The sequence below is a fragment of the Homarus americanus genome, unplaced genomic scaffold, assembly GCF_018991925.1.
Source record: "Homarus americanus isolate GMGI-L3 unplaced genomic scaffold, GMGI_Hamer_2.0 scaffold48406, whole genome shotgun sequence".
Taxonomy (NCBI): domain Eukaryota; kingdom Metazoa; phylum Arthropoda; class Malacostraca; order Decapoda; family Nephropidae; genus Homarus; species Homarus americanus.
In genome coordinates, this window is record NW_024753828.1 from 5,739,464 (window position 1) to 5,883,642 (window position 144,179).

Sequence of the window (144,179 nt, forward strand, 5' to 3'; positions counted from 1 at the left end):
AGAACATACCATACAGAAAACTCAGATCAAACAACAATAACCCTAAATGGATAAATAATTATTTAAAGAACATTATTGGTCAAAGGAAGGCTATAGGTAGGAGGATAAATCGTGGCGAAATTTACCTCCGGGATTATTATAAGGTATTGGCCGGGAGGGTTAAGACCGAGATAAGGAAAGCAAAGAGGAATAATGAGCTGAGGATAGCAAGGGAGGCGAAGACAAACCCCAAGGGATTCTATCAAATGTATCAAACTAAAACACGAGAAAAGATTGGGCCAGTGCAGTCAGATACCAGCGAGCTAACTGATAACGACGGAGAAATGAGCAATAATCTGAATAAATATTTTTCAACAGTTTTCACCACAGAAAATTTAAACATGATACCCGAGGCACCGACTCTATTCAGAGATAGTGAAGAAACCAAATTAAGCGAGATAGTAGTGACTAGTAACGATGTTAGTAAGCAAATAGACAAACTAAAGCCTAATAAGTCACCTGGTCCCGATGAGATATTTGCCAGAGTATTAAAGGAATGTAAGGAAGAGCTTAGTATGCCCTTAGCAAAGTTGTTTAACATGTCCTTAAAAACAGGTGTAGTACCAGAATTCTGGAGGATAGTGAATGTAATACCGATTTTCAAGAAGGGGGATAGATCACTATCCTCTAACTACCGTCCAATCAGTCTAACATCAATTGTAGGCACATTACTGGAAGCAATCATTTCAAACTATTTGAAACCACCTGGAGAAGCACAAATTGATCAATGATTCCCAGCATGGCTTCATAAGCTGGCGTTCATATCTAACTAATCTATTAACATTCTTTTAATCAGTTTTCGAATCAGTGGACGAGGGGCACAATTATGATGTGGTATATCTCGACTTTAGCAAAGCCTTCGACAGAGTCCCCCACGAAAGACTAATAAGAAAGGTAGAAGCACATGGCATTAAAGGTAATATTCTAAAATGGATTAGGGCGTGGTTACAGGACAGGAAGCAGCCAGTGAGCATTAACGGCATTAAATCCCATTAGAGCAACGTCACTAGTACTGATACTTGGACCATTATTATTTATTATATACATGAACGATATAGATATCGGCATAGACAGCAACATAAGTAAATTTGCTGATGACACTAAAATAGGATGTATAATTAAATCTGACGAGGACTCCGCAAAACTACAGGAAGATCTAAAATTTTTCGAATGATCTGAAAAATGGCAGATGAAATTCAATGTGGACAAATGTAAAGTACTCAGTATAGGAGATGTAAACAGGGAAACCAGATACCAGATGAACAACGATGCCATAGAGAAATCCGACTGCGAGAGAGATTTAGGAGTAATGATAAGTAGGAATCTTAAGCCAAGTAAACAATGTGTTTTTGCTCGTAACAAGGCTAATAAAGTACTTGGGTTCATACAAAGGAGTGTTAGTTACAAGACTAGCGAGGTCATCTTTAGATTATATCTTGCGCTTGTGAGACCTCACCTAGATTGCCCAGTTCAGTTCTGGTCACCTATTACAGAATGGATATAGAATCCTTGGAAAAAATCCAGAGGAGAATGACAAGACTATTCCCGGGCATTAGGAACCTTGAGTACAGAGACAGGTTAAAGCATCTTAATTTGCACTCCCTCGAGAGAAGCAGAATGAGGGGCGACATGATAGAGGTGTATAAATGGAAGTCACGGCTAAACAAAGGGGACAGGTACTCAAACTATCCAACCAGGAGCGAACTCGTAACAATGGTTTTAAATTAGACAAATTTAGATTTAGGAGTGAAATAGGTAAACACTGGTTTGGAAACAGAGTAGTGGATGAATGGAACAAGTTACCAAATATCATCATTAACTCGAATACGCTGGATAGCTTCAAACATAGGTTGGATGCTTATATGAGCAATAGGGGTTGGGTGTAAATGGGACTGCCCAGTATGGGCCAATAGGCCCGCTGCAGTTTCCTCCATTCTTATGTTCTTATAACTGTAACCCCCTCCCCCCCTCCGCCCTCGGACCCGCCGACCCGTGCACCGCTAGTGACGGCTAGTCATGTAACGCCCTGGCCCAGAACTCGACAGCATCTCCACTCCCTTGTCGAAAATACCCCTCATGCATGAGTCCCATTATCACCTGTGCCGATGTTTTCTTGTAAAATGTCCTTAGGAAGCATTATCTTATCGTAATTGCAAAAGAGGTGTCGTAGTGGACAATGAGAAAGGTTTTTTCCTGCGAAAACCGAGTTTACATTGCACGTGTCTCCAGGTTCACGTGTCCGTCTGCCTCATGACGTCACTTAGCCTCACGCGGCCCCCTGGAAATACCAGCCTTTAGCTTACGTAAGTTACTTTTGAAATATATAACTAAATACCGCCTCCCGTGCTTCTGTTTGCATTCGTGATATTAATGCTGATGACTTTTAATTCATACGGAAGATCTTTGTGAAGTTAGTTACTAAATATAGCAAAGTTTGTGATTGTGTGAGTCACTGCGGGTGAGCAAGTGAAGGAGGGGGTAGCTCACAGCAACCCTCTCACCTACCTGGCCCACTCGTCTTTCTCAATTATTTTCAGTTGTGGTCCACCCTGTGTTGGCAAGCTGTTTTACATTCTCTCCGTGACAAACTAATGCAGCGCATTAAACCCCTCAGAACCCTTGTTGGCAAGGGCTATGGAATTAACATCACCGATGCTCGTACTTTCTATCTTCACTTCATTCGTTCTGTAGTTGACTATCATGCTCTCCATCTTGTGACTATTCCGCCTAAACAACTCAACAGCCTGGAGGTAGTGCAAAATGAAGCCATGCGCATCATCCTAGGTTGCCCAAAATCAACCAGAATTGTAAACATGAGGAAAGAGCTCGGACTGCCCTCCCTATCTGAGAGGATGGCTCTACTTAATACCATCTTTTTGGCAGTGAACAGTGACATTACCCATATGAATCTGACCTCTATACATTTATAGCTATTAATGAATATGATGTATTTCTTTGTGTATGAACCTCTGTCCTGCGTGGCAGTGAGAAGTGATACCACCCGCAGTGTCAAGACCTGACTGAATTACTCAGAATAGGCAAACTGTACTATAAGCTCTGCCAATAAATTTGTTAAACTAAAAACCACCCTGTGTGTTGGGGGAGGGGCGTATATATATATATATATATATATATATATATATATATATATATATATATATATATATATATATATATATATATATATATATATATATTTATTTATTTATATTTTTATTTATTTATTGATTCAAATTGTCATACAAATACACATTGATTAAATATGCTGGTATGCAATCTACTATCCATAGACAGTGCATGTACAGTATACAATGGTAAACAGTAAGTTGATTCTACCAAAGTTAGAACAACGGTAAAGCGAGGATAAAAAAGAAGGAAAGAAAGTCCGGCATATAGAAGAGAAACGAGGATAGATTAAAGGTAGAAATTATGAGAAAGGAAAGTAATGATTAGAGACCGTCCTCCACATGGACAGCCAGACACTGACAAATACAGCGCGGTACTGAGTCTGCCAGTATTGACAGCAGTGGTCTCCCCGCCCAGCTCCCTTCAGAGCAGGCCAGAACAGCTGGTGGTTGTCACGTTCTGGGTTTCCGCATGGTCATATTTTTGTGCATGACCATATTGTCTTTTTGATAAATATCCCCAGATATTTTTAAAATACAAGTAGCTTTATGCAACAAACAAAAATAGCTTCAAGATAAGGCCTCCAAAAGTTTTTTTTTCCTTTATGTAACAATTGTGATGGTCTAACCTCTGAATTCTGGAAAACAAACCTAAATATATTAAATTAGTCTATAGATTTATGTCAGAAAGGTAATATAATAAAAATAATAAATCGATAAAATGATCAAACAAGTTTACAGTTGATTGAGCCTGTATATGGACAGGTATGCAGTTCAACATGTGTATAGGCAACGTGGGTATATAGTGTACAGAAACGTGCAGGCACTGTATACAATTTCCAACGTATTGTACCTAGGCAGTGCAACTATACAGCAATAGTAAAACTACAACCCTACCTATTTCTTCTACTACAACTACTACTCACTTCCATCCATTTGTTGTCCTTCCACTGAAACATTTTCATTCCTGTCACTTGGGATTTATGTATGTATGTGAACAGTAAGGAAATTGGACCAGTGAGAGCCGACAAAGCCGTCAGACGCACCTTTCCAATGGGGTTCTTTTCTTAGGCTTGGTTTGTAATCAGTAACAGTATATCTTCAGGAATAAAAGTAAAAGATTATTGATAAATATAGCAAGCATTTCATTACGCTTGGACTATCCGAGGCCACAGATCACTTCAACAATACAGCATTTTGTGGTTAATGATACAGAAACTCTCCCTTTGTCGTAGCTTCACCTGTTATGTATTTTTGTTTTTGTTGCAAATTATCGGATAATAATACTGGTTTTAATGTGGTCAGGATATCTGTTCCTGTCCATATAGCTGCAAAGAAGAAAGTGTTTTTCTCCTGACCGCTGACTCCTGTTTTCGCGAAGTTGTATTCACTTCTCTAGTGCCCTGCTTGTCGGTTCATATCTCTAATCCTTACAAACTTTGTTGTTAGATATTCTGGGCAAATACGCATGTAAAAAATATACTATTTAGCAAGTTTAACCTAACATAACCAAACCTAACGTAACTTAGCCTACATAAACCTGTTCTAACCCAATCTAACTTAACCAATCACAATCTCGCAACAGAATAACCCAACCTATTATAACCTAACCAAACCCATCATAACCTAAATCCGTATAACCTAAGGGAACACAACCTTCAAGAGTACACTACCCTCCTAAGATGTCCCCACACACAACGCTTCCGTGACGCCTGCTGGACCACCACTCCACGACCCCCTGACGGAGACACCATGATCCTCCCCACACTGGCCAGATATTATGTAAATAATATTGATTATGTGTTAAAGGAATATCCTTCCTTCCTTAGGCTTTAGTAAGCCCCTTTATAATATTTATACTGTATACACTTGTCACACTTGCCAGATGCTTCTGGTGTCATTGTACAGGGGTACCTAGTGACAGCACTAGGATCCCGCTTCCTCTATCAAGGAATAAACAATTGAAATTGAAAATTGAGTACACTACAGTACTAGAGCCTATGAGAAATTTGAGCTGCTAGTAATAATCTCATCTACAATATTATTCTGGCAGCGATTGCGCATTATTAAGTGGGAATTTACTCCGAGTATTAAATTTTATCTCATCTCTCTCTCTCTCTCAAAACATGAAACAGGCTTTAGCATCGGGGTGAAAAGCGAATGTTTGAAAACCTATTTGGAATATTTGTCCTGCATCATTCTCTTAATATATATTATTATTTTTATTTTTTATTTTTATTTTTTTTTATTTATTGGGCACTCCCCTACATCCTTGTGTAAGGTGAAGCGCAGAAGCGTTTACAGCGCCCAACAGGGAAGCATGCTAAGTTCATGCTTGCCTTTATGTCTCATGAGTTAAGGGCGTAGAAGCCTGAAGAGTCAAGGGCATAGAAGCCTAAGGAAGGAAGGATATTCCTTTAACACATAATCAATGTTGTTTACATAATATCTGGCCAGTGTGGGGAGGATCATCATGTCTCCGTCAGGGGGTCGTGGAGTGGTGGTCCAGCAGGCGTCACGGAAGCGTTGTGTGTGGGGACATCTTAGGAGGTAGTGGATAAGGGTGCGGCTGTCGGGTCTTCTGCATAATGCACAAGAGCGTTGCTCAGGGGATGCGGGGATACCAATCTCCCAAGCAAAGTCATACCCAATGATGATACGGGCAGCAATCATGTCCCTTTTCCGCGACATACGAGAGGTCAGGAAGTTTACGGAGGACATCGTACCAGGTGGGCGGGGAGTCCAGGGGGATGGCTGCTTCCCGAGCTTCTCTCTGTTTGCGGCACCAAGCATCCTTAGGAAACTTTGTGGTGTTTGTCGTCCGCAAAGTTTTGGTTAACCTTTCAAAATTATATAGTTTCCCTGTAAACGTCATCTTACATAGGTTATAACATAGTACTGTTTAAGAATTGTTAGAGGCGTTTGGGTGAAAAATAAATCGCCGCAAACATACGGTTGTAGTTGTTGAAGCTGTAGCCGTGACTGACTGCCAGCAACTGTGACATTCATTATTTACCTAGGTATATGTACTGGTGGATGACAGGCAAGTTTAACAAATATTTTGAACCTTACCACCAAGTTGGGCGGAGCTTATTTTATAAGTCTCGTGACAAGTTTATCAGTCCCAGGAGCCATCTGCCTCGCCGTTGGAGAAACCCATGACCGTGAGCATACTTTTCGACTCAATGAAGGTGAAAATGTTGAAGTCCTGATGTGGCTGTCTCAACCCGTGTTTATTACTCCTGATCCTCAACACAGTTCAGGATGGATGACCAGGTGGCCAGGCCCGCTGTGTCTGTTGAGTTCTGGGGGCATCTCTCCGGGAATCCAGATGGTCACTACCAGTAGCCTTGGTTCGTGGAGCAATGTTTTATTTTCAGAGGATGGCGTCTTAATTTTTATAATCTTTTAAATATGGTTATAAATATTATAAGTGTCTTAATCTGTAATTTGAGGCTATATTATTTTCAAATAAAAAATCGTTTATAAGTGAATACGACGTTACGTGACTACCTGTTATGACGCCAGATAAACTTACACAACCAATCGATCAGGACGTCTTGGTAGTGTTTGCAGCTCCTCCCCCCCCCTTGTTTACTTCACAGTAGGAGGAAGTGGGAATTTCTCGAATCGATTCCCAGGATACGTGTGAGTTTGGTAGCCTGTATACGCGGGCTTTGAGCTGCTGTCCACGACTGGGCTTTATAATTAAGCTCTGGGTACACTTAATTTAGTTAGGTAAAGTTTTGTATGATAAGGCTAGACTTTGTTTGGTAACGTTACACTGCGTTTGTGTTTGGTATGGAACTAAGGGTATATACTGTTTGGTAAGGCTACAGTGTATTTGGTACACTGTTTTATAAGGACGCACCGCGTTCTGTAAGAGTACACTGTGTTAGAGGTAAGGGAGGAACAGTAGGTGTGGTTACGTATAGGGGTTGCAGTGAGCGGCATTATTTTGACGACGGGATAATTTCGCGGGAGTACCGAGAGTGTGGCGGGTACAGTGAGAAGCTTCCATTGTTACCTCGCCAGATTGACACGAGTTTTATTCATTCACGCATACACACACAGTCTTTATCACTCATATGCACACCCACACCATCTCACTCACTCACATGTACACACACGCACACACATACGGATACGCACGTACTTACACACGCTGTAGTTACGCAACAGTTCAGGTGCACCACATGACTTGGCGCGTGATTCTTGCTGCCTATCGCTTCCAACAACAACCCAAGCAACGCCTCACCTTAACTCCCCCGTGGTGACATCGCTTCGAACAATCATAGTTTCGGCAATAAAGATAATAGTAAGGTAAACGCACCTTGGGTAAACGTTTAACGTGTTACATGACGTATTTGTTTAGACGATCCGGCAACTCGCTCGTTCTATCAATAATAAATACACAAGCACAGAAACATATCAAATTGCGAGGAACACCAATGAAGTGTTAAAATTAACGTTACCCTGCTAGACTAGACTATCCCCTTGCTACTAAAAAAAAAAGGCTTTTATTAATGTGTTTGACGAAGTAAATTCATTAGTGTGACGGTGAACAGTATGTGTGCCTCGGGGCGGTCAGCTGCCTACAACTATAAAACCTGGTGGCCCGACGGTGGTGAGGGTCGACCCGAGTTATGTAACCATTCCCCTTCAATACCTTGGCTTCGTATTGATTCAACTTTTTTTTTATTCTTAGACTTGTAAGTTAATGTAGACTTGTAAATAACCAGTTGATAAGATTTTAAGATCTGGTTATTTGAAATTTTATTATACACGAATGAGTTATCCGCCATCACCTGGGTAAAGGTACAGGAGATAGTATAAGACAATCCCCTGAGTCAAGACCACCCGCACCCCCCCCCCCTACCAATTTTTAGCTCAGAATCATCAAATGTGTAAATGTATTCGACCCACGGGTGCCCCATTTGTAGTGGAGTAACGGGAGGTAGTTTATGACCGTCCCCTAAACCACCCTCACCTCGCTACCAAATTTCAGCTCTATCTTCAACCTTTAGAAATGCATCCGGCCCGTGAGAGGCGGGAGGGGCTCCTGGAAGAACAGATGGTGCGCCACCAACCCTTAGGCCGCCCGCAAAACTGTCGATCCGCGGAAGGAGGATCGTGGTTGTACCCGCCCCTACTGGAGAGACAACCAGCCTCCTAAGCCTGGCCAAGGGCCTAAGCCACCTGCACATCTCTACCAAATTGCAATTGTCTTAAAAAAGGGGGAGTCGTGTCAGGATGTCAGGGATATTATAGTAGTAGTAGTAGTAGTAGTAGTAGTAGTAACAGTAATAGTAGTAGTAGTGCTATCCGAACAGAAGCAGCAGCCCAGAAGTTATGTTACAGCCTGGATGAGATGTCGACTGTCCTTCTCTCTTCTTCGGTTGGCTTTGCTCTGCCTCGGGAACGAGAGCATCGGCCCCAAAGCCGACAACAGTTGCAGATATTGACTATGAGGCAACAGTCACTGAATGCCGCATAGATCTGGGGCTCAACTAACTCAACACAGCTAGGATAACTACTAATGTATTAGGATATTTAATATGAAGGTAATAAAATGGTGGCGAAGGTATGGCTATTGGGGGAGGCTGGAAGCCAAATATAAAAAAAGTAGTAGTAGTGGTAGTGACAGTAATAGTAGTAGTGGAAGTAGTATTAGGAGTAGTCAGCCGCAGCTCTCACTCCTGGCTCAGCCTCGTCCTCTCCTTGGGTGAGAGAGAGTATACTGTACACTAAACAACTTCCCACTACTGGCCGTGTACTATTACTAGTGAGCTAAAGGCCTTGTTCCCAGACCACAGAATCCAAAACCTTGTATCAGTTCACCATTTATCAGCCGTTCGGGCGGTTGGTTTGTTCTTTGTTACTTTGTTATGCACCTTTATTGTCCAGTGTTAATACAAGAGGAAACCGGATTACCCACACTGAATAATCAAACACCCTTCCCAAGTGTGTCCGGGCCAGGAATCGAATCCTTGACGTAGTAAAAATTAGAGATACGCAACCCCCGTCTCTCTCATAAATACATAAACTGATCATGCGGAAACATATACAAGTATGGTCGTTTAAGACTAATTGATAACGTGTCAAGTGTTTTCATATCGATTTTGAGAATTCGTTTTTTTTAATGCGGTCAAAATGATTCTATTTTTTTCCATCGGTTTGTAGTCAGGTTGATAATGTGCTCATCCTATCTGACTCGACTGATATTTTTTTCATTCGTGATTTTAACTTGGTGGTGCGAGAAATGGCTGTCTTAAACTGCGACACAGATTCTCGAAGGGTCGTACTTTCAATATTCTCTACATTTGATGAGAAAACTAATCAAACAGATTCTCTTAAGCTACGGCATAAAGATGAATTCCCATAGGGCCGTACTTGAATTATTCGCTCTAAATTTAACGAGAGAACGTCTTAAGTCTTAAATCATTGGACAGCGGTGGTGTGTAAGGGGAGGCAGGCTTCCTAGTGGTGTGGGGGGACGGGGGAGGGTAACGGGAACACTCACTGTAGATTCAGATGAGTAAATTTATCCAGACATCATTACAGGACGTACTTTCAACCATGAAAATGCTTGTTTTCGTAACAGTAGAGAGAGACACAGAACCTAAACAGCTAGAGACGTAAACAAATAGACACAAACAGACGTAACTAGAGGGATAGACAGAAACTTAACGATGCACAAAGATAACGACAGACAGACACAGAGTGGTAGACAGGCCATACGGACACACAAATCGACAAAGTGACAATGGTAGACAGACAAACAGGCATAAAAGAAGACAAACTGAAAAGCATAAAAGCAGACATGCAGACGGGTATAAAAGCAGACATACAGACGGGTATAAAAGCAGACATAAATACAGACAGGCATAAGAACTTACATAAGAGACAACAGGCTACAAAAAACATACAAGAAAGACGGACGGAGACAGGCAGTAATCTGTTGATCACTGAGTTCGTCCACACTTCACGCCCTGTTGCTATGTATTTTACCAGTTTCTTGCATCATAAACCAGTAGTTAGGTGTCCATTAAACCGACCTGAGTTGTTACGTCTTCACTTGAGAACACTTGGGGGACATAAGCAAACCGACCATCATCTGTTTTTGTCCTTAAACCCAATACAGAATAAGGCCCCAAATCGAGTATAATATTATGTCGAACTTTGAGCCCAGTATGAAAGTATGAAAGGTCCTTAACCGAGCATAATAACTTACTCTGTCAACAAGAGACAAAGTGAACGTAATATACTGTGTATATTGACTAATACTGTTGCAGTTTCTACGGGCTTCTAAAGATATGGTCTACCAAGTGTACAGTAACTATATATAAGCACCAAGAAACATTAGTAAAGATCCAACATTAAACAGTTCAAAACAATGATAAATTAGACAAGTTAGTAATTTAAGACAAAAAGACGGGAACCAGACTGCAACGTGGGGGGGGGGGGGAGGTCCGCTCTTATAAAACTGCCTGGAAGGAGTTTGTCGGGGGGAAAGGAGGGAGGGATATTACGGGGTGGCGGGTGGGTGTTCGGGGATGAGTCAAAGCCGAGCTACCAAGGCTGTTTGTACAACACTTGGAGTTCGATGGCCCTTGATTATGTATTAAAACTCTTAGCCATTATACTGTTTTCTCGTTACTTGTTAGTTCATTTCTCATGTGTCATTTTGTGGCAGTTTTATATATTCTGTAGGCCTACTCCATTTGTTTTTTGTAGAGGAGTGTTTGTCAATTTGTCGCCATTTTAATAATGGGTAAAAAATAAGCTTTCTCAAATCTTGTGAGGGAGGCAAGACTAGACGTCACAGCTCCATACAATCAAATTTACACCTGATTTTGTTTTCACTTAAACTGCAATACAAAATCTTCGTGCGAGAAATTTTGCTCCTGTTGAGAATGTGAGGACACATGTCTCACATATGTATACTATGTATACCTATCTATACTATACAAACAGTAGGAGCGTTCGAAATAAAATAGACTTGCTGAGAGCGGTTGTATGTACCAAGAATGTAGACGTCATAGCAATCACCGAAACTTGGATGAATCTGGCGAGCAAAATTGGTGTTAAATCTGAGTGGGGCCGTGTAACCAGTGGGGTTTCCCAGGGGTCAGTACTAGGCCCACTCTTGTTCATAATCTACATAAACGATCTAGATACTGGGATCAGCAGTGACATGAGCAAGTTTGCGGATGACACCAAAATAGGGCGGCAGATTAATTCAGGGCAGGATGCAAATGCATTACAGGAGGATCTAAATAAACTGCAGGGGTGGTCAGAAGAATGGCAAATGAAATTCAACACCAGCAAGTGCAGCGTACTTAATATTGGAAGAACAAATACTGTCAATGTATACAGCCTTAACAACATCAACCTAGAGAAGTCGACTTGTGAAAGAGACCTAGGGGTACTTGTAAGCCCGGACCTACGGCCTAGAAAACAGTGCGTTAATGTTCGAAATACGGCAAACAGAGTATTGGGTTTTATATCTAGAAGTGTAAGTAACAAGAGTGCAGAGGTCTTATTGCAACTATATCTTGCGCAAGTCAGGCCGCACCTCGATTATGCGGTTAAGTTCTGGTGCCCGTATTATAGAATGGATATAAATTCACTAGAGTCGGTGCAGCGAAGAATGACAAAAATGATTCCGGGACTTAGAAACCTTCCATATCAGGATAGGTTAAAGAAACTTACTTGCATTAAGAATGACGGCTACTAAAAGTGCTTATTAAAAGCCATAATTTAAAGGTAAAACTGAATATCTTGGTAAATCCAAAGATAATACAGGGTATGTCCCCAAAATGGTTTTGTAACGCTTATTATCTAATACCTTGTTTGACTCACGGTGTAATTATTATACAAGGGCGAGTTTTCTCTTTTATAAAGTCAAAGAATATTTGTTACGAAACCGCTCTTTACCTGACTGTGTAAGGTATCCTTCAAGCAGACGAGATTGTTATATATATATATTACGGGATTAGTCCACCAGGTCACAGGTCAATGACCTACATCAGGGCCTGGGGGCGAAAATATAATAATAATAATAATAATAATAATAATAATAATAATAATAATAATCATAATTAAGGCCGATAAATAAAAAAAAGATCAATAGTGAGAAGCGGTGTAAGTATGTTGTGTTGTCAAAGTAAGAAAAACAATTGAAACTCTGCAATTGTGTGTAAATGAGGCAGAAATTCAGATCAGGCTTTATCATTTACCATTTACTCAATCTTCAAAAACAAGGATTATAAGGGAGAGTGAAAGAAATTTTTCTTACGCTCTGCTTATAAGCTTTCAAGTTGCTAAGGTGGGTTTATTTATGAAAACGGCCCTCTAACCTAAGGTTTTTGCATACCTATATGATCTAAACTGGTCTCATCACGCACATAACTTTAAAAAATGATAACAAGAAAGTGTGCAGGGAAGGTGAAAGAACTTACGGAATTCGAACTTGGCGGGCTAGTGTGGGTGTCGGCGCGAGGCTAGAGGAGCAGCCAATCTACGATCAGAACGCCACACGTGAGTTACCAAAACCTGAGAATCTAAGGTTCAGACAGTCGTCGACAGTGTACAACCTGCTGCCGCGGGTGACAGACGTAGCATCCTGGGGGAGACTAAAGCTGTGTGGTGTGAGCTGTGGCCCTGAGATGACAGTCCGTGATCGCTTTGCTGCGTGATCCCCGCCCACAGCTGTCACAAATATGAGTTTACTTCAGGAGGCGATGGAAAGGCCGGCTTTGGGTCGGATTATATCCAGAGAAATGTATGAGAGAATTCTAAAAGAAAAGGGACCTAACCAGGACGTGTATATATCATACGCCAGTTTCTTAGCGGAGGTGGGACAAGTGATAGAGAGCCTGGAAGTGCTGTTCCATATGTATAAGTTGTACACTATGACCACGGACAAGCTCTACCAGGTGATTAGTAAAATAGTTGAGTACCTGAGACAAGACTGGCGTGAGAATGGTGCAACTCCGTGTCGGAACGTATTCTCGTGCCCGTGTTGTCTGGGCGTACTGCACGACCCAGTGACGCTACATTGTGGACACACGTACTGCAAGAGATGCTTGCTGAAGGAAGGTCTCAGAACTTGTAGGGTGTGTCAGTGTAAACTCAAGAATTTGTGTGTGTCTAGTATTAAGCCTAATGTGCTAGTTGTGACACTAGTGGACAGGTGGTGGGCAGGGGAGGTGGAGGGCGTCAAGCTACGAACACAAGGCAACAATCACGTTAAGGATCAGAACTTGGAAAAGGCCGTTAATCTCTACAATGAAGCCTTGGAGTGTGGTAAGTTGTTGCATAATGTTCACGCCGTTTAATATTTTCTTGTAATCTTTCATACACTTCGTCGAAACATCATGTTTATTGTTTCGCATGAGCATAAAGGACCTTCTCGAGTATCAATTTCATGTATTATTTATTGTATGTAATGAGAGTTTTCACTTAAATATAGATGACAAAATTGTGGTGCTTATTACCACAATATTTCTGCTTTAATTAATATCTTCTTCCATTGCACTCGTCTTTTGGGAGAAATGCAGTAGTGTGTTGTAGGTGCAGTGCCAGTGGGGCAGCTTTTTTTTCATACAAGCTGCATAATTTGTAAATCTGGTAAGGACCACGCAAGCGCACGCTTGGCTGCGTTGTGTAATGTACTTATGTACTTCCCTTGCTCGCGCCCGAAGTCCTACTGTGTCTGAGTGTATTTAATGCTTTTTTATTCAGTTACTAGATATAGAGTAAGGGAGGGTAGCCGGAAGCGTAGCATGTACAGTATCTGAGATTGAGGTACATTGACGGGAGTGTGGAAGTGAGGGTTGCTATGGGTTACCGCCGGGTGTAGGGGGAGGGGACGGCTCTAGTTTCGTTTCATAACTGCAGTTCCGCCATAATCGTTGCAACTATTATATTTTATGATTTTTTTTAATGAGGTTAACTAAGGCAATTTATTGAAGGTGAGACGTAGAAAACCGGGTTGGAGAGTATTGGTTGAGGTACTTTACAAGTAACAGGGTTATATAAGTTTGTTACGTGTGCATGTTAGCTCAAGGGGCGACGGTTTGGTGCTTACATAAAGCGTTTGCCTGTGAACGCTTAGCAACGTCAACATGCCTTCAGGTGGGGTACGTATGGTACATTGCCATCACAAGTAAATATAGCATCTTTCTCTGATATGAGTTTACTTGGACTTCCTGGCTGTCTTGTCACGACGTTACATAGCTGGTTCACTTGTATGGTGGCGGCCTATCCGCAGGTTCTTTATTTATTTTTATTTTTTTACGGGGAATAGCCCGCCCGGGTAGAGGGCGAAAAAAATAATAGTAAAAAAGAAATTAGAAATATAAAACAAAAAGATATTAATAACTACACCACGAAGATGCCGGAAAACCAGCTTTTTAAAGTGAGACATTGTATGGGTATGGAAACACAGAAGAAGGCAGAGCATTCCACAGTTTGACTGTGTGACGCACGAAGGATGTACTATAATGGGTTATTCTAGTGTGACCGACAGCCACAGAGAAATTGGGCACCGCGGGCAAGAACCAGTTAGAAGCCTTTGTCCTTGCCGGCAGTGCACTGTAGGCAGCTATGAAACAGGGAGGTACTACCACCTGGGATGCGGTCCAACGAATTACCCAAATGTACTCAAAAGTACCCAAAAGTATATTAAATCAGGGTAAAATCTTAACGAATATATGTTTTACATCAATAAAACCTGATTAATAATGTTTTCATTGAAATGTCAAAACAATGAAAAATAAACAGCGAAAAACGCTAAATTCCAAAGAGTCACCTATCCAAAATGGAGATATAATTACCGATGTTTCTGTTACTTTGGGGTATTTAACATAGCCGTAGGATTTACTTTTCGTTAGGTTAGGTTAGCGAAGTGCATCACGATAGATCTGAGTTATCTCCCTTGTTCACGAACTGGAATTTAGCGTTCGCCAATACTGAAAGTTTTTCCCTGTTTATTATTTCATCTTACAAATTATTTTTACAAAATTACACCAAAAATATTATTAGACATGTTTTGTATACGTATGACAGATATTCGTTAAGATTTTACCCTGATTTAATATACTTTTGGGTAATTCGTTGACCCCCTGGGATGATACTGGAAGCGTAATGTGTTGTCTAATGATAGACCCTGCTGCCATATGGCACCACAAATATTGTAACAGCCCAGGTTCCTGATCCGACTTTCTGCCTCATTTACACACAATTGCAGGGTCTGAATTGTTTCTCTCACTTTGACAACACAACATACATACAGTATATCGTTTCTCACTCTTGATCTTTATTATTATTATTATAATTTAATTTTGTATGTCATATTTTGTTACTATTTCACTTCTTGCCACCCAGAGAATTTTCTGGTTGCAGTTAAAAGTTTTCACAATTCTAAAGACACTTCCATGATGTTTCCCTCGCAAACGACTTGTACGTCGAGGGGTCCAGAGAGGTGATGAGGTCGTTTGCTAGAGAAATGCCATGGAAGAGTGTCTTTGAGTGTCTAAACTGTCGATTGCATCCATAAAATTCAAAAAATTCTTTGGGTGACAAGTGAAATTTTACCACGTTTTACTATTATTTTCTGGTATCGGGAGCAAGGAGAGGTCGAGAAAGCCTTTGAAACCGATATATCAATTGTGAATCGTATCTTCGGTTCCAGAATTATACCAGTATACCTTTCAATACTGTATTACGTGAAGATATTCTTGGTTTAGTTAACATGCGGTTTCGTAGTCCGCATTTGATTTGTTAAAGTCATGGTACAGGCAGTTATCAATGTACAGTATTGTATAAAATGCTTTAAACATGTAATAGTCTGAGTTTGTTGAAGGAGAGTAAGCGTCTAGGAATCAAGATTTGGGGAATGGAAGAAAAAATTGGAAAACTCTGGAGGCTGCAATATTTACTTGGGTAGAGAGATGATATTTACTAGTACCGGTTTTTCACTTGAGTGTCCCGGAATCTTGTGGCCCCCGTGGGTAATTCATGTATTGTTTTGTAGTCTAGTGGTCCGTGGAAACATTTACCGGGCGTTTGCTACAAGAGCTGGGCGTCACGTGAATCAGATAGGGTGACGGATGTGGGGTTCATCTCCGAAAAGGTGATCCTCTTGGGTATTCTGACTTCACTGGTGCTTATATTGTCTCTAACTTCTACGTGGTTGGGGATTGCAGCTTTTGGCGGCGGGTATAGCCGAGTTAATGGTCCACCCAGAGAAATGTAATTCGAAGAAAATTCTTTTGGAAATCTCGTTTTCTTAGTAATTGTAAGAAATTCTATACTTCTGTATATGCTCTAAGGAACGTGGGGAACAAAGATGCCTTGAGAAACATAAAAGAACTTCTGGATGTAGGAGTAAGTCAATCTTGAACCCTTTCACTACGGGGACGCCTCTATTAACCTTAAATTTGGCTTAACGCCAGACGATTTTATTATTCCCCTACCCTAGTGGTTGAAGCACTTATAGAAAAAAATAACATTTATATTTTGCTATTCATAATTATTTAAATGGAAAGATGCAGGTTGTTCATTAGGCCTTGTCGGGTAAGGGTGTGTTTGACCCAAAAAAAATATCAAGGCTACAGTCCAAGCGGTTTATAACTCTTGTACTGTTACAGTGTTTTATATATATATATATATATATATATATATATATATATATATATATATATATATATATATATATATATATATATGGATCATATGAAGATCTTCCCCCAAAGTATCCAACTGAAGATCCCCAGGCTAGATCATGAAGATCCTCCCCCAAGTAGTTTTGGGGGATATATATATATATATATATATATATATATATATATATATATATATATATATATATATATATATATATATATATATATATATCACTAGCATCGAATTGCAATACAGTAATTAAATTAAATCATTTTTGCTTCATAGTAACTTGAAACAAAAAGACAATTACACTGCAGTTCACCTTTTGTGAAGCCTGTTCGTTTGGTGTGGTAGCCTATTCCGTAAGTGTAGAAGAGTGACGAAAATAGTTGTAATTTGTATTTTTCTGAACCGAGGTTGTAGTTTTTAGTAGGGTGGATAGGATACATTGCAATACGTAGTACGCCTCCACATCCTGGGTAGAGATATCTGGGTCCGCGGCCCCGGAGTACGAAAGTGTTGCCACATCCAGGGTGATCCTCGGATTTGGGGACTGAAGCACTTTTATATTATTATTTAATAAGCTTCTTTGAATTTCCATAAAAGACAAGTAACAGACCTTTTCAATTTTTTAAGAAAGTAACTTTATTGGCTGCACAAACGGAGTTGTAGGGCGTTGGCTAAGCTGCCTTGAGTTTAATACAGTACTACCAAGTATGGTATAATTAATATTTGGGGTTTCCTATAGTTTACAGTGTAAGCTCTACACACGTTGGTATTAACAGGGTTATGTTTATATATGTAGTCTGAGGTGTAGACAAAGAACAGTAGGTAATAACTGAGTGCAAAGGCGGCAATAAGCAGTTTGCTTTGGTCCGTCGAGTCCATGCTTGTGGGGAGACTTAGCTTCGTCATGGTCCTCAGTGACTGGCAGGCGCACGATTCATTCCGTCGCTGTTGACTCAACAGTTCTGATATCAGGATATTTTGACTGTTGGGTATCACAATAATACCGTGAGGTTAACCCATACTCTGGGCTGTGAAATTTGAATCATGAAAAAAAAAAGATATCGAGAAGCGAGTGGACCCTATCATGACAGTTTCCTTGTTTGTGCTTGCCGAGTCATGTACCTCCGTAGCTTCAGACGGGCTTGATTATTTGGGTCCAAATACATTATTTTAAGGCTAAATGTTAATTCTAGAACATAGTTCGTTGTATCACCCCTTTTCATTGATAGTTATCGGCATCGTTTCTTACTATTGATCTTTTTTTTCTTTTTTTTTTATTTATTCATTTTTACTAGATTTTGTTAATTATTATTATAATTATAATTATATTTTCGCCTCCAGGCCCTGATGTGGGTCGTTGTCCGTGCTGGGTGGGCTGATCCCCGAAATAAAAAAAAATAAAAAAAGATTAATGCTTCAACCCGAAATGCTGGTCATTTTCAAAAACTCTCGAGTTGTTGGATGTAAATGGCAACTTCATAAATTAACTTCCACTTCTCGCCCCGAAATATTAGGTAGTGAACCATGTTGCTTATGTAAGACTTGGGTACTTTTGATCACCCATATTCCTTGGAAGTTGGTGTATTCACCATCGGAAAACGCAGAACGCTGGCAACTTGGCACCAGACCTGTGAGGTGTATGTATCTTTTATGCTCTTCGCCACTGATCGGCTTGTTAGCCGCTTGGGCGATCGGTCACGTCTCTTTTCCTTTATATTCTTCACCAAAAGGTCGGCTCGCTAGCCGCCCGGGCGATCGGTCACGTCTCTGTCACGCACTGTTGGCAAATACTGGGCATGCACCGGCTCCTGAATGTACCTGAACCCGCTCCAGTGTTGGTCAAGTCTTCTCTTGAAAGAGCTCATACTCGGTGCCGTCACAACACTCTCTGGTAGATTGTTCCAAGAGTTTACAACCCTCACTCCGAAAAAGTTTGCCCTCACGGTTTTCCGGACTTGCGGCTTCTTCAATCTTGAGCTGTGACCCCTTGTGGGGCGAGCGTCCGCCAGCTCCAAGTAAGGACACTCAACTGAGTAGTGCCCCCTGAGATGCTTATAAACCTCAACTAGGTCCCCCCTTGCCCGTCTGTAGTATAAGCTAGGCAAGTTCAGGCGCTCCAATCTCTCAGGGTAGCTGAGATGCCGAAGTGCAGGCACCAGTTTGGTGGCCCTCCTTTGAACATTTTCAACCAACTGACAGTCCCTAGCATATCTCGGGGACCAGATGGGGTGACAGTACTCCAGATGGGGAAGCACTTCACTCCTGAAGATCGTCACGAGGGACGGACCGTCTAGATATCTGAACGACCTTCTTATAAGACCCAATAATTTATTTGCCTGATTTACCTTCTTCTCACAATGGCCCGAGAACTTCAGCTCATTGTCAACATACACACCTAGGTCCTTCTCACACACAGTCTCAACTAGTACATTTTCTTCATCCCGTTGGGACATATGGTACGCCTCCTTACCGTTGGTACGCCCCAGGTGCATCCTCTTACACTTCGTGACATTGAATCTCAGCAGCCATTCCTTCGACCATTCCTGGAGCCCACAGAGGTCCTTCTGCAGCTCTTCACAGTCCGCTTGGTTCTTAATTTCCCGAAATAACTTGGCGTCATCGGCAAACATTTGTATGGAGGAGTGTACAACGTCAGGCATATCATTTATGAAACAAACAAACAACAGCGGTCATTAGAGTTCATACTTATTAAACACTTTCAGGGGAACTAGTCTTATTACTTGGAACTGTACCCAGGTCATTGGTTCTAGTAGTCTGACAAGTCCTGTGGCGACATTCTTGTGTTCTGTGTTGACATCACTGTTAACAGTATTGCCATTACCGGAACAATACTATTTTTTTTCTTTAGTAAATTCAACATACAATTTACATTGGTTCAACATATACAATGTTAGTGGACGTTTACAAATAGGGATAAACATTTAAGTCGATTCTATCAAGGATATCCTAAGAAAGCTGCATTTCAACAGCTTTCTTATTTCACTGGGATTCTTTAGACCGCTGCCACATTAATAAAACTATCATCCATGTATATATATTATGTATGTTGTATGTATACTATGTATGTACCCCATTTATATACATTACTTATCTAGTCGGTAGCGTGTGGCAATGCCCTTTATTCACGTCGCCACACACTTAGATAATGTGCCTGGCGACATGTGGCAAGTGGTACATTGCAGCTTCCAGATGTCGCCAGGCACATTATCTAAGTGTGTGGCGACATGACTAAAGGGCATTGCCACACGCTACTGACTAGATAAGTAATGTATATAAATGGGGTACATACATAGTATACATACAACATACATAATATACATACAATCCACACCACAGTACTCCCACAGCCAGGCAACACGCCAAACAAAGCAGTAGGTTAGGCTTAGTCCATCACGTCCTTGTGTACCCTGTCACCCCTTGCAGATAGACCTAACTCGGTAAGCCTCGTCTCCAGACTAGATGATTGCTTCCGTTTTCTCCCAGACGTGATAGAGATTCTATCATTTGTCGTGGAATGCCTATGGGAATGTTTGGTTTCAGTTTTGTAGAGCTCAATTGAACCCTTGAGAAAAGTCTTGTTCATATCTGACTGAATCTTATCACTAAGAGGTGATGGTATACGAAATTTCTGGATGCGTTTTGTTGACTGAGATTTCAATAAAAAATAAATACTGTTGTGTAAAGACTTGGGTAATCGTGTTTTCATCTTTAACGTGAGTTAACTGCTACGGGGGGGTGGACAAATCTTAGTGGCCATATTGACCCATTGATTACGGGAGGTCTGCTGAATAAAATCTTCTGACAGCCCAAGAGAATAACAAAGTGGCGTCCACCGTATTGGAGGGGTTAAATAGCCACGAGTGACTTGACTGGTGGAGAGACGGAAGCCTCACGAGACAGCTATTTTTATGAAGTAGCCTGAAATATTGCAGGCACTATAATAACCTTTACGGATGCACTTCTCTTCACACTTATGCATACTAATTTTCCTTTCTTTTATTTGTTATCTCGACTGATGTGCAACTGGTGAATATTCTAAAGGGAAAGCAGAGTAACAACCCTGGACTCCCTGCAACTTACATAAGCTGTGGGCAGACGCGCGCAGTCACGTGGCCAAGTCAGACACCCTCCCCCATCCTGCATCCGATATCAATATTTTGCTCCACGCTTCGTCAGCCTCTATCCCGCCACTGTAATTTAATCAGGGTTCAGTAAAACGCCATATTAAATTGGTAACCATGATTTCAAAAGCAAAAATTTGGTTTGTGGTGACTAGTTGCATAAAGAATGTCACATGTACAGTTAACAGCTATACAGTATATTGTAGTTATGAAATATTGGTTCACACTCAGGATGGGTTGGAGGAAGGAAGCTCACAATGTGCTCTCTGTATACCTAATGTATTGGCTGTAAAATGCAGCTTGGTGCTGGGTAGGCAGCATTGTTACAGGCGTTGAGTAGAGAGAGAGCTGGTTGGTGAGGGTGCCCAGAGGAGGGCACGCAGCTTGAGGGACGCCATGGTCGCCAGCGGGAGCCGCCAGGCTGGAGCGGAGGGGGAGGTGTTGCTTGCTGGTGGCTGTAGGTAGGAAGTGGCTGGTCACAGCGGGGTGAGGTCTTATAAGGCAGGGGTAGGCGTGGGTTGATAGTTGATCCCCGCTACGTCAGGCGGCGCTGGAGGCGCAGGCTGGGGAATTCGAAAAGGGTACAGCCCCCCCCCCCTTCTGTATACTGTTGTGGGGTATAGGATGTTTGGTTCACACTCAGGATGGGATGGAGAAAGGAAACTCACAATGTGCTCTCTATATACATGTTGTATTGGATGTACAATGCAGCTTGGTGCTGGGAAGGCAGCATGGTCACAAGCGTGATGTAGAGAGAGCTGGTTGGTGAGGATGCTCAGAGGAGGACCAGCCTGTGGGTCGCCATGGTCGCCGGCGGGAGCGAGGACCGCCAGGCAGCGGCGGAGGAGGAGCGAGGGCCGCCAGGCAGCGGCGGAGGAGGAGCGAGGGCCGCCAGGCAGCGGCGGAGGAGGCGGTGTTGCTTGCTTGTTGGTTGGTGTAGGTCGAAAGAGACAGGTCACCACGAGGTCAGGTCTTAAATAGCGGGGGGTAGGCGTGGCGTAGTAGTTGACCCCCGCTCCGTGATGTATGGCGGCTCTGGTTGACCTAGACCACGAGGCACACACTGGGGAATTGGTGGGGTCGGCTACTCAGCGACAAACAGCGTTTGTAGGGGAGAAATCCACTACACTGTATTTGAATATTTACTCAAGAGTGTACCATTATGTTTTAAGTGTTGCTCAAGTTGAAATTAGCAGAATTGTAAATATTATGAATTGATTTTGGGATCCACAGAAGACACCGGCTCATCGTCGGTGTTTTAATAATACTGTACTCTGCCAATTTCTCTTTGCCATCTTGAAACTGCTGTCTTGCTTGACATATCATGGCAACATGTGAAACCTCTTAAACTTTATGAACACGCTCCCACCTCCTAAGGCAGGGGTGGGCAAAGTGCAGCCCGCGGGCCACATTTGGCCCGCCAAATTATTTCTGTGGCCCGCCATTGCATTTGGCAATCAGAAAAAAAAATTCTTATTAATTACAGAAAGGACAATTTTGGAAGTTGGGTGGACATAGCAGCAATACTGGCTCGCCGCTGTTAACCTGTGGCCCGCGAAGTGTGCCACCATTCATGAAGTGGCCCTCCATCAAAAATAATTGCCCACCCCTGTCCTAAGGTAACCTAACCTTATTCTGTCGCACCCTGCGTCACTCCTAGTCGATTATTTCGCCAGCCAGGTCTCGGATCTTATTGTTCGAACATTGAAGTTGCCCTTAATAGGCAGTAGAACGGATCCGAGTCATATTTTATGTTACAACCTTGAATTTAGAGACCGAGTCGTAGTTGGATGTGTTTATTATCCCCAGTTAGGTGTAAATATTAAATAAACAAAGGACAAAGATTTGATAACTTGACCCAGATATTTTGCTGGTTAATGGTTCCTAAACTACCTTCCTTCAAACGTGACTGGGACCCAAATAATCACTAAAGATGATTAAAAATTGGTTGGTTTAGTAACGCTATTAACAATACTGTACATATAATTTTAAACGGATGTGCTCATATGAACCGAATAATGAGCAGAGAATACTTAAGTTGAGCCCGAAAATTATGAGGAAATTATCTACACATCTTCGCAACTATAATCCTGCAGGTGACTTGCTTTATAGCATCTACAGAACGGTAGTACTCACGTAATAAATGTCATCCCCAGGGTAGCCTTTGTAACTGAGCAGTGACAATAGTGCCTACTGTTTGTATGTGACCGAGGTGCCAAACATGAAACATCTCTCTTGAAATGTGTGGATTCGTAATTGTTATTCACGTTTTGTATATATACTGTATAGTCAAAATAACACAAAAGTCGCTTATCACTTATCTTCTTTTTAAATACCATACATATACTTGTTTCATTGTATTAAGATAAAGGCTATTTTTCTTCTCTGCAGATTGCATATACAGTACTGTACAGTATTTTTTAAATACGTGTATACTGTACATAATGCACCACCTTCTGCAAAATTAAAAGATTGTATACGGTACATATTACAAGAAATAATTTCTAGAACTGGCAGTAATTTTTTTTTTTCTTTGACAGCTTCCTATGACCATTTGCTGCTGAGCAATCGTTCTCATGTGCTACACACCTTAGGCTGTGCAGAGGAAGCCCTTAGAGATGCTGAAGCTGCTGTTAGATGTCGGCCCGAGTGGGCAAAAGGATACTTTCGGAAAGCTGTGGCTCAGGCTTCACTTGGCCGCTTTGAAGATGTTCTTGTCTCTCTTTTACAATGTGCTGTCCTTGAGGAGTCCAACAGTTTGCGGAGTATCAAGGATGAGATCGCCAAGGTAATAATAACTTGACTTTTTGTAATACTGTACCTCTAATAATTATCATACATTTGTACAGTATGTGTCAGTGGATTTAGAAGACTGGATGGCATTATCTGTAATTGTTTTAACAAATTTATTGTTGTAGGCACTACATCGGTTGTTGGTGCGACTAGCTTCTGGTCAGAGGTTTAGCGTAGATGGAAGAGGTGGACGTAATCATCATTGTTATTCCCGGCTTAGTCCATCACTCTCGGACCCATCCATACCTCCCGAGTCAGATTCAGAGGACAGCGAGGACAGTGAAGATATACGACAGCGACATCCGTCTGGGGCCACTGCAATGCCTATTGAAGAGGTCCCTCATCTTAGAAACATAATGGACAAATTTTTTCATGAAATGGAGAGGAGTAAAAGTAAGTTATCTTAGTGCCTTGTGTAGTACCTCTCATTCGTGTTTAATCCAGGGACTCCGGATTAAACACTAATGACAGGTAATACCACCCTGGACCAGAGTAACAGATAATACTTTAGTTGTTTTTATTGAACTATCCTTAAGTACAGTATAGTATGTGTCTTGAGATTTTCTAGCTTATCCTTTCACTGCATTAAATTGTTATACAGTACAGTATATTTAGCAATTATCATTTCTACTTTTGACACAGAAATTAATCATTATCTTTGATTATTCAACCCAGTTAGGTGATTTATATATATATATATATATATATATATATATATATATATATATATATATATATATATATATATATATATATATATATATATATATATATATATATATATATATATATATATATATATATATATATATATATATTTCATGTAGATCCACAATGAAAACGTGATAAGATAAATCTTTAAAATGAAAAGGGAAACAGCGGTGCTCTGTTTCCTTTTCCGATTTATATATATATATATATATATATATATATATATATATATATATATATATATATATATATATATATATATATATATATATATATATATATATATATATATATATTATAATATATCCAGTTTGCACATCTGACTTGTTTTTATTTTTCAGAAGTTAGGACTGGTTATGTTCGTCATGTTGATCCAAGCAATTTTGAGAAGAATGATTTTGAATGCACACTGTGTTTTCGTTACCTGTACCAGCCTGTTACAACTCCCTGTGGTCATTCATTTTGCCGTACCTGCTTGGACCGCTGTCTTGACCACTCCACAAATTGCCCCCTCTGCAAAACATCAATTAGAGTGGTATGTGTCAAAATATGCTGATATTCATCAATTCTATTTTCTTGGCCATTGTACCGAGTGATAAAAGTCTTGCATAATAGAGAAATAAAGTTAATCTATTTAGAACCTTCATTCATAATTATATTATTACCTAATATTAATTTTGATCTCTTACAGTATTTGGCAGAGCGGCGGTCTGCAGTTACAGAATTCATTGAGGTGGCCATGCAAACTGTCATGGCAAATGATTGTGTAGATCGGCAACGGCAACACGAAGAAGAGATGGATGAGCTAGCTGCTGCTGGCAAAGATCCTCACCATGAAATTCCCATATTCATTGCAACTTTAGGCATACCAACAATCTCCTGTCCCTTACATGTGTTTGAGCCCAGATATCGATTGATGATAAGACGGTGTATGGAATCTGGTACCCGGGAGTTTGGGATGTGCATGCCCATGGAGAATGCAGAAAATGGGTGAGTTCCATATAGTAATAATTTTTTGCTTTTATTTGAATTGAATATTTAGAAAGTGATGCTATGCTAAGAAAAAAGTTTTTCCTAAAGCTTGAGAGAACAGTGGAAGCATTTACAATATTTTTGTCATTCAATTTCGGTTAATTATTATATGTTGATTACTGTACTCACAGCTAAGAGGCAGATGTTCACTCCAGTGTGATAAACATCACACTGACAATTATATTTGATCTATTATAAAGTCTTCCAGAAGTTTTAAAATTTTGCAATGGCAATACAAATCATATATAGTATTTAACTCGGGAGACGTTTTAATAACTTTACGATAAACACAAACCAGTTTCCAAGTCCAGTAATAGTAGTGTCGTGGGTCTTTCTTGTAAACTAAGGGATTAGTCTTTAACTTTAAACACCTTAAATAAATAACAAGTCATTTGTTTTTATACTTGGCAGAAACTTTATGAACTATCCATGAAACTAATGTATTTTGTCATATTGTTTTTAGTTATGCTGATTTTGGGACCATGCTTGAGATCAGAGATGTAGAATACACACAGGACGGTCGGTCCATTGTCAACACTGTGGGTTCAAGACGCTTTCAAATTGTCAGCAAAAGTGCCAAAGATGGATATAACACTGCAGCTGTGGAATATCTCCAGGTTTGTACAAATTAGTTTTAAGTTTAGATTTTTTTAATTTGGAATAAAGCAGTTAAGCACCAACAATGGGATGAATATGTGGTGCTACTTTAGTATACAGTCTACCAAGCTGGAGTTGGTCTTCCGGGATATTTACTCTGTAGTGTCCATTATCCTTACCTAACTTAACCTACTCTAACTTAGCCTATCCTAACTTTACTTAGCCTAAATTACCATAACCTAATGTAATGTAACCTAGATTAGTTTAACCTAACCTGACTAAACACTGTAACCTAATTAAACCTCACCTCACCTAACCAAGGTGAGGTTATTGGATGCTACAGTACGTATAAATATCCTGGTAAACCAACTAAAGCTTGGTAGACTGTGTACTAGATTGCAAATATCCCAGTAGACTGCATACTGTAGTGAAAAGGTTTACATATTGGCAAATTCCAACCATATTTGATAGTTTTGCTCATGTTCATACTGTAAGATTTTGTGCACTGCAGAGGAGGAGACGGTTATAGTTTGTTGTTCTTTATCCGTTTTTTTTTTTTTTTTTTTTAATAAACATAATACCCTGTATATGGAAATAATTGGAAGGGAAAAGAGAGCTTTGGTGCCTTGGAATAAAAAAATCTGGAGTAGAATGTGCTAAAAGTTTGCTTTATGATCATGTTCTTATCCTACATTAATTTGAAATTAACCCTCTCACACATAATGGCACAAATCACATCAATCATTGGGTAGCACCATTTGCATTGATGTAATATCGGGTCATTAACCTTTTAAAAATCCTCCCTCCCCGAAAAAAGTTTTCAAAATAATTGTCAAATTTTCGTGCGTCATAGATGATTGCATTATCTTGTGAGGAAAGCTTCTACAAAGTACCAAAGTGTGAGTGGAGCTCTGCTGTCCATCAGTTTCCTCACGTGAGCTGTGCTGGTAGATTACGTTTATCCCTGTATCTCTCCCACTTTTAGTTATATCAAAATTCCAAAGCCACCATTTGAAAGCTCGTAAAATTCCACTCTTATAACTGTGATACACTTGGTAGGTTTATGACAAAATCTCCCAAGATATGATGCTGGGAACAAATAATTTTTTTCTTTATTCAGAATGAAAAATGTCTAATTCATGTCTTTATTTTTGTTCTGCTTATTTTAAAGCCAAAACAATAATAAAGCCTGTGATGTATAAATCATGCCAAAAAATAATTCTTGTGGGATAAATTGGCTGCAGAATGAAGATGACCAGACATCATGTGAGTGGTCCCATATGACTTTGTCGTTGTCACAGAAACTTAAAAATTTATTGTGTGCATGAGAGGGTTAAGTATCCAAAATGGAAGACAATAACATGCGTTGTTATCAGTGTCTAGGGAATTGATTAGGTTCAGGATACGATATAGTGAATAGGTCCTAAGCAAACTAAATGTGATGAAAAGGATATTAAAATATTTTTTTTAAATTTAACCCATGGCACACTTGATGAATGTCTGCCTGACTTATAATAGTTTAGTGGAAGGTAAGAAGGGCAATACACAAGTTTTTAAGCCCAGCATTAACACAAGTTTAACAAAGTATAAATTTTGTGTATTTGATAATTGTTGAAGTCATAACATTACTGTCAGTAGCATTCTTTTTATTTAAAGTCTATCAACATGTTATTGCATCAAATTTCCATTTTGGAGATATTAACCTTATACCTGTATCGTCATTGCAGGATGATACTGTACCTACAAACAGTTTGGGTGAGATTCGACGCTTGCATGACAATGTACATCAACTTGCTTCATGCTGGTTTGAATCCATTGAGTCTATGACAAAGAGACGAATCCTCAGTCACTATGGCCCTATGCCATCTCTTGAGGGAGAATACTGGACAATACCTAATGGCCCTGCTTGGATGTGGTGGATTGTGGCCATTCTTCCTCTCGACTCACGGATCCAGGTAAAATGGGCTTTATTAATTTATTTTATTATTATTGGCACCTTTTTTTATTTTCATATAGTACTACTTGTGAATTTTATGCAATGAAATAGAAAATATTAGCAACTGGTTATCTTAACAACTCTTCTGCTGTAAGATTGTCTTATTAGATTTTTTATCCACAGTTATCCATCTTACGCGAGACCTCATTACATCGTCGCTTGGAAGTCATTCATAAAATCCTTCGCTGTGTGATAATCCAGCAGCCCACTCGGCAAACAGTTACTGCCTCTCAGTGACTAACCGTTTTAGTCAGTAGTGTAATTAATTGTCTGAGCCAAAATTACTGCTGGATCTTGGTTCTGGTTGTTTTATTTCTTGTAATAGCTCAATTCATGTATTATTTGTATTAAAAGTACAGTAACCAGAATTTAGTAACTTTGGCAGGAAGTCGGGTTAATGACACATGTGCTGTATCTGAAGATCTCGGATCATAAAACTTAACAAGATGACCAAATAGCCAGTATTCTCTTAAGTATAATACTAGTACAGTACATTGCTTCCTCTGCTCAACCCATCTCATGTGTAGGCAAGTTAAGGCATTAAATAGCACACTGTACCTACTTATGAGACTGTGCATATTTATCAGCAAGGAATTGAGTGTACAGTACAGTATATAGTGACCAACATAGAATTTTCTTTTTGCTGGTTGCTTCTCAGGTCAATATGTTTAGAAAGTGACATGTTATAGACATGTACTGATGTCCAGGAATATTTATTAAATTATTTTATAACAATCATTGCGTGCAAGTATACACATATGTATCCATCATTTTTATACTAAATTGCAGTTTGCAATTGATTTCTTTTTTTTCCTCGCACCATTTTCATTTACTGGTAGTTTATTGGTCTGTAAAATCCTATTGGGGTATCAGAGCTCATATTCCTTAAGCTTTCCAAAGATCATTGTTTCATTTTCATCACTGCTGCTGTATCCTGCATTGTAAAATTGTACCTTTAACATATGTTCAGGAATTTGGTTGTAAGCAGTTATCTTGTGCATATTTGTGATTAAGTAAATTGTTCTAAAACTAAATTTGGTGAATTTAGGCCTTGATTTATTTGTATTACCTACTTGGTATGTTCATACCTGTGTTCTGGGGAATCACAATCTTTTTGCAAGATAATGAGATTTATCTTTGCCTTTACAGTATTTGTAAAACGTGTGAAACATGCATAAACATGTCAGATTAATGATGTGGCCAAGACAGGTGCTGGTGAGCAGTCAAACACTATATAAGAAAGACGGGAAAGCGTTTACCTTTATTGATAAAAAAAACGTGAGCCACTGTGCTCCGATCAATGCCATCTGTTGGCAACGCGGCTAACTAAAAGCCCGGGTAGCGTTTCCATGGTAACCAGCAGAGTGAGCTGATATTACCTTGATGTCTTTGCCTTGACGTCCTTAATGCGTACACATGCACTCACATACAATATTGCACAGTACATTCTATACGATCAATGATATATAGCAACATGAAACATGAGCTTGGTGATCCGTTTTTGTACGTGTGCATACAGCACATGGGTGATGGTGACCCCCACTCATGGTTAAATGTCCCGTGACCAACTGTATGCTGTGGCTTATGCAGTTTTTGCCTTGCATTCCCCTCATTCTTATATAGTCTTTGGTGAGCAGTGAAGGTTATGTTGTCAAATATTCATTGTTGGGGAAATGTGTCCCATGTCAATTTTCCCATTACTATGACATATTTTCTTACTTGGAGCCAGTACACAAAACTTTGTGGACCATCTGGAATGGTAGTGAATTATAGCTTCTGTGCCAATGATGAGAGTTTCATTTATAATTAATCTTTGAAATACAAATTCTTATTTACAATGTGTGTTATTTATCCCGCTTGAAAGGTAATTATAGTAAGGGTTAATGAAATTCTCCATAATTAGAATTTTGAAATCATGACCAAAACAAATTCGCCGAAATTGTAAAATTTATTTCTGTGGATTCTTGGTGGTAGCTATAAAATGGTGGGAAGGCGGCTCAGCATCCACCACAATAATGGTGCTGCTCAGTTTGAATTCTTTCCCCAGTTTGTGTTTATTTAGGCATCGGTGTTACTGTGTACCCTTATTCAAGATGAGTGGAAAAGACCATCAAGTTCAAGTGAAAGCAGTGGTGATGATAATAAAGGAATTGCATTGGACAAAAAAAAAGATGGTTTAAGGAGGTAATTCCCAGTAACTCCGATTGCACCACCTCCTGCAGCACTCGACATAGTTTCTGGTGAGCTAAATTCAAGTGTGTGCATTTATTGTCATGTTACAACAAGAATGAATTGATGTAGGTGTCTTGTCTTTCATATTTGTGCTTGTTATATTTTTGGGCTGCAAAAAATTTCCATAGGATTTATGGATTCTGGTGTTACCTGTATCTCCTCCAGGATTACCAATTTTTTTTAGATAAGTTTTTCTTTTCATTTCAATATGCAAATGTTTGGTTTTCGTGTTTTTACTGATACTATATCCGAGTACCCGGATAAGAATTCTAATGTACCACAGCCTAATCATATAAAACACGGCTGCAACTTCGCTAGGTACGTGGCTTATGGTGCTCGTATTTAAATCTGCTATAACTCGGAAACTAAGCATTTGCTGTAAAAAAAACTGGTCTAGGAAAATAAAAGTAATTATTATCTGAGAAGCAATTATTAGAAGGAAAATAGCGGTGATACCCACAATTTACTAAATATTTATTGAAATCAGAAGTGAATAAGATGACAATTTATACACACTCAGACAAGAATGGACCATTAGCTCTTACTTTATAAGTAACAAAATAGATCTTCAATTCTTTGTTACAACACCAAACAGCTGTTATATTATTTCTTTGAAAATAAAGATGGTTATTTTACACACTTGTCAATAGCACAGATATTACTACATTAATTAAAACATGTTATTTTGGAATGGACAACATGGAACCCGTACCAGGACTTGGTTGGGAGTATACATTGATGGTTTACTCACAATGCACATAAACTTTAATACAGGTAATATCAATATTTATGGTCTCAATACTCAACTTGGGACAATTATATTTGCTAATTATCCCCAATCATGTACAATATTACTTTGCACATATAACTGATTTTAGTACACCAGGGTCATTCACTTGTGTTTACAACAAATGTTGCGTGCTATTAGCATCGGTTGAACTCTGACGCACGGCTAGAAAACTCATCTCCCACGCGTCACTCTCTGATATATCCTGCTGAATTGGAAACATCCTCCTTGGGACACCTCGCTGGTGGGCAGCTACTGATCCCCCGTAGTTGCGGGTATTCAGCAAGAACACAGTGCCTGAGAGATGAGGGACGTCACAAGAGTCTTAAAAGTCTAAACTCAATTACACACAATCATATGTCTGGCATTGGCACAGACGATATTTATGTTACGTTAATCCTTATATGGCACATGAGGATTTCACTGTTAAAACATGACACTGATATTCACAAAATTCAACTGGGTTAAACCGACTTAATATGGCGGGCATGAGACACCTTAGAGACGAGGAAGGACGTCACATGAGTGTCACGCTTCCTCGTGCACATGATTATATACGGGCTAACTGGCAACTCAGGCATGCCAAAAAGGGCAATTCATGCATTGACATAAATTTTATTTAAATCGGTTGCTGTACATTTGGCTATGAAAATTGGTGTCATGGGTCAGATGAATTTCTTACGTCTATTCTTTTATCCTCTTCACCAAATGATCGGGTCGTTAGCCGTTTGGGTGATCGGTCACGTCTCTGTTACGCACTGTTGGCAAGTACTGGGCATGCACCGGCTCCTGAATGAACCTGAACCTGCTCCAGTGTTGGTCAAGTCTTGTCTTGAAAGAGCTCACACTCGGTGCCGTCACAACACTTTCTGGTAGATTGTACCAAGAGTTCACAACTCTCACTCCGAAAAAGTTTGCCCTCACAGTTTTCTGGACTTGCGGCTTCTTCAATCTTGAGCTGTGACCCCTTGTGGGGCGAGCGTCCACCAGCTCCACGTAAGGACACTCGACTGAGTAGTGCCCCTTGACATGCTTATACACCTCAATTAGGTCTCCCCTTGCCTGTCTGTAGTATAAGCTAGGCAAGTTCAGGCGTTCCAATCTCTCAGGGTAGCTGGGGTGCCGAAGTGCAGGCACCAGTCTGGTGGCCCTCCTTCGAACATTTTAACCAACTGACAGTCCCTAGCATATCTCGGGGACCAGATGGGGAAGCATTTCACTCTTGAAGATCGTTACGAGGGAAGGACCGCCTAGATATCTGAACGGCCTTCTTATAAGACCCAATAATTTATTTGCCTGATTTACCTTTTTCTCGCAATGGCCCGAGAACTTCAGCTCATTGTCAACATACACACCTAGGTCCTTCTCACATTCAGTCTCAAATAGTGCAGTTTCTTCATCCCGTTGGGACATGTGATACGCTTCCTTACCGTTGGTACACCCCAGGTGCATCCTCTTACACTTCGTGATATTGAATCAGAGGTTGAGCTTGCCAGGCAATATTGAAATGGACGTTAAACACACAAACTGGTAACGTCTTTCTTTCGACCTCAGCAGAAATACAGAAAAGGGCCTTTTGAGATTTTGCCCTTAGATCTTGGAGATAAGAAGACTAACATATTCTTTTCAGGAGATTAATTACTTTCTAAAATTTCAATACAAACATCACTTTCTCTGATGATTGGGAATCAAAATTATCTAACTTCAGTATCAGTTTGGCACTCAGAGCGTCCCTGTGGGCGATGTTAGGGCTTCGTCACTTCTACTGGTAGACTCTACACTGACTTATCAGCAAGTTTCACAAACAGTAAATACAGTTGAAGCTTTCAACATCACTCACAAGGGATCTTGAATGTTTCATCTGTAATCAGACATATCTAATTTGACGCAAAACAATTGAGTTCTCTTAATTTCAAATCTCTGAACACGATATGAGGTATTAAGAAATATCAGAGTCTCGGAGGTACTACTTGACAGAAAATGGAGGACATAGGCGTCCTGAAGCTAGGTGCGTCTCAACTGGGGGACTCAATAAAGAAGTTATAGCTACATGTTTTATGGGCTGTTGAGCGCAATATGAATCTTCTGATTTTACGTTAACTAACGTGTACGACCGTGGTCAGTACAGCACTACGGTACCTCAGCTACCCTGAGAGATTAGAGAGCCTGAAATTGCCTAGCTTATACTACAGACGAGCTGATGAACGCTCGCCCCACAAGGGGTCACAGCTAAAGGTTGAAGAAGCTGCAAGCCGAGAAAACTGTGAGGTCTTCAAGACACGTGGTGCCTCAATCTGTCCACCCACCGCAAGCCGCGCCCACTCCTGTGTCTGTGCTGTCTCCACCAGGTCTATTGGACCTGAGGACACCACCCCCGGCTACCCGAACCCCACCGGCGTGTCGACACACATGCCATCACAATCACACTAAAAGGTATGTCCCTCAATATTGTCAATGCCTGTGTACCTCCCTCCACCCCTACTGTACCTGTCCCACCACACCATATCACCTCCACCCCCACTGTACTTCGCCACGCCTAATACAATGGCAACCCTGAGCCTGGCCACACTGTTTGTAAACTTTGTGGTTAACCAGACTCTCACACCCTCTCTCACTACACCCTCACTTGCCCTATGACCTCCTCCTACAGGTCCCCAGCCGTTACCAACACCTCTTCCCTCCCTGACCAGATATCCCTCCTCCCAGTGACAGGCCTGACACTTGACATTATTAGGGACCTGCCACACTTTGCCATAAACAGATAAATTGTACCGGGAATTTTCCCTCACACACTCACCATTCTGTCACTTTATGTAACTTGCTGATAAAACCCATGACCCTTCAGGCTTTTACGCCCTTAATGCTTGAGTCATAAAGACAAGCACGAACTTAGCATGCTTCCCAGATGGGCGCTGTAAACGCTTCTGTGCTGCACCTTGCACAGGATGTAAGGGGGTGCCCAATAAACTAGCCAACTCGGGGGAAATCTAAACAAAAAAATCTGTGAGGGGTAACTTTTTCTGAGTGAGAGCTGTGAACTCTTGGAACAATCTGACAGTGTTGTGACGACACTGAGTATGAGCTGTTTCAAGACCAGACTTGACAAGCACTGGAGCAGGTTCAGAACATAAATTCAGGGGCCAGAGCATGCCCAATACCTGTCAACAGTGTGTAACAGAGACGTGACCAATCGCCCAAGCGGCTAACGAGCCGATCAGTGGTGAAAAGGATGAAAAGCATACAAGTAAGAACAAACAAAACAATTAAAAAGATCAGTTACTCATTTCTGACCAGAAATGAAGGTCAGATTCTATTGAAACAACACAAAATACACTAGGAAAGCTTATTTTTGTTAGTAGTTAAAATGGTAGAAAAAAATATTAGATAAAGCTAGTTTTACTGATTTCCCTGAGTTTCTGTTTTCAGTGTTCATTATGCAACTGATAATGGGCGCTTGCGTCATACAGTAGTGGCGTGCTGGGTAAGGTGGGCTGGTGTAATGGTCCACTCCAGATAATACTTTGTCCACATCAAGCAACAACTAAAGTATTAAAAAAAAGTGTCGTGTTACTGTTTATTGTTGTATTGTTATCTGCTGGAGTTACTACAACCCCACTTAAAACAAAAAAATACGCTAGTGTTAACTTGGTTTCAGGGTGTAAGCAGTTGACTATGTATTTATTTGTTCCTGGTATCTATGTAAGTTTTCAACATGTCTCTGGCTAACATTGGTTGACTTACTGCTGTTTGTATACCTGTGCTAAGTATAGGACTGTATATACCAAAATATTATGATGTTTTGTTATTTTTTTTACAAGTAGACAACCAACGAACCTCGTGATTTTTTTTCTTGGCAATCAATGTAATTTTAGGTTAGGTTAGATTAGGCTTTGCTCAACAAAAAATTCATGGCTGTCCACTTGTAAAAAATTACCGATGATTTTGCCTAATGTCTCTGTTAATAGACTAAATGACCAGAGCCATTTATTCCTACTAGTTTACATTAAGAAATAGTGGCTATTATTGACGACTGATTCGGCAACGCGTTATTTGTTTTGATGTTTATATTTTTACGATATTTTCAATAGTGAGTACTGATATGATAATCTTTTGGAGGGAAAGTGGTTCCTTTGCTAAATAATTACTTTTTACTTTAATTCTCTTCACTACTGATCTGACATGAGTCCCTTGGGGTTGACCAATATATTTTTACAGTGTATTTTGGTGTGTTTTAAACGAATCTGACCTTCATTTTTTGGTGGAAATTGCTTGTTTTTGGCCCCCCCCCCCAAACAATAATGGGGGAGAGCCTGAGAAATGGGATTTTTGGGTGGGGGAGAAAACAAGTCATCTAACCAAGCAAAACCTAACCTAACCCCCTAGCCAGGGGCTCCCTCCCCGGACCCCTGGTTGGCCTAGCTTAAACTAAACTAAATGTTTCAATAGTTGAAAACCTTGGGGCACGCCATGTCCCAAAGTACAATACCTTAGTTAGAAGTGAAAGGACCAGGGATATGTAAGAATTGGATAGAATGATCGTCTTTCTTGTAAAACTCAGCAATAATCTTAAAATAATCGGAGGACCACAAATGACAACCAACCTCCACCACAGCCATTGTGAGACTGGTCAATGAAATGTGATTGGTCGAAAAAATTTGCATGAGAATATCGAAACATCATTGGTCACGACTGGATGACGTCAGTCAATATTGCGCATGCGTGATACGCCGTTAACATCTCCTCACAGATGATGACTTGAAAACTATGTAAAATCAATTAAATTGTCGCTTTTATCCATTTCTGCCTGGTATATATATGGGGTTCAAAATGCTCAGAAAAGGGAGTTCTAAATGTTTCAGTAGTTTATATCTCTCGGGCTCACTATCTCCGAAAGTAAAATAATACCGGTAACTGGGCACACCACTTTGTCTTTCTTGGCGGTGATGAGATGGTACACGGCCAATCATTTCTGATTTACTCCAGTCGCCAGTGTATGTTTATGAGCCATATTGTCCGGGTGGCTGCTCTCACGTCCAAAAAAAAAACATAAAATTATACCATGTCATCGTAAGTTCTTTCTGTTTAATATGCTGGGGCCTCACAGCTAGGAAGTTAGTTAAGGTTATTTAAGTTTCTTTGGTTAGGTTGGTGAGCTCTTCTAATAACACTTTTGCCACTTGTTTTCTTATCAACTGAGGTTAGGTTTAATTTAGAAATAACCACTTTTTAGCACATTTGCCAAAACTACAACTGTCCACAAACACAGTGAAATTGAAGCATTTTTAAATTTGTTTTCTATGAAAAATTGGCGGCAGGTCAGTTGTTAATAATTACCGAAATAATTGTAATTTATAAGGAAACTGGTACTGTACCACCAGAAGCAATTATTTGATTTCGTTCATTTTTTTTCCACATGAGCTTACTATTATAGTATGTATTTTAAAAGAGGCAACACCTTTTTTTAATTATAGATATTTTCTATTTTTTCTCTGTGATCATAAATCACCTGCAGTGGGCAGGGCATGAAGGACGAGGAAAATTGTGAGAACTAATCACAGGACACCAAAATGACGTCTATGTGCTTTGTACGTGAAGAAATTAATTATTTACCGGAAATACTTCTTTGAAAAATATGCCGAGTCAGTGTGTGTTGTCATCTGCTTGTTCGTGTACAGCTGATTCGCTCATTTGAAGCGTACTCTCACATCCACAAAAAACATAAAATTACACAATGATGGTGGGAGGGTCTGGGGGCTAGGAAGTTAGGTAAGGTTAGGTAGGTTTATTTGGCTGGTTAGGTCAGGTTCTAGTAAATGTTGCCTCTTTCAGTTACTTCTTATACTTTTACTTTTTTCCTCTTCTCCACTGATCTGCTTGTTAGCCGCTTGGTAGGTTGGTCACGTCTCTGTTACACACTGTAGCCAAGTACTGTACTGGACGTGCACTGACTCCTGAATGTACTTGAACCTGCTCCAGTGTTGGTCAAGTCTGGTCTTGAAAGAGCTCACACTCGGTGCCGTCACAACACTCTCTGGCAGATTGTTCCAAGAGTTCACAACTCTCACTCCAAAAAAGTTTACCCTCATAGTTTTCTGAACTTGTGGCTTCTTCAACCTTGAGCTGCGACTCCTTGTGGGGCGGGCGTCCACCAGCTCCAGGTATATACACTCTTTGAGTAATGTCCTCTGAAATGTTTGTAAATCACCCCTTGCCTGTCTACAGTATAAGCTAGGCTGTTGCAGGTGTTCTAATCTCTCTTGGTAACTGAGGTGGTCTTTTCTTATGTTCTCTCCTCATACAGGTACAGTACACCATATACTGTATTTACAATACTGTACATATCTTAACTTGTTTATGTGTACATTATTGGTTGATCTCCAATGCCTCTTATATCCGAGCAATTCATACTTAATTGAAAACTGCCAGAATTTCAGAAACCCAAATTAAGTATAGTACTACAGTATAGTCCAGTAGTGTTCCTGTACTTGTGAATCTACATCAAGATCTTGTGACTGGAGTGGCTTCTATAGACACGGCACCTAGGCTCTAGACTCAGGCTAGGATAGTTTGGAACCCAACTTAATATATCCGGTAATATTTTTGTGGAAGAATATATATATATATATATATATATATATATATATATATATATATATATATATATATATATATATATATATATATATATATATATATATATATATATATATATATATATATATATATATAACGCAAAAAAACACGGGATTAGAGTATGTGTATAGTATTGAATTTTCACCCGCAGTTCTAGATTTTATGGATTGGTTCCGTACTATTGGGTAAAATATATGTTATTAAAGCATTTCATGTCCACAAGGGCACTCCAGTTTTTTATATTGCCAATAAAGAAATAAACACAGTAGGAATTACAGTATAGGCATGCTAGTATTTGTTTGCCCTGAATATTTAAATGATAAGTCTTTCTGTAGTTGGGGATTACTATTTTACACATCTTCCCCCCCAAACTGATTGCAGTTCATATGGGCCCCAATCCTAACAGCACCCAGCCTTACCTAACCTAACTATTAGGACTGAGGCTCATTAGGAATGGATGGACCTTGGGGCCCATCTGGACTGTGGCACAGTTGACCAATCACTCCTGAACTTTGTGCCTGTGTGCTGTACAGTATTTGGCTTCTGTAGTGTTCTTGTCTCATCTTGTTAATATTTTCCAGGGAAAAGTGAGACTTTCACAATTCTTCCATGGACTGTGAAAGAAAAGATGTTCCGTAGAACATTAAAGACTGCATATGATTTCATTGCTTATAATCACTCAATGTGAATTTTCAAAATCTTTATAAAAATTCTTCCTTATTTTTCTTGCTTTCCTTTGTAAATATATTAACTTCATCAACAAAGGGGTTCTTGTAATTGAGGAAGTGTTCTCATAGAGATTTGATACAATGGCAAAACTATTAAAGGTCATCAGAAAAGTAGGAGAGCAATACCCTGTATTGCGTGGGATGGTGACCTACTCTGTGTTGTGGCCAACATCCAACGTGGTGCAGCAATCCCTTGATAAAACTCGAGATAGGTACGACCCAATAGAATCTCTAAGATATCTCATTTTTGGGACATTTGGCACAGCCCCAACAGTGTATGTGTGGGTGAAGCTGGCCAGTAAGATCATCAGAGGCAACACTCTCAGGCATGCTGTCATGAAGGTGAGCATTTTTACCATAGTATAAACATCCAATGAAAGAATGATGTATGAATCACATTACAATACCTCAATAACTAAGAATGCAGAAAGTTTGAATAGAATGTTATGCTGTAATTATTTGTTTACTCACATTGCTAATTGTTTGTGAGAAATGAGTCCTCAATAGAATACTCCAAGTGGTTTATAGAAAACAAAAGTACAGTGCTGTACTGAATAGTAAAACCTCTGAATACCAAACTAATGCATGTAAAACCTGTCCACTATTATAGACTTCTTTCATCATCCCTGCAATGTGATAAAAATGTTTTCCTGGACTACCAAAAGTACTACATAATGAATTGGAAATTCACTTAGAATGTTAGTTTTGAGTCCTGTTTATTGTAAAATTGCATAGTTATTGAATGGAACAAGTACTGTACAGGTATTACACTTTGAATGAAAACCCAACAGTACAGTATTTAGCAGGGGTGGATCAAATACAATTGTATTTGTATTTTAATTGTATTTAAATACATTTTCAATGTATTTGTAATTGTATTTTGGCATCCAGAAGAAAAAGTATTTTGTATTTGTATTTTGACACTTATTAGTGTTACAGGCAGTAGGCTAGTTTAAGGCTGTGGGGTACGGAATGTTTGGGTTCACACTCAGGATGGGATGGAGAAAGGAAACTCACAATGTGCTCTCTGTATACATATTGTATTGGATGTACAATACAGCTTGGTGTTGGGAAGGCAGCATGGTTACAAGCGTTGAGTAGAGAGAGCTGGTTGGTGAGGGTGCTCAGAGGAGGACAGCTTGTGGGTCGCCATGCTCGCCGGCGGGAGCGAGGGCCGCCAGGCAGCAGCGGAGGAGGTGGTGTTGCTTGCTGCGGCTGTAGCTAGAAAAGGAAGAGAGAGGTAGGTTACCTCGAGGTCAGGTCTTATATAGCGGAGGTAGGCGTGGCTTAATAGTTGACCTCCGTCATGTAAGGCGGCGCTGGTTGACCTAGACCACGAGGCATACACTGGGGAATTCGCGGGGTCGGCTACTCAGCGACAAACAGCGTTTGTTGGGGATAAATCCACTACAAGGCTACTGCCTTTTGCCTCTTCCATAAACAAAGGAAAATTTGATATTTTGCATTGCTACTTACAGACAATTTGTGAGGACGAAAACACTTGAATTTTTTTTATTTTGTAATTTTGTAATTTTGTTTATTTTTATTACTGCTATTGTTTTCTGCAAGCAGTAACGCTGAACATTCTGGTAATTTTTACACTCCTGAGCGAGCTAAGTTGAGCCCAGAAATCTTCCGGGCATTAATGATGATAAAATGTAATTCTGATATGTAGGTATTGGGTTTGTATTTTTGAACTTGGAAATAAAAGTATTTGTATTTGTATTTTTACATCTTAATTTCAGAAGTATTTGTATTTTTGAATTAAGGAATAAAAGTATTTGTACAGTACATGTATTTGTATTTGTATTTTTGCATCATAATGTCACAAGTATTTGTATTTGACCGCTAAAAATCAGTATTTGATCCAACCCTGGTATTTAGTTTCCTTCCCGCTCTTACCAACACAATGCCACCATGTGCTTGACACAGGACTGATATTATGCACAGTATTATTTTAGATGGACTGATCTCTTAATCTTCCTACACTACTAATATATACAGGGAAAAAATACTATACAGTATTATATTGAGAGTACAGTAGTTGGTATTCAGAGAATTTGTTTTAGTTAAAATTTATTGAGCAATTGGTGTAATCAGAGTGCATCAGAAAAAGACAAGTTACAAAGAATTGTATGTGTGTATGAAAGTAGGATACTGTAAATGATACTGATGGTGTTACAATATTGAAGGAGGCCAGAAATAAGTACTGTATGACATTATTTGGGAGTATTTATACATGAATTAAGTACAGTACAGATAAGTGGAGCTGTACTGTACCAACATACGGTAAAGTAGTGTGAGAGATATGATAGTTGGTAATAGAATCCCTGTTCAGTACAGACCATTGTAAGTCCAGTTGCTTGAATGATTAATGTTTAAGGCTTTTCTCAGGATATAGCTTTGTTGTGGATTGTGATTGTGAAATCTTGTACAGTATAGTACTTGTTATGTTCATTATAAAATAGAAAACTAGTTACCTGTATAATTTATCATGGCAGAGTTAGTGTGGTCTATCATACTCAAATACATTTTTATCATACTTTATTAACTTTTAGGAATTTCCTGTCACTTTTACATTTTCTGATTGTGAAGATAAATGGAGAGATGGTAAATGTGTTGTTGTGAAGTAATTACTGTACAGTATTTCATTGTTTTAGGCTGGCTTGGAGCAGATTCTCTTTGCACCTGCGGCTCAAACACAGTTCTACCTGGGCATCACCTTGCTGGAGGGGCTCCCATGGGCTGAATGTGTACAGGAATGGAGGGAAAAACTCATACCAACCTGGAAGGTATTTTTATCTTGCCTACTTTCACCACAGTTTGAATTATTATACCATGTTCAAGGGTGGATCCAGGGGGGGGGGGGGGGGGTGGTGTCTGGACGCCCCCTCTTTTCACCAGAAAATGTCAATACAGTACTTTTTATTTAATATAGTATTGTACTCAGGCATTTTTGTATAGTAAAAAGTATTTACTATTGACTTCAGAATATTTCCTAATATCAAGTGCACATGGTTTCAAAATGGCCTCAAAGTGCCCATGATATTGGCCAGGTTAAAAAAAATCGGGGGCGGCTTAGAGTTCCCTCCCTCCCCCACACAAAAAAAAAGGGTGGACCCGACCCCTCCACCCACCCCCATTATTTTTATTATTTTTTTTTTTATCCTCTTCGCCACTGATCGGCTTGTTAGCCACTTGGGCGATTGGTCACGTCTCTTTTCATTTATATTCTTCACCAAAAGATCGGCTCGCTAGCCGCCCGGGTGATCAGTCACGTCTCTGTCACGCACTGTTGGCAAATACTGGGCATGCACCAGCTCCTGAATGTACCTGAATCTGCCGACGGTGCTATATTCCATACAGGTGGAGCAGTCTGATGTGTTAAGGGGTAGTGTAAGAAGGAATGACCGAGGTAAGGTGGTCACAGATTGTTATGCAATAAGTATGTGGATGACACGCCATTAATGTAAGACGTCTGGTGCTTATCTGGGTAACCAACATTTTTGTTGTTCTTCTTAGGAAGACCAATTCATTTGTATGTTTTTTACCAGTATGCTTTATAAGGAATAAATTAATTAAGACATGTTATGGTTTCACCCTTCTTTCCCCTTATCGATCTGGTTAATGGAAAATCTAACCCAATGCCTAGTCCACTCTGCATGCTACCTAACGAGCTACATGCTGTCCAGAGGGGGTCTGGTGGCAGCGACCCTTAGAAATTAAGATTAGAGTTGAGTATTCCCCCTTAGCATTAGTGACCCCCAGTCTGACATTGAACTGTAAGCTGGTGGAGAACAAATGCAGTACAGTTACCAGATGCAGTATATATTATCAGAAAGACTGAGAGACAAACAGGTAAGATAGACTGAATCCAATACTGAACCTCTTCTGGATGTTGTTTGCACAGGTAGGTCAGCTGTCTGTTCCTTTTATTCTAGGCCAAGGCATAGAAGAAAGCTGTTAAATTTGCAGTTAAATGAGTACAGTATAGTGTATTTTATGACTGTCTATGTAAACTGACCTTTCCAAATTAGAATGATATCACTCAGCTAAGTGGAAAATGATTCAGAAATTGTCAGTGTATTTTTCTAGATATGTTTCAGGAACTGGAAATTTTGGTGTTAAAAAAATCCACATTTATTAAAGTACATACTGTACAGCACTCAAAGATTTTCCATTGCTTTATTGTAAATATTGTTTGTATACTGTCTGGATACTGTATTATTTTATACTGTATAGTACAGTACATGATTTATTTTTATTTCTTTGAGACAGCCTCAAGAAAACTCTAGGATTGTTTAGCTTAGTATATTTGAAGTATATTGTCCTGTAAGAGTTAGGCGTTAATATGGAGAAATTGTTTGATTAATTTTTATGAAATGTGTAGGGTTGAAAATCTTTGGTATTTAAAGTACTGTATGCATGTGAGAGGAAATTTAGCTTTTGAATCATCTGTGAACTGTTGGCATACGTATTTTATTATAAATACTGTACAGTACTACAGTGTATTAAGATATGGGATGAAAACCATTCTTGCCAAGAGAATGTGTATGAAGGTATTAATGGTTGGACCCACATTTAGACAATGGGCAATTGTTTTAACACTTTGTTATTATGGCAGACTCAATCTTAGTGAACCACAGTCATTGACTCTTCTGGTTGTTCTCTCACTCAGGTTGGGGTATGCTTCTGGCCAGTGGTACAGACAATCAACTTTGCATATGTGGCAGAGAAGAATCGTGTTGTTGTTGTCTCTATGGCATCTTTCCTGTGGACAATTTTCCTCTCATACATGCATCATCTGGATCAAGAATCTCTTCCTGTATTTTTACGGAAGAACACTAACGTCAGTAATGTTAAACAAAATCCTGTAGGTGATTCTGCACCTGCCAGTAGTTCTCACAGGAAGTGGGATGGGGATGATACTAAAGATATTTTGTGACAGTGGAAATAAACTTCAGATTTAGTCAGTTACAATGAGCTTGGGAAACAATTGAAAAGCTACTGACAGTTTGTATAAAGGAAGCAGAGTATATGTAGTGTGTGAGAAAGGTGTGAGTGTATGTTTTTGATAAATCATATTGCCATGTATATTTTGTGTTGATGGGCGGAGCTGTGTGTGATGGGAGTGAGAAGGGATAAAAATGTCTTATGGTTAGTCCATGTTGGTAGAGAATGCATTTAATCACAGCTGATGTATGTAAGTGATGCTTTGTTAGCCAAGTCAGAATATTTTAAATACAGAGTCAAGTTATTTAGGTAAAGTGTGTAACAGAAGAAGAATAAGAGTAGAGAGTTAGTCTCCTGTTGTAATGAGAAGGGCAGTCCCAGTATGTTACTAGTTTGAAGGGTGGAGAGAGTGGTACAGGTACATTACTACAGTAATTAAAAAGAATCAAGGATTGAAAGAGGTTTGTTTGGAAAGGAATTGGTTCAGATCTCGGTAGCCATCTTAGGTAGGAATATTAAGTGAAATTTATAAGAAGTTTAATGTCAAGAGTGCACTGCTGGCTCAGACCTTTTTCTGGGTGTGAAACCTTAATTTACTGGGTACAGATAAATCAGATATGAGGGCAGTATAGATTAATAACACATGCAATATTGTCTGTATTTGGATCAGAGTACTATTGAGGAAGAGTAAATTTATGAAAAAGAAGAATGAGATGAAAGTGTCATTTGAAAAGTAAGATAAGAAAGTTATTAAAGTGAAAGTGTGCTGACACATTATTGTCTTGAACAAAGTTTGGTGGACTGAGTCATTTGTTGTAGAGGATTCTTAAGAGGATGGTTGATGGTATATGTTAACGCTCATAGGAGCGTTATTGGTTTGTTGCTGGAGAAATAAACCCTCAACGTTGACGCGTACCATATAATTCGGTCAAAACCTGTTAAAGAACATTTCTCATATAACAAATGCTGTTATCTCAGGACACATATTATGAAATACAATCAATATACAGTACATAGCCTGTTAACATCTTAAATATAACTCGCATGTTATAACTAGTGATACAGGAGACAATTGGTATAATATGATCAAATTGCAGTACACAAATATACTTATTAAAGTTATTTAGAGTTTCTTAGCAGATTCTAATACTTCACGATCACTCACGTTTTAGGGTCTAGTGGTCTGAACCAACGTGTTGTCTGCCCTGTAGAAATCAGCAGACTACCCTCGAGGGCAATCTCAGCCCGGAGGCGAGGGCCATATGTTTTCGTATTGAAACACCTCAGCAGATTGGTCAGCAAATTCGTTGTCAACACTATATCTCTTATCTCATCCCCTCTCTGTCTCTCTCTCGCCCAATTTATCTTATTATGGTTATCCCTCTCTTTCTCTCTCTTCTAGCTTATCTTACTGTGGCAGTAACAGTATAAGAGGACCAAAGAGAATGTTAATGATGAAAGAACGGGATATTCAGTATGAGAAAGCTGTTTTAATAATATCTTTCTCTTTGACTGCACATTGGCCATGGTGCTATATGACTGTGCAGCATATAAAAGGGAAGAATACTACTCCTCAAATCCAGGTAAATCCATTTTACTTTTAAAAGATTGTTTTTGCTTGGCCATATATACATTCTCCAGTTTGCCTTTAAGCACTAGCCTTATTCAAACAGGTTTGGCCCTCAGGTGAGTCAGTTACCCTATATTGAATGGATATAAGAGTAAGGTGTTTGACTTTAAATAATGACTCGGTCATCCTGGGTGTGCTCTTCAGTGATACATCTTATTCCAGCACTGTTCGTTGCTTCCTCTTTGTCTTCCATAAGAGCATGAAGCTATTAATGCACTTAATTTTTCTTGCAATACCACATCAAACTCAGATTGTTTACTTATGCTGTAACAATTCCAGCTTATGAAGGAAATGAGTCAATGGAGTTATATCTTTTTACCTCAAGTTTTCTTCAGTGGTTGCCTCTCCATGTTAGATTTCTACAAATGGTATTCCTATAGTTTTTGATGATTGTGCTACACAGGACAATAGCCTACTCTCAATTTATTTTTTTATTTATCAGCTTACTAGCCATTTGGGCAATTGATCTGTTCTTTGTTAATTTGCTATGATATTTATTGTCCAGGATGAAACTGGAATACTCAGAGAAAACCTTTGATGTTTGGTAAGGTCACATTGAATAGCACCCTTCCCACATTTGTCCCAGGGTAGGACTGGAACCAAGGACACAGTGGTGAGAAATATGTGCATTACTGCTGTACCACCAGTACTGTACAGTAAAGTAATGGGATAATATCCAGCTCTCACATCTGTTGGTAGTTTGTTTTATTTTGTGATGCTGAGGCATAAGCTTAAGGCATCAAATACTGTACACATTACAGTATACAATATATCTAATATATTCAATAGTTTATTGATCATCTTTATTACTGGAGCATATTTGTTTATTTTTAAAAGAAGTGAATATCATTTACAATTTGAAACAAAATATTGATAAATTTGTACTGTAGTGTAATACAGTACTTTAATTTTAATAGAATACCACTCCCAAATTAAAAGCAGCTGCACGTAATAAGGAAAAGTCCAACATGTTTATAAATATGGTTTGTTTTCAACTGAATTTCCTGTCTACGTAACTACAGCTTCATTGTTAACTACGGGATGTTAGGTAAGTGGCTGTAAGAAGAAGAGAGCTTACCAGTAGTACTTGTGATAGTTATGGACACTTGTTGACAAATATTGCTACTTTATGCACATAGCAAGAGTACAGAACTTTGTAATAGTGTAGGGAATTTATTTTGATAAAATACATAACTGTACTGTACACTCATTGAAATCGGAGAACTTGTTTGAGGAAGTGGTAGGAAGAATGCCCTTGATTAAACTGTAAGCACTTAAACCATTTTCTTTGTGCATTACAGCATTAATACAATGGTAATACTGTATAGTACTTTACCATGAAAAGTACCTTCAGCTTTGTATTATCAATTAAGTTGATTAATATCTCAGTTAATATATGAAATAGACAAATGTGTGAGGCAGACCCTATAAACTAAGTTGGCTGACGCCAGATTGTAATTCTTCAGCAAGAGTTGATATAATTGTCTTTAATAAGTAAAAGGTGTAGAGCTGGCCTGCTTCTGTCTCTGAATGATACTCATACTGTACTGTACTTCTATAACATACAGTAGTGTGATTCAGTAACAATAATATTAAGAGAGATTGTTTATAATCGATATCTCCCATGGGAGATATTTTTAACTTATCTATATGGTGTTTTGTTAACTTTAATTGTAATATATTGACATCTCCAGTTGTATGAATGTTATCCAACTATATGTAACAAGTCATTTGTAGCTTGGCTTGTTTTCCAGACCATAGTTAAGATGGTAGCAAGTAAAGTAGCCAGTGAGTGAAAATACAATAGAGTATTTATTATTTTTATTATTTTATAAGTAATATATTAATACAGTAACATATTTAACAGTTGCTGAGGTAATGTTATAAGCTAATGGCTGTCAATTTTATTCATTCTTTATTTGTAGAAACGCCATACAATAACTAATGCATTTAAAAAACATTTGAATCTCGTGGGTTAGTTTTTGATAGCTTGACCGATTTTACACAAATGTATTTAAAAAAACAAGTTATACCACATATAGGGCTTTTATTTTATGACTGATGTGTAATACAGGCATTTAAATTGCCAATTTTACCTTTTAATGTAAGTGAGGCATTAATCCCTGGACTAATTGTTAACAGGAAAATAATTACCTGTAGTTACTGTATACTGTACAGTGACACTTCTGCTGTCCTTTTATTATCAGTGTGTGTCCAACTCTGAAGTGATCACTGTTAATTTTTGGATTCTGTAGGAAATATTTCACTCTGCCTTATTTGTATGCATGTATAATATACTATATATAGTCTAATACTGTACATAGTAGTAATGTAAATACTGTATTAAATTTGAGTGAATTAAGATCGATATCTTTTAATAAGCCTCGTTAATGATGAAATTAAAATTATTCTCATATACCCCAGTACACACGCACCAAAAAATAATACAAGTGTATTATGTACAATATATATGATTTTGTTTTACACTCTTACAGACCTTTACACCTATGATGCAGAATGGCCAGAATTAAAACACTGACTACTCCATTCACTGTCTTGCTACTCATCTTCGTCCCTGGGCATCACACTAGCCACTGTTTTCTGTATGCACTGCTGGCAGGTACTGAGTATACATGGGCTCATGAATGTAACTGACTTCTGTATATGCCAGTGATGGTCATGTCTGGTCTAATATGAGCTCACACTCAATACTGTTACAATGTTCACTGGCAGGTTATTCCAAAGTTCACAACCCCTACTGCAAAGAAGTTAGTTCTGACCATTTTCTGTACTGATACCTTCTACAACTTGAAGCTGTGGCCCTTAGTTGGGTGGCCATCATCTAGCTCCAGAGGCTCATTTGACTGATTAATGTCTTTTGAAGAACTTGTAAACTTCTATTAAATCACTCCTTGCCTTTCTACGGTATAAAATAAGCAATTGAAAATATTTTAATTTCTCTTGGTACTTGAGGTGCTGGCACCAGTTCGGTGGCCCTCCTTTGGACATTCTCTCTTTAGTACAGGGGGTCCCCGGATTAAGAAGGGGTTCCGCCCCTGTGGATGTTCTTAAGTTGGATTTGTACGTAAGTTGGAACACATTCTATGTACATACTGTTCTTACAGAACAATGTTTAAAATTCCACTAGATCATAGCCTAAGCCCTTATATACATCTAAAATCACCTAATTTATAGACAAAAGAAGGAATGGATTGACAAAATACAGGAAATGAAAGTAAGAAATAAGTCATCGGGTAAATAAAATACTGTAAATTTCAAGTTTAACTCCGTATAGGCGGGCGTTCGTAAGTTGGGGACCCCCTGTAGTATTGTATATCCCAGGGACTAAACAGAAATGTGTTTTATCTTAGTTGCAATGCACCAATAGGCCTTCAAATAACTGTAATGCAAAAAAAAATAAAATAAATGAGAGGACTTGTGAAAGCTGTACTCTAATATAATATATTCAATACAATGAAATCTGGGGCTGTTGTATGTACGAGCCCTCTAAAGAAATGCAAAGTACAGTAGTTTAAAGACATAAGAAAGCCTCCGAGACCAGACAAACTTACAGTGAACGGAATGCATGATTGGCTAGTAAGCTAACCAAGAGTAAGGAGGATAAACAAATAAATCAGATGGTAGTGGTATTCAAAGTAGAGTTTACTATACACTAAACTGTATAGTATTCAGGGACATCAAATATGGAAGGTCACATATGCATGCTAAATATACCCATTCATTGTCTTTTAAACAATATATGTTGAGTAATGTACTGATATACAATACTGAACTTAAAATGATTTCCCAACCCCTGAAACAATAAGTTAAACAAAAAAGTAAATAAAGAATGTGTTACCAACATAAATAGAAATATGTAATGAAATATATTGAGCCAGAAGACTAAATATATAAGACAAAGTGAAAGTACCATGTAAAATATAGTCGAATCATTTTGGGAACTTCTAGATTTAGTTTTTTTTTTTACTGAGATAATAGAAAAGGTCTGATAAGAACCTGAAAGAGACAAGGGAACTAAAAATAGAATAGTAAAGGAGAAGGTATTTAAATTTGGCGGGTGTCTGTTGGCCTCATCTTACACCATAAACAATGGACGAATGAACTACTAGGAGCGTTATTCACTAAAACACTCCTTAGGGTTAATTAATATACACTTAAAACAATAATATATGACTTAAATATACATTGAATATAATATAATAGTTTATGGTTATGAGATTTTAGGGTAAATATTTGAGAATTATGGAGATTGTGTGAGTGAGGTGTCAGTCGCCTGGGAGCAGCTGACGTCCCTGCCTGACCGTCAGCTGATCAACCAAATACATCAGCATTTAACTCCAATTCCTTCAGCACAATGAATATTTAATACAATTTAAGGTATTCACGTTTAAATAGTTATTATGGAAGGTATGAATTGGGAGGAAATGACTTTAGATAATGAAGGTCATAAATTTTGGCGAAGAGGATAAAAGTAAAGTATCAGGTGAAATATAACAGTGGGATAGTATAGAACTGTTAGCTAAAAGTCAAGCTTAGTAAGATAAGCTTATTTATCAATTGATGGCCGTGAAATATATGCTAAAACTTTTCTCTTAGAAGAATTTAATGTAATAGTAAATGAGAGAAGTTTAAGTTAACCATTTACTGTACTGTACCTAACAAAAATCTCTAGAAGAAAACTTATTTCTTTCCTTTATCCTCTTTGCCACTGATTGGGTCGTTAACCTCAAGGATTTTGGTTTGCGCTTCAACTATTTATGTGCCATGACCGGCTAAGTTCCTACTAATGCTATTTTACCATCAGTGCACTCTGATTGGATAAGTACTTTCTATCTAATATGATGTGGGGTCAGCTCCCCGGCTAGAAAGGTAAGGTTAGGTTAGGTCAGGTTCTATTAGGTTCTAGTAACTGTCACCTCTTTTATAATGATAAGAACATCTGTGGAAAAACTGAACAAAATCAAACAACTTTTTTTGGTTAGATATGTTAATAGCTACACAACGATCGACTTACGGTGAAATAAATTCCAAATGCTGCCAGTCACGGTCACATATCGTTCTGGCATTCGCTGGTAATGGACGATTAGTTAATCAGCGCAGTCATGGTAAAATAGCGTTAGAAGGAACTTAGCCGGTCGTGGCAAAATAGCCACTGCCTAAATATTAATGCTTCCGTTTCTTACTCATGGGTAATGTATTAAGTTCCTATGTTAATATCCCCTAAAAGGACAAGGATTTGCAGCTTTTTTTAATATTAGTTTAGCAATATACATAAGTACTTCCCAGCATCTTTTCCATACACACACAAACATTTCCAGCTAATGTTAGTACTGTACATTATATTATTGTCAAGGCAAGATTTCCCATTGACTATGACTTTTGATTTACTGTACAGTACTTGGGCAATGAAGGCATCTACCTCTTTTTGTACTGTAAATGAACACAAGGTAATACTGGAAGACAGTACTGGGTCAATTTAGGATAGTAGCCAGGTTTCGGTTAGGTTAGGTTGGGTTTGGTTAGGTTAGGGCCGTTAGCACCAGAAACGAAGGTCAGGTTCATTTGAATCACAACAAGAACCAGAGGAAAAATGTATTTTTTAAGGAAAAATCAAAACCTGGCTACTATCATAAATTGACCCAGTACTGTACCACACATTAACCAGGAAATTGAAGAAATTTTTCTGTAAAATATAAGGCGTTTTTGATCCACGGAATAGCTAACGCGTTAGCTATTCTGTATACGCAGACGCTGCTTTTGAATTGTGCGCATGACACATTCAGAGGGAAAAGCTAACACCTCGATCAGGCGTTAGCTTTGTGTAGCGCCCAAGCAGCTCAAACAGCTAACAGCCAATCGGCGATTTCTCCTACTGAAAATACGAGGCTCATGTCCGCTTACGGAGAATATTTTGATTAATATTGAAGAGTTGAGGGCATGTAAGGTAATAAAAAACTGTGATATAATAATAAAAATAATTCTATATACGGGAGTATATTGAATAGGATCTAAAACAAAGCGTATGGATTGAATAAATTGAAAAGGATTGCGCCTAGTTGAAACCTGTTTTGGCTCCGCCCATTTTTAAGTGGGCGCTGTCCGATTTCGTTAGCCGCTGGTGACTTTGGTGTAACAATATTGATAATTACTCAAATATGATTGAAAGTTTAATATCATTACTCATAAGATACTTTAAATAAGGGTGAAAAGTTTATTACAGTACTGTACCGGTAAGTGCAAAAATTAAGACATAATGAACCTGAAATTCGTTGTATTGTGTGTATATTATATGCAAACACCTGTAAACAACACAATGTAGCCGCGAGATGAGAGAACATACAGTGGAGCTCCTTTCTGTATATAAATGGATCAAGCCGCCATGGTTATTGTTGATTGATTGACTCTTTTTCCCTTTATGTCTTTCTTTCCATATTTTTCTATATATTTTCTTCACTATTTCTTTCCGTATTGTGTCCAAATAACAGTTCTAATTTTAATGTTGTCTGAAGACTGTGTAGTACAACAGTTATTTCCAAGACGCGGTACAAATGTCATATTTGTTAATGACAGTCCGGGAAAGCTAACTCATTAACTATTCCGTGCATCTTAAAATGCCTTACAAAAAATGCCTAGAAATGCTTTCTTACTCCATGAAAATCCCATAAAGTGATAAAGATTTGCAATTTGTGTGACACTGTATTATTTTATGATTTTTCCATCATGAACACTTCAACATGCTACCTCCCAGCTTTGCCATCTTTGATGTTTGTAATGATAAGCACTTTGTTTAATACTATTCCACAGATACAACCAACTAGAACATTTTATGTACATGATTGCTTTCTTAGTAAATTTGGTAATACTGTACGGTATTTTGACAATTTCCATAAATGATGAAGATTTGCAAAGTTTTTGTAATATTATTGAGGCAATTTTTTCTCAAACAGTGTTTCATACACACCAATGCTTCCAGAGGAATAACTTATCAGCTGTTTCTACATTATCTGATTCATTGGAGACAGACTAAACCAACATAGTCTAACCTACCTAGTCTTAACTAATCTACTTAAATTAAAATATGTAGGTTAGGTCAGTAAGTTAGTTCATCTAATATCCAATGATTCATGTAATGTAGCAGTACAGTGAAATTTCTTTTTAACCGACTACAGGTACAGTACATGGAGTGGAAAGTCTGTTATATCGAGGGTTTGTTAGAACAGCTTGGATGTGAAACATTATTTAACAAACTATATAGAGATGAAAGTCCATTAGAAGTGAAATCCTCCATTAATGGATTATATGGAGAGAGGAGTCCATTATATGGAGGCTTCATTGGATGTAGCAGGCTGATTTAGATTAATGTCCAGGATAAAATGAATAAAAATAATAACATGGAAGTAGTAAATCCTCTTAACTTTATGGATTTTTTATGAGGTAAAAAGCATTTATAAATTATCTTCTATAAAAATTTCTTCAAATTAACATGTGATACTCTCTTTGATTATTACTGAAAACAATATCTGAACACCTGATTGTATCTGAAGTGAAATACTGTACTGAGTACCATTAGTCATGGCTATATTTCACTCAGGATCAAGTTCATTTAAATACCATAATATACTGTACTGTATACTGGTAGGTCATAGAAATATTTTGGTGGCCCTGACTACAGCTTATAAAGAGAATATGTTGTTTTAAGCCAGTACAGCATTTCTTGTAAACATGGTTAGTCGTGCCAAATATTAGTACAGTACAGATACAAAATTGAAACTTATATAATCTTCTTAAACTAACTTCAGTAAATTATATTAGATGATTGTTAGGCTAGGTTAGGTAGGTTGGGTTAAGTTTTGTTTCCTGGGTAGCTTTATATTGGTTGTTTCTGGTCAAGTGTTAGTTGTGTCATGTTCAGTGTGTATGTTATGGTTCTTCAAAGATGACCTTTATGAAAGACCATTTTTGCTTATCTTTCACTGTTTGTGTTCATCATATACCTTATTGAAATTTGCTGGTCTGGTTCCTTTAGTTTCATTATACTGTACATTACTATTTAATTTTTTTTCATCAATCTATTATCCATGATAGTAACAATGTTCATAAGTACTTTATATTGTGATGCCTTATTATAAAATTTAGTTTTATTAATTAGGCTTCATATGCAGTATTACAGCTGAGTACAGGTACAGTATTTGAATATGGCAGCCTGTAATGTACAGTTGCTTCCACATGAATGAACCGCATCCTGGGAGAATGTGAGGGCTCAGGCACAAGATGTGGGAAAGCAGCACCATAGTCAGGGCTGAATGAATGGGCTTGAAACAATGAAATTTCCTTGTTTGCATAACCACACATCAATGCTGAAGAACACTTATCACAAGAATACTTTACGTATTTGTTTATGTTATACAGTACAGCATTGTTGTATAGCCACGACCAAGCACTACGATTGAACTATGGGGAACTGTCACACTGGGTACTCCAGCTTCACTTCCACGACTACGGTGCTGTGTTGCCACATATTGTACCTGTGCCCTCAGCCTCCCAGGCTGTGGTACGTTCATGTGCAGACAGCTGTACAAACAGTACAGAACTTAATTTCTTCAATTTATAGTCATTAGATAATGATACAGTACTTGAAAAAGCCATATTTTTATTTTGCAGAATTTGGATTTTGGGAGTTATGCCAAAGCACTCGGGCACAGCTTCAGCGCGCCTTCGGGCTGACTACATGCGCATCAAGCGTGACCCTGTGCCTTATGTCATGGCTGAGCCCCTACCATCCAACATTCTTGAGTGGTAAGTTCACAGTTACTGTAGACTGTAGTTGTATGTTACCTTTCTGTTTCTGATAGACTGAACTTCTTGTATTTTTATTTTTTCAAGTTTTGTAAACTTATTACATGAATTTTAAACAGCTTAATTTCATAAACAACAAAAAATTTGGAATTTTGGTTTCAGTGTCCTGTTTCTTGGATCAATATCTAGAATGCACAAATATTTTGATAGTCCCACAGGAAGGGTAAAAAATCGGGAGTCATTCTGACTTTCAGTCATCATCGTCATCACAATTTTATGGCCATTTTTCACACTTCCCTCCACATTCAAACTCATACATCCCTTGAACCAGCTAGTCAACTTTCTTTCCACATGCCCATACCATACCATCTAAGCCTACCTCTACACAAAACTGTCAATACTCTCAGTTACTAGCTGCAATCTTAGCTATGAACAGGGTTTCCTGTTGCTCAATGCAGCTTTTGACATTCCTTTCATCATTCTCATTTCAGCTCTTTTAAGCCTACATTTCTCATCCTCTTTAACAGCCCATGTTTCATTGCCCACTTTTATAATCATGCTACTGTATTTGATACCAACTGCAAGAATTAATTTTGGGTAATCAATGGCTTTACCAGTTTACCTTGCCACATCCGTAGGCTGGATGAAAATCTCTTGTGGGGAAAATTTGACCTGAGAGCCAACTGGACTGTACATGCCCAAACTTAACCAATTTAAATCAGTTTGTGAGATGTGGGACCAGGTGGATGGTTCATGTCCTGGGTTAACCTGCAAGTGTTCCAAGCTTTACTTGGTAAGCTTAACTAGAGTATATGTCACATTAGCAAGGTATAGTCACAGTTTAAAGTTTCTTTACCTCCCCTGGCTGGAGGTAAGGCAAAGCCAAGGTTGAAGAAAAGCCAGGTGAACAAACATACAGTACACTCATTCGGTAGTTTGGTGATGAGGCATGATGAAGGTCGGGCTCACCCACCAGCACCTCAACACAGTCACTCGGGCAAAACACTTGATTACAGGTATGAAATATGATTACAAACATTGACACGATACGGTATGTTGGTAGGGCTGCAATTGTTTCATGAATATTGTATTAATATATAAAGATAGCACAAATGGTGTACTGTATGTCCATTCATCTGGCCTTTCTTCAACCTTGGCTTTGCCCTCCTTCCAGCCAGGGGGTTAAAGAAAATTTAGATTGTGACTATACAATGTCATGTGCACCTTTCCTCCATGAAGAAGTAGGATTAGATTTTTTACAGGAATTCAGCTTATGTTCCTGGAACATGAATCAGCAGGCTCACATATAATTTCAGTGAGATTAGTAAATAAAAAATGGAAACAAATATTTCAAAGTACAGTACAGGTACTCATAAATTACTGCTAAATATGTTTTGTAAGGGGTAAATAAATGGTAATAAAATTTTGCAACAAATAGGTGATAAAAGTTATAGTTAAAGGAACTAAGTACTGTACTATAATAGATAATATAGAGGGCTGGTTATGTAAGCATTACAGTATGGTCATATTTTTCAGGTTAGTTTGTAGAGCTTGATTTGTTTCTATATTCTGTTACTAATAGCTAGGACAGACACACTCTTGCATTTTAGGAATGTTGGCGTTCTAGTTGAATCTGTTTTTGTGACCTTAATATGTGATTCTCATGTGATTGTGCAGCGCTTACTAGTACAGGGTACTGTATATGAAACTCAGACCAAAGCCTTGTTAGTTTATTTCCCTCTTGAGGCCTCCTTTGTACAGAGACTGCATTAACAAGTGTAGTTGTGCCTTTAGCTTTAGCTCATAGTCGCCAATCCTCTAACAAAGGTTTTCTCAACCCTTTGTTAGGACCTCCACATTGTGCACATTCTTGAACTTTGATAGTTCCTTCAATAATATTCCTCACTTTGCACTCCTTTTATAGTTTTACTGAAGGAAAATCCCCACAGGCATTATGTAGTCGAGGGTCCAGAACAGAGTCCTTATGAAGGTGGGTATTACCATGGCAAGTTGGTGTTCCCCATGGAGTACCCCTTCCGTCCTCCAAGCATCTATATGATCACCCCATCAGGACGCTTCAAGACCAACACACGCCTCTGCCTCTCCATCTCAGATTTTCACCCAGACACATGGAATCCTGCCTGGTCTGTTGCGACGATACTCACAGGGCTTTTATCATTCATGGTGAGTCTTAGTGCTGTAGTGACTTCCTGGAACTATTAATGTTTGTGTTTAAAGTTTGGTGTTGTATCTCAAGGAGTTTCATTGCCTATGGTGAAAGCTATCATGTGTTTCTCCTGTTTACCATTATGATAATATGATTTTTTTATGAATTCTTGATGAAAACTTCACTAGTTCAGAGTCTTATAAAAATGTATAACAGGCTATTATAGAGTATTACAGAATTCACACTTGTGATTAATGTTTGGATTGTAGTTTACATATTTGAAAGTAAAGAAGTAAATAATTTTTAAAAATATCTTGTTACTTCCACATTGCTGTAGAAAGGAAAATTCTTATAGTATTACTGTACAGTATGTCATAACCATGGAATACAGATGCACATTTAAATAGAAGAATGTTTACTGATTATCATATACGGTATAGTAGTTTATTTCTTTAAACAGGTAGAAAAATCTCCAACAGTTGGTAGCATTGAAACAAGTGATTATGAGAAAAGACAGTTAGCTCAGCAGAGTCTGAGTTTCAACCTTAAGGACAAGGTCTTCGCTGAATTATTTCCTGACACTATGGAGGTACGTCACATTTTCTTGTTCGGTACAGTGATACAAATTGCAGTCATGTTATTGTATCTTGGCTTTGACACGAGAAATCCACAGGCTTCATTTTCAATCAACTTCAAGTATCCCCCATTTAGCGATGGTGATGTGTTCCTGCTAAACAAAGAATAACCAGGAATAATATCCATGGAGATGGCATGTTGCCATTGTTACATGTAATGAAACTATAAAAGTTGTAGGAAAATCATTACAATATTGTAATGTGGCTTAGAAATAAAGAAAATATATTAAAAAAATTAGAGCATTGGTGTGTATGAGTGGCAAGTGATCGTATGCGTGGGCTCTTGGAGGCATTGGATTGTAACTGTTGCCGACTTACCACCCAGTAGAACTCAAGAGTGGGTGAGGCTGTCAACTATGTTATGGTTATTTTTCAACTTGTAATTTTGGGTAGATTACTTAAACTTTTATTTATTTATTTGTTTTTTATTGTTACATGCACACACAATCATTCACACAGAATGTGCAATAAAAGAAATAATTATCATAAAGTAAAAAGCATAAAGAAATAAACATTTCTTATGTGCATGGGAGTTGGTACACAGATCTGGGGAAAGGAAAGAGGAGGAGGGTGAGGCGTGAGGTTCTCAGCTGTTCTCTGTCTCCTGTGTAGTGAAATGATTGCCAAATGGGAATGCAGTATTTTTTCTTTTATTTATTATTATTGCTTTTATTTATTCATTCCTCACATTTACTGGTACAGTATACACATGAGAGAGTTCAAGAGACGTGTGTGACTGCCGTGACGTCGCATAGGGGGGAGAGAGAGTAAGGCTGGCTGCAGTTACAGCTCACTGCCTCAATACAAACATTCACTTCCCACTCATACACACCCTTGCTCTTCATTTTTCTTATTTTATCATTTTTTATTACATTTAATTTTCTTTATTTCTAAGCCACATTAGAGTATTGTAATGATTTGCACTTGAAGCACAGAGCCCTCAGTTTTTCCAACTTGCCTCTTGAGTTTTTCCAATGAGTCACACACCACTTAACTGAATTTTGACCATTCGTTAAACAAGAAAAGGCGTTATAAATTTTATATCGCTAAGTGAATGAACGTTAAATGAGGGATACCTGTACATACTGGCAAATTAACTGACTCGGCTGATGTCTGGGCCATCTGATAATAGAAAAATGAGTAGCTCAAATTTGATTTATTTTCAACATTATTTATTTCATCCCTCAGAGTTGATGTAGTTTTACCTGTTTATTTAATGATTTACTCTATGTAAGCCATTGCCTCTTCAAATACTCTGGTCTGTCTTCCTTTATATTTAGTGAAAACTATGTATTCCTCAAACACTTGTTATGCCTCTGGTAGTGTTGTGTTTTTCAGCATAGTGTAAGATATTCTAAAGCAGTGCCTAAATATATTTCTAATTAATTTCTGTATTGAAATTTAATTGAAAACACATTAGATATGTTCCTTCTGCGGTCACCATAAAGAAATGCAAATGTATAGGAAGAGAGAGAGAGATTCCTATGGTAGTTGAGATCATTCACATATGTACAGTCAGCCACAAGAATAAGTACAGTATACACCTACTGTTCGTATTTGAGACAAAATATCTGGTAACACTGTCTTGAACAGAACAGACAAAATTACAAAATGACCTGTAATTTGTTTTATTCCTACATATATGTTATAAATACATTTATTGTGAATGTTTTACTAGTGTCTTGTGTTTATATTACAAGTAATATATTGTATCCGATGGTAGTAAACTTGTTGCCGAATGGGATTGGAGTTATCGTACAGCTCCCTCCTCCTCCCTCACTTTTTCTCTTACCTTACTTTTTTTTACTGATGTTTGGATTAGTAAAGGAAGGAAGAGGAGTAAATAGAAGAATAAAGAAGAGGAAACAGAAAATAGTTAGAGATAACAGGTGGGGGAGCTGAGTTTTATCATGCGTCTGAATGCGCAGTTTCAACGTTACCAGACCATTTTTGGACCTTACAGCTACAGTGTGTATATGTATTCCTGTGGTCAACTGTACATGAAACGAAAAACAGGATGAGAACATTTTTATTTCTCAGTCTCTTCATATTCATTCTGTCCATACACTATTTACATAGCAATTGTATTTTTCCTTCTCATGCACAAGCCTTTTCCTGCTATAGGTCAGGATGGCCATCGGCAGTTATTAGGCTATCCTATCCCAGTGGCTGTGTAGTGGGGCAGGTTCACATTGTTTTCTTAAATCTAAATTTTATAATCTGATCCATGTCTGAGCTCTCACTGGTCCCCAACAAACTCACAAAATACACTAAGTGGATATCGTGTTTCAAATTTTTTAGGTGTCAGATTACTAACAGTTAAGAAAAAGTTGAACATTCTCCCTGATTAATGGGTTTTAGAACTTCCTCATGCACTATATTTCATACTATTGAAGGTATTCATGATATTCTCTGATGTTCACAAAACATAAATGTAATTCAATCTCAATTCAAAGAAATCACATCAGAGTACAGAAGCAAAACATTCCAAGCTGATTCAATGGGGGTTCATACTTGCTCACATTCCAGGCTGATTCAGTGGGGGTTTATACTTGCTCACGTTACATAGTAATTACAGACAATTAAGGCATTCAACATATACTCACATAATCTTGAAGGCTCCAATTATCTGTTGGTATAAATAAATACTACGCATACATGGTTATACAGGGTTTTGAATATTCTCTTTGGACCCTTTAATATAAACACAGCTGTCATGAAAGAATGTCACTTCTCTCTGATACTGTTTAGAGAGAAAGGTTTTAATGGATACCTCAAGTAAACAGAATGTTTTATGGATAATGAAACATAATATAAGTGTGGGTGCTAATATAATATCGGTACAACTGTGACCATTACAGCAGGTGTTTTCTGTCATCAGTTGTCTTTTTTTTAGTTACTGCAACTTTAATATTTATACTGTACTGTAACTGCCAATATCAAATTGTTTTCCAGAGTTTGACTGACAATAAGATTTATTTTTCCACAGCTCCTTCAACCATTCTTCTTTTAAACTTCCATATTGATTTATTTCTAATCAAGTGTAGTGTAAGGTACCAAGTCCTTAATACTATCACCTTGTGGGAATTCCTGTATCAAAATCTTTAACTTGTAAGGTTATATCTGAATGGAACATCTGGAATCTGAAAATCTATTTCTTCCTTACATATGTTTACTACAGGTGATCCAGAATAAATTGACTCAGCGCGAACAGGAGCTGGCAGAGAGAGCGAAGGCTGCAGAGTCAGGGAATCAAAGCGACAGAGGTCAGACAAGCAATGATAGTGCAAACCAAAACCTCGATGCTAGTCAGATGTCCGCTCTGACGAACCTTCTTGTTGTTGTTGGCTTTGCCTTATTTGCGTGGACGGTGACATATGTTGTGTCGACTCTAAGCGAAGAAGAAGGATAATGTGAATTATATTTCTGCAGTGGCTAATATGATGTTTTAGAATTCAATTATATTTTGGAAAATACTAAAGAAATTATCAAGACTACACATAGGGAAGACTGATATTCAGTATCCCAACTATATTAGATTAAATTAAATGCTTTGAAAAGTCATATATTTCTGTTTATACAAATCCTCACCATCACTCACAAGTTATTTTAAGCTTGTAGTCAGGGTTTAATTTAATTTACTTTCTGGTTATCTGTTTTGGTATAATTTCCTTACCCCTGTCAGGATAAATTTATCTTTGAGTTTATTAATTAAAGGAAATACAGTATGGCCATTATATTTTTTCCATTAACAAAGACATACCGGTATTTAATTTTTTTTTTTTTACAAGAGTGTTGTACAGTACTTTATAACGAGTAAAACAGAAATTGTATATAAATATCCTAATACTGCATACATATACAGTACAGTACATATTTTTCCTGTCTTTGATATCTAGTACAACATATGATTGACATATATCATCTCCCAGTGAAAATTTAAAAAGTTATATTTAGTTCCTACATCTGGTTACTTTTCTTGAACTCCTAGGTAAATATTCTGTATCTATGTTTTGTTGACTTTGGGATGATGATAATAACTATAACAACTGTATTACTTTCTATCAAAAAATTTATGGAAGTGTTAGTTAAATTTGAGAGTTTTAGAATGGGGAGAAAAATTCATTCCATACATAGAATAGAAATGACTATGTAAACTACAGTCCAATGCAGTGAGTTACAAGCAGTGGGGGACTACATCTTGTATTCTATTGTATTTTTGTACTACATTCATTGCATGTTATAATGACTCGTGCAACAAAATTTAATTGTGCAAAACTACACCCGCATACAGATCTGTATTTTTTATGGCGTTAGTGAAATTACAGGTATAAAGTTTTACAGTAGAGTCTGACTAGTTTAATTGCCTGTTGGGATGAAACCAAGGATATCTGAATATAAAGACTCACATGAGGTAATATTTTGATCCTTGCTTAATAATTTTGAAAAGAATTTATGTACATCTTTTTTTTGGTTTTAAGAAAGTAGCATATTGTATATTATCTCTTATGTGGAAAGGTTTGTGTGATTAGTATTAAGATGATGCATTTGTTATGGGTCATGGGAGGTGAATGTGTCCTCTTTGTGATGACTGTCTTCACTACAGTATAAAAAGAATCTTTTATGTGTGCACAACTCTCTTGTCTTGGATTCATGTGACTATCAGGAACAGACTGAGGTTGTTTGGTTATCAAAGCATATTGACATGTATATATTACATACACATTACAAACACTTACAGACACTAGTAGCAATTTGACTGTGGTCCGACAATCATTCGGCACCTTAATTTATTTCATTTGAATTAATTTGTTGCCATTTAAAATTCACAAAGTTCATGCGAGTTGAGTCTACCCCCCCCCCCCCCCACTATAAAACACACACATTTGCCAGTTCATCTGTTTATCTCTTGTCATTATACCCAACACTAGGTCCATGACCCTGTAACACCTTCAGGTCTAGTGTCTGGTCATGAATAGCAGCCCTTCCCAATTGGATTCAGAAAATACAACTTCCCTCATCCACTATTCTGACTATCTATGCTTATCTTTATTCCAAATTGATCTGATGGCTAGTCTTTACATGGAATAATTTGATTGTACTAAATACTGAAAGGAAAAAAAATGTAGTGAGTTCCCTGATGTGGCAGCAGGCCTCACTTAGAAGCCAGCATCCAATAAACTTCTGTGAATTATGACAGCTGTTAAGAATGCCAAATGTTGGCAGAATTTAGTAATTAGCTTAATTTGTGCAGATAGTAGAGTTCTTACCGAGTTTTAATTTTGTGTTCACATGAGTCAATGGTAAGGCAGAATTAGCAGAAATTTTCATTGATAATGATTGTGGTTGAAGCTTTCCATTATCATGATTGTGGTTGAAGCTTTGCATTATCCACTATGTGGTATAGCAAATAAATGGCTGTAAGATATAGTTGGAGAGGTAGACTAATTTTTAAGGCTTTGAAAATGGATTATTATGATATATTTGATCTGCCTTTATCTTGTATGACTTCTTTCTGGTATACAACAGAGTGGCTGAAGCAAGATGTCTCTCAGTACCCCAGTAGCAGCACCTCAGCGCACACACACAGCTTCCTATTGATCCCCCGTCTTATATCCTCATTTCCATTTTCTAACCTTCCATCATTATATCCACATCATAACCCTGCACCTGGTCTGATAAATGTACAGTGTTTTAATTTTGACACTTGTAAAATATATTTGTTTTATCTATTTTCTTTCACTCTTGCACATGCAGCAGCTCTTAGTATTTTCAGTACAACAAATTTAATATATAAACCATTCCCTTTATAAAATGTTCCTAACTTTATTCTTCCTTCCTTACTATGGTATGTCCCTTATCCGAACATCATTGAAGAAATTAATCTTGTTTGTACAGTATCCAATAACCATTCTACTGCTTGAAGATGAAGGTTTGACCAACTTAATATACACTGGAGTCTTTTGTACATTTTTCAATTAAATTTTGTCATATCTTGTGACTCACATATTTTTGTTTCATTACTTTCCTTAGAGTCTGATATGTGATTCTTCAGATCTATTGTATTCTACCTATTAAATGTACAGTACTGCTCAAATATCTGCATATCAAATGATTACCTGTATCTTCATTCTAATGGGGTTTGGTTACCATAGGTTAAGTTTAGATTGTCAGGTAAAACAAGGTTAGATTAGGGTAGTTTACAGAAGATTTAGTTAGTTTGGCCAAGGTTTAGTCAGAGATAGATTACATAAAGTATCATATATTTAATTCTCACAGTAGAGAGTTTATATCAACACTATTATTGACTAAGGTGAAGCAATTGGATAACTATTTCAATCTTATTGTTTTAATCACCAAGTAGAAAAGGAATATGATGGATCTAGTTCTTATGGAATGACCCAGAAAGCCTATGATATACTTAAACTAAAAAAAATTTAATCCCTTTCTATTCAGCCATACAACACATTCCAACTACCTTTCCTGAAACTACTCCAGCTTTATTTTCTTTTACTACATACATCCCAAACTAGTGTTGCCATTCCTGTGACCATTTAACAGCTCTGTTATTTCTGTATACCTGTACTGTATTCCATGTTTGTCTCCCATACCAGTACTGCAAACTGTTTAGCTAATGGAAATAGAACTTGACAGATATACACTTGAAGTTAATACAGTATTGTGATAAATGACAGCACATAAAATTTCTGACAAGATTGTTGGAATTTTGGATAAATTTAAGGTTTTTATTGATTATTTTCTACTTGTGTTAATATTAAGCAGAATCTTGATAATTTTCTAAGTTGTCTATGAAAAAATTAAGTTGTACAGGTATCCCCCAATCATTATTTTATGATATTCTGCATTAACAATTATTAGATTTTAACATCCTTGATTAATCTACGTCAGGTAAAATCCACGTTAACAATAGTTATCATTAGGTTAATCTTGCTAACATGGAATGTAATACTGGGGAAGTGCATATCACTCTTCACTTGCCAAATCCAAGATGGCCAAAACTGTGAGGACAAACTTTTTCGGAATGAGAGTTGTGAACTCTTGGAACAATCTACCAGACAGTGTTGTGACGGCACCGAGTGTGAGCTCTTTCAAGACCAGACTTGACCAACACTAGAGCAGGTTCAGGTACATTCAGGAGCCGGTGCATGCCCAGTACTTGCCAACAGTGCGTAACTGAGACGTGACCGATCGCCCAAGCGGCTAACGAGCTGAACAGTGGTGAAGAGGATAAAAGTAAAAGTATATGTGCAAAAACTGCTTTGCCATCCTCTGCAGTTCACTTACCCACGTGCTGCCTCATGGCCACCATGTGAACTGCAGTCCCACGCTTTGTTTCAATGTGGACGCATCTGCCCTCACTCATGTAACAAACGTCATCATTAACCCTTATGCCCTTGTTGACGTTCCGGACCGGCGCACCCCGTGTGACGTTCCAGAACGCGCACCTTTTGCCGCCACTGTTTAAATGCCCAGTATGGGTTATCAGGTTCCAGTGTGACTATTTGCGTGTCACGCCACAAGCTCGGCAACAGGGATGCTTCCTGAACGTAATTACTGTACCTACTTTTGTTTGTTTCATTTTCATTGCTTGTCCCTTTTATCATGTTGTATCAAAGTATTATTGCTAAAAGTAGTGTAGTTGTATTGTAGTGTAGTATTACAGGAAAATAATGCTATGATTATGTTATAAATGTATCTATTTGTGGAATTATTATTATTTTATGCATTATTTGCTCTACCAAACACAAAAACAGCCAGACAACCTGGCGACCGACTGCCTGTGTGTTGCCGAGCATTTTTTATGAAAAATAATGCAAATAAAATATTTGAAATTAATTATTTATAGCAAATAAGTATTATGATCAGTAAATACAGTGTATGCATTATTGGCCATTTGGGACACAAAGGCAAGCTAAATATAGCTGCTAAGTGCGGATGTGACCACGAGTGCTTGCCGTCAACAGGCTGTCCCCTTATCTCCCCCCTGCCAGGGAAGTTTCTAGAGGGTCAATATATAGTTTTTCTTACTTCTTTTTTATTGTTTTATCATTTAAAAAGGTTAAATATTATTTTTGGAAAAGTTGATTTTTCTTGATTTACCCCTGTGGGGGTGGGTACGCCCAGCGGCACCCTAACCCGGGGCCTAAGGGTTAATAATAATTAATAACCTTGTGATCGTTGTGAAACTATGCCATCATTCTTGAGAGCAAAACATTATCATTCAGATTTTGTTCTGTTTTAGCAACTGAAGTGTTTAGTGTACAGTAACTATTGTATCTTTGAAAATGGCTAGCAAGCGTCCTGCTGACTCTCCCGCCTCTGGGAAAGGCAAGGCTTCGAGGAAGATCTCGTCTCTGGAGACGAAATTAAACATCGCTAAACGGTAGGCTTGTTATTATTAATGTGGCGAGTGTTGTTTAATTATTAATATATTTTTTATTAATTAGTGTAGGATCGTTTTTTCTGTGTTAAATGTCTGTGTTGGACATGCCAGGAACATATCCCATTGAAACACAGGAATGCAATCCTATCATAAATAGGGGGATACCTGTATGTCTGAACAGTTGTATTTTGTAAGGTCATGAAAATTACCTTAGGTGATATGAGATTCCTTTTTGGCATAACATAGTTAGCTCTTGCAAAGTAAAAGATTTGTTTTAATGTAAATGAAAAGTGAATCTTTTTATAACTGTATCACTGAGTTATAATGTACCACAAATTTAATTTTTTATTTTTAAACAGAACCAACTTACAGTACAGTACCTGTAAGCCAAGTCTATACAGTATTCATGTTGTAGGTTTAGATGTGTCATAAAATACTGTACAGTATATGTATTATTCTCTGAGCTCAAAGACCAAGTGAATGGTATATACGTATAAATAGATTAAAAAAACTATAGGTCATCTTATCTGGAACCACCAGTTGGGTCCTTTAATACTGTACTCATGATTATATGAGGTAAGATGGAAGTAACTTGTGATGTGTTATATCTCAACTCTGTCAATACTGTACATTGGAATCTTGATTTCTGTGAGGTGAAAGAGTAAGGCAACAAATTATAATAGTATAGTGTAAAAGTCAAACTATTGAGGGTGTTGAAATGTGGTGAATTAGAGGTTAACAAATTAGTGTAACAGAAGAGACAGCAAGTTTAAGGCCAAAAACTGTACCGTATAATATCATACCTTGACTCCACCTTAATTTGTATACTGGTGTCCACTGGTGTACCGGTGTACAGTATACTATAGTAGTTTCTTCTTAGGCTTCTGTTAAAAAAGTGATGCATATTGAGGAACATTTATTTTTATAAAATTTATTTTTTAAATAACTTCCTTCCTTTGGATGTACTGTACTACACAACACTCATACCACAGGCAAGTACTGCACCCTCCGTGTAAATTGATCTGTACAAAGAACTGTAGTTTATAGAAGCAAATATATTTAGATTTTCATAGTACAGTACAGTGTATTATACATTACCTTATACATAAATCTGGATTTTTTAATGCTTTTGGCTGAATCTGGCTGAATCTAATGAGGCTCTACTGTAATTGTCTTGATAAACTGTTGAATAATGTTAGAAGACTGGAATATACTGAGAAATATTGTATGAATTTTTTAAATATATAAGTAGACCGTTGTGTGAATTTTCTTTCAATCCATAACAATGCTGTTGTATTAAAAATATTTCTGGAATACAGTACTGTATTGATATTTTCATCATCCTTGACTTGGTCTGGGTAACACAGCAAAACCTTTCTAAACTATTGTAATTGCTGACCCTCTTCAAGTACAGGTACAGTATTAAGTGAGTGGGAGACCATTCTTAACCTGGAGCAACATAAGTCAGTCTCCTTTCCCATAAAAGGAGAAGTTAAGGACTATCTTCAAAAATGTGTCCAAATTTGTAATAGGCTTGTTTCCTCCCGATTATCTGAGGTTTAACAGAAATACTGCACTGGAACTGACAAAATAAAATTTCATCTTGTACCTGCAGTACAGTATATTTGAATTTTTTTCTAACTCTTGTTTAACATATTAACCTGAAACAAGCTAATCAATATACAGCTCTGTAAACTCTCAGTAAAATATTATTTTTTTATTTAAACTTATAGTGTACAGTATGTGAGTTAAATGAGGTTGGAGAAGACTGGAGGGATTGAGTCTACTTATGGAGCAACATCCCAGAGAGCCCTATTTCAAACTTGCTACGGTATATGAATCAGACTAACGTTTTATGCCGGGGCACTCCGGCTTAACACAATTACTCAAGGTACTGGATGTTTGGACCCAAATTCTGGAACAGGGTGGTATTATCGACAATATTTACCTAGATATTGCCAAGGCTTTCATCTGCGTACCCATAAAAGACTGAAAATTAAACTGGAAGGGTACGGGATTTGGGGAAGTGTCCTAGCGTGGATCGGAGACTTTCTCTGATCCAAGCAGTGTGTGGTGATTAATGGCAGAAAATCGTGCCCGTGACAAGTAACAAGCAGGGTACCACAGGGCAGTAGTGTATTGGGCCTGCTGTTGTTTGTTTGCTTCATAAATGACATGCCAGAAGCTGTATATTCTTCCATACAAATGTTTGCGTATGATGCCAAGTTATTTCGGGAAATTAAGAACCAAGTGAAGAGCTGCAGAAGGATCTCTGTGAGCTTCAAGAATGGTCGAAGAAATGGCTACCAAGATTCAATGTCACAAAGTGTAAGAGGCTGTTCCTGGGACATACCAACAGTAAGGAGGCGTATCATATGTCCCAACAGGATGAAGAAACTGTATTAATTGAGACTGAATGTGAAAAGGACCGAAGTGTGTATATTGACAATGAACCGAAGTTCTCGGGACATTGTGAGAAGAGGGTAAGCCAAGCAACTAAATTATTAGGTCTTATAAGAAAGTCGTTCATATATATAGACGGTTCGTGCATTGTAACAATCTTCAAGAACTAGGTGCTTCCTCGTCTGGTCCCCTAGAAATGCTTTACACTGTCAGTTGATCGAAAATGTCCAAAGGAGGGCCACCAGACTGGTGCCTGCACTTCGGCACCTCAGAAACCCTGAGAGAATAGAGCACCAGCAATTGCCTAGTTTATACTACAGACGGACAAGGGGGGGACCTAATTGAGGTGTATAAACATCGAAAAGGGCACTACTCAGTCAAGTGTCCTTACCCGGAGTTGGTGGACGCCTGCCCCACAAGGGGTCACAACTCAAGGTTGAAGAAGCTGCAAATCCAGAAAACTGTGAGGGCAGTCGCGGTCTGACCACATAAGAGGACAGACGTGTGCCCATAGGTGCTCCTGTCCTCCCGATCGTCACACAAAGGCCACCTTAGTCTCTACCTACCCCTTCGCCGGCAAGTGTTGCCAGCGATGGGGGGGCGGGGTCGACGTAAGTGCCCCAGAAGAGGCGTCCCCTCTCTCATGGATACAGACATTTCTGAGACGGGTAGTCATAGTGCATCCCACACCCTGCAAGAGTCAGCCCACAGTGATAGTGACAGTAACAGCAATGTTTCTATGGGAAACACTTGCTGGAGTGGCAACACCAATGCCAAGGGTAGCGACTCTCCCCACGACACCCGCCCCTCTGCCAACCAACCAAGTATATTGCATCTGCACTTACCCAAGGACTTATTGAAAAACGTCGAGGAACGGTTTAATTGGACAGCAAAGTATTGGAGACAACACGGTCTCACCATTCAATTCCGAAAAGGTGAGAACCGTAACTTTATCAAGTGTCAGACACCTGAGGTCTATGAAACACTCAGTACTGTTGGATTTGACGGGGTTTTCCTCGTTCCTCTACCTGCTGACGCAGCGGAATGTTGCCACATCCTAGTTAAACAGTTCCTCCTATACGCTGAAGTCGAAGATGCTCGTAATTTTAATCCACATATGCTCAGTATACGTCGACACTACTGAGGGAAGACCCCACAAGCAGCTGTCAAAGTTAAATGGAAGGGGAGGGAGTGCTCAACCACTGTTGATGCCCACCCAGTCCTCCTCCCACTGCGTGCTGAACCATATCGCCCCGGGCCTGCTTTTTGTGTCATCTGCTCCCATTGGGGTCACACCTTCACCGCTTGCTGCCGACTTGATCGTCCCAAATGTCGCTTCTGTTCACATAACCATCATTCCTCCGTCTGTTCCCAAAAAATCAAAGACCACCTCAATGGGGGTGGTGTGGGCTATGTTGTTGACCCCAGGTGTTGTAATTGTGGTGGCTGGTACAATGCTGACTCGCGACAATGCCCCAAACGTCCGTCTGTCCCAGGAGAAAAGCCTCCCCGAAGGCTGCGTCCATCTCAACCTCTCCCCCAGTGGACCGAGCCACATCCGTCTGCGTCCCCTCTGTCTCCAGCAACTCTTTCTTCAACAACCCCTGCCCCTGCCTGGCCTCACCTGGCTGCAACACAGCAGTCCCGGCCGTCTCCTAACTCAACTACAACTGGGCCTCCTCTCCGTCTCTACTCTGATGCTGTCAGGCCTTGTGCCCCCACCGGTGCCCCCCACAACCCCCCTCCAGTGATGCGACACAGATCATATCCCTCTTACACGAATTTACCAACCGTATTGAAAGACTCTTTGATACACTCTGTACCGCCATCTCCAACCTACCCCTGCCTCCAGCTGCTACCCAGTCACCCCCCTCTTCTGGTTTGACACAACCTGGTAGTCCCCGTGTGCCCCTCATGCTCACGGCCTACTCCACCGCCGCCTGGCACCACTGCTGGCGTCCACACTGAGCCTGCCCCATGCCCGGCTGCCCCCGTCCACCCACCGAGCGTTCATGAACCCGAGGACACCACCTCCAGCTGCCCGTCCCCCACCTGCATGCCGGCACCTGGGGCCCACCCACTCCAGTTCTCCACATCAATTGACCACCATGCGGACATGCTAGTGAACTACGTATCTATGCCAAGAAGGACGTCCCCTACCAACCTCTTGACGTCCCCCTTGAAGCAGACACTACCGACATACACGCCATCACAATCACACTAAAAGGTATGTCCCTCAATATTGTCAATGCCTATGGCCTGGCACTTGACATTATTAGGGACCTGCCACGCTTTGCCATAAACAGATAAATTGTACCGGGAAATTTCGCCCCCACACACTCATCATTCTGTCACTTTATGTAACTTGCTGACAAAACCCATGACCCTTCAGGCTTTTACGCCCTTAATGCATGAGTCATAAAGGCAAGCATGAACTCTGTATGCTTCCCAGATGGGAACTGTAAACGCTTCTGTGCTTCACCTTGCACAGGATGTAAGGGGGTGCCCAATAAACTCGCCCCTTCGGGGGCAATCTGAAAAAATCTAAAAAAAAAAACTGTGAGGGCAAACTTTTTCGGGGTGAGAGTTGTGAATTCTTGGAACAACCTGCCAGTGAGTGTTGTGACGGCACCGAGTGTGAGCTTTTTGAAGACCAGACTTGACCAGCACTACAGAGGTGGATCCAGGACTATCAAAAAGGGACGGTCCAAGAAGTTTTAGGTGGGGAAACATGGCGAGCAAAGCGAGCCCATCCAGATGGGAGGGGGGTGGTTGAAAGCCCCTCCGCCCAGATGTTTTTTTTAATCTGATCAATATCATGGGCATTTTGAGGACATATTGAAGCCATGTGCAATTGATATTAGGAGATTCTGAGGTCAATAGTAATTACTTTTTTTTACTCAACAAAAGCGCCTGAGTACAATACTGTATTAAAGAAAAATTATTGGAATTTTCTGGTGAAAAGGGGGGTCCGGACCCCAGGACCCACCTGGATCTGCCCTTGCACTGGAGCAGGTTCAGATAGATTCAGGAGCCAGTGCATACCCAGTACTTGCCAATAGTGCGTAACAGAGACGTGACCGATCGCCCAAGCGGCTAACGAGCCAATCAGTGGTGAAGAGGATAAAAAGTGAAGTATTGAGTAAAGTTATTTGAGAAAGGTTGGTGGGTTGACCGCCTTACTAAAGACTAGTTAAGCTTGTAGTGGATTCCTCCCCTACAAACGCTGTTTGTCGCTGAGTAGCCGACCCCGCGAATTCCCCAGTGTGCCTCGTGGTCTGGGTCAACCAGCGCCGCCTTACATGACGGAGGTCAACTATTAAGCCACGCCTACCTCCGCTATATAAGACCTGACCTCGTGGTGACCTATCTCTTTCTACCTACAGCCAGTCTTCAAGTAACATCACCTCCTCCACTCCTGCCTGGCGGCTCTCGCTCCCGCCGGCGACCATGGCGACCCACAAGCTGGTCCTCCTCTGGGCACCCTCACCAACCAGTTCTCCTTACTCAACGCTTGTAACCATGCTGCCTTCCCAGCATCAAGCTGCATTGTACATCCAATACAACATGTACACAGAGAGCACATTGTGAGTTTCCTTTCTCCATCCCATCCTGAGTGTGAACCCAACAACCCGTACCCCACAAGGTAACAGTTTGGTGAACACAAGCGGCTGATAAAGTAAATTACGCTAACTGTTGTGGGTAATTTTAGAGCTGTTGATCTGGTTGGTTGATCCATTTTGACGGCAATGATACCAGTCAACGAACATACTCTCTGTTGTTGGTGTGGTTAGTAGGTACAACGAGTGAGATGAGAGGGATGTAGGGACGAGGGAGTGGCGAGGGAGGATAGGAGGGGAGGGGAGAGGGTGGAGGGGGAACCAGGAGATGGGGGAGGAGGCGGACACATGAACAAGGGAAGGGGATGGCATAAACGATGGAGGGGGAAAGGAGGACTTAGGGAATGAGAAATACCGTAGATACGACGGGGGAGGAGGGAGCAGGTGGAAGGGGGATGGGAGGATTTGGGGGAGAGGGGGAGGAGAACAGATGTTGCCAGGTTGTGAAAGCGAGGCGAGGTAGACCATGAATCACTACGACTGTTCCCCTCTATAACTTACAGAAGAGCAAGAGCACTTAGAACCATAAGTTAAAGTGGAATAAATTCGAGTAGGATTTTGAAAGAGAAGAACTGAGGGTAACAACAAGCACCTAAATGAGAAGTAGAAGAGTATGAAGCATATGTCGCCAAGGGAGTCAGGCCTCTACAGAACTATGGCTGTCACCTGGTAACATCACAGTCCAGATTTGACCAATTATTGTAAAAAAAAAATCTAACTATAGATGAATGAATACTGGTGAAAAATTACTTGTGGCGATTAGTAATTAGCTAAAATACCTTTGTTTTGTGGCTTATAATGTGGTGAACTTAGTCGTAGGTTAATAGAACAAACCTTACATTGTTGTAGAAGTGTAAAACGAACCTTCTCTACCATATGCACCATCCCATTGTTTGCTCTATGTAAAAACGCCATTTAAATTTACTGTCACAACAACAGCCATTTTTCCACCGATTTAATATATCAAAAGAGAAGTGACTTTCTCTCCTATTGTACATAAACTACTAATTATATAACAAATACAGAACCTGTGGAAAAAAATTAATGCATATCAATGAGGCAAGGCTGACCAGGAAGCTACCTAGAGGATCAAGTACCTATATTAAAAACAAAATATAACTGTAATAAGAGGATCCAAGTGTATAAAGGAAGGAGTTTGAACCTTCTATCATCCTTAAATACAATCTAACTCCCTTTGCCTTTGTTTACAATTTGTGATAATAATCGGGCGACAACGGTGAACATTGATGAAGGAAATTGAGTGAAAATGAGAGTATTTAAGACAATTTTAATGAGGTAAATAGCCGCCAGTAACACCTGAGAGCCGCTGAGACATTATGAGTGTGTGTGGGGTGATTGTCTCTCTGGGAAGGAAAGAAAAGGATGTGAGAGAAGTATTTTCCTCATACTGTGGATACGCTTTGGACCATTTCCAGATGAATGAGGTAAATCAACTCTTGGCATTTTTTATTGTGATATTTACGTAGTTTGGTTCACTTTTAATGACAGTGAACATTTTTTTTTTCGTGTGTCATGGTTATTTTATGTGTAATAAATTAAGTATTCTGACATTGTTTATTTCATTGTATAACCAAGTGTTTTGATCTCGTTAATTGACTCACTATGTCATATCTTTTTGTAGGTTACGTTTTGGTTAATGTCGGGAAATTCTGCTAACTTCAAGAGCCGTGGCTGAGTTGAGTCAGTGATGTACAAGTGTGAAGTACAGTACAGAGCATTACTGTATTGACATGAGTTGGCTGTGTAATGCTTCATCTCAAGAGTAGATACTCTCATTTCACTGTCCAAACCCACATAAGGTAAGTTTTACCTGATATTTCAGAAAACCAAAGGTAAAGATTCTTTTTTTTTATACTATAACGGAAAATTGATTATTAAATAAATAGGTTTTATGTATTTTTTCCTATTATAAATGAATAGGACCTTTATTTTCATGGGAAATGTATATTTATTGAAGGAAAAATTTTACAAGTGGACAACCATTGATTTTAACATCGGAAAAACACATTGCTCAACAACCAAACAACATCAAAACTAACCTAACAAAACAACATAACGTAACCTTACCTTGAGGTTAGTTGGTTGTTTAATTGTAAAACAATACCTCAATGAGATATAACCCTTACACTAGCAACGACAATGCGGAGTTAAAACATAAAAAAAACCCCGAAACTAACCTTTGAAAACCTAACCTAACCTTTCCCAAAATAGGAAAGTCCTAATACTATAAAAAGCTTACGGTAAAATTAGTGTTTCGGTTATCCACTTATTTGGAAGTTGAAAATTTTTTTGGGTCGTTTTTGATGAGTTGTGAACAATTCTGACCTTCATTTTTACCATAAATCACTACTTTTGAGCTAACTCCCCCCCCCCCCCCTTAACCAATGATAATGGGGGATGCCCAGTGGGAACCAGGGGTTTTGGGTGGGGGGAAATCACAAAAAGTAGTAATTTGCAAAAGAAATGAAGGTCAGAATCATCCAAAACCTAACCTAAACCAACCCAACCCAACTTATCACCTATGTGCTTGGCTTAATTAGACTAAGAAAACTTGGAGTTGGGGTCGTCTTGGTCCTCCTCCTCGTCATCCACAGGTCGCACTGGCTACTGTTTCTCTGATTGCGGGGTTCAAGCTTGCTGGCAGTGATGAAGAACTTGTGTAAAAGCCTTTCCTCACTGAACTGCGTGATAAATAAGTAGCGTGCGAGGTACTGCTTGAAGTAGGCGGACTTGTTGCCAGGCTGCTTCACCCACTCCTTTTCTTCGTCTTCTTTGACTTGGGAATAACATTTTTTCTTGGACAGTACCAAAGGTGTTTTTCAGCTCGGTAACTACAAGGCTTGTTACACTTATGGAAGTAACTTCCATAGGTAGAACACCGTGTTCGTGTAGAAATTTCCACGCCTCTCCATCTTTACCATAATAATCGATGTGAAATCTGGCAATGGTTTGGAAGTAATTGAAAACACAAGGGAGACATGGCAGAAATAAATTCAAATTCAAGTGGTTGACGGCAGGGGCTTATACCGAGCTGTGATAGGTTGATTCAAAATCATACCCACCAATCAACATCCAAAGAAGAACTGCACATGCATTGGGCTCAAGTGCATGCGTAATGCAGCATACACTGTGGTAACCAACAAACGAACACACAGGAACTCTCTCTCGGACAATGGTAACATAAACAGGAACTTAGAAAAAATATTAAAATTTTCCAACAATTTATTGCGATCTTTTCGGAAAGTAATAATTTGTGGAAGAAATACTACAGAAGAAATGAGTCTTAAATTGGGGGGGGGGGATTAGTCCACCTGGGCACAGGTCACTGACCCACATCGGGGCCTGGGGGGTGAAAATGTAAAAATAATAATACTGTAATAATAATAATAATAATGATGATAATAATAATAATTCACAGTAAATAAAATTTATAATAAAAAAATAAAATTGAAAATAAAATAATAAAATCATAATGATATTAATAATAATATTGTAATAATAATAATAATAAAGAACCATATAGAAATAAAAAAATACAAAAAACTACCAATTCCAAACCTAAAATTCTAAAATTCGCTGGATAAGCGAAACGATAATACAGTACTACCAAGCTTACCTTACTTTATTTAACCGATAGCCGAGGAAAAAGTAGATGTATATACTGTATGCTTTTCATGTTTTCAGTGTTTCGTTAGTGATTCTTTTCTTGTATTTGGTGTTTTGGTTATGAGGGAAGCCTGAATATGTTTAGAAATTTTTTTTGTGTATGCATAAATCTGCCTAGAGATTTGAACTGCCTTCTAAAATCCTGCAAAAATGTGTTTAGGGAACTTCAAATCTGTCAATATTGTTGTATTTTGGTCCAGTGTAGATCACATCCACCAGGCATAATCACTTTTAGTTGTGTATAAAGCCAGGTTTACCGATTCAGCTTTTGTTCGTCCATCACATGAATAAGGTGTGATTTGGGGTAAAATTGGTACAGTAATAATATTGGTTCAAAGATTAGGTAGGGTTTACAAAGGTGTGTGTGTGTGTGTGTTTTTTTTTAAACCCACATTTTCCCTCACATTCAAAGCCCTGCCCATTTTGGGAGATTCATTGTCAATGCTAGTGTTAAAGGAGTAATATTTCCATGTACTGTATATGCATTTTCCATGGAAATACTGTGATGGTATTCATTTATAACAAGAAAAAATATACAAGGAAAACCTATTTAGCAATCAATTTCTTGTTATGGCATTAAACGAATCTTTATCCAACAAAGTGCGGAGTCTGATATTTGTTAAGAAGTTGCGTGTTTCCTTAATGAAAATGTTTAAAAATAAATTCTCTTCCTAATATTGTATATAAGATTTAAGTTGTATTCACTGTACCAAAAGTAAGTTTTTTCTTCCGAGGGATTTGTCATTTTCAGTGAAAATTACTTAGATTCTATACTGTATATAACAAGTGAATGATACACCACCCATTTGACATACAGTTTACTTATATATAAGTGTCACTAAAGATCTGAAGGTAATGGGAAGGAGCCATTTCAGGGAAATTTTATATACAGTATAAACAGTATTGTACTTGTTTCTTGACTCGTGATTAAATGAACAGAAGAATTGCAGATTTTTACTTTTGTTTTTTTTATGTTTTTGTTAAAGAGCCAGTATGGTGCATGCTGCTTAGATTACCATGTTCACCTTCCTCCTTCTGTTGACAAAGTAAACTGACCCTAACCAACCTGCCTAAAGTAATGTAAAAATAGATAACAAAATGAAAACTTCCAATCTTAAGAATTAGGCCAGGTTGGGTACAGGTAGGCTTGGTTGGTTTACCTTATCTACAATAAATCATTTACAAAGCTGTGAGAGAAAAGTCTGTGCTAATTAGGTATGAAATGCCGCAAAAGGTAACGTGAAAAGTGCCGTACAGACAGGCACTTAAGGAAAATGACAGAACTTCCATTTACAGTAGAGGAAACTCAACTCTTACCTGTATGGTACTGTTGTTGTATTTCTTCATACGTTTGTTCCACTGATTTATGATGGAAAAACCAACATTGAATAATTATATGTACTAGTCGTAAAAAAAAATATTGTTTTGGAATTATTTAGGTTTTAACTTCAGGGTTTTTGTTGTAAATGAAAGCATGGGATTTTTTTTTAACTGCAAATTTTTCTAAATCCAATTCTCGTAAATCAGGGTCTGCCATATCTGTAATAGATGAAACAGGGTGATCATAAGATTAACAACCCACCCAACAGACAGCCCTTATTATGAGAGTCACTTGGCTCTGGGCTCCACCAGGATAACAGATTTTAGGATCAAATCTCTATTTTTACACTCGGAAAGTTTATATTATTTGTCTGGAGATAATATCCAGTACTGTACTGTACATTTCCTTGTCATTATACTGTATATCTTTGAAAAGTTGGAGGCAAAGTACTGTACTGTACTGTACTCTACTGTACAGTATAACAGTCAGTGTGTCCTCAAAACCCAAATATTGTAAATAAGTGAGATGAAAAAATCATCTAGAGTGAGCCCAAGATTTTTCTTCATCTCAACACTTGCTGTCACAAATACTGTACTGTATTGTACTGGAGCTGTCAAAGGAATAAAAATATTATTGATTATGATATACACTACGTATGTTCAGTTGCACTTCATCAGTTAGTGAGGTTTTAATTTATCCCTTTTCTTGTAAATTAATTAAGAGCCTCATTTAAGTTAGCAAACACCTGTTAATAAATTCCACTCACTGATTGATACTGTACAGGTACTATATAACATTGAGCACTCTGATTGTCTTAGTCTCAACAGATTTTACTGCCACCATATGTTTAGTGAATCAGCTTCATTTTTTTGTGTTTTGTGCATAGTTTATATAGTACAGTAGTTATTGTTATTAATAAATAATTATGTGCATTAAAGAATGTTTAACTTTAATAAAGAACATTAAAAATGGGTTTTATTTAAAAATGAAAGTAGATTTTTACTGATGGTGAACATAACAAAACATTTCCTTTTAGTTCTTGAATCAATGATTTCAAAACTGAGGTGAGCTTTGATGCATCCTTATTATCTTTTAGGGACACCTGGCCTCTCATAGCAGAATATTTACAGCTTATTGTATAGAACAGTACAGTACATATATTAACTACTTAAGGTTAAGTTATATCTTTTAGAACTTATGTAATGAATGAGGACTTTCCATCAGGTAACATTTAGTTTGGTAATGTGAAAAATAACATGGGTTAGTGTCAAGGTGTTTAAACATACTGCACTGGTTAACAATGTCACTATACTCTACAGTATTTCAGCCTGGGTAATGAGTCCTTGATTTCTGGTCTCATTATTTGAGTTATTTTTAATGCTGAATAAATTAATCCCAATCTCATTGTGGTACAAATTATGTTGTTTAGTTTGAAACATATGACAAGCTTGGTGAGACTTATTAGGGGGAATAATAAATGAGTAGATATTACATATCCTTAACTTAGAAATGTTAAGGTATTTGATAATGAGAACTCGGCATGTTGTGTAATGCTGTACACTGTTGCTGTATACCAATGCAACAGTATTTAGAACAACTTGGACGTCAGTGACAGTTCCTTGCCATTAATTTTTTTTATGTAGTAACAGGGAGAGGTTGGAGTGCTGCCAGGACTTTGTCTGACAGTGGCCTCCACGGTATGGGTCCACATTCTGGCTTGGATGAGGTGTCTCTGTTGTTGTATCTAAACCTCAGTCTCTTGCTTGGTGGTGGGGTGAAGGGGTCACTCCTGGGGTGCTCTTTGTGTTAGGTTCTTGTGGTCGTCGCTGACTTATGATTCCACTGAAGCCCATCGCTAGACCAAGGCTAAAATGGACGGGTAATAATTTTATGTTCTCAAAGTGCCTAATTGCATTAATTGATAGTTTAATAATTTAATTTTAAAAATTTGTATTACTTTATATTGAAAGTACTGTACTGTATATTGGTTGTAAATGGTAAAGTACACTACTGTACTATACTATTATGAAATGTCAGGAAATGTATCTAAGGTAATTAGGGAAAATATTTTAATTATGTTTAATTATAATGTCTGAGTTACGAGCACCCGTACTATTCTAACCCTTCCGTCCCAGGTATTGTTGTTAATCTTCAGGTAATTAAAGCATTTATTTCTGTGCAGTATTTACAATTACTATTTACATTATTTATGGCTAATAATAACTTTGATTCATAATTGATTTTGAAATTATATGGCTCTGAGTTTTGAACAAATCAACTTACAAACAGGGTCCAAGGATATGACCCATTTGTAACTTAGGAACATCCTGTATGTGTATTTGGATTTTGTTTAATGGTAAGGGAAAATATTATTTTTTTTTTTTTTAACTTTTTCAGCCAACATGGACAAGATTGTGTACAGCATTATTCACATGCCAAACCAGCCAGAAAATGTCAAAAGGACACTGCTGGTCAAATTGGTCCATACACCCAATTTGAAGAGCACCCGAACTTTGGAGAAAGCAGATATAACCTCCATTTTTGACACTTGTGTGAGCATCCTAACATCATCAGAAAATGAGGTGACTGCTCAGCTGGCAGTGTTTGCCTTCACAAACTGGGCAGGACAGTACAAGATCCACCTGAAGGAGTACATTACACCTGAACGAGTGACCAGTATCCTTGCCAGTCAAACTAATGCCACTTTGGTCCTGGTATGGCTGAAGGAAGCTCTGTGTCATTTGACAGAAGATGCAGATACCATGGGCACATTGGCTCCAGTAAGTAAAGAAACTCTTGTTCTTAGCTAAGGATATGATGAAGTGTGTGACGAGTATTTATGTTTATAGTTGTAGCCCTTTTCTGTCACTTGCTATACAGTAAGTAATTGTTTTGCATCACCAAACACAAACATTTTCCCTCTGCCCTTGTAGTTTCAGTATACTGTATCTCATAATCTATTTTACACAAAAAAGAAAGAGTAAAGATAATTCATTAGATAAGATAGAGTTGAATAGACATGTCATCTATTAATTTTGGGGTATTATATGGTTCAGATTTTTTTTACTATACTGTACTGTACTCTACAGTATTTCTAATTATCACTTAAAAATGAAGCATTTTTTAGAGTGTTCTATTTTTCTTTTTATTTTGAAAGATGTTTAACCTTAATACAGATGATAATAGTTTACCTTGAAATAGGGTTTCACTTTTTTTTATTGTTGTGGATGTCCATGATATGACTAGTTAGGTTTTGTTTTAGGTATTATTGCTAATTGGTGTGTTACAAGGAACAAGTTTCAATTCCCAAAGCTACAGTATTGGTGTACAATGATAAATTTTGTGTAGGTCTTGGAGGGAGTTTTACAAAACAAGTTGCGGGAGAGTGGAGGCAGTTCTGCATTTGTTGCCAAGCTTGCAGAACTTTATGCAGTGTGTCCTGCAATCCTGCCTCAACCACACACTCGCCTCACCTTCACTGTCACTCTCATGAACTGTGTTGCCTCATTCCCAACACCAACAAAAACAGAGGTATGTGAAATTACAGTTACAAGACTTTTTGCAATTGATATTTAAAATAAAATACTGTAGCATTTCTTCAGATTGGTACAGTAGTAATAAATGAAATAAATAATAAAATAAAAGGTTAGTGGTTCTGTAATGTGGAAGAGAACATCAAATTATAAGGGAAATAAGTTGTCTCCCAAGTAGAGGCAGTCCCCGAGCTACCGACAGGTTACATTCCTGGACCCTGTTCATAACTCAGAACAGTGTTAATTCCATAGCTTAGGTTAGATTAAAGCACAACCCCGCCCATACAAAACAGTAATATTCCATACATAACATATACGTAATGTAAATACTGCAATGAAAGTGATGTTAAACAATATAAAATACTATACAGGTAATGTAAAAAATTAATTCTTAGTTACAACCCTACCTATACAAAACAACAATAATATCCCATACATAACAAATACAGTAATGTAAATACAGTACGGTACTGTAAATAAAAAGATGTTAAATAATATACAGTCAATTAAGGAACAAGACAAAAAAAATGTACTGTATTAAAGATGTGAGTCTACCCTCAAGTTAAGTCCTTGCTTTGTTATTAAAGTTATAACAAAGCAAGGAGTTAACTTGAGGGTAGACTCACATTTTTCATACATTTTTGTTGTCTCGTTTCTGATTATTTGTGAGAGGATTTTCCCATTATTATTTATTTGAGTGTGTTTTGTGTGTGTGTCTGCACACACACACACACACACACACACATATATACTGTACAATATAGGTAAATTACTGTCTCTAGAACAAATAGCTCCCCGTCCTGGCTGCAAAAATGCCAAGAACTTTAAAACTACCCTTAGACATATTTAGGTACACCCAGGGTGTCATCTGCGAATATTCGAGATCCGCCAATTTTAAGGTCATGCTGTGTCTTTAATTCTAAAAATTACAATACTGTATACTATAATTATGGGCCTTTTACCTCCATTCATACTAGGTGTTGGGTCACATGAAGAGTGTGGGGTGTCTTGTCAACACACTGTGGAATGGCCTGCGACTTGAGGACATCTTGTACTCCCTCCATGCCATGTATGCCATCATATCCAACACAGGTGAGTAGTTGAATATCTCCATATTTTCCAAAATTGATTTACAGTTTTGTAACCCATCTGTCTGGTAAAACATTTTATGGACAGAATTTTTGTGTAAAAATGAAGAAAACTTAATAGAATTTTGCTGTTTGCTTAAGAATAGTAAGAATATTTGATATCAAACATTGTTTTGAACTTAATCAAAATGGTCAACTGGTCACTCTTTCCTTTTGTTCATACTCTTTGTGGAGTAAAGTCAAGTCAAGTAATGATTCACAGCAGGGTGTGAACCATTGACTCATAGGATAGATAGCAAGTATTGTAACCACTTGGCCACTGTATTCCTCTTATTTTCAACAGATGGAGGATCAGAAGTATGTCCTGCTATGGCACACTTGCTCTCTCTTGTTCCCACTGTGGTGGTCGAGGGCCTTGCACCTCGTATTGTGTCGGATCCCACAACAACTGATGCTGCTCTGACTGCAACTCTGACACGCCTTACTGCGTGGCTAGTGGCTTGGCCTACAGCCTATACAACTTTGGGTCTGTGGGTTCGCACCCTGGTCAGGTTGTTGTATCAGAGTGGACGTACTGCTGTGCCAGCACGTGTTACGTTGGATAGAGTTCCAAAGGTAAGACACTTCATTATTTGATCCACCTCATAGTTCTCATTAAGTTTTTAACTCTTTGGGGACATACATCACAACAGTTGCAGAATGGAGGGTCATATGTTCTGGACATATCCTGCTGCTTGCGCTATGTTTCCTGTGGGTCCAATTTAAATTTTCTGTGCTCTCTATTTGTTGAGTATCTTTGTGGAGGCTTCTGGCATCTGTCCTCAGGTGGTGTAGGCTTCTCACCTGTTAGTAATGGATGGACTATGGCCAAGCCAAGTCAAGATGCATTGCATCAAGTCTTGTGTGGCTCGCCACGCAGGAAGAAATTGGCACCGTTATACATTTTTATACTGTATATGATTCTGGATACAAGGATGATTCTTCCATGCATAGTGCCAGTAAGACAATATAAGTGAAGATAATGACTTTTATCAAGATTTGACTCGTGAATCTAGTAAATTTTTGCGGAATTTGAGTGACGAGGATGAGGTATATGCTGGTGGTAGTGGGGTAGCTTCCACAACCCATGAGGCTCCCACATGGGATTGACATTATTCCTCCTGACTCCTGAACTTTGATTGTTGGAATCAAGAGTTTATGATATTAAAACGTGGTTTTTTTTTTTAATTAATCACAATTTGCCATCACTGTTCTTAAAAGATTAAAGAACAATTGTAAATTAATGGAAGTTGCCACAATATGTATTTAGAGGTAGATTAATTGGTATGGTAGACATCAAAGGTAAATAAATACAGTTGTACCCCGCTTAACGCGGTCAATTGAACCCACAGGGTACCGCGTTAAGTGAACAACAGAACATATGGGATTAATTCCAATAGAGACTGGCCCGACCCCCAAACTCCACTTTTTGACGACACTCAACTATGTTCTAGTAAAAATAACATCTTAATTTTATGATGGTACATGCACACAATTAATACTTAGAGAAATAGAGAAATTCAGTCGCCAAGTTAATGTCCATTCAAATAATGGACTCGACTCCCTCCCCCTCTTCTCACACTACACTGCTGGCTCTTCCCTCTCTGAGAAATTTTTGGGGGAAAACCACTAGATTTTAATAAATAATACCTCAAACTAAAGTTAGGATAATATAATTGTCATTGCTGGATTCCTTGTAAGACCAGGAATATTTTGAATATAAATGTCATATATTTTGCACAAAAGATAACATATTTACTCAGAGTAAACATTATATCTAAAATTTGTATGTCTAATGCAAAATCTATGATGTTTATATTCAAAATGATCATCATATTGTAAGAATTCCAGCAATGTAAATTATATTCTGGCCGTGTAATTTGTATGAATTTTATGAGCTAAATAAAAAAAAAATATATATTATACTTCACCGCGTATATGAGTAGATGAACCGCGTTAAGTGAAAGTTCGGTTCTGGCGAGGCACTGCGTATATGAGAAATCGCGTTAAGTGAAGCCGCGTTAAGCGGGGTACAGCTGTATTAACCCTTGTACTGTGGCCTTGGAAAAATTGGGTACCCTGCCTACCAGTACAGTACAGGTATGTGCAAAATATGTTTTGTTTTTTCTTCAAATCTTACCGAAATAGTAAATTTTCTTATAACATTATAGATGAGCTTGCAGAATAACGGAATATGGAGGAAAAAAAGCCTTAATTTATCTTACAATATGTCTGGTGGACGTTGATGATGATGACTTGAATGGGTGTTGTCCATGCAAGTTCCAGCTTATGTTTACTTTGCATTATGGGATCAGTATTTACTGTACTGTACTATGAACATTATGAATATTTTAATGCTATATTAGTAAATTGTGTATCCTTAATAAACTTATACAGGTATTTCCTGATATGCAAAAAAAGACTTGTTCCTTAAAAAAAATAAAATAAAAATTAAATCTATGTACAATATAGTACAGTATACATTTTTCCATAGACCCCATTATAAAAGTGGAGATATGTTCTTATGACAACAAAATTCCAGTGTCTTAAAATGTCACCTAACCTAACCACAACAAGCTTTGTTATTAATAAAGCATGGAGTAGATTTGAGGGTAAACTCAACATTTTTGATAAAATTTTTTTTTATTATTTGTGAGAGGATATTCCCATTATTATTTATTGTACGTGTTTTGTGTGTGTGTCTACGCACACACATACAGGTATATATACAATACAGGTAAAATAAATAATTGTCCAAAGGGCAAACACATAAAGGGGATACACATTACTTTGAACACAAGTAAAATGTACCCCCCGGTCAGCAAATGTTATTCGCAGATTTGGCGATTCGTGGCCATTTTGAGAACCTAACCCCACGAATTTGAAGGGCCTACCGTATATAGTAGAATTTGCAATGAAAGATATAGTTAACTGTCATTTTATTTAATTGAGATACTGTATGTATTTTCAGTTGTTGAATAACCTGCACATCCCTGTGGTCCGCACTGGAGTTTTGTCCGTGATATCAACACTCCTCTTGTCATTTCAACACTCGCCAATAGCCTTTCATAAGGTAAGTCCTTCAAGCGAATAAGAGAAAATACAAATTTTTGGTGACATGTTTTGTAAACTTGAGTTATTTTTTTCTTCTTAATTTTGTCGTTATTTGTTATGATACTGTGAATAAATGGATCAATATGGAGAATTTAATATGATTTATAATGGAATGCGAACCTTGGTTAGTTATTGTGGACTTTACAGTCAGTCATATTGAAGGATATGTAAACATGTAATCAGCCAGAAAAATATCTGTTTAGTCAGGTTACTGGGCAAAGAATTAACCTAAAACTATTACAATAACACATTTAGAGTATCAGATTGATCATGATTCTACGATATCAAAAATATTTGAACATATGGACAATTATTAAAGTTTAGCCAGAAAATCCGTAGATTTAGGAGTTTAATACTGTAGTGTAGTGTTTATCTTTGCAAAATCAATTGGCAAGTTAAACTATCTTTGTAGAAATGCAACTGAAACCAATATGAGGTTTCTTTATTTCTATTTGATGATTCTAGTTACAGTACACTGTATTCATACCACAATTCGTGCTAACTCTTAGAACTCTGATTCATTATAGAGCTAATTATCCAGAGAAAATTTTTACTGAAAAAACGTGTTCAAAAAGCTGTTTCAAAAGTTACATGTGAGAACAAGCAGTGGTTGGTAAGGAAACACACCACTGCCTCTGATAACAAGGTACAACAAGAGCCAATCATCGCTCACCTTCAGTATTAATGCTGCCTGCTGCCGTGTGTTTACTCTGCTTTGATCTCTCTCTCTCTTTTTAACTGTTATTTATTTGTTTTTGTCAATGTTTTAGACCCATAATATTGATTAAAGGTTTGCAAGTGTTAGTGCTGGAAATGTGTTAAAAGTGTCAAGGAAGAGCCTCACTTTGGATGCAAGCGATGAGGCAGGTCAAGGCAGGTGAGCATCAGGTGGATGTGGGTCATGCATTACTCTTTGCTATGTTATCCATGAGTATCAGTATTTGTTAGTACTTGTTTAAGTTATTTTGAGCAATTTTATTTATTAAATGTATGATATGTTTACCATCTATATTATTACTCTATAATATCACAATATACTGTATTACTATTAATGATACCCCCAATGAAGCCCTCATATATCACTCATAAGTAATGATGCTGTCGGAACATACAATGGTACAGTGACCCCTTTTAAAGCACATGTGATTAGCACTTACTTCTCCAGCAAGGCATCCACAGTGCTAAGTGAGGTATGAGTGTTATTATTAACATTGTATTGCCAATCTGAACTAACATATACAGTACAGCATAATGTTACTACCGTACGACAAAGAAATTAATTAATCTTGTTCTCCCATGTATAATTGGCTTCAAACATGATGCAAAGCAATCCCATTCCTCAGAGCATTCCGTCTGTAATTGAGGTGTTTGGTCGGCTTGAGAGAGAGGGATCAGCATCTGCTACTGCAACACTGAACCGTTTGGCCACCTTGTGCCACACCCTTATTGCTCTGCATCCTGGCCATCCAGATACATATCAGTCACTGATGGACATTCTTCTGGTATGTTAATATGCATACATTATTACAGTACTTTTATTCCGTTAACCTCCTCACTATGGGGATACCACTTTTAATTTTTTTTTGGTAATGCCAGATGATTATATTCAACACAGAGAGACCCCCATACACAAGCGGATAAATAAGCCAATCTTCTTTGTGTTGAACTCTGCACCTCTTCCACCTTCTGTGCTTCTGTGTTTTGGTTACAATCCATTCAACACCATAATGTTTTACAATTTATATTCGCTTAATTTTTGAAAAATCTTTTCTATTATTTTTTCCTGGCTTTCCATAGTACTGTATTTCTGTTTTTTCTTCAAAAATTACAAAAAATCATGAAATAAAGTCCTTTGACTCGGCATGTTTCTTTTATGACATACTGTACAGTATATACTGTATGTTTGATTTTAAATACGTGACACACCACTCTGAGTAGATCCATTGTTGAAATTTAATCTCTTAGTTCCTTTAATTCCTTCACTGAGTGGTTATAGAGGAATGGAATTCAGTACATGTTGCCCTCTTGCCTTCTTCTTTCAGAAATACCAATCTCCGTCCGAAGAAGACATACAGGGTTTGATCCAGGAACACCAATGGGGTACCATGGAGGGAGGGGCTCGAGGGATAGGGCCAAATCAGTTTGGGATTGGAGTAGCTGCTGAGACACCCACAGTATATCAACAAAGACCTGCTGGCCAGAGAGTTGGTCTTCGTAATCTTGGAAATACTTGTTACATGAATTCGGTCATACAGGCTCTTTTCATGACAGATAGGTTGGTGTTGATTTTTGTCCTTGTTAGGCATATTACCTGGCTACTCAAAATTAAAACAAAAATACTTGCATTAATCAGTGTTATTATAAATTTTGTGATAAAAGAAACATTGATGATTATAAATATATTTTGTATTATGTGTCTGTCATCATTCTATGTCTTATTCAGTTACATTTTACAGTGTAGTCAATTATTGAGAAGTGTAAAAATTTTGCAGTGGTGAAAACTTTTCCCGGTTTCAGCTGGGAATTTAATGATGGTGCACAACCATTGTAATTTAAGTGTTACTGATCACTTGTTGTAAATACAGGTATCCCTCAAGATACAAATAGGTTAGGTTAAAAAAGAAGAAGAAATCAGTAAGTGAATTTTCTTATCAAATAAAAAAAAATAGGGATCAATTCCCCAAAGACAAAAATACCCAGATACGTATCATACCCCAAAACACGAAATTGGTTTACAAACAAGAACAATGTCTACCTAACTAATGATAAATATTACACAACTACTCTAATTTACTACCTACCACAAGAAAAAATAGATAAAATACAGCTACTCCTCGACTTACGACCACCCTGACATACAACCTCCCCAGTCGTATCAAATTTTTTTCTAATTACGTATTTTCGAGTCCTGACGTTAGTGATTGTGCTGTGTACTGATGAAAATTTTCGTTTGTAATTCCCTTTAAAATGACTGGCAAGCTTAAAAGTGAGAGTTTTGTGGTGCTGAGAAGAAAAAGAGACACCCATTTTAGATTTTTTATGTATTATTTTTGCATTTTCGACTTACGACATGGATTTGGGTCCCTAACCCCGTCGTAAGTCGAGGAGTGGCTGTACTGTTTAACTCACTGGATGTGTGGAAGGTTCTGCCCGTCTTCGGTGATTGCCAGGCTAAGCAGTTGAACTGTCACATCGCCCAGAGGATGGTTTGCATTTAGAAAAACACATTCTTTCTACATAAAATGATATACCGTACGGTATACTGTACAGTACTAGTAAATATGAGGAATAAATAAAAATAATAATTAATAAAAGAAAAGAAAAAATGTTGTGTTGTCATTTGGCAGTTTTATCACTAGCATGAGCCATAATGGAAACTGCTCCCTCCCTCTCTCTTTCTTGTGATTACTCCCACAAACATAATAATTGTGTGATCCCTTAAGGTTTTTGACGATGATGATTATTATGATGAGTATTTTATTTTTTATTTTTTGCACATTCTGCATGAAGATTGTGTGTGCATGTAACAGAAAAAAAGAAGAAAATTATGTTTATCACCCCCGAAAATACGAGTTAAAAATAACAATAAGGCAACTCAGCTTTGGTTGGAGGCTGAGATACCGACACTGCACCCCCCTCCCGTTCCCCCTTCTCCTCCCATGATTCCCGTGGTCATAATAATTTTTATTCTCTTTAAAACATAAAGGGAATACAAATTCTTATGACCACACATTCTGTATGTCAGATGGTTTGTGTGCATGTAACTGAATGAAAAAAATGTGTGAAGAAAATTATGTTTATATTGTACACCTGAAATTATGAGTTGAGAATTAACCATAACATAACTCCTACCTCAGCCTGGTAGGGAGAGTGCTAGGGGATGTGAGCGCCCCAGCTGGCTCCTGGGGGTGCACGATTTGAAATTTTACCCATACCCAAATTCGTATCACGAAGTAAGTGGTGTCAATTCAGGAAATTCGTATAAAATTTTTTTTTGTATCTTGATCATTTGTATCTCAAGTGATACCTGTATAGGAAATTCTACCGTAGAACAAAAATAATTAAGAGGTAGTAGTTTGATTTTAAGGGTTGTGTGTTTAGGAGTCGATTTTGAATTGAAATACATGTGTGATGGATCCCAATAGGTATATGAATACAGTATTATATTTGTATCATCCTCAGTCGTATAGGAAAAGTTTTTGCCAACCTATGTTGAACTGAAGTGTGTTGCATAGAGATAGAATTATGATCTGACAATATATGGTAGCTTTAGAGATAAATATAATATGTAATAGACAATTGTTATTGTAAGATACTGTATATCACCAGTTAAATAGGTGAATATGCATACAGTACTTTATATAATATATTTTTAACTTACAGAGCTATACTATATCTTTCTAAAATTCAGTTACCAACAGCTTCCGGCATGGGATCCTGCACGCTGTACCACGCAGCAACCAACAACTTCTGGTGCAGCTGCAGCAACTATTCAGTTTGCTGTGCTTTACCCATCGCACGTATGTGCCCCCTCGTCAGTTTCACGACAAGTCACGGCCACCATGGTTCAGTCCAGGCATGCAGCAAGACTGCTCAGAATATCTCAGGTTTGTAAAAAGGAGTGAGAATGGAATGTGTGTCTGATAATATAAAGGCAATCCTCTCAGGCTGCACTCAGTCACCTTAGACCTTCAAGGTTCCTGTGGGGTTGTGTATCTTCACATCCTGATTTCTCAGATTTTTTCTGGCAATTGGACACTTCTGGAACGGAAAAGGTAATGAACTGAATATAATGCTTTAGATTACCCAGAACTCTTAAGTACAACTTTCTTTACACCAGCAAATGGGGTTATTGTATGGTAAAGTAAATACTAATTGCTCTATTTAGTAATATTCATCCTTGTTATTTGTTAAATTCTGGTTTCTGTGTGTGAACTGAGTTTTTGTTTTACATAGTTATTTCAACATTTTGGGATTTTTTTATGGAAAATACAGGTCATTTACAGCTGACATTTGTAAACTTTACAACTTAATGGTGAAGGTACAGTATATTATTCTCCCATAAGAGATGGATTGTTAATATAATTTTATTTCCAGACACTTAATGATAACCCTACACGAAGAGGAGCGAGCAGGCCAGACCCTGCCTGAATACCGGGAGAGAGTGATCATCGAGAGTGAGACTGCTAGCTTGGCCTCGGACCTCCAGCCTCTACCGTATGACTCTGCAACTGAAGATTTTGTTGACACCGAGCAGACGCTCAAACTTGAGGCATGTGGGGAAACTCGAGGTGTTTTCATTAATCCTGGGAACCTGCCAAGAGAAGAATTTAATGTGGGAAATAACTTTGTGTTTGGAGACTCAGGTAGGCAGGTGGATCCATTGAAAGATACTCAGAATGTAGACAATAAGAAATTTGATGTTGCCATTCATGTGAGACAGTTTAAAGAATATTTGGAAGGAGAACCAATGGAAGGAATTGATCAGATTGAGATCAAGGCTCTCAGTACTCAGACTAGCAAAAGGAAAGTGTTGCCAGAGTGTACAGATGTAGACATGACAGATGAAACTAATGAGCCACTAAAGTGTGTTAGGGAAACGTGTGACTTGAATTTAGAAAATTCATCAGAAAATAAAAATACTGCAATTGTTGCAACAGCTCACGGCATTGAAGGTGGATCAGATGTGGTAGAAATGGAGCTTATCCCAGAAAATGTTGCCAAGACAAGCAACTGTAAACGGAAACATAACATGACACCAGATGGAGTACACAGGCAAATGTTAAAATCTCCCAAAGGGGATGTAACATCAGACATAGACAACAGCTCAGATAGTGGTATCAGTGGTGACCTGGCAGAGGACATTGAACTGCACATCAGCAGTCCTAACCCAAGTAGCCCCAGCCCAAAAGAAATAATCACAAGCAACAGAGGTTTGACAATTGAGGAAGTAGTGACAGAAACTTCTAATAACGAGGACTCTGAAAATGAATATTTTGTTAGTTTAGTTCATAAAGTATTTGGAGGAAAGTTAGCAACTTGTATCAAGTGCCTACAGTGTAAAACTGAGTCCATACACAAAGATGTCTTTACTGATATACACTTAGCGTTCCAAGACTCTGACCGTTATAATGCTGCTAATATTATCAGACGAAATCCAGATCGTCTATGTAAACAAAAGCATCAAGAGAATGCAGCTGATCTTAGCATAGAAGACTTGATCACCAGCTACCTGACCTCTGAGAGGTTGACTGGAGAGAATCAGTACGAATGTGAGAGGTGTGGGGGGAAACAGGATGCTGAGCGGTCCATTCAGATACTGGAGCCCCCAGAACACCTTATTCTTACTCAACTCAGGTTTTATTATGACACTGCCAGAGGCCAACGGCAAAAAGTATTCACCAATGTAGATTTTGGAGAGGAGCTTTTGCTGCCCATAAGGTACTCAACACAGGGCTTTTTAGATGATAACTTCACCATTGGGTCTGAGGAAGGAGGTGCAGTAGGTGTAACTGAGGTGTCTACTAGTGGTGATGAAAGCAGGAGGCCTCCTGCAGAATTTTCAAAGACAAGTAAACATAGTCCACAATCAAATTGTAACCCACCAAGTGACATTAATGTTGGAGCTGGTTGTAGCACCTCTGATGATCACAGCTCACACTGTTGTAAAAATGCCATCTATGGGATTCGTTCCCGGGCTAGTTTGAGTACACACAGTGAGAAAGGTGAAGAGGCATCCTGTAGTGCACATAATGAAAGTGATGTTCATATCAGGTGTGTCAGTTCAGAGGCAGGATGCAGCAGCTCACAGGTCAGCTGCAGTAGTTCTCAAGTAACCTGCAGCAGTAGTTCTCAAGTAACCTGCAGCAGTTCACAGATGAAATGCAGTAGTGAAAATGCACAGTCCAGCTGCAGTAATATGCAAGTCAGCAGCAGCAGTTCCCAAGCAAGCTGTAGCAGTTCACATGATAACAGCAGCAGTTTACAAGCTACAAGTAACAGTTCACAGGCAGGCTGTAGTAATAGGCAAACTACAAACAACACCTCTCAGGAAAATTTTAGCATTTCGGAGGAACGTAGTAACATTTCAGCTGCTGGCGGTAGCAGTTGTCATAATATCAGCACCAGTTCACAAGCTGCCTCCAGCATTCCACAGGCTACCAGCAGTAGTCTGCATGACTCTAATACATGGTATAGTTCTTGGTCTAAAGACAGCTCTCACAAGGGAAGCAGCTCATACAGTAGTTCACAGCCAACCTACACTACAGATTTTAGTTCAGTGGCTAGTTGTAGCTACACTTGTAATGACACTTCAAGGACCCATTTCATTGACACTGTGGTAGACGATTCACAATTGTCTGGTGATGGCAGTTTACCGTGTGAAGACCAAGAATCTGGTCAGCAAAGTCCTCAGCCAAGTTGTAGTTATTATACTTCCACATCAGACCTACAAAAAGAAGTTCCTATGCAATATCCAGCTAGCTCAGGATCATCAGATTGCATGACTCCCAAAGATGAATGTGAAGAAGAGCAAGAGGTGACATATGCACGCTATGCGCTCTACGGGGTGGTGGTGCACTCAGGCTTCTCGTCAGAAGGAGGACACTACTACTGCTATGCTCGTAACTCCTCCATTGCTTCTTTGCCCGAGTCAGCTCGAGAAAGGTGTGTCTTTTTTGTGTATATTCTGTATGTAACTAGGTATGTTTCAATGCAAAACTGCATGATAAAAAGAAATATTGAGTCTTCCATCTGATTGCATGGTCACTGTTTTTCCCAATAGAAGGAGATGTCACCTTTGTAAAACCTATTCTATCATGGGTACTGCACAGTCATCTTTCAAATTGTATTTTGCACCTCGCAATTGATTTACCTTACACTGGACTTATGCTCCTCTTTATCTTGCTCAGATGTGCTTCTTAATTAATCCATCAACAGATAAATATAACCCAACCCAACTTTCCAAACCCAGCCTACCCTAACTCAAACTAACCTCACCCAGCCTACCCAAACCCAGCCTACCCTAACTCAAACTAACCTCACCCAACCTACCCAAACCCAGCCTACCCTAACTCAAGCTAACCTCACCCAACCTAACCAAACTCAAACTAACCTAACCTACCCTAACATATACTATCCTAACTTAAACAAACTTAAGCCAGCCTACCCTAACCCATACTTACATAACATAACCCAACTTAACCTAGCATAAACTAACCTAAGCTATCATAAACTTATGTAATCCTACCCAAACTAACCTAACCTAAAGTAATGTAACCCAACTTATTCCAGTCCAATCCAGTCTAACCTAACCTAATCCAGCTTAATTCAATGCAGTCTAACTAACCATAGCTGAACCCAACCCAACTTGGCCTAATTTAACTAACCTCACTATACTGCCATTTTCCTTTATTACCACATGAATATACCTCACATTTCTGTTGTCTTCACTCTGCTAATTCTAGTAACTTGAGTGGCTATTTTGTCAGAAATTTACCATAGCTTGTTACACCTGCTGGTTTCATTAATGTTACAGATGCAGGTTCTAGCAACACATGTTAGAGTTGACACTACTAAACCCACACTACATCTTGCATTACATTCTTCACATGTTTTAGTCTCTTCCAGTGTTTTTATATATCAGTCTCCCTTACACTGACTTGCCTGTATGTGTTTCTCAGTATGTTGTGGTGTTTTACTCTTACTCACATGCTTAAAGTTTTCACAGGAGCATGATATGATACTGTGTCCATAAATAAGTACTGTAATATTACTTATTAGAAATTTAAATAGATACATTAAACAAAAACATCATTTATTCACTTGACACAATCTATTATGAGGAAAATAATAAGTATCTGAAGATATTCAGTTCTTATACCCACATAAAATGGAAATGTAGAAATATTGAAGAAATGTTCCTCATAACTAACATTTGCCTATCAGAAAAGCAGTTTGTACAAGTAGGTCTCCAATTTCACAGCATATAATAGAAGGATGGACCTCACCACAGATGAAAAGGCATAACCCCAACAGACCCTATTACAAAGAAAGTATGACTTAGCCAACTAAAATACACCTGACTTGATGACATCTTGGCATGCACTGAAGGTACCCTGGAAGTCATGGGTATGCTGTTCCTGCAGCTTGGAGAACTGCAAAATTTTGGATTGGCATGGTGTCACATCTATCCCTTTTTACCTGTCCAGGGTTTGTATTGTCTGCTACGAGGGGTTCAAAAAGTGTATTGCAACAAAAGTGGGAACCCATTTACTGAACTAACAAAATATCAACAAAAGTGTTTCATTAATGACTCTAAAATGACAGTACAGAAACAGGGACTAATGCAAGTGCAGCTATAGTGATTTCAGAAAGGTAGTTTTGTGTTTGAAAATTGTCCAGGGGGCACAACAAAATGTAGCCTTACCTAATCTAAAGTGAAATTTCTATATGATAACAGTGCACAAACACCATTATTGATCACATTCACATTACAGTACTTACAAACTCCTTAGTCATTCTATATGTGGGTAAAGCAGTCTCCTACAAATATGCATCTTGATAAGTACAGTTCATATATGTTAGAAAGCTTAATTTGTGCCCTGATTTTGAAATGCAAGACTTTCATAGATGTTCATGCAATATTTGTGGGTGTGCAGAGGAAAAATTGGGTAGTTTTCCACTAACTGTCTTGGACACCATGCTGCATGGGAGCAGAAGCACAATCACTCACCTTTCCATCTATCCACAGTCCTTGTGCTCATACTTAGTCACTGTGCTCTCTTGACCATCATCTAGAGCTATCACTAAAGTATTTATGAGCTGGATTAACTTATTTGGAGAATAGATTATGTTATTTATTATTGAAGGTAAATATGTTTCTACCTCTAATAGTGAAAATATCATTATATGAAAAGCTATATTGTGGGTGGGACCATGCATGTGCCTGGCCAGTGCACCATACCTCCTAATCACTTTGACTGCCATGTGCCTCCACTGCCATTTATCATTACTGTACTTCTAAAGTATTCATGTGTTGATTATACTTGTTTGGAGAATAAGTTATGTAACTTATCTTGAAGGTTAATGTTCACATATCTTTAAAAGTATATATTTTATTTTTGTGTAAAATAATAATACTGTATCGTATGTAAGAATTTAATTACCTGTACACTGTTTTATGATTTTGTTGCATTACTTTATTTTGCATTAAACCCCAGGTATTGCAGGAGACCACTTTGCATCTGGTACTTCAAAAGAGGATTGGATGGCTAACATTGATATACTGGTGTGTTTATTAGGTATGGTGCACTGGGTGGCTGGTACAACTTCAATGATGAGAGGGTCACCAACACCACCTTCTCCACCATCACCAACCTTACTCGGACGTTCAGCCGTGACACCGCATATCAACTCTTTTACAAAAAGGTATGTACCATAGGTTGATATATGAATAAGTTCACTCTTTTTGTGTCTCACAGTTATGTTAAAATATGATTATTAACCCCTACCCCTCGGGCTAGGGTGCCGCTGGTCGTATCCCCCACGTGGGGTAAAGTGAGATAAATCGACTTTTCCAAAGATAATTGTTTAAATTTTTAAATGATAAAACAATAAAAAAGAAGTAAGAAAAACTATATATTGACCCTCTAGAAACTTCCCTGGGACCACGGTGGCGAGGGAGATGAGGGGAGTGTTGTTTTGACGGCTAGCTCTCGTGGTCACTATGCACTTAGCGGCCATTTTCTGCTTGCCTTTGTGTCCGGGACTTTGTTGTGGTCATTGCCATGTTCTTGTTGGTATGCATGTGACAGAGGCATAGATTCATCATTTTTTCCTTCATTTCTACATAATTGAAGCAATCAGATATAAATTTCTGACTCTTATTTGGTGGTCAGTTAGCCATACTTTTAGATCACTATGCAGCAGCACCCTCATATGACATATTATCTGTGTACAGTATACTGTATACCGAAAATTATGAGTTGCAAAATAACCATAACATAAAATATAGCTCATAGATGGGGAATGGTTGGCAGTATCTGCTCTTGGCCAGAGAATTACATTTGGCTCTCATTTCAAATAATTGGTTCCAGAACAGAGTCAGTTTTTGGAGCTTTCTGGATACCGGGACGCTGGATAAATGGTCCCCTACCTGTAGTTAGTTTGAAGGGGAGTTTAGATCCCTGAACCCACCATGAAACTAGAGTAAGTGATGAATGATGGCATTAGATTTTGTAAATCATTTTTTTTTTTATAGATTTTTATTTTTATGTTTTAGCTAAGTGATCGGCTGACCCCGGATGTACCCCTGATGGAAGACTTCAAATCCATCCGTCTGGACTTGAGAGAAGCTGTCGAGAATGATAACCTTCAGTATCGCAGTGACCAGGATCGTGAGGCACAACGTCGGAGGTACCAGGTGTCAGGTGGAGCCCACTTCACTCATGACTCTGATCATGATGATACGCCTCCACCCGGTGGCTGTGGAGTAGGGCCAGGTGGAGGTGGATTTAACACTCCTTCTAGAGTTGTGTTTTAAGTACTTTCATGTACAGGAGGACAGAACAAAAAACCTTGATAACCAATTGTGTTCAGATTGGCAGGGTTATCTGTGAAGGTGTGAAGTGGGGTGCCCTGGGCTGCTAGTTAAGTGGCACATATATTAAGTCCCATTTGTTTTAGAATAGGGCTTGTGTAATGGAAAAGCAACCCCAGCATCTGGGAGCTTAGGATGATGTATTGAATTAGCACTTTACAGAATGGAGAAGCTGACAGTGTTAAAAGGTGCAGTATGGCACGATAATGGTATGATAGCATCACTATGCCAACACACAGCACACCAAATTTAGAAGAGCTGCTGGTCATCAGTTACTTCTTATTAATCTACATAGAATTAGTGAATTAGCATTTCTTAAATGTGGCAGCCCTGTTTTATAACAATTTGCTTCTCATGTTTCAAATTAAACCTCAGTTGTTGTAGTTGCAAGAAACTACTATCTCTTGATTGAGGCAGTGTGATCATGGGTTATTTAATGATGATAGTGAGGAAGTATCATTATTGTTTCTACGAGGAAAGAGGTTTCATTTTTACTACTTATGTACTTATTATTTATTTAGAATCATCATTTTATGAATATACATTTATTTGGATCCAAATTATCTGCAAGTGAATACATTAAACCTACCTTGAACATTAGGGTGTGAAGTTCACTTGTACTTTTCAAACAGTTGCAATATGGCTTGTGTTAGGTAGATTTATAGTTGTTGGTCGTGTGAGTTGTTACTCTTTATAATATGACCTGAAATGCAAAGCACCTTTGTTGACCTCACAAACGAGAAGGGTCTCAGATCTGCACAGTCAAGTTACACTTGGTAACGATCATATCTGCACTTTATATAAATATATTTTATAATTTCAAGATAATATTAGGAGATTCATTACTTATAGGATATTGTTATTGTTGTGTTGTGTACAGTATGACACGTGTTATCTCTCTCAGCTGGTGATGACTTATTAGTGATGTGACCTTTATGTATTCCTCTTGTAATATTCTTTGACAAAGTTTTTTATTTTTATATTTTTTTTAGGTTTTCTCCAAGGAATTTGATCAGACTGTCGAAGAGTCTTCCTCTGTGTGTAATCCTGTCTTGTCAAGTCATGTTTTCTCATGTATTTTCTGAACATTTTATTTTTTATATTTTATCTTTAGTATTACCTTATACAGTACTCATAATCATCCAAAATTACATTAGCAATTATTAGTTATGTATAAGTAGTTGGTTTTGGAAGGTCTAGTCAACCAAAAGAGATTACAATTACAGTACTTCATATTCACCTTTATATATGATGCTCATGGATAACCACTAAAGTTTAACAGGTGCTCAAGGATATTGTTGCTGAGATTGTTGAAAGTTTTGAGTTCTCCTTCAAATGCTTATGGTGTTACACTCGAGGTTCATAGGTGGTACTGTATATACGGTATATGTGTGTGTGTGCATGCATGTGCATATGTGTGTGTGTGGATGCATGTGCACACACTACCCTTGACCTCTAAAATGACCCCTCAAAAGATTTTGCTTGTATTATCCACAGAGAAAAATGGGTAAAAGTTTTCAGTAAATGTATAAGTCATATAACAAGGGCTTGTGTCTTATGTTACCAACAAGTCACACAAGTTTAAGGGAGCACTACAGTATGATCTGGTATTGCTGGTGTAGTAAGAAGAAATATACAGTACAGTACATCCAAATTTTTATGAAAAGAATAAGAGCTGCTTGCAGTAGCCACTCTTCTTGAAGTTCTTGATAATTCTGGTAATTTCTTAATATTTCTATAATATGTTGCATATACAGTACAGTAGTTCACTTTGAGTAATTATAGATGGGTGTATACATATAAATGGAACTTTTTTTTTTAATGGGCCTGATATCAGTGTACATGATGGTTGACTTACTTTTTGTAATTTTTGAGCAAGGAAAGTTTGATCTGTATATTCAAGCATACTGTTTACTGTACAATTATTATATTTATATTTTCTCTTATGTTCCAGTGTATTCTATGGTAGATAACATCGGGTTTATGTGACAAGAGGAAAAAGTAAAGACTATTCAGGAAAAAAAGGTTATGATGTATGTACACTATACTGTACTTATGTTTAGGGAACATACATTTTATTTACATTATTTCAGATACAGAAACTTGTAGAGCATTAAGCATTCGTGCTATGAATTAAATTTTATTGTTAGTTGAAGGAAAGGATAAAAATTTTGCCATTACAGTGTAACCCCGCTTTACGCGGTCAATTGAACCCACGGAGGCCCGCATAAAGCGGGAAACGCGTAAAGTGAACAACAGAACATATGAGATCAATTGAAATAGAGACTGGGCTGACCCCCAAACTCCACTTTTTCAGACACAATATCTACGTTGTAGTAAAAATAACATCTTAATTTTATGATGGTATGCACACACAATTAATAATTAAAAGAAATAATAATATTAGGTTTTTTAACACTTACATTAGTAGAAAAGATGGCTGGGCACACGGGGATGGAGGGTTGGTTCCGAGGCAGAGGGCAGCTTATTGGCCCTCACCTGTATCAATTGTATCACTATCCACCACAGAGGCTTGCAGGGCCTCTTTGTCAAACCCCTCAAAGTCCATATAAGTCCATATCCTCACTATCACTATCACTGACTTGGGCCGGCTGTGGTGGGTGGCGGGTGAAGAACTCGGTAATGTTTTGATGACTGGGCGACCTTGTGCGCACCCTGCCCGTGCCGCTTCCCGCGTATATGAGTAGATGCACCGCGTAAAGTGGGAATTCCGGTTCTGGCGGGGTACCGCGTAAATGTAGAAACTCGTAAAACTGAAACGCATAAAGCGGGGTATTACTGTACATGAAAAACCTAATATTAACTTGTAAATGATCGAACTCTTGTGACAACTTAATATTGCTGTGAAGTATATCAGAAGGTCTTTCTTTGACAAAGGTTGTGAAAATATAATGATATGGACATTTCAAGGGCTACTATGTCACAGTATTGTTTTTGGAGCCAACATGTACAGGAGATGTTAACATTATAATATGTCAGTAAAATAGAAAATCTCCTAATGCCATGACAACTATGAATTTTTAAGTTTATCTATAATTAATGTACAAAAAATCCCCTGGGTTGTGTTATACAGTATACATATTCTCAACCCAGGTGATCTTTGTTTAGGAGGGTCATCTGAAAGACTGCCAGTTACCTTGATACTGTATTAGTGTTTTTTGGCACCATAGACACAACATCAATACCTCATGAACATAAATAGTCTCCAAAAACAGAATTGTGCCAACTTAACCCCTGACATGACTTCTTCATGGGACAAGTTGGGTTCATCTTTTATGCAGCTTTTCTGTGATAATAATGTGTCCTCAGTCCTCTGCAGTTTTTAGTCACTTCATAACCTCAATTTATTTAGATGTAAAAATAGTTTTTCAGGCTTTGAAGTACTGTACTAAAAAAAATACATTTATTTGAATATTGTTTTTGTGCTTAATTTAATCTTTTGTGCAAGATATTCTCAGGCCTAAGTGATATATATAAATATATATATTTAGATTTTAAATAATTTTAGTGATGAATAAGATATTGTTTTACTTTTACTACTGTACTTTGATTTTATTATGCAGAGCACTTACCTCCCACACATTTCTTCCCTGAGCACAGGCAGAAAGATAGTGAGAGTGTCATGGATCACTCTCCACAATGTCCCCTTCTAAGGTCATGGAGAGCCCATCCAGCTGTTACAAGCTCTTGCCTTGCTTTAATGATAAACCACTGACTTCACACTGATTGCAGCATGGTATTGAAAATCACAATTATTAAAATTTCATTCTTCTGACCCAAAACTTAATTATAAATGAGTGCCTGTTGCCCTGAGAGGTTCTATTACCTTCATAGTCAGGTGGATGGTACAGTGGCATTTCCTTAGTAGCTCCACACATTATGCCATGAAGTTTGAAAGCATCCTACTAACAAAAAATTAGCACACTCATCCTCATGGAATTGTAAATATTATCTTGGACTTTGGTGATTAATGGTGCAAATATTAAGTACAGTATGGTAACTAATTTGTTCATTGCGACCACATTTTGTAGTAGTGTACAGTAGTTTAGTGTAGTGAGGGGCAAAGTGAAGCCAGAGAGAGAGAATGGAATGAAGTATACAAGATAGTTTTGTGGATTGGCCAATAGTTTTCTCAGTGCTGTAGATCCATCTTTTATTGAAAATTCTTGATAGCTGTTTTGGTCATACAATTTGTCATTTTCCCTCGCCCACATGTACACTGAACTTGCTCAGAATATTTCTTATCTACGTATTTAATCTTTTCCTGTACATTTAGTTCATGATTCAAGGCTTATGCTTCGTCTTTGGTGTCTCCCTGACTACAGTAATTTGTTAGAATTATTTTACACATTATTCTTATCTTGCTTTATACAGTTAATCTTTGGTCTTCACTTTATATACCGTATACTCCCTTTGAACTTAAGCTCATGTATTGTGCCTATCCTGCCCTATCCCTTCTTTACATGTTCACTGTTCTCTCACATATTCCTGCCACTTCATTAGTTTCTCATTTTACTTGTGCAAATAGTGTATGTCATGAATGTGTGGTATTTGGATACATATTATTGCATCTCTTATATTACATGACCTAGTCCAGTTTGAAGTGGATACAATGTCCTCAAATGCCAATAAATGACTAGTGCAACTCTCTACCAGTTGAAAACCCAATGATAGTGACTGCAATACATGTTAAAGAACTCTGTATGTAGATATTTGAAATAATGTTTTACATTGAATAAAAATGAATATTAAAAAGATGCAGATTGTTAGAATAAGGTGCTATGGGTTAGGTTAAGGTAGGTTGATAACTTATGGGCCACTTTGGTGAGGAGATAATATCAGTAGGTTAGGTTACCATTAGACAGGATTATCACAACTCCCTCAGATTTAATCAGTCATGGTGCACCATACAAAACATGTGTATAAGTATTTCCTGATAAGATGTGTGCAGCATTATTATTTTTTCCAGACTTTACATTTGCACATTTTTCTCCAGTATATTTGACTATCATTGACTTTCATGCTGCAGGTATTTTGATATTCCACTTCTGTGCAATAATAAAAAAAAAGATGATTGAGACTTTTTACAACAGTTCATAGCAGATTGATTAATGCTAAAATGTTCATACTGTTGTCCATGGTAGAGAAGTCATTACTTGTAGGGTACTTTATGCTGCTGGTCCGCTCTTTGCCACTTGGCGAGAATGAATTGTATGGGAGACTGAGACAGAACTGTGACTCATGAATGTCCCTTTCACTCATCACTCAAGCTTCTTGAGGGTTGAATCATTGAAGCTGTGCAAGTGTTTAAAAGAAAAATATTTTAATCATGTTGATTTTTTATGAATCATTGTAATACTGTAAATTGATAATTTAGATAGAAGAACAATTTATGCACATAAACCTCCAAAGACAGTTATTACTTATCCCTAGATGACTCTAACTAACTCTAGAAAGATCAGGCTTTATCTACTGTGGGCTTCTGGGGAATCAAGATAGTGGAGATAAGTGCTCTATCTATGTGCTGTAACAGTATGTGTCCCAACATGACTAGTCTTACAATTATAGGTGGATTCATTTACAATATTTTAAGCACATCATCACAAACAATGATGTGCTTTTATGAGTCTAAGGTCAAGGTTAGAATTTTGGCCAAACTAGCCAAGGGGTTTACTGTGTTCATAATACATAAATAAATTTTTTAGATATAGTAAGAGTGGTTATTTGTCATCTCAACATCTAGTAGAGTAGGGTGGTGGTGTGTATCTCGGAACTTGATTTGTCTTGCCAAACGAATATATACTGTAATGTATTAACATACAATTACTGTACCGGTAATAGTTCCAAAACTTTTTTTTAAAATACTATCATAATGTAAAGAAACTAGAAAGAACTAAAACTTAAAGCTAATTTATTTTGTAATATTCAATTTGATTTTGTCAGTTTCATTTAGCAACTCTTCTCATGGAAAGATAATGTAGATACATACATAATTGATTTTGAATTTAGTGGATGAAAGATAATTGCAACACTTGATTATTTATGTAGGGCTGAATAGGGAGGGTTAACTCACAGCTATAATGTGGTCCCCCTCAGTAATCAATTATGAGCCAATCTGCATCATCAACCACATGGACCTGCCATCAAATATCTCAGACAGGGAAATAGGATGGATATATCTCCCCTTAGTAACCCCTGCCACCACAACGCCCAGCATGAGGGATAAAGATATGCCCTTCGTCCGTCCGTCCGTCCATGCAGAAAACTTGTGCACCTAACTACAACTAACAGATTTCAGCAGAATATTGTATTTTGGAATTTTAACATAGTGTTTATTAATTAAAGATGTGTATATTGTATTAACTTGAAGTTTGGTCAATTTATACCAAGTTATGGTCCTTTACATATTTAAACTCGCTAATACAATATATGCAAAGTTTGTGCACTTAACTAGTCTTTCACTTTTCAACAGAGTTTAAATATAATTAAACTTTGTACACATGATAGTCGAACTGAAGATGCACATATTGTATAATCTTTAGTTTGTCACCTTTTCCCAAAGTTACAATCTCTTACAGAGTTAAGCTCATACAATTACATAATCTTTTTGTGCTTAACATGTTGTAGAACTTTGAGCAAAATTTAATGAAACTTTGCATACATGACAGTCACCAACTGAAGCTGTACACATTGTATAGTATTGATGCTGTGTTCATTTTTTCTACTTAGAGTGTATATAACCTTTTAAAAATACAGTACATGTTTATTGCCTTTTTATAATGTATAAACAATTCTTTTTCTATTTATATATACAGTACTGTTTAGAGTTTTCTGAAGGAGGGGGTCATATTGTGCTATATTAGTTGCAGTCTTGTAAGTCTGACTTTACAGGTACTGTACAGTATGTGAAATAGGTTTTTACCATAAGCCAATGGTGCATATGGACACACTACTAGTTCTAATTTACACTTGATATCATTTGGGTACTCAATTAATTGTTGAGAATTATTGTAACAGTAAGATAGCTGTGTGTGAAGTGACAGGCAGGTATCTTTGGGCCTTGTTGTGGAAAAGGAGCACCATAGCACGATACTTCTAGTAAGGCTTTTAGTGACTATGAACAACAGCAAGTGAGGGGGAGACCCTGTTGGTCTTGATTCAGACCATCATAAACTACAGTGAGAAAAAGATTGCAGTAGCTAATTTTTTCTTTAGGTGCTGTACCATCAGAAGTGAATAAGGGTTTTCTAACCACAATGCTGTATTAAAGAGAATTTTCTTGATACTGTCCTTTATTAATAAATATATATATTTTGTGCTTCTTTTAATTTATAGGTGAGTAGGATTTGTTTTTACAAGTTTAATAGCAGAATCTGTTTTCTGCAGTGCCTGCTTCACTCAAGCTATACTCTGTTGCAAATGATTCTCTGTCACTGTGCTGGTTTTGATGCTTTATTTATAGTTATACAATATTGTGCTTTTCAGGTGTCATAAAACATCCTAGATACTAAATTAATCAAACAAATGTTCTCATGAGTTGCTACACTGAACCACATACCAGAGGCTTTTCCGACTGAACCTAGACATAATATTTCCTTTAGTAATACCTGTACTAACAACTCTCAAGACACCTTGGAGATTTTACACACTGCTTTTGAAAGATCAATGAAGGCTTCATGTTGAAAGGTAAGTGTAGAATTCATAAGGCAAGATATGTATATAGATTATTTGTAATGAACATTGAGGATTTTTATTACAAGTAGATGATCATGTTGCACTGGATTTAAGTTGCAAGATAAGTGGAAGGTACTCAAAGAGGACCCTCAGGAAGACAATACAGTTAGTGTTCTCAATCAGAGTGCTGTACCATCCTCATATCTGAGTGTTCTCACTGCCCTAAAAAGAGTGCAGCTCTTCTATCAGTGTAACAACCTACATATGTAGAGTGCACTGTATAGGCCTTTATATATATATAATATACAGTATATATATATATATATATATATATATATATATATATATATATATATATATATATATATATATATATATATATATATATATATATATATATATATATATATATATATATATTATATATATATGGAGCTTTCAAAAATGCATTACCTTGAGCAATTGACAATGATATAATGAATGATAATGATTTCATAGAGAACCTCAATCTTAAAAAAACTCTTCTGCTACCCTAGTATACCCTTCTAACTAATTTTTATTAATTATAGTTTTACAGTTCTCAAGTTTACTGACTTTTTTTAATAATTGAATATAATTTAATTCAACAAATAAGATATTACTGTATTGGTAAATCCACCCCTATACTGTAGTTTGTCAGCCAAACAGCAGATTAGTAGTTTGACTGGCTTATTGTAAATACTTTTGTGTGATGAATAAGGGTACAGTATTTATATTTACTGCTTACTCTACTTCAAAGAAAACCCTCATTTTTTGCATATGGTTAAGTAGAAGGCTCAAGGGTGTTACAGCGTTCAATAAACAAATGGGACAGTAACTCTTAGACATTAACTGGGTTGAGATAATAATTTTACCGACATGAATACTGTAAATATATTTTGTTCTAGGAGCAATTTAAACTGGGCCAGACATCAGCCGAGTCTTATTTTCCCTAACAATTGGTTTAAAGCAAAACCCCGGAACAGTGTTTTTATTGGGGTACTACTGTACTCACTCATGTCAGGGGATAATATCAATCAATCCATCATCATAAAAGTTGACTAAGATTTAAAAGCTAATACTGTAATGAATAAATATTTTGAGAAAAAAATAATATCTAGGAAGATAATAATCAAAAGTGTGTCTAGTGAAGTGTAATTACCGGGTAACTTTTCTAAGAGTCATTGTAAACATGTTATTACTGTGCTGGTATATTATTTGTTTGTACTTTGTTGATGTAAAACTATTGTTTCTAATACTGTGCATGGAATCAAAGTGTATTCCAGTACTGTATCTGGAATTATTTATCACAGACATTTATGAAAAATTCTGTACAGTACTACAATGGGTGTAGCAGCTGTGTGGATGCAGTGTTAGCCTCATATCCTAAGGGTTGCTGGTTCAATCCTGGGGTACTCCCAGACCACCCACCACCCTATAAATGAGTACTATTCTGTACTTCATGGTTGGGGGAGTGGAAGTACTGTACAGTATCCACATTGCCCCTGACAAGTCATCAGGCCTATGGAACTCTTGTCATGCACTTTATATAACGAAATGTTTGTTTTTATTATAAACAAGTCAAGAAAGTAATTTAAGATTGTTTAAAACCAATTTTCTTGTTTAATTTTGAAGCAGGAGTTTGGAAAGGAATGTTGTACTGTACTAGAAGGCAGGGGGATTTGATGTCTTGCCACAGCAGGGATTTAGGTGACAAGTGTAAAGAAAAAAACATTTTGAGATCCGGAAATACTATACAGGTAAACTCAGTAAACTCTAAAACATGTTTTTTAATAACTTGAGAATTAGGTGACCCAGCTTTAATAAGATCAGTAGCTACTTAGCTGCCAGTTTCTTACAGGAAAAGGTTGCTTCCCCAAATGTTCCCTTTCCAATTATCAGCAGTACAATACCAAGGTGTACTGAATCTCTCAATATTTGTCTAGTTTATCACAGTTTCTTGTTCTCTGTTCAGTATTTTAATATTGACTTTTAGATCTACATTACTATTTATAAATGTATTCGCTTTATAGAGACATTGTATATCACATGTGCCTCTATAACTCTGTTCTTTACTATACTATTCTACATTCCTTCAATTGTTTCCTCGTGTCACATATGTTGACAAGGTGACTTGGTCGAGATGATTTACCGTAAGTAGTGTATTCTTCAGAAAATTTTGTTCCTGCATGTAGCTGAATTTATTAGCCTAACCTAACTAAATTTCAGCACATACAGTACTTACAAACTACAGTAAGTTGTTTCCCCATGACTGATTTTTCTACCATGTACAGTAGTTTTTTTTTTTATAGTGTGGTACTGTATGTTGATATTCCAGTTTTCTTATGGAAATTACAATATCACATGAGGTCATTCATTCTTTAAATGCTCTAAGTATATGATAATCAACAAAGGACAATGGAGGTGTTTACCAAGATCTTTTAGATACAGTACAATATAGTGTAATTGTATACAGAAGACAGTCTGTAACTTGTCTTGCACATACTGCATATAAATTAATATAAGTTACTAATACAGTCTGTTCTGGGATGTTATGGCTCATATAAGAGGAAAATATGATAAAGAGATGTGTGTAAGCATTATAGAGCGTATCATAAGAATGCTTTAGAGCATCTTGTGCTGTAAGACCCAGTATGTGCTTGTAGATGTGTGAATGTGTGTGAACTATGTGGCAAATGTTTTATAAAGTGGTGTTCCCTTTAAAGCGGTTTACCGAGTTATTACCAGCTGAGGGAAGGGGGGGATCTTGCCAGGTTCTATCAATAGGTATATTTGAAGCTCATTTTTTGTGGAATGGCAAGACTAAAGAATTCTTGCTTTTGTGAACCGAGTGCTTGACTCGCTTAACAGACTTGAGTGAGGTGTCAGAAGCTATTTATAAGGTAGGGCTTGTCTTTTCCTATACTCCTTGCTGAGTTGCTAGGTGAAGTCTGTGATATGTATCCTTATGTATTAAAGGGTTTTTGTTCAAATAAACTTGCTATTCAACTTTAAGCTCTTGTTTCTTTTCAATAACCAGATGATGAAGGTGAAGGTATCTCACCATCCAGGAGTTGAACCTAAGATCTCAACCATCTTGACTATTACGCTAAAGCCACATAATATCAGTGTTTATCCTTTGTTTCCAGTAAATTAATCCCTGTCAGATGGGACTATTGGGTGCTGCATTCAGTAATACAAGTTTGAGGGAGCTAAATCACAAAGTAAATGGTCGTGTTCACTGTTACCTCTCTGCTTTTAATATGTCTGATTTGATAAAGTGCAGTATTATGCTAAGGCTTTGTCCATTCAGCAGTCCATTACCTTTATAGCCTGTGTCATAACTTGTAAAATGATGTAGACAATATAACTGAAATATCTGTATGTATTTAGTGTTATTAAATAAGTGTATAGCAACCATGTTCCTACAGTAAAGAGCAATACTGTAGTCGTAGATGAAAAATGATGATAATACTGTAGAACATTACCAGTATTTACCCTCTAGGCACACATTACTAAACTTGATGTTTTCCCTTCATCATTGAATTGTTAGGTTGTGATTTTGTAATACTGTATGTGGAAATCAAGAGCCCGTACTTGCCAACCAATTGCCTGTTCAGTTAAACAGAGTACCGAAGGCTTAGGATACAGTGTGCTGCATCCACACTGTTTGGAATGGGCAGTCATGTGTATTGTACTCTCTTTCATTTAATTTTGAATGAACATCAGTAAATATGCTGCATGCAATGGTATCCCCTTTAGCCGAAATAATTGGTTCACAGCTCTTTCAGGCTTGAGAGATTTCAGGGGGTATTTGAGACGAATTTGTCATTCCCAGAAAAAATCCCACATCCCTGTAATTTTTCCGGGTACCGAGGTAAGTTTTCCGAGTCTAAACTATGCATCTCGCACGGACAGACACAGCTGTACAGTATTTATTTACACAAAAACCACTGTACAAGTGCAGCATATTGTAAATAAACAAAATATACTGTACCCCCCAGCAGATGCTGTTGTCTTGAGCTTGTGATATGATGCAGGCAGGTCAAATGATGATAAGATGATACAGGATGGCCTAACTTAACCTAACCTTTAGAGTACATTAGTGCCTGGGAGTAGTGCATATTAAATGCTGAGAAAATTCTGACTCGACTCCCCCTCTCCTTGGCACTCATGGGTGCAGGCATCACCTCACTGGGGTCAGGTTAGGAGTTAAAGTTTGGACACCAGTGTGTGTTGGATTTACATTAGGGAGTGGAGGATCATACTTGAGTACCGTATTAGTTATTTATTTTATTGAGTCTAGACACTCGGCTGCTTCGACCAGCCTGGTTAAGTGTGTGTGAAATATTTTTGTTTATTATATTGCCACTGAGGCATTTGTTTTAAAACACATGTCAGAATGGCTTCCCCCACCTGGCATGGGTCATCATCTTGTCAACCCTAGTGGATCTGTAAACCAAATTTTCCATAAACCTAGAATGACCCTTCCATAAGGTAAACCTGTGCTGTACCCTGTACTGAATCAACAGATGGCATCTCACAAGGGGATGCACTCAGCTGCCTTCCACATGATCCTCCACCCATAGTGTTGTTACCTTCTGTAATAACAGAAATGTTTTTGTTGGTTAAGTATCACAGTGCTGACACTTGAGAGATGATGTAGAGATGAGCGAAATTCCCGCCAGCCCTGAGCGTTTTACCTCCCCTCCTGGACTGCGTGTATTTATATTGAGTTTTATCAGTTCTATAAATTATTTGGGATATATCCAGCCATACAAACTGTAGTTCATTACCTATTGTGATATATGTTTGGTTCATGCCCATTCATTACTTGCCAACAGTGCGTAACAGAGATGTGACCGATTGCCCAAGCGGCTAACGAGCCGATCATTTGGTGAAGAGGATAAAAGTAAAAGTAAAAGTATTCTATCCACTTCTAACTAAGGTATTGTACTTTCAGACATGGCACGGCCCAAAGTTTTAAATTACTGAAACATTTGTTAGATTAGGTTTGTTTAAGCTAGGCCTACCGGCTAGGGGTTTGGTTAGGTTAGATGACAAGTTTTCGTGTCCTCCACCCAAAACCCCAATTTCGCAGGCTCTCCCCCATTACCGTTAGGGGGGGGGGGGGCAATAACGAGCAATTTCCGCCAAAAACGAAGGTCAGATTCGTTTTTAAAGCACACCAAATTACACTGGAAAAACATTGGTCAACCCCTGGGGACTCATGGCTGACAGTAAAAATTTACCCAAAATTTCTAGCATCCTCTCTGAAGTGCTAATTCTTTTAAATCATTTGCATGTTGATAGTCTAGATATTTAACATAATTTTAGAGAATAACAGGTCTGCTTACCGATTGTGAACATATTTAAGTTTGAATAAATGGACAGCTACATGTACATTTTCTTTGAACTAATCAGGTTATCTTGGAGATACTATAGCAGTGGTAATTTGACAATTCTTGTGATATATCAACTGCTTCTGACCTAACCTAACCAGTGGAAGATATTATAGAAATTATATTAGATAATGTCATAATCTTGAAACTCATTTTATTTTTATAGCTTGTGACTATGGTACATTTTGTAACCGGCCAAGCAGTTGTTCCTCCCTGTACACATATTGCCTGACCCTGTACACCTATTGCCTGACCCTGTACACCTATTGCCTCTCTGTATGTATGACAACAGGGAACCAGTTCACCATGATAATGAATCCGGACAATAAGAGTTAAAACAATATAAATAAACAACAAATATTGAATTCATACAGTAATTACGTTAATTAAGTATTTTATGGGTTAAATAATAAACAAAATAGGATAATATCATGTGAAGCACCTGTGAAAATAAGAGATTCTGACAGGTGACGGGTGGAAGGAGACGGCTAGTGGGAGACAGAAGCATCTAACATTTATAGTTGGAAATAAAGACAAATTTACTGGGTATTTGAGGACGACAGGGAAAATACTAATATCATGTGGTCCCGAGAATAAGAGGCCTTGTGAGACAGAACCACGGAGGACCAGACAAGACAGGGAAGGAGTGCGGATTATTTCAGTGTTTGTGTAGAAGGTGATTGAAAATGGAGAGTAAGGATAAAGACCATATTCTCAGTCTAAAAGGTATGGTTTGGCTTTAATTTAACCACATGAGAACAATATAACAGGTGAACCAGGAACTATAGAAAAAGGTTAAAATTTCACTTGTTGTCACCCAAAGAATTTTGTGAATTTTATGGTTGCAATCAATAGATTTTAGATAATTACACGACACTATGGTCATTTCTGAGAACAATACTACTACCACAAGGAGTTGTTTGATGTTCATTTTATTCCACAGATGGTCTAATCACTATAGCATTTTAGGTAATGACTGAGGACGACACTACCACCAAGTTGTATGATTTCGTAAATTTTTTCCACAGATGTTTTTATCATTATAGTACTGAAAGTATTTTAAAAGAAGTAACATTTACATTTACTAGAACCCAATAGTACCTGACTTAATCAACCAATGAGACTTACCTCACCTGACCTAACATCCTAGAGGGAGGCTCCACAAAAAACTATCTCCATTGCATTAAGCATCAAATATTGAACAAAGCTAGACCAAAATTGTCCTCCAAACTAGCAGTACTTACAGTATTGTTAAAATGTTTTGGGGAAATTTGTTTCAGACTTATAGTAATGCACATTACTGTATTGTACTTATTTTATTTGCATGCTGGCTAAAATTTAGACAAAGTCATTAAATATTATTATAGTGTAGATGGATTGGGCATACAGTATAGTACTGTACAAATCATCGCGGGCACCTTCGTGCCCAGTGAAAGAACGCTCGTGCTTGGCTAGCGTACAGCGAATGAGGGTGCGCCAAGTCCGTAAACTTGCATGGCTAATTAGGGTGCGCCAAGTCCATAGACTTGCATCGTTTTCCATCGTAAATAAAATGGTTAATTAATGCCTTCCTAAAGAAACCGTCGACATGGGACCAGGTTTGTTCCACTCTACAAATTTTTTTGCTATTTTTCCACCAAGTTTGATGAAAAACGATTGTGCCGTTTCGGCTGCCCAGAACAGACAGACAGACACATGCCTAGTCCTATAGTGTATTAGATGGTGGAAGGCTATTTACAGAACTTACTAATAAATACTGTACTCTATACAGTATTGATTTCTTTATACTGTACTGTACTGCATTGTCTTTATATAGAATATCATTTGCTGGTTTTCTTTTTATGAATTAAAAACTTTGAAAGAATTCACAGTACGTACAGGTATTTATGTATCATTATCACAAATAAACTACAGAACTGTGTCTATATACTGTACCTGAACTTTGTTGCTGGTACCATGCCTGTGTCAAAAGAGTAATTATATTTCTTTAGCTAGATTTAGAATGAAACATGCAGGGATTATAGTGAGATGAACTGTATACTGTATACACTTATCAGGTGTCAGAATACAATTTGAGTGTACTGTGTGGTCTTTACTTGCAGTTATGCGGTTGACTCGACCCTCGCTATTTACTGGTCTAGCCATTGGCTGTGATGCTCGTGATTTGCCAGGTGAATATCTCAATGCAGATATTCGTGCTGACATAGCCATTCCCCAGGGGCTTTCAAACACAGGGGTGGGACACATGCTCCTGTTGCCCCAGAGCTTTGGGTAAGATATACTGTACTGTACTTATGACAGTTGTTTTATTTTAGGCAATTCATCTTCAGCATATTCCCAGATGTTTTATATTCCAGTACAGTATTGTATTATTTGAAGTACTGTAAAATCCTGAACTTCCATAGTACCATTTTACCAGAAATGCTTGTTATATGAAATGTAAGCTATTGGTAAACTTTGAATTTAGTGTACGTACTTTAGTTTTAAAATTGGCCATAGCTATTTTAAGAAATTCATGTTATGTTTACAGAGTACTATATTGTTTTGTGAGCAAATATTTAATTCTTTGAAGTAAGAAAATGAGAAGTTTTCTGAATATACAGTATTCTTTGAGATCATTCAGGAAGCAAAATTAGGATGTGTTGTTGCTACTTTCCATGAGATCTGTAGTGTTGCAATGGTGACTACAATTTATTTTGCTTCATTGTACAGTGCATGTATACTGTACAGTATTTGTCCATTGTCCATTATTCATACTTTATCAAGATTAAATACCTGTTTTGAGATTTTTGCAGTGTGAATAAAGTTGAAAAAGATATATTGTACTGTATACGTATACAGTACAGTACTCATGTATAAGCTTACTGTATCCCTTGTATAATCCGACCCCTGATTTTTTTTTTTTTTTGGATACAAAGCCTGAATTTTTATATATGTACAGTAGTTCCTCGCCAACTGCAAGGGTTAGGTTCCTGGAAAACCCTGTAGTTGGTCAATCTGTGTAAAGGCTTATGGAAAATAAGTGGTTAGGTTTCATAGCTGCCGATAATGCTCATCAAAGTCTAATTAATTTGCCTGTACCTTCACAAAACAATACCTGTATTGTACGTTTCATTAAATTTTAGTTAAATACAAATAAAATAGCATAATATAAATTAAATAGTTATATAAATTTAACAGTATAAGGGGCATTTACCTTCCTTGAGACATTGGTGGATGAGGACACTAGCCCTGATTGTAGCCTCACTTTTCTCACTCGTACGAATCGAGGATTTGTTTGCCCCCATGGCAGGTCCCACTGAAACTATGCTCTCGCCATGCACAAGTCTATCAAACACTTCATTTCTTTCTTTGCTCTCTTCACTTTCTTCTCACCTTTATCACTAACACTCAATGCACATTTAAGGGCCATAGTTAAAGGCAAAATCAATGTTATTACGGTAGAAAATACGTAATAAATATCCAGTGCACGGAGCAGTAAAATACCTCTGCATGGTATGAGATGACAACACTGAGAGAGCATGGCATGTGCAGTGGCAGGAAGCTGGACCTGCGTGGATGAATACTGTACATGGAACACGGAGGGAAAATGACACTGTTCTAAACTGTGGATACTCAAAATTCAATGCCACGGTTTGTGAAATAGATACCCAAAATCCGTGGTTGTCGAGGGATTAACTGCACAGTATAATAAGTTGTATGGTTTTGATAGTTATTGAGATACACTGTAGTACATTACTGTCATCCAATTTTTTTCATTTTCAGAAACATTTACCTGGGCGAGACATTCTCGTGTTGTCTCTGTGTCCACAATGATGGGAGTGATAGTATTCGAGAAGTTTCAATTAAGGTGATGTATCTCGAGTTCATCTGCCGGAGTACGTGATTATTTTTATGTGTTGACTTATTTATGAGGTGTTCTCAATAAGTGCCAGGTTTCAACTACATTTTCAGTTTGTTTACTTTGGTGAAAAATGCTAAAAATTCCATTTGACAAATTTATGATCATTATTACAAAAATGGTAAGAGAAGTAGGTAGAATTATTCATTATGGCATGATCATTTGTGTTTTCCTAAGATGTTACTGTACTGTGCAGGTATAACTCAATTTATGACAACTATCCAGGATTTTTTTTTACAGTACTGTAGTACTGTACATGTATACTGTATAATTTACACCTTCATTTCTATCAACAATTTTTTTTAGTTTTTACAATACTTTTACACAGGTACTGTATTATATTTTTTAAGGGGGTGAAAAACATGTAGATACTCATTATTTCTAAAGGAAAAGAGTTTTATGTACATGTGTTCCAAGCAGTTTGACTGACTACATTATGTCGGAACAAAATTGCTTATAAGCCAACAAAATCTTTTGAATCCAGCTCCAGCAATACGTACGAGATATGGGCTGATGTATCCCACCTGTCTCAAATATCATAGAACAGACTTGAGTCACATAATGATACACCATATTTCACCAGCAGTAATAATTCAACCTCAGAAATTTTCCAGCTATTCAGTTACGCTACAGACACCATAGAATAAGAACAATTATGTGGTGATATGGATAGCAATAGACAGAATTTTGTTGGAAAGTTTTATGATAGAGGAATATGATGATGATAATAATAAAAATAATAGTAATAATAGCTGGTCTTATGTTCCTTAAAAGTGCCAATTCTTCCAAAGAATTCACTAGTGCTTGAAATACCCTACTACTAAGTCAGGGAGCTGATAATAAAAAAAAATCACAAAGGGACAGTTCGTTTATTCTTAAGTTGTAAGAATTCCTAAACCCTGTAATTTTCCATCATTGTACATAAGCTTTCAATAAAGAAAGGTCTTGAGGTTGTTTTTGAAAGGCCTCCACAGAAGTCAGCTGCTTCATGGATGCAGGCAACTGATGGTACAATCTGGATACTATACAGGAAATCAGTAATGCCTATTTCTCAGATCACACAAAATTACCCTCTGCAGCATGTTCATGAGTGAGTGATACCCAAGAAACATTTATAGGATCAAGACGACAAAAAGTCTTCTTCAAATCCTTGGTATAGCGCAGAATGTTCTTACCCCTAAAGGACAAAACAATTAAAGAGTGAGGTTTTTGGTGTAACTCGGTTAGAGTTTAGCTTGAGTACAGTATATAGATAAACTGTCAGACAGGGAGATGCCAGGAAGATGAACTGTACCAAAATATAGTACTGCTAAGGAAACATGAAGCAACTGAAGCTGCTAAGGTTTTTTTATGATTTTATGGCCTTCGATATTATTTTCATTCAAGTTGTAAGGTCAGTTCATTCATTCATTTATTTATTTAAAAAAGTAATAGACCAAGGCTAGTACTGAAAGGGTTAATGAAGCTGAAATTCAACTGTGTTTAGGAACTGTATTTTAAAGTCAGTGTGTCAGAGGTACACTGGTATGAACCTTGAAGCTGGTTTTCTATTGTACTGGATACATATTGGCTATAGACACAGACTCCAGAGTTCAACCCTTTACATTTTGCTTTTGTAAGCTTGTATTGCTGCTTTCCTGGGAGGATCTTTTTTCAAGGATAATTCTTGTTTGTGTAGTACTTATAAGAGGTTATGAGTTTAGAAATTGCCTAAAATTGGATAAACAGATGGTTGGTTAGTAAGCAGAGTTGTTTTGATATGCTTACAGTGATGAGCCTATTGCTATGGTCATTTGGAATATTATTTAGAATAAACTTTATCAAGATCTTAAATTGAATGCTTCATTGTAGATGGACCATGTAATACAGTATTTAATGCAGGTCAGTCCTATTCTATTATGTTGGTGGCTTCAGATTTTTTGGCTTAAAATTATCTTCTGCTCAGTAAAGGTGGATGAAGGGGGTACAGAACTTGAATGAGTGAATTACAAAAGGGTTCCATTCTAATTTTTTTGTAATGTAGTGTATATGTTTGTTGACTATTCATGAGATAAAAATGTAGTGAAATGAAATTCATGGGCTTATGGAAGATTTATTTCACAGGCTGTCCTGCAGATGAGTAACCAGCGTGTGCCATTATTAGGAGAAGACGACAATGAGATGTTACATCAGTTAGAAGGAAATGGAACCATTAATGAGGTCATTCAGCATGAAGTTAAGGACATTGGCACACACATGTTAGTTTATTTTATAAGGGATTTTATTAGATGATGAAGTATGATTATTTACATATCTTTCTGCATGAAGGTTTTTACTCTTTCTGATGTTAGAACTGATAAGTGTGGATCCACTCTCAGTACTGTACCAGGTAGTAAATATATGAACAAGCAGAAACATTTAGTAGTCATGCTGTCAGATGAATGAAGTCTACTTGAGGCTTATATGTGCAAGTGACCATGAATCAAGTGTAATATAATAGTTGAGTCAACAAAGAGGAAGATTATGTATGATGGATGAAATTTTCGTAATAATGAAGTGGAAGGCTCAGGTAGTTAAGAGAGAGAGAGAGAGAGAGAGAAAATATCTACTGAAGTTGTGTTTAGTGGAGATTATCTCTGAATTGTCCTAATATACAGCAGGAGACAGCATATTTGAAAAAAGGAGTAATATTCTTTTTACAGTAAAAAATATCTTGTATGTTGAAAAGTGCATGACTACTTTGTAGAGGGATATTTCATTTACCATTGTCTTTAAAAAGTTTATTCACTCGTCCATATTTGTTTTAGCCTGGTTTGTGCTGTAAGTTATTTGTCATCTTCTGGAGATCGTCTCAGCTTTCGTAAGTTCTTCAAGTTCCAAGTTATGAAGCCTCTGGATGTGAAAACCAAGTTTTATAATGCAGAGGTATGGAAGGTTCAACTGTTTTCTTAAAACTTATTACCCAGTAATCCAAGTTTAGCTTTTTCAGTACTTTGCTGTAGGTAGAATATGAGTAGACTGTTAAAATTCCTTCCATTGTTTTTTATTTGTTGTCAGATGGGAAGGTTAGCCAGTTTTGGGCCATGACATAAACGACTTAATTTTATGTGACACAGGGGGTCCTCGCTATATGTTGTACTGATATACATCATTTCACATACAGTATACAGACATTGACTGTTATACAATGGATCAATATACTGTACGCTCAATCAGTCTTACGGTAAGAAAAAATTAACACATTTACCTCTCTGCGGTGCCTAAAGATCAGTTTTACCATGGTTGCTACCTGAATGCTTTTCCTGCATTGTCACTGCTATGGAAAAGTTATTAAGAAAATGAAGAAAATTACGTAATCTACCCGAAATTACTAGTTGAACAATAACATAACTCGCAGCTCAGCCTCACCCACTCTTGAGTGCTACTGGGTGGCGAGTCAACTATTCAATTACACACCATCTTCATAGATATTATTCCTCGTTATTTATTTTTACAGTATTTTTATTTTTGTATATATTTTTACTCTATACTGTACCTTCATTAATTCGACCAAAAAGAGCTCTGGGTCACTCGAGTTACCGAAAATTCCGGTGCTTAAGAGATGGTGAGTGCTGGCAACATTGTTAGGGAGAGCAGAAACGATCAGCTGTTACCGTGAATGTATTTTGGATTGAGTGTGGGACCTTTTGGGGGAAATTAATTGTTTTTCGATTATGTTTTATGAATCCGATACCAAGAGAACCTAAATAATAAGGAAAATATGGTAAAATTGCATGCTGTCGTTATAAAGGGATTGTGGGCTGACGAGCGGGAGGTGGTGAGTTGTCCTCTCTCCTCCACCACCCCTCACCTACGCACTCAAACGTATCTTAATATATTTAATGTTTTATTCGTATAATTAATTCATCTTAATCTAAAATATTTCATAATATTTTTCTATAATAATAATCAACTTTTTGGAAATGCACGGTTAATTCGGATTCATTCCTAATTGAAAATGTTTAAGTAATTTGTTAAAATACATACTAATTAAGCCAAAATCCAAGTTTCTGTATAACTATCTGAATTAATGAGGGTACAGTGTTACATGTAACAGAGTTTAAAAAAGAATTAAAGAAGATATGTACTGTTCTGTATATCTATCCAAAAATACGAGTTGAAAATAACAAAACCAACTCACAGCATGCATGCACGTGGGTTACTGTACAAAGGAATAGATACAATGAGTCATGTGATTATAGACCACTCTGTTGATAGTGTGAAATACTCGAGGTTAGAAATGGTTTTGGTTGGGACTTATTGTTTCAATGTACAGGTACTGTAATGTATAGGTGTACAGTATTGTACTAGTAATGTCTTTATTACATCTGTCATGAACCAGCATGAAAGTACAGTATGGTATATTTTGAATGTGCAGTGGGTTGCTTTTGCTGAAAAGAGTATTGGACTAATGTGTATTTGGCTGTTTCATAGTTGGCATAGTATGTGTCCATTGCAACAAAAGCTTTAAACAAAAAATATCAAGAGGTAATTATATGCCACATGCTTACCCATTTAGGAGTAATTATTTATTAGAACATATATACTCCATCCTCAGTGAGCAAGGGGTTGTCAGCAGCAGATGTGGAAGTATTCTTCAAATTTCTGTTGTTGAAACTTCACTTATGTCATAGCATTGGAAAAATTAATACTACCTGTATATTTATAAAATGAGTTGATTATCCTCTTGAGAGCAAGCATCTTAGTGTGGGGTAATTCATTAGTGACTCAAACATACTGCAGTAGATCTTTTGGTGTGCAGGAGTACAGGTGTGCCCCTGAAAGATATGTGCTATGTTTATATTGTTTTTGGTACTGTATATATGTATGTACTGTACAGGATGTTATCAGGCTTTACTGTATATTTGTTTCTGGTATATGCTATATTACAGTACTGTTTTGTTAATGTAGTACAGTATCATTTAATTTATTGCATGTTATTTAGATTGGGCAAGAGTATTATACAGTACAGTAAAAACCCCATAATTTGTATCCCACTAATTCAAAGTCACTCATAATTCATAATGTTTTGTTGTTATGAAATATATACTACAGTATTACACATTTTTTAATACAATATTTGGTAACATTTTGAAATATTAAGATATACAATAGTACTGTATATTTTAACATTTTTGTAATGCCTGTATTTGGTAAAAATTGTAGTTATGAGACATTTACGAGTATATTATATGATGTTCATGTCGCCATGGGATGCCACCGTCAACTGCCCATCTGAATGTAAACAAAGTACAGGTGCTATACGTGTCATGCATGTTGGTTACGGTCAGTTGAATCTTGAGTCAGTTCATGTTAGTCAATTGTGGAGTGTATATCTATGGTCTATCGTACAAGCTTTTTTCCACATGTTTTTCCATCATTGCCCAGTGTTTGAGCCATTATATCTGATAACCACAGAGGTACAGTACAGTACTTAGAAACGTTTATATTTTGCTTGGGGCAGATAACGGAAAGTACCATTTTTTCCCCTTATTATTTTCAATTATGGGGATTTTTACTGTAGTAGGTGTAGAAGTGTCATGTTTAAGCTTTAGAGGTATAATAATTTCTCCTAATATTGTCAGTCTTCCAGATTCCTGTTTTTTCTTTCTTGCACATGTCCTGTTGAAGAGTTCACAGATTTATTTACTTTACTGTACAGCATGCCCATCAAATTCGCGGGGATTAGGTTCTCAAAGTGGCTGCAAATAGTCAAACCCACGAATATGATTTGCTGACCGGGGGAGGAGGGGGGGTATACATTTTTACCTGAGTACAAAGAAATGTGTTTGCCCTTAGGATAATTATTTATTTTACCTGTACAGCCCAGTTCCAACCATTATAAAAATTATCAACAACTCGTAATTAACCAGTGTATGTATTCACTCCCAGCCAATCTTACCTTTCTGTACTGTCACTATGTTAAAATGCCCTCTAGTATTTCCTTCTCTTTTCTTCTTAATGTAATGGACAGTTGATTCGTTGATGCCATACTCCCGGCCACACGCGGCAAACCTTTGGCCACTCCTAAGTTTGTCCAGCAGTTGTATCTTCTCCACGAGGGTCATTACCTTCTTTTCTATCTTCACTTGTTTGGGCGCCTTCCCGCAGCTGGATGAAGGTAGTTGAGGGCGTTTGGGAGCCATCACAAGCACGAGGAGCACAGTTGTTATGAGAGCAGAGTAGCACGCTCGTGAGGCGGACAAGTGTTTATCCCGGACTGAGGAGTAGGGAGCGGGCGTGAGTGGGCCAGCCTCCCGGACAAGAGAGACACCTTGTGGGACGCCACAAAACTCGTGCGCTCCCTGTACCGGCGGCATAAAAGCTGGCAACTTTAAAACTACCCGCAGACATTCTTGGGTACATCCAGGGTGTCATCCGCGATAATAGAGGACCGTGAAATAATAATCCGCAAATTATCTGGGCATGCTGTACTGTGTTATTCCTTCACAGTTTATCGATATCTTTCATAACTAATGTAATTTCATGACAAGGTGATTATTAGTATTGTAACTAGTAAGCTTTTTGACATTAAGTTATTGGCTTTCACAACTACCGTATTTCTCGGCCGATTTCAGACGTTAAGACGCACCCTAATATAACGGAGGTTATTTTGGGAGAAAAAAATTTCAGACGTTAAGACGCACCCTAATATAACGGAGGTTATTTTGGGAGAAAAAAATATTTTGAAAGCTTAAATAGCTTACCACCCCCACAGAAATCATTAAATTTTGTATTTAGGGAATAAAATTTATTTAACTACACATTAAAAAAAAATTCTTATGGGTTTATATTTTTTAAAAATTATTACAATATTCACAGTTGAATACATGATACTAAATAAAAATGTACCATGCATTTGGGCTGTGATGTCTGCCTGCCAGGTTGGCTACTTTTTCCATGCTACAATAACCCTACTACACCAACAATAAACAGAATGAAAGTTAACAAAATTATTTTATTATCAGAACATAGAATAATAAAATAACTGAACAAACACATGAACATTTGTTTGGAACATCAATACCGAGACTTCAGTTGTATAGGAAATGTCCGTACCTCTGAGCTGTTACGTTAGTGGGTCCACCTACCCGTAGATGGCGTTAGTTTACCAAAACATGCGGTGGGTGAGTGATATGTAGGATAATGTTCCATAGGCATAGGAATTATGGCCCAGTAATATTTAGAAGCTGATCATCATACCAGTTTTAAGTCTAAAATTAGTTGCTTGTTATCTAAGCATAGTATAGTGTACTATAAGCCTGTGTAATATATCTGAGCCATTTGGGAACTGTATTTGATGTCTCTGGGGTTCATGTTTGGAGTGGAACTTCCTACCTTAAACGTCATCATTGACCGATAAGATGCACGGTGATTTTAAGGAAAAAAATTAAGGAAAAAAAGTGCAACTTATAGGCTGGGAAATATGGTATGTAATCATTCCTTTATATCTGTGAATGGTGGCTTTTTTTAACTTATAAATCATTCTTTTATCTACAAGTTACATGACTGACACAACAAGCATATTATAGTGATCCCTGTGAATGCTCAAGATTTGGGTTGAAAGATGGGTCATAAAAGGTTCAATCTGAATTCTTGAAATTTTATTCTTTTAATGGAATTATAACCATTCTTATTCATCATAAAACAGCATAATTTACACAAGTAGGTTCAGTCTGTAAATACATTGGAGATACTTTACCTGTACTGTAGTTGTGGATGATGATGGTTGTTGAGGTAGCAGGTGGGTGGGTGCTATGCTGTGCAGCTGGCCATGGTGCTTTTGATAACATGTATGGTCACACCATAGTACAGGATCATCTTTGTTTTCATTCAAGAACCTTGTGTGTTTACTATACTGTATTTTAAGATGTGCAATAAACAGGTACCTAAAAATCAGAAGGATTCAAGTCTGATCATATCATTGTGAAGAATATAAATGTTCTTCACTGTTTAAGTTTTAAAATAAATAAGAATACCCTGTACTGTACATGCTGTTAAAAAGGGTAGATTTCCAAATTCACTATACAGTATACTGTATAGCATAATTTACACTGCCTGTACAAACAAGTATATTTACCCCATAAAAACTTTGGAGATATTGATGGATGGTGGTGGTGTTGCATAGTTGTTGAGGAGGCAGGCAGGAATGGTTTGTGGTGGTTGGACATGTTGTCCTGAAGACATGTATGATCCCACTCATAGTATAAGATTTTTAATAAAAAGTATAGGCTTTTAATGGTAGGTAAACAGTCTTATTCTCTTAGCATTACCAAGATTTGTTCTACATAGTATTATAGTGAGTTAAACTTATAAGTACATTGGCTACACTGGTGAATGGTGACAACAGCATATAGTAGTCAGGATGGTGGATGGATGTAGTGTGGGGATGCAAGAGGCAGGTGGATCTCTAAGTTTCAAATTTGAAACTTTTCCTTTTGTTATCTTGCTGATTGTAACTTCATCTAAAGACTCTACAGTGTATTTTGGGGCCATTATAATACACACATAACTGTACAGTACAGGTAGTTGATTTTTCCACTATGCGCCCACAAATGCTGTACAAACTTCTACACAATCCTATTAATCCTGATTTGCCTGAAGGTCACCTCAACTAGAAGTGGCCATGACTGAAGATAGAGGCCAATGACCTGTGTAAGATCTCCAATTGTTCTCAATAATCTTGTCCAGGGCTATTTTCAAGCTGTAGTAAAATGATGATGATGATGACTAGCACATTTACAGGGATCACTGTAGCAAATTTAATTTTTAGAATGTTGAATATAACTACCTGAAACATTTTATTCCCTTATATTTAGTTTAGTACTTTAATCACTTGGGACATGACTCAATGTAATATTCATAATTCATAATCTGAAGAAAAAAATTTATGTAAGTATTTCTAGCTCCAGTAATTTATAATTGTGGCTCTTGGTAAATAGTTTCTGGTACTGGTACACTTTTAGTATTCTGTAGAGTTTCCATTAGTTTAACATGACAATAATATATTTAGTACATGTACTGTGTAGTAATTAATCATTTAAGTAGTGACTGTTTGTGTAGTGTTAAGTAAATAATCTTAGAATTTAAGGATAACTTTATTTCTTTTCAAGTTGGCACACAACAAGACCCAGGTGTGCTATTTTTATATCTCCAAATATCTAACTCCAGCATGTTTTTGCATGGCCATTTTGCTTGCTTCTGCATGAATGCCTGCTGCCATGCTCACTTGCATGCAGGACTATGTTGTAAGTACAGCCTGAAGTTCTTCATTCTTTTTCTTTTTATGTTCATAGTTTGATTAAAGTATTTTATGACCCTCAGATGAGATGAGTAATCTGTGAGATGTACCACCAGTAAACATCCCCTTTTGGCTTGTATTGTTCAGTAGTAGGATACATTATCTATATTGAAAATGTTGTTATGGTAAGCAGCACTTCACTCAGTTGAATTGGGATTCTGAGCTTCTGTTTAGGTAGATATCTCGTTCAACCTGTGAGGCATTCAGGTCAGGAGTTAAAACTCACAGGCAGGCTAACATATCTTGAATTATTAAAAAAAAAAGGGGGAAGGGGGTTCAGATGTCAACCCACACAGCTCCTACAATTACTGGTAAAACTCCCTTGTCAGCATCTGATTCCCAGGTAGACAAGCCAAGAGGAGTAAGTATTGCTGCTTAGTTTTGTTGTCTATGTGCAACACTGTACTGTAGTAGTACTATTTTTGGGCTTATTATACTTTTAAAGCTTTTTTGTTTTAGATATGTAAGGTGCGTGGTGTACTGTATTGTTGGACACTTGCTCTGTTGGTTTGTGTCTGGTTACTGTGCTTATTCAAAGAGCTTTGTTTGACATATAACTGTTGTGAATTTCTGATGGCAGTCATTAATTAGGCTTGACATTGGATATAAATTAATGTTACAAATAAGTGGATTAAGAAATCCATAATTGCTGATTACAGTATATAAGCAACACAAGTTTTAACAACCTTGATTGGTTTTTGAGGTACTTAATTCCAATTAGATTTTGCCTCCCAGGAATATACAGTATACGTATACAGGTATACAGTACCTATATATTTTTTGAGATTTAAGGAAGGATGACCCTCCTATGCACAGTGACAGTGATATAAGTAAAGATAGTGAATTCCCTTAAGACTTGACTAGTAAATCTTAAGAGAATATGAGTGATAAGGATGAGGAATATACTGGTGATGGAGTAGCTTCCACAAGCTATATGTCCACCCATGTGGCTCCCATAAGGGAATGGAGATGTTCTTTGTTTATTCCTCCAACCTCTGAACTTTGGGGGTGTAATGAGGAACTTTATGGTAAGATTCAAATGTTTAATTTTTATTATTACTATTATTTTTTTCAATACAGTACAGCATATCCTTCTCCAGTGGGTAATGGCCATGAGTTGCAGTCACTATCCTCAGGGGGTTAAATCTTGCTAATCACTCATTTGGATGAAAATTTTAAGAATGAAATCCTATGTAATGGCTGAGTGGACAAGATGAGTGACCTGGATCCTGTTCTCCTCCATTGACCCAATAACTGCAACATCTGGGAAATCAAGGGCACCCCATATACTGTACAGTACTGACATGAAAGTTAAAAAAATCTTATGCAATTAAAGATAAAAGAATTAGAAGCCATAATAACTAAATAAAAACTTTTACCTATCATGGGTGGCAAGTTATAGGCCTATGAAGTGAGGTGAAGAGTGAATGCCAACTGCTAAGTGCTGTTTCTTGTTGTGGTGACAAACGACGTGGTTGTGGTAATGCAGCAGTGGGTTTTTATGGTGCAAAGTGGGTGGCTCCTTTGCATAGTTTGTGAGCCAGGCTGTGGCACTGTAGGTATGGGTGAGGGGCCACTGAGGACAGGAGGAAGGGGGTGTATGATGATGGTGTAAATAATTTAAATATGAGAATAGCAAGTTGATTTTAAATGCCACCAGCCTTGTATCTCACTCTATAGTGTCTTATCAATCATTGACTTTCCATTCTTTATTTGCTTTTTGATGCACAGCTTTAAATTCATGATGCCAAATGCCAATTGTCTTAAGACGACAATGGCATTATTTTGGCAAATCAGCCAAACGCTATGATAGCAGTTACAGGGTTAAATGCTGTTATAAATTGGAAGCAACGAAGCTCAACTTATTATGTTAACTACTTATGGCTGAAGTGGTTCATGAAATGTGAACCTCAATAGGGGATTCAACTCATGACCTGAGTTGAATGAGACAACCACCAGATCAGAGGCTCAGAAAAATGATCGAACTGGATGAGGAGCTTTAATCAATCACTACTTTGTCCATATGGTTAATGTGTCCTGCCTCTAAGCAGTGCTAACGTACTGGCAATGACAGACTCTGCCAGAATGGTGTTTACTGGTGATAGATCTCACAGTTCATTCTTGTCATCCTGTAGCTATTAAGTGGGATCCAATATTCTAATACGGTACTTCATTTATACTTGTTTTGTTTTTTAACAGTTTGATGACTAATGAGTGTTATTTTAATTCTTGTTTAAATGTGTTTTGGTGATCTAGGCAGTCATGCTTATGGGACCCACTTTCACCTTTTCACACCTTAGAGTAAAATACTAATTATGGTATGCTTTCAGTGCACTCATTCCATTTTATTACATATATTTTGTGCTTGGAATGCATCAGGACTCATGCCTATTTGTGCATTTATTTTGTTTATATTGTATATGTAAATATTAATGGTGAAATGATTTTTTTTACTGTACAATCATCAATTTCTATTGTACAGTATGGTCAAACTCCAGAGAGGGTAAAGATCGGAAAAGGTCTACCACAGAAACTACTAACAAGAATAGATTTTTTAGTCTATTTTGTGGTGTTTTAATTTAATCTGACCTTCATTTTTGTTGGAAATGACCTGTTCAGATTTGACCCCCCCCCCCCCATTACCAACAATTTGATCGCACAAAGTGGGCGGGGCTTTCAAGTACAGTACAGTACAGTAGAGGGAAATTGTGGGGTAAAAACATGAAGGAAAAAAGACCTAACCAACCCTAACCTAACCTAATTTAACCTAACCTAACCTATCTTAATTATTAGATGGTGGATGATAAAGTGTTGCTACTTTTTTGGTAGAGTAAGTCCTTCCGTAACATTGTCCCTGGTAATGTTGTACCGTTATTATGTTGATACTGTATCTACAATATACCAAGGCTCCACATAACATTGTGTAAAATCTTTATTACTTTGTCAGTCAGATGGTACTACTTTGCTTAGCGCAACACTTTCCCTTGCCTACCTAGCGATGCTTTAAAACTTCACCACGGAGCATCAGTCTCGCTTACACCTCTGCCGTGTGTGGATGCCGTCATGTGTACCTCGCGTTCACCTTGTTTACGTTGTTTAGCTCTACTTTGTCCTTTGATATGACTTCAAAATGACCAGCAAATGATTCTGTCAGTACTGCTAATTGCAAGAAGCAATGGCAAAGCATAAGTCTTACAGTGAAGATGGATGTTTGGCATTGCTTTGAAGCTGGCAAACATGCTGTGAATATAGGGGTAGTGTTGGGTTTACCTGCTACCATGGTATGTACTATTTGTGCTAGTGCTGAGAAAATTAAGACCCAGTTCTAGAAGTGCTTTGTCTTTGAGTGATGTGGGCAGTGGGAGAAGGGGGAGGACCCTCTGGGTCTCAGTGACTTCCACTACTGCCACCTTCCCACCGCACCTTTGGTCATCAGTGAGTACAATATATCATACAAAATTTTAATTAAACATTATTGTGGTTTACATTTATATGTATTTACAGTGCAAAATATACAAGTAATTGCAATCGTGTTTATATTGTGTTAATTTTGATGCATGTTATGGGGGTAAAGGGAGGCTTGGAACGTAATCTACTTATTGCTTAAGTTTTTTATGGGAAAGATTTAGCTGCTTAATATTGTTTCACATAATGTTGCAGTTTACAAGAACGTAACCACGACATTAACTGAGGATTTACTGTACTTAGACCAACCAAGTGCCCTTAAATGCAGAAACCACAATGAGGATATTTCTTTGTCTTGACGAGTTTTTGTCTTTCAGTACAAAACCATATACTGTATCTTGATGATAGTGACAGTGTGAACTGCACTTTGCACACTTCATAGAATTTGACAGAATAACATGAACCTTAAAAATGCCAATAGAAGCAGCTTCATTTTCAAAGACACGATAAATGGTTTGCCAAGCTGACGAAGGACACTTGTTGCTTAGAGATTCCATTTTGTAACTAGCCAAACAAAATTCAATACTCTGAGCATTGGCAGGAGTATCACATAACACTGAAACATCGCTGATTGGCGGGACATAGTTATGTGAGTAAGATGTAAACAGTGTCTCCCGCCAAAATGAACTTTCTTAAGTGTAATCGAAAAGTCCGAAAAACTTGAAAAATATAAATTTGCGACGGAAACGTAATATATATAAGGATTTTTTTATTTTCTTTTTTTTTGGGGGGGGGGGCTCTATCTCCCTTTATAAGCTTCACTATAAAGTTCCGTGGTCGACCTTTTCTGAATCTTAACCCTGGAGAGTCCAGACCCGTAAAGATAATCCACAGCTTCTGAAAAGAGGCATTGTCCCATAATTATTTTATAAGTGAGTTCATCTCATTATCTGATTTATTTGATATTTTTTAAACAGTAGTTGCAGCTTGTTTTAAGATCCATTGTACTATAAATTTAAAGAAAACAATCGTACGTAGACAATAAGCAAATGTTATGACTGCAGGAATCATCAGTGTAAATCTAGGAGGCGAAAGATAATGATTACAAGACCGGAGGTAAGAGATCTGGGGTTTTATGTTGCTGAGAATTTGTCATCCTTTTACTATATGGAAAGTAACAATCAATTTGCTGTTCCATAATAGACATGATCAGTTATTTTCCCAAATAACCGGAATATTAAACAGATCAGCTTGAAAAGTTGTATGCACTTTGTCTGCCCATTACAAATGGATATATCATCTCCTTTACTGTAATTGCTTATCCCATATATAGATTTTATCAACCTTGTGAATGTGAGTGGCAGTGAGTATGTTGATGTGGGCATAATGAAAATGGGAAGAGAAATGTTTTTGAAATGAGTACAGTATGTAATTCAGAAGTAGGTGAGAGGAGGAAGACCTAAAATAATATGAAGGATGAGGTGAAGGACTCAGGAGAAGTGAGGGGGATGCATTTATAGGAATCAACTATGAGTGATTGACATGAGAATGTAGCATTGAGTTCTCTTTTGGGGATGAAAAGCAGTGCATTTACAATTGGATAATAACACATGTAAAAGGGTAAAGTCAAGAAGTGGAATGTACAAGGCAAAGTTTCCTCTGTGTAGAAGAGCTTATTCACAGAGTAAGGAGTCGTAAAATATAGTATGACTTACCGGTAATGAGTGAGAAGAATAAGTTTATTGAAAATTCAGCTTACATTGTCGCTAACCTTCAATGACTTTTTTTTACCCTAAGATGTGTGACTGGAAGAACTGAAGCCATATACAGTACTGTATTGGTAATACTGTACTTTACTGTACTGTAGTAGGCTTGAAGCATAAAGGTGCTGTATAGTTTAACTCTGGAAGCATCTGGTTTGGTATTCATGTGAAGATATTGTGTACAGTATACTGTATTAATTACTGTGGTATAGTTTTTTTATTAGGAATCCCTATTTCGTTTCTTAAAACAAGGGAATCATACAAAGTGTTTTATATAAGTTAGTATTGTACTTGCATTCTACAAACTGAATTATAATTGGCTTGTACAGTATGTAACTTGGGGAGTGGGCTGGCAGTGCCTGTATATACAGTAAGCTCTTCTCCCCGTTGAGAGCCTCATCATTGTCCTCCAGGAGGATCGAAGCATCAATACTCATAAAGAATATGAGGTGTATTTCTCCTCAAAGCAACCAGGCTTTCTTGTACTTAACATGCATTCTTACTTTTTTATCCTACTCCCCTTGCTTGGCACCAACTATTGTACTGTACTACTTAGCTTGGAGTCTCTAATGTAACTCGCATATATTCAGTGCTTTCACTCACCAGAAAATGACTTTTTTTTTTCTCCACTGCAGAAATTACACACCATTATTTGTTTAAAGATCTTGTATATATATAACAACCATTAGACTTTATTATCTAGTGTACAGAGTAATTATTCATTTATGTGGTTTAGCTAAAGGTGAATGTTGTAAATACTGTACAGTAATACAGGCACTGTGAGACACCTGAGATATTATGGTGGTAATTGGTAATAACAAGATGATAATTGTGCATCTTTTTACCTTTAAGTATCAATTAATTTTAGTCTTGATGGATGTGTTTAGCATATTTTATTTTCTTCCAAGTCAGATGAGGTTTATTTGGAGGCAGGAGTCCAGAACATTACATCAGGACCGCTGTGCTTGGAGAAAGTAGAGCTTGAACCTTCACCATACTTTTCAGGTACAGTATTTTATCTTCATTCACATTTGTATTTGTGGTGTGTGATTCATTTAGCTAATGACCTAACAGATTCCATCACAAGAACACCCCTTGGTAGGCCTGCATTTTCCAGGAAGCTCAGTGCCATAGAGGCAAGAACAGTTCTGTCAGATCAGTGTAGGTAAGTGCTGCATAAACAACTACTTGCCCACCTGAACTAAGGTTTATGAAGTAAGCTCTAACTCAGATGTGGCGGTAGTCTTTATTTTTATGTAATTATTTTCCAGTGAGAAAAAGGAAAATGGTGGGTACAGGGGACCACCTGTATATAATGAGTTACTGTCATCATTTGGTGTGATCCAGAGTAACTAATATTTAACACGAATATGTAAGATATATAGCCACAATGATACATTTAATTGTTTATGAATAAACAGCCATATACTGTACTACATTTTCATCTGTTCACTAAAGTTGAATTATTTATTTCAGTTACCCCCATGAATAAGGTTTCACAAGAATCAAATACATTGGTGTTTGGAAGAATGAATGTAGTTAACCCCCATGACACCAGACAATACTTGTATTGTCTAAAACCCAAACCAGAGGCACGTAGCAATCCTGCAGCTCTACGGCAAGCCACTGCTATAGGGAAACTTGATATTGTGTGGCGGACAAACATGGGTGATCGTGGTCGCCTTCAAACTAGCCAGCTGCAGAGAATGGTTTGAAGATTGATATTTGGTTGACCAAAGTGCAACATTGATTATTCTGTACAGCATAGTGGAAAAGAGTCATAATAGTTTTTCTTACAAAGTCAAGGTTAATGTTTTTAAAATAGTGTATACAGTGTATGTTAGTCTTACAGTGTATGATATTTTATTGGCTATTATGAACCATAATTGATTGATATTTTTTATGTTTTAGGCACCACAGTATGGAGATGTAAGAGTGACGGTTGAACGGATTCCCAGTGTGGTGCGTTTGGAAGAACAATTTGAAGTTGGCTTATCCATCACTAATATATGGTAAGCTGCTCTGCTGTACTGTGGATGTAGTCTGTATGACCACCTTATTTATCACAAGGACAATTTAAATAATATGGAAATAATTTTCACAGAGTGAATTTATGATGATTATTTTGCACTTTATTGGAATTAGTAGAAGAAATGTGGTTATAAAGCGTAAAATAAAGGTAAGCTTGTTATGTTGAATCGATGTCTGGTCATAGATTGACAGAGTAAGTTGATTAATGGTTTACTTTTATTTTCTACATCAACAAATGTGGAAACAGAATTTTGTATGTATGTACTTCATGGTAATCCCTCACCAACGATGGGTTACCAACTGCAGTTTCAAGTATCTGCGTTACATATTTTGTACGCTATTTTACCAAATACATTATCCAGTTTTAAGTACAGTATCTGCTGTTTCCAGGAGATTTCTAGCCCAGCTCAGTGGGAATGTTTGCTGGATCAGGTCTATTAAGAGACTCATTTTGTTCACTTCATTTTGTATATGTTCCTTAAATGACAATTTATCATCATCTACCACACTAAAATTCTATCCTTTCTCAGTTCTTTTAATCAACTTGTTTCTTTCATCCTTCAGATTATACACTAGAGCATTGGTTGTTACAAACACTTTTGTCATTTACTTGCATTGCTGCATGGAAGCATTTCTCATAAAATTGTTTTAGCATTACCAAACTTTGCCTATTGTTTTTGTTTACTATCCACTACCACACTGATGATATTCTATCAATTGTAGCATTAAATGGGTTGGGAGGTGGAGGAGGGCACAATAAGCCTACTGCAATATCAACCAGTAACAACTTGTATATTTGTCCACTCAACTGATTTATTGTGTTTTCAAGACCTGACACTATTCAAATACTGCATTCATAGCATACAGTATATGTAGAAATAACACTTAAATAAAGGGTTATTTTGGAATTCTGACAGTTCTCTACAGGAAAGTGTTACCAGATAATTTGACCCCCACACAAGATCCATAGGTGTGTGTACAAATACTTGTGGGCGACTGTACATACCTAAAATTAGCTAATGATTGCTCCACTATAGTTCACAACCTCAACCTAAGGAAGTTATTGCAGCTCCAAGTGAGAAGACCAGGCCTTATGAACACTAGTGCATGTTCCTATACACTCGAAAGCCTGTGCATTTCCAATATTTGCCAAGAGTGCACAACAAAGAACTGACTGACAGTTGACATGTGCTGAGGATATATTGATTTAGTTTTTCTTCAGGTAATTAATATCAGACTACTGGTTAGAGGGGAAACTTTTGTGAATGAGTATTTGCATGGGAGATATATGAATTTATTAAAGAATAAGCTAATACTAACACATAAACTGTAGTGTTTATAGCATATTTGTAGGGAATTGTGGGATGTGCTATATTTTATATGATTTTAAATTACCTGATAACGGTAAGGACAATTTATATTGTGGTTGGATCTTCTTATATAGGGAACTACATCAGCTGTGATTCTTGATACCAGAGTCCTTCCTTACTTGTTAATATTACAGTATACATTGTTCCTCAACAGTGAACGAACTTTAGAGTTGCACCTTGATTTCCTGGGAGGTGGTGGTGGTTCAGAATGGAGTGGGGTTAGCAGCCGCAGTTTACCTTCCCTTCAGCCTGGACAGTCTACAAATCTCTCTCTGTCTTTAGTACCACTACAGACTGGTTTACAGGTTAGTGGTGTCTTTCATACAGGTCACACAAAACCAGAATTTATTTTAATTTTAGATAAGCTTTTGATGATAACTTATGTGTCATTTTGTAGAACAGGATATTAAGTTATAGATTAGTTTTAGTTGATAACACCTTTATACTATTTAGTTTAATTGATATCATATGATCAATAATTAATATACTTTTCTGATACCTTATTTTCTCAGAGACTATTCCTTAACAGACTAACCACCTGTAAAAAATTTCTTTAGTATGTGATAAACACTTCCATGTCCTCAGTTAAGGGGGCTTCACACGTCCACCTAAACTGGTAAATTTTCAAACCAGCAAGCAATTCTGGCAATAGATCAGGAGATTCCAGATAGTGTTCCAGTTTTTCTTAGCTTCAACATATTGGACTTGATTATCCAGACGAATACAGGGGTGGGTTTTGGGATAGTCTTTCCCAATTTCTGTGGCATCTGTTTTTACGGCAGAGCTTTCAGGTATTTTATTTGCCATCAAGATTATGTTTACCCAACCTCATAGCAATTTTTTGTGTTTCTCACAGAGTTCTCCAGGCCTTAGCAAGTGTCTCATCACCCCATTTCCTTGGTAATAGCTATTTTAGAGTGGCCTATTTTCATTCAATGTCATAGCCGGAAAGTCAGTTTTTACTGGGTTCCGGCCCATGTTGGGAAAAGGGGAATTAGTGTGCTGATGCTGTGGCAAATGCAGCTGCTTTTTGCCCTGTGGCATATCATTCCCTTCTACCTGCCTCTGACATGAAACCAGTAATAAGAGCTGCCATCTGCTCGAGTTGGCAATGCAAGTGAAATGTTGTTGAAGCAAACAAACTCCTTTACATCCACCCTGACTCGTGGTTTTTTAATGGAGAGGGCGGGCACCCCTCATCTGGAGGCCAACGTGATTGTAGTTGGTGAAAACTTCTACACCTTAAACAAATTCATGCGTCAATTAAGTTGGCTTCCAGCCAGTTGCTAACTACTATATCAACTTGCTTTCTGGCAAATGAACTGACATACATGTGACATACAGCACAGTGCTATGGTGACTGCTCCTCCTTCACTGGAGTAGGCATGATAATTGACAGGTTGGAAGATGAAGGGTTTGGTTTATATACAAGCAATAATTAGAGTGTAATTATTTTATATAATATTAAAGTTGTGAAAAAATACTAAAAAAATTATTTCCTTTCAGACTATAGCTGGTGTACGTCTGACTGACACATTCCTCAAACGAACTTACAATTATGAAAATTTAGCACAGGTGTTTATAACTAATGAAAAGTCTGTAGAGCACGAGTCATTCTTTTCTGCTTGGGTGAACCAAGTTGCTTAATTACTGCTCTTTTTTAAGTAAAATTGTGCATACTGTCTGTACATAATGTTTATTATTGAAACAAAAATTATGGCTTACAGGTAGAATGCCAAGTAGCCAATGAAAAAGACCCTTTGGTAGAATAATCCCTTAACATTGTCTGGCAGGTTATGCTGTCCTTAAAGATCAGCACAAATTGCTGAAGACTAGGGCTCTTATGGAGTGTCAGGGTTAACTAAGCATAATATTCAACCCCAGCTTGGTGATCGCTTTGGAAGCCAGTGAACCAACAAGTCACCAGGCCTGAAGCTTTAGTCTAATTTATGTTCATCTTGAAATTCCAGTCAGCCATAAAAAGGGACTGCAAGCTCCTGACTTTCACATTTTATCTGCCATAAGTATGCTGTTAATACTTGTTGCCTGCTCTACTGTGTTACTTAAGGGTTATTCCAAGGATTAGTGGTACTTTCCCTCATTCACTGTTTGTTGGTATAAGTATAGCCCCTCAAATTTGGGACCAAGACCAAACTGATTTTGAAGATTTTCTGGTGATTATGCTTTTGTCTTGTATGGCTTTATTGGATGCCTGAGTTATAGGATTGACCTATTCCAAGTTTCATGTGTAAAGTGCAGTCTAGAAAGCAATTGTACAGGCTCTAGGTGAGTTATAATTTGTTAACTAGTGCTTTCAAATGATGGAATTAATGTTGAGATAAAAAAGGTGTACCTGTATGTTTTGGGTCAGGATTCCTGTATCCTATATTCCTTACATGGAAGTGGCACAACTCTTCTCAATAATTGTCTTCCATCTTACACTTATGGCTTTGTAAAGGAGATAAAGTCACTGCAAACACATACCAGTAGCAACTAACAATAACAAAAAATACAGGTTATTAATCGGTAAAAATATGCCTCAGTTACTACAAAATATTTGTTCTCCCACATTCATGCTAACACAGAAAATGGGAAGTAAAAAACAGCAGTAGTTCAACAGTATTCTTTCTTGTGTATATACTGTATATATATATATATCTCCCTCAGTTGAGTTAAATTACATATTAAGACAATTTATCGACAAACTATCAATAACAAAAATAAAAAAATATAATCAATATAAATTGCAAAAATACTTTAAAAAATAAGAAAATTAATTGAAAAATACGTTTATATAATTGGTCCCTTTGTTATTATGATCAAATTATCGTTGTAGTTAATATCTAATAAATGTAGTTTATAAAAATAAGTTAAGTCATTAATTAATTAGAGATTATTTGTTATTATATGTAACAAGATAATTGATTGATAGATAATTATTGTAATTTAAATAAAAAATAATAATTATTTCAGTTTTCATTTGACTCAGATGTAAACATGGTGGAGCTTTTGATCCAAGAATTCCATTTGTTTATCTATTTAATGTTACTTTACGTCAAGTACAGCCTTGACCCGGAAGTGATAATTAAGACAATTACTCTACATCATGGTAAGTTAAACTACGTAATAAGTTAAGTTAATCGACTAAAATAAGTGAAAATATGAGCGTCGTTGAGATGTGGTTGACTGTCAGTGGAAACTATTATTTTTATTCATTCTCTCCTGATTTGATAATAACTGAGATAAGGAGACAAGATATGAGAGAAGGAGGAAGACTTGGTGGAGACAACGTGAGAGGTGAGGTCAGGACTTTTTTTTTTGCTAAGATGTTAGTTAAATGTTCGTTTAAAGATACACTGTATGGAGAGGTCTGCCAGGCTCTTAGTGGAGCTGGTAGGTCACACATCTTTTATTCTCTATTAATGTTTTATGTGTATATTGGGGCAGGAGATGGTTCAATTACTTTCTTCCTGGCTGATTTAAACCAACTGTGTTCTTGGAATTCTTCGTTGTCTATATTATTTATCCAGTTTTGATATGTTTCTGTGTTAAGTTCAGTCACTTTTTTCCAAATATTTGCAGCTTTGTTGTGTATTTCTACATTGATTGTTAAGAGGTTTACTCTCGTGTAGCTGTTCATTATTGATGTGGTCTGTATATTTTATGTTATATATAAATCTGAGGGCTATATTTTGTACTGTTTGTAACCTTTTAATGCTCGTTTTACTAAGGGTGTTCAATGGGATGGGTGGGTAGTCCATAATTGATTTGACAAGGGCTATATATATCTTTCTCTTGTTATTAATGCTAAGGTTCTTAAAGCGTTTTATTTTTGATAATCTTATTCTTGCCTGTCATTCTTTATCTTTTAAGTATGTTATATATCCTCTTTTTGTTAGTTTTAATCCAAGCATCCTGCCTTCAGTGTCGTATGGGTATAGTTCCTGGTCGACTATTACTGGACTTGTTTTGATCTTGGCTATTGGTATTATCTTGAACTTGTTCTTATTTGTCCTGATTTTCCATTTTTTCTCAAAATCATTTATATTTTTTTATCGCTCTTACCGTGTAGAGTGCCATAAATTGGGTTGATTTTCCTGGGCATGATACGATTTGAGTAATATCATCAGTAAACATTACATATTCGCGAGGACAGGTCACCACGAGGTCAGGTCTTAAATTGCTGGGGTAGGCGTGGCTTAGTAGTTGACCCCCGCTCCGTGATGTATGGCGGCACTGGTTGACCTCGAGGTATACACTGGGGAATTGGTGGGGTCGGCTACTCAGCGACAAAGAGCGTTTGTAGGGGAGAAACCCACTACACTACCAAGTAAATGTATTGTGCTAGATGGTCGGGTGGCGTCTTGAAGCCGAATTAAGGATCATCTAGCAAGAACAATAGTAGTCCCCCCGATCTTGTGTAAACTTAAGTTATTTAAACTGGTAAATTGTATACAAGTTAACAGAGAGGGAAATGTCTTGTCTAGTCTTAAATTGGTCTAAAATGCCCCAGAAAACCGTTATTAAAGGAACTAAAAAATGGGGTTTTAAAGTTAAAATCAAGTTTAATGTAGAAGTATGTTTATCATATCTTTAGTTAAATAAATACAGCAGTTCGCGCTCCACTAAATCATCCCCACTATAGCCGGGTTCGTCCTTAGCTGCCCACATAACTAAGGTAGGTAGGTCACTGTGCCGTGGGTGAAGCTGGATTGGTCCACTTTCACCTGGAGCGAAACTCAATTCATCCCACCACTGAAACATTGCCAGGAGTTACTCCACGTAGATCTCAGATATCTGGAACAAGCAAGTAATCAAAGATTAAATATAAAAGTATACTTTGAATCAAACTCAATCACACAGAAATAATTCACTAAATACACTAATATGTAACCAAGTTACATGAAATATAAATAGCTAAACAAAACTTATTTTTAACCAACACGAGAAATTTACTCAAGAAAAATAACACCAAAATGTGAAAAATAAAGAGATGTATAACCATATATCCAGTAGCATTACTTCCTTTGAGGTTATGATCGGTACTGACCTCCCGTCACAGCTTTCAGAGTATTTAAGGACGGCATTGGTGGGGGTGTGATACTTGTGATTTAGCTTGGTAATAAAATAAACTAATTCAATAAATGTCTGGCTGGGTTCCTTCTATACATTGCTAAATCTACTATAGAATTCATTGGTCTCTTTGAAAGTGTAAGCAACGGCCTTTATTCTTTCAAGCAAAGCATAGTCTCAGAAGCCTTATTTGACAACATCGTCACAAGTATTGGTAACAATAAAAATGGTTCAACTTCTCACTGATTCTAAATAATAAAAGTTTCACCCTTTAAGTAAATCAGCAGTACTTAAGTATTCCAGGCAGTATATAAGTACCACCAACATATAGGCTTTACTAACGTACAGTATTGTTAATGAATGTGGTGAGAATACTTCAAAGTTTGTATATATATATAATAGATCTATAATTTGCTTTAGTTCCTCCAAGACGGACATGTTTCTGTAGTGCCCCAAGAACGAAGGCACATTTTCTTTCTTGTTAAATTACTGAAATTTTTATGTTTTTCAGTTATTTCACACCAAAAATCATTTTACTTTTACGGACTCTATTACATACTAACATAGTTTTATGTAAATGGTAATAAATGATTATTTAAATGGCTGTTTTATATATTCAACGTAAAAAGGTAATAAGATAAGGAATGATATGGAGGTGAGCGCCATCTATGAGTTAACTAAACCTTCATCACGGGGTACAGGGGAGAGTTGGAGGTGAGCGCCATCTATGAGTTAACAGCACTACTAAACCTTCATCACGGGGTACAGGGGAGAGTTGGAGGTGAGCGCCATCTATGAGTTAACAGCACTACTAAACCTTCATCACGGGGTACAGGGGGAGAGTTGGAGGTGAGCGCCATCTATGAGTTAACAGCACTACTAAACCTTCATCACGGGGTACAGGGGGAGAGTTGGAGGTGAGCGCCATCTATGAGTTAACAGCACTACTAAACCTTCATCACGGGGTACAGGGGAGAGTTGGAGGTGAGCGCCATCTATGAGTTAACAGCACTACTAAACCTTCATCACGGGGTACAGGGGAGAGTTTCTCGTCTGGTGGTTCTTGGATCCATCACCAGCTGGAGCCACAAGACAGAGGAAGAAGGTGGAGGACGGACGAAGTGTACCACGATCTGACAGCCCCGAAAATATCGGCCTGAGGCATCGGTAAGACATTTATTCATAATATTATACCAGATATTTAACATTAATAATACTAAGAAGTTATTGGAGAGTTATTATGGTTAGACAGAGTGTATTTAATGGTTAATTTAGTTAATTGTGCTGGGTCGTCTGGTGAAGTACTGTATTGGTATATTGTTGCCACTATATAACATCAAAGTTGAAAATATGTTTTTCCGGTGGTTTTTGATGTAATGAACGAATTTGACCTTCATTTGTGGCGCAAATCAATAGTTTTGAGATAAGCCCCTGGTGAATTAATATAAGTGGACAACCATGGAGTTGTTGATCAATGTGTTGTTCCATTGGCTGTCCTCGGGTTTTGTAGAATGTTTTTTTTCGAGATTTTTCAGTGTTGTACTCAAGTGTGCCCTTTTCTTTTGTAAAGTAACGTGTTTTGCAAAAAAAGAACATTTTCAATTTTAACAAACTGCTAATTTTGCCAATAAAATAGAGGTCAAATTTGAGTAAAACACCAAAGTACACCAAAAACTAATTCTCATACCAAAGAACCTACCTAACCTAACCTACGAGGAGGAGACGAGTTAGGAGTATAACCTCGGGTAAACATGGCGGGAACCTGCGGACAGCCAATGGACCAATATTAACCCACTTTTCTTCAATGACGTTTCCCTCACAAATGACTTAAATATAGCAGGGAGATTAGGTAATTTTAAGTAATTTCTGAGGAAAACGTCGTAGAAGAAACGTGTTTTAACATTGTCTAAACTATTGGAAAAACACATTGCTCAACAAAAAGTCAATGGTTGTCCACTTGTAAAAATTTACCACCCTGCTCCTCAGAAACTAGAGCTATAAGAATCGAGGTAAAAACTGTCCAAAATGCACAAAAACCCATCGGAAAAAGTTTTGGATTTAACCTAACCTAACCAAACCTAAACTAACGTGGGTGTGTACCTCCATGAACAGACATACATAATGAACTGTTAAATATCTCGCTTAAACGTATTTTGTTCCAGAAATGTTATTGAAGAAAATTGTCTTAAATTGTCAAAATTACCGATTGAAATTATAAAATTCCCGAGATTCGTTTAGCGACTAGGTTTTCCCTAGTGTATTATGTTTTTCGAGCAATTCTAACCTTCATTTCTGGTATAAATGAGCCGTTATGGAGATATGACATCGGTTACCGGGACTAGTTTGATTTTGTTCATTTTTTCCGGACGTTATTATAGAATTTTAAGAGGCGACATTTGCTAGAAGCTAATACTGTACTGTATAATCTGATGTAATATAACCAACCAAAGCGACCTACCTAACCTTACCTTATTTTGATATCTGGTACCAACGAAAGCAACTTTATAGAAGCGTCACGGTGTAATTTGTATTTTTGTGGATGCAAGAGTGCGCTCGGGCTCGGCGAGTCGGCTATAAACAAACGCGACTCGGCAAATTTTTTGGAGGAGTGTTTATGGTAAATGTAATTTTTCGCCACAGAGCACGGAGAGACATCGTTTTAGTGTCGCGTGCTCGGATTTTAAGTGTTTTGCCCCCATTTCCTCCTACCTTCATCCCTTGCCCATTACAGGTGATTTAAGATCATATAAAAAATGAATAAAAAAGTGCTTTTAATTAAAATAAAAAGTTGTCGCCTCTTTTAAAATATTATAATAAGAACACCTATGGAAAATATGAGCCAAATCGGAAAAACTCTTGCTGGTGGTAGTGGTGTTCTGAGAAAAAAAGAAAAAACCTAACCTAACCTTTCCTATCTCTTAACACTTCAAATAATATATTAAGGTTACTTTATTTAACTGATGATAAATGAAAAAGTTATTTCATTAATGTTTTGTCAGTGAGTCATTAGCATTTATAGGTCACTAGGGAAGCTGGAATACGTTTAAGAAATTTATTTGCAATCCCAATACATGTAGATTTGAACTGTCCTCTGATTGGTCACAGCGGATTATGTGAAATTCAAATGAAAGAAATTTAAATATTAAATTGCGCAAAAGTTTTTGCCCGCTAGTGCAATAAGAATCTTTCAATATTGCTGTAGCTTCTTCGTATTTTGGTTACGTCCACAAAATGTAACCGCGACATGTCGCGTAAGAATCCGGGTGTGCCGATTCGGTTTTTGTGCGTCCGTCACAAAAGGTTAGGTAGGGTTTTCAATTTTGTTTAATTCAGTTTGGAAGAATGATTGTTGTTGTTTCTAGTGTTAAAGGAAATAAAGGTCACACGTATCTATTAGAAAAAACAAAACAAAATCAAAACACGGAAAATTGTAGTTTCGGCGAAGCGCCTACTTTCGGAAGGTCAGACTCATTCTAGACACATCAAAAACTATTGGAAAAACCCAATTTCAACCTAACCTAACCGATTTGAGTAATCAGTTCCTCCATGTGGTATTAAGCAAACAAGTGCCTCTATTATAAGTGTACGAAGTTGTTATTTGACCATGATTCTGGGCCAAATAACCGTCGGCTATTTGACCGGGACCTGCGGGGATCGCACGTATACGATTTTAATGGGATTGTATTCGGGTTGATTGTGGGCATTAAACAAGTCATTACATTATGGTATTATTTAATTGTAGAAGTTTCTGTGGGCAAAAGTATTTAGTTTTATTTTAGATCTCGGTCAAATAACCGGCGGTTATTGTGCCGAGTACTGGTCAAATAATCCCTGCATATAATATAATAGTTTTACAGTGTTGTGTATTATATAGCTAATGGTCACATTTCCAGGAAACTTCAAGGACCAACAACACACCTCCATGGCAAGTTCAGACTCCGTTAACGGAGAAACGCCGCCGACCCGCGAGAGGGGAGACCGACGTCATCGCTTCACGTCGCGTCGTCGGGTGTACAAGTCGAGTGTATTAGAGGACTTGTATTTAAGTGCACTTGTACAGTAATCCTATAAAAGTGATATTTTACGTAAATGTTTGTGTCTAGAGTCACGTCCCATTGGCGTCGGTGGTACGCGACACGTCAAAAATATGGCCCAGATTCACATTTTCCATCCCATACCCAATTTTGAATGTGTGTTTATTTAGTTTTTCTTTAAAGTACAGTACAGTATATTAATAACTTTAAGGTTCGTTTTCAAAACATAATGTCATTGTTTATTAATTATGATTCTTTACAAATGTTGTACTACTTTTTATACCTTTTTCTGCTTGTATGTTTCAATTCAGTTAATGAAACTTTTATTTACATAGTTTTGAAGAAGACTACAGTACCTAGTACTTAGTTTAAATGTTTGCATATCAACAGTGCAGTACTTTATCTTAAGTAATATTTTCAGGTACTTTCTCCATCACTGCCTAAAGTGGACCTGATGTGAACTAGAATGAAGTTGGCTGGAGATAAAGTGAACTGGACCTGCAGTGAAGTGGACCTGAAGTAGTCTGTGGTATTGTATTTCATATTGTTGTGGTACTTTGAATGTTAGGAAAGTTCTACAGGCATTCCCCAGTTTATAAGAGTACCTGTACTGTGTTTTATAAAAACCTATAGTAAATCGAATCAATATTCCGATATTCTCACAGTATAAAAGTCAAGATACTTTTCTACAATGAAAAAAGTTCCGCCCCCAAATTATGTAGTCTCCAAAAAGTATCGATAGATTTTTTAGCGGTAAAATTTGAAACGCTAGATTAAATACATTGATGTGATCCCCAGTGCATCAGCACGAGTTGGTACAGGTACACCCGGTCACTGTATCAGCAACGGCTATAGACGGCGGGTAGCAAGAGAGGGAGTCATCCGTTGTGTGACATACAACTGTACGGTATATGCTTTTCTATAACAAGAAATCCATTAAGCTATATTAATGTATGTATCGTGCTGGGTAGAAGCAAGGCCCCAACCGAGGATTACAATAATATCAAAATATTCGTGAAACGGAAGAGTTTTGGAACGTCACAAGCGAGACCGAGACGGACCTCGGAGCAGACGTTTCACCATTGTGTCGTTGTAACGGTTTCATTCGTACCGAGATGCACGATGTAGTTGTTGACGTCATTGAATTGAAACATCTTATTTAGCCAGAAAAATGCAGATACAGAGTGGATAGAAATAACAATATTAACATGGCTGAGCCAGTTGAGAACCTGAGCTGTCTTTGAGGCACCTGATATATACTATACATTTATCTCAAGGAAGTATTATGTAACATTTAGTATCATCTGGAATAGTACAATAGCATGGTAGTAATAAGTACATCTCATAATGTTACCACGGTTATCACTTCAATATTTATTTATTTTATTATTTATTATTTTTGTTTTATTTATTTAATTATTAATTTATTTTTTTATTATTTTATTTTATTTATACATACAGTGGGGTATGCTATAACGAACGTAATTGGTTCCAGAACCTCGTTCGTTATAGCATTCGTTCGTTATAGGATTAATCCGTTCCAGGCCCCCAAATACAACCGCTTAACACTGAAAAAATTCTGTGGAAAATGTAAACAATACGGTACTTTATCTTACCTTAGTGTTATTCAGCATGCAGGTACCCCTAAACACTGGCACATCACTATCACTTCCACTGGGAGTCTTGGCTTTAAGGTCCTCAAACAATTGTTTAGCCTTCTCACAAATTATAGCTTCACTAATGTTACCACCTGCCATTTCTTTCTCCTTTATCCACACTAAGAGTAAATTTTCCATCTCTTCAATCACATTACACCTTGCTTTGCTAAGTCTAAAGATTCCCTTAGCCACTTGCACAGTTTTTAACTCCTCTTTATTCTTCAAAATCGTACATATAGTCGATTTAGCCATCCCATATTCATCACTAAGTTTCGCAATGCTTCTTCCATTCTCACGTTTCTTTATAATTTCTTTCTTAGTTTCAAGGGTTATTAGCTTTCTCACTCGCTTTGGACGACTCATTGTTACAATTGTATACTTGTATAACAAAATAGTTATACAAATAACGCGAATTTCCACATCAAAAGACGAAATTTCAACAATAACAGTGGTGCACTGGCTACACAATGAGACAAAGATGGCGCCTGACGCTCTTGTTGTGGGTCGCGGTACAACAATATTCATGCGCCAGGCGAAATAGTCCGGTATTCATCCGCGTTCGTTGTAGGAGTTGCGTTCGTTATAGCATTCTCAATTTTATAGGTAAAACCGTTCGTTATAGGAATATTCGTAGTAGGATCCGTTCGTTATAGCATACCCCACTGTACATACATACATACATACATACATACATATATATATATATATATATATATATATATATATATATATATATATATATATATATATATATATATATATATATATATATATATATATATATATATATATATATATATGTATGTATGTATGTATGTATGTATGTATGTATGTATGTATGTGTGTATGTGTATATATGTATGTATGTATGTATGTATATATATATATATATATATATATATATATATATATATATATATATATATATATATATATATATATATATATATATATATATATATATATATATATATATATATATATATATATATATATATATATATATATATATATATATATATATATATATATATATATATATATATAGTGACCCCTTGTTATGAACTCAATCCATTCCAGAAGGTCGTTCGTTAACCGAAACCCTTGTTTCAATGGGTTTTTGGGTAATTGGTTCAGCTCACCGAAAATTTCCTAAATTCAACAAAAATGGTAGAAAAGTTCACTTACTTTGAGGTGTATATGTAGAAGGCTCCTGGATGATGATGATGATGATGGGATTTAGAATGGGGGTGGAGGAGAAGGAAGAAGAGAAGGCATTGGGGTGGAAGAGAAGTCACCCCATGGCACCATTTCACCCATAAAATTTTAGCTCTGGTGTAATTCAAGATTATTTTCTTTAAATCAACACTGCACTGCATTATATATTGTCAATATATAAGATATATTTCAAAATGACCAATAATTTGCTTGGAAACAGAGAAAAAAAGCATTTAGTTGAAGAGAGTCTCAAGCAAGATGTTACCTCCAGTGAAAACAGAGGGAGACTAACGCCTGTTTGCTGTGTTAAGAGGCTGGATGCCGCGCATTAAACTAGTCACTTTACCTTCAATTATGTTCAATAATTGTTAAAATGACTAAAAAATTGAATATTAAACTTTTAAAATTATTGAACAGTATAAACTTCTTGATATTTACTAAAATAGTAAGGAATTTAAGCCCTAGAACCGATTAATGTATTGGCGGACTGATACTAAAGCTGGTTGCCCGGTCAGTGCAAGCGAAAACACGTCGAGGTCGGTTCGTATGAAATTCGTCAACCGAATTTTTGTTCGTTAACCGAATTGAAGATCCTTATGGAAGGCAGTTCGTTAATCGAAATTACGTTAACCGAGGTGTTCGTTAAACGAGGGGTCACTGTATATTAATAACTTTAAGCTTCGTTTTCAAAACATAATTTCATTGTTTATTAATTAAGATACTCTACAAATAGTGTGCTGCTTTTTATACCTTTTTCTGCTTGTATGTTTCAGTTAAGTTAATTAAACTTTTATTTGCATAGTTTTGAAGAAGACTACTTTGTATAAGTTTTAATGTTTGCTTTTCAACAGTGCAGTGCTTTATCTTAAGTAATATTTTCAGGCACTTTCTCCATCACTGCCTAAAGTGGACCCGATGTCAGCTAGAATGAAGTTGGCTGGACATAAAGTTAACTGGACTAGAAGTGGACAGGACCTGAAGCTAACTGGACCTCAAGTAGTCTGTGGTATTGTATTTAATATTGTTGTGGTACTTTGAATGTTAGGAAAGTTCTACGGGCATTCCCCAGTTTATAAGAGTATTATGCCTTAAAAACCGATAGTAAATTGAATCAATATTCCTATAGACTCGCCAAGATACTTTTCTACAATGAGAAAAGTTCCCCCCAAATTATGTAGTCTCCAAAAAGTATCGATAGATTTGCTAGCGGTAAAATTTGAAACGCTAGACGAAATACATCGATGCGATGTCCAGTGCACGAGCATAAGTTGGTACGCCCGCTCACTATATCGGCAACGGCTATAGACGGCGGGTAGCGAGGGAGTCGTCCCTGTGTGACATACAACTGTATATGCTTTACTATAACAGGAAATCCATTAAGCTATATTAATGTATGTATTGTGCTGGGTAGAAGGATTAAAATAATATCAAAATATATATTAAACGGAAGAGTTTTGGAACGTCACGAGCGAGACCTAGACGGACCTCGGGGTGCACATTTCACCGTCGTGTCGTCGTGACGGTTTCGTTCGTACCGAGTCGGACGACGAAACTCTCACTTTTACTCTTGCCAGCCATTTTAAAGGGAATTACAAACGAAAATTTTGTCGGTACACTGCGCAATCACTAGCGTCGGGACTCGAAAATACGTAATTTGGCCAAATTTTGGTACGACCGCGGCGGTCGCACGTCCGGGCGGTCGTAAGTCGAGTGTGTCGTAATTTGAGGAGTATCCGTATAACTTAATGGCCTTTAACCCTTAAGTCCCGGGTTAGGGTGCTGCC

The 144,179-nt window shown here is 37.5% G+C and overlaps 5 protein-coding genes and 1 long non-coding RNA gene across 10 annotated transcripts; 5 read left to right on the forward strand and 1 right to left on the reverse strand.

Annotated features, from left to right (window-relative positions):
- Window positions 1–12,759: 12,759 nt before the first annotated feature.
- Window positions 12,760–29,953, forward strand: LOC121855465 (LON peptidase N-terminal domain and RING finger protein 3-like). Its single transcript, XM_042350408.1, has 8 exons — window positions 12,760–13,475; window positions 23,530–23,777; window positions 23,908–24,175; window positions 24,835–25,028; window positions 25,185–25,483; window positions 25,989–26,142; window positions 27,850–28,077; window positions 28,242–29,953. Exons 1-8 carry the CDS (start codon window positions 12,890–12,892, stop codon window positions 28,353–28,355), a joined length of 2,091 nt encoding a protein of 696 aa, XP_042206342.1. The 5' UTR covers window positions 12,760–12,889; the 3' UTR covers window positions 28,356–29,953.
- Window positions 29,954–30,812: 859 nt separating this feature from the next.
- On the reverse strand, window positions 30,813–31,854 carry LOC121855466. Its single transcript, XR_006086797.1, has 2 exons — window positions 31,820–31,854; window positions 30,813–31,434 (listed from the first exon to the last, which is right to left on the reverse strand). It is a non-coding gene; the product is annotated as an uncharacterized LOC121855466 (long non-coding RNA).
- A 2,717-nt stretch (window positions 31,855–34,571) lies between these two features.
- On the forward strand, window positions 34,572–44,417 carry LOC121855455 (PXMP2/4 family protein 4-like). 3 transcript variants are annotated; one of them, XM_042350387.1, is made up of 4 exons: window positions 34,572–34,683; window positions 38,352–38,840; window positions 41,159–41,290; window positions 43,177–44,417. In XM_042350387.1, exons 2-4 carry the CDS (start codon window positions 38,580–38,582, stop codon window positions 43,441–43,443), a joined length of 660 nt encoding a protein of 219 aa, XP_042206321.1. In that variant the 5' UTR covers window positions 34,572–34,683; window positions 38,352–38,579; the 3' UTR covers window positions 43,444–44,417. The 3 variants fall into 3 exon arrangements, with proteins under 3 accessions (XP_042206321.1, XP_042206322.1, XP_042206325.1); XM_042350388.1 differs by having other exon boundaries at window positions 34,577–34,836; XM_042350391.1 differs by having other exon boundaries at window positions 34,595–34,683; window positions 38,568–38,840.
- A 4,948-nt stretch (window positions 44,418–49,365) lies between these two features.
- On the forward strand, window positions 49,366–62,707 carry LOC121855454 (ubiquitin-conjugating enzyme E2 J2-like). Its single transcript, XM_042350386.1, has 5 exons — window positions 49,366–49,479; window positions 53,764–53,898; window positions 55,848–56,082; window positions 56,526–56,654; window positions 59,882–62,707. Exons 2-5 carry the CDS (start codon window positions 53,783–53,785, stop codon window positions 60,110–60,112), a joined length of 711 nt encoding a protein of 236 aa, XP_042206320.1. The 5' UTR covers window positions 49,366–49,479; window positions 53,764–53,782; the 3' UTR covers window positions 60,113–62,707.
- A 9,644-nt stretch (window positions 62,708–72,351) lies between these two features.
- On the forward strand, window positions 72,352–97,819 carry LOC121855479 (ubiquitin carboxyl-terminal hydrolase 38-like). Its single transcript, XM_042350453.1, has 13 exons — window positions 72,352–72,572; window positions 72,770–72,947; window positions 78,533–78,915; window positions 79,484–79,666; window positions 80,646–80,760; window positions 81,100–81,371; window positions 83,767–83,868; window positions 85,253–85,411; window positions 85,952–86,184; window positions 88,331–88,516; window positions 89,007–91,574; window positions 94,211–94,337; window positions 95,191–97,819. The coding sequence occupies exons 3-13, from the start codon at window positions 78,538–78,540 to the stop codon at window positions 95,449–95,451; spliced, it is 4,584 nt and encodes a 1,527-aa protein (XP_042206387.1). The 5' UTR covers window positions 72,352–72,572; window positions 72,770–72,947; window positions 78,533–78,537; the 3' UTR covers window positions 95,452–97,819.
- An 11,272-nt stretch (window positions 97,820–109,091) lies between these two features.
- LOC121855576 (trafficking protein particle complex subunit 13-like) lies at window positions 109,092–133,111 on the forward strand. 3 transcript variants are annotated; one of them, XM_042350584.1, is made up of 11 exons: window positions 109,092–109,349; window positions 110,726–110,894; window positions 112,389–112,473; window positions 114,628–114,761; window positions 115,311–115,428; window positions 121,656–121,676; window positions 127,920–128,016; window positions 128,488–128,720; window positions 128,923–129,023; window positions 130,567–130,717; window positions 131,919–133,111. In XM_042350584.1, the coding sequence occupies exons 1-11, from the start codon at window positions 109,310–109,312 to the stop codon at window positions 132,057–132,059; spliced, it is 1,290 nt and encodes a 429-aa protein (XP_042206518.1). In that variant the 5' UTR covers window positions 109,092–109,309; the 3' UTR covers window positions 132,060–133,111. The 3 variants fall into 3 exon arrangements, with proteins under 3 accessions (XP_042206518.1, XP_042206519.1, XP_042206521.1); XM_042350585.1 differs by lacking the exon at window positions 121,656–121,676 and adding an exon at window positions 121,782–121,790; XM_042350587.1 differs by lacking the exon at window positions 121,656–121,676.
- The last annotated feature ends 11,068 nt before the right edge of the window (window positions 133,112–144,179 follow it).

What these genes read in the sequence shown, in the direction of transcription:
- LOC121855455 (XM_042350387.1), top strand. Translation starts at nt 38,580, where the DNA reads ATGGCAAAACTATTAAAGGTCATCAGAAAAGTAGGAGAGCAATACCCT. An exon ending in TCAGGCATGCTGTCATGAAG is followed by an intron (nt 38,841 to 41,158) that starts GTGAGCATTTTT and finishes TCATTGTTTTAG; the next exon opens with GCTGGCTTGGAGCAGATTCT. An exon ending in AACTCATACCAACCTGGAAG is followed by an intron (nt 41,291 to 43,176) that starts GTATTTTTATCT and finishes TCTCTCACTCAG; the next exon opens with GTTGGGGTATGCTTCTGGCC.
- LOC121855465 (XM_042350408.1), top strand. Translation starts at nt 12,890, where the DNA reads ATGAGTTTACTTCAGGAGGCGATGGAAAGGCCGGCTTTGGGTCGGATT. An exon ending in ATGGAGAATGCAGAAAATGG is followed by an intron (nt 25,484 to 25,988) that starts GTGAGTTCCATA and finishes TATTGTTTTTAG; the next exon opens with TTATGCTGATTTTGGGACCA. An exon ending in CTCTCGACTCACGGATCCAG is followed by an intron (nt 28,078 to 28,241) that starts GTAAAATGGGCT and finishes TTTTATCCACAG; the next exon opens with TTATCCATCTTACGCGAGAC.
- LOC121855479 (XM_042350453.1), top strand. Translation starts at nt 78,538, where the DNA reads ATGGACAAGATTGTGTACAGCATTATTCACATGCCAAACCAGCCAGAA. An exon ending in CGTTGGATAGAGTTCCAAAG is followed by an intron (nt 81,372 to 83,766) that starts GTAAGACACTTC and finishes ATGTATTTTCAG; the next exon opens with TTGTTGAATAACCTGCACAT. An exon ending in CGCCAATAGCCTTTCATAAG is followed by an intron (nt 83,869 to 85,252) that starts GTAAGTCCTTCA and finishes CCCATTCCTCAG; the next exon opens with AGCATTCCGTCTGTAATTGA.
- LOC121855454 (XM_042350386.1), top strand. Translation starts at nt 53,783, where the DNA reads ATGCCAAAGCACTCGGGCACAGCTTCAGCGCGCCTTCGGGCTGACTAC. An exon ending in CCATCCAACATTCTTGAGTG is followed by an intron (nt 53,899 to 55,847) that starts GTAAGTTCACAG and finishes AAATCCCCACAG; the next exon opens with GCATTATGTAGTCGAGGGTC. An exon ending in CAGGGCTTTTATCATTCATG is followed by an intron (nt 56,083 to 56,525) that starts GTGAGTCTTAGT and finishes TTCTTTAAACAG; the next exon opens with GTAGAAAAATCTCCAACAGT.
- LOC121855576 (XM_042350584.1), top strand. Translation starts at nt 109,310, where the DNA reads ATGGAGAGTAAGGATAAAGACCATATTCTCAGTCTAAAAG. An exon ending in AAGGACATTGGCACACACAT is followed by an intron (nt 114,762 to 115,310) that starts GTTAGTTTATTT and finishes TATTTGTTTTAG; the next exon opens with CCTGGTTTGTGCTGTAAGTT. An exon ending in TGGCACACAACAAGACCCAG is followed by an intron (nt 121,677 to 127,919) that starts GTGTGCTATTTT and finishes TTTTCTTCCAAG; the next exon opens with TCAGATGAGGTTTATTTGGA.